General features: G+C 32.6%; 4 protein-coding genes across 17 annotated transcripts in view; 3 read left to right on the forward strand and 1 right to left on the reverse strand.

Annotated features, from left to right (window-relative positions):
• Positions 1-1,677: 1,677 nt before the first annotated feature.
• On the reverse strand, positions 1,678-26,799 carry LOC132739882 (GTPase HRas). The gene is made up of 8 exons (XM_060727702.1): positions 26,581-26,799; positions 21,456-21,504; positions 19,351-19,379; positions 12,899-12,983; positions 11,131-11,233; positions 10,112-10,151; positions 8,987-9,147; positions 1,678-8,286 (listed from the first exon to the last, which is right to left on the reverse strand). The coding sequence occupies exons 1-8, from the start codon at positions 26,609-26,611 to the stop codon at positions 8,230-8,232; spliced, it is 555 nt and encodes a 184-aa protein (XP_060583685.1). The 5' UTR covers positions 26,612-26,799; the 3' UTR covers positions 1,678-8,229.
• A 3,595-nt stretch (positions 26,800-30,394) lies between these two features.
• LOC132739883 (serine/threonine-protein kinase BRSK2-like) lies at positions 30,395-99,468 on the forward strand. The gene is made up of 21 exons (XM_060727703.1): positions 30,395-31,052; positions 49,416-49,510; positions 53,483-53,568; positions 59,547-59,687; positions 64,303-64,419; positions 65,573-65,606; positions 71,371-71,439; positions 75,011-75,157; positions 76,196-76,230; positions 78,516-78,567; positions 80,790-80,902; positions 85,819-85,919; positions 88,840-88,891; positions 90,446-90,514; positions 92,958-93,196; positions 96,073-96,100; positions 96,474-96,518; positions 97,080-97,203; positions 97,720-97,900; positions 98,210-98,388; positions 99,198-99,468. The coding sequence occupies exons 1-21, from the start codon at positions 30,953-30,955 to the stop codon at positions 99,318-99,320; spliced, it is 2,130 nt and encodes a 709-aa protein (XP_060583686.1). The 5' UTR covers positions 30,395-30,952; the 3' UTR covers positions 99,321-99,468.
• A 16,393-nt stretch (positions 99,469-115,861) lies between these two features.
• LOC132739885 (troponin I-like) overlaps positions 115,862-144,179 on the forward strand; it is an 89,433-nt gene continuing 61,115 nt past the window's right edge. For 10 of the 13 annotated variants that reach the window (XM_060727720.1, XM_060727721.1, XM_060727722.1 and 7 more), the window contains exon 1: positions 115,862-115,962. In XM_060727720.1, coding sequence (XP_060583703.1) covers positions 115,864-115,962 — 99 coding nt within the window. In that variant the 5' untranslated portion in view covers positions 115,862-115,863. Of the gene's footprint in view, positions 115,963-128,948; positions 129,100-144,179 lie in introns of those variants that run through there. The other 3 variants (XM_060727715.1, XM_060727718.1, XM_060727711.1) reach the window with 2 other exon arrangements.
• On the forward strand, positions 116,477-121,649 carry LOC132739884 (uncharacterized). Of its 2 annotated transcripts, none has more exons than XM_060727705.1 (2): positions 116,477-117,046; positions 120,557-121,649. In XM_060727705.1, the coding sequence occupies exons 1-2, from the start codon at positions 116,896-116,898 to the stop codon at positions 121,117-121,119; spliced, it is 714 nt and encodes a 237-aa protein (XP_060583688.1). In that variant the 5' UTR covers positions 116,477-116,895; the 3' UTR covers positions 121,120-121,649. The 2 variants fall into 2 exon arrangements, with proteins under 2 accessions (XP_060583688.1, XP_060583687.1); XM_060727704.1 differs by lacking the exon at positions 116,477-117,046 and adding an exon at positions 117,606-119,619.

Here is a 144,179-nt window from a genome sequence, read left to right on the forward strand (position 1 = left end):
AATACAAACATCTCCGGGGTTGAACCCCAGAAGGTAACTGATTAGAAGTTCTTAACCCACAACACCAATAATGTATTTTCACAGTTGTTTTTGCTGTTATATTGGCTATATGTATGTAATAAATGAAAGGATTGTCTTCATTCTTGGACACAAAAGTTCTTGGGACAAAACCTATGAAACTGTTGGATAAAACTTGTTCTTGACCTTCATTTAACCACATTCAAGGTTAAATTATTAAATTTTGCTACAATAGACTATAAATTTGATGTTCATGAAAAAAAAAAAAATTCAAATATGACCATGAACTTTAAATCAAATTAAATGAACTTGATTATCAAAGTCAATCAATATTGCTTAATTAAATTGTTATAATTTTGAAATTTGCTTCTTACTTGGACAAAACAACACTTGTGACTAAACTCTAGTGTTGAATAATTCAAACTTGATTCATCATAAAGCAGGTACCAGGGATAAATCATCATAAAGCAGGTACCAGGGATAAATCATTCATCATAAAGCAGGTACCAGGAATAAATCATTCATCATAAAGCAGGTACCAGGGATAAATCATTCATCATAAAGCAGGTACCAGGAATAGATCATTCATCATAAAGCAGGTACCAGGAATAAATCATTCATCATAAAGCAGGTACCAGGGATAAATCATTCATCATAAAGCAGGTACCAGGGATAAATCATTCATCATAAAGCAGGTACCAGGAATAAATCATTCATCATAAAGCAGGTACCAGGAATAGATCATTCATCATAAAGCAGGTACCAGGAATAAATCATTCATCATAAAGCAGGTACCAGGGATAAATCATTCATCATAAAGCAGGTACCAGGGATAAATCATTCATCATAAAGCAGGTACCAGGAATAAATCATTCATCATAAAGCAGGTACCAGGAATAAATCATTCATCATAAAGCAGGTACCAGGGATAAATCATTCATCATAAAGCAGGTACATTGTACCAGGAATAAATCATTCATCATAAAGCAGGTACCAGGGATAAATCATTCATCATAAAGCAGGTACCAGGGATAAATCATTCATCATAAAGCAGGTACCAGGAATAAATCATTCATCATAAAGCAGGTACCAGGAATAAATCATTCATCATAAAGCAGGTACCAGGAATAAATCATTCATCATAAAGCAGGTACCAGGAATAAATCGTTCATCATAAAGCAGGTACCAGGGATAAATCGTTCATCATAAAGCAGGTACCTGGGATAATTCAATCATCATAAAGCAGGTACCAGGGATAATTCAATCATCTTCAAGCAGGTACCAGGGATAATTCAATCATCGTAAAGCAGGTGCCAGGAATAATTCAATCATCGTAAAGCAGGTACCAGGGATAATTCAATCATCATAAAGCAGGTGCCAGGAATAAATCATTCTACTTTGGATAAATCATTCATCATAAAGCAGGTACCAGGGATACATTAATCATCGTAAAGCAGGTACCAGGGATAATTCAATCATCATAAAGCAGGTGCCAGGAATAAATCATTCTACTTTGGATAAATCATTCATCATAAAGCAGGTACCAGGGAAAAATCAATCATCATAAACCAGGTACCAGGGATAAATCACTCATCATAAAGAAAGTATAGAATGTAAATGTAGCTGGAACAGGGAACAAGGTAAAATAACAAGACAGAATTAGTTTTAAATAGCTTTAATTATCCAAAAATTGGGATGACTTCATTAAACACTGGAAATGTGCAAGAATACAAAAACTGTTACCATACAAAGTTTAGCCACTATTCAAAGTGCATGTTTATATACTAAAAGGCAATTTAAAGACAAACAATATTTACAAACAACTTCAACTAGTTTCATAATTCTGTGACAAAATTTATCTCTTTGTGTGATCATTTTAGTATATACTGGTAAAAATTTTATGTTAAAAATTAATATTTTAAGTTTTTAGGCTTTAAGACCTTAGTGAAGCTCCTTTAAGTCTTAAAAATTTATGCTACATGGTGCAAATGGGAAACGCAAGGATACCCAACTTGAAATATTGTTAAGAAATGAAACAATTTTTTCTCTCTCTTTTTATGTTATGCATTGATGTACGATAAAAACAATATTGTACTCGAGAATATAGAAACGGTAGCTGGAAACAGATTCTCCTCTATAGTGATATATATACAACCTGCAAATTTCCACAAACATGAACAAATGTTACAAAAAAAATTATAGCAACACTTGATCAAAGTTAACTTTCATTGTACAAAAATAAGAACCAACTAGAAATATGTCTACAGTACATGTATATACATCCCCCACATTCAACTGTTTTTACAGACAGACAGCTGGACAGACAAATCAAAATGCCTGTCCCCTCTCGTGGGGTTGGGGGGGCAAATAAAAAAATTCTGCATTTCAACTTCAAAACCTAATTGTAATTTTACTAATATAAAATTAAAGCTACAATTTCTGGTGTAAACAAGTTGAAGCTGTATGTAAATTATTGTTAGAGAAAGATTATACAATACATAATTCTGAATACACGCGAGTAGCAAAAAACATAAATACCTCAATGCTGATATTAATGGAGTGTCTATGGTTGGTATTTCCTTATTATGTACTTCTCATATCAAAACAACAAACTTCAAGTTACATTAATAATCAAAAATTTTTTAAAAATTAATACACATGTACTTAGACTTTTTTGTCTTCACATTCATAGTATTTTTTTCAATTCCTTAATTTTTATACAAAATAATGCATGTCTTAAAAAAAATCTGAAGAAAGACAAATATATACAAATACATGTATATAAACAAAATTGCAATGTCAACATGTCAAAATTCACAAATTTCATCTTGACTGAAAAAGCCCTCCCTTAAATACTATGGGTGCGCTTTCTTTTTTCTTTTCTATTTTATTCAGTGTTTAATTATATAACTAACAAAATACACGTCTTGAGATAGGAATAATGTTTACTTTAATTAATATAGGAAAACTATTGGGTGTTCTATATGTATAACTAAACTTATATAAAGAAAACAATATAAATTCCAAGAAACATAAATTTAGAATAAATTCAAATTCATTTCTGTCCATTTGCATAACTGACATAATTGTGGCTATATTTCACATATAAACAACTAACATAATTGTGGCTAATGATCACATGTAAACAACTCACATAATAGTGGAAATTGATCACATGTAAACAATAACTGACATAATGGTGGCCTATTGATCAAATGTCAATAATAACTGACATAATTGTGGCTATTGTAATCGACAACTGACAAAGAACCTTACAAGAGGTAAAGTTTCAACTTTCTAGCCTATTAAACCAATATCCTGTCTCAAATCTCCGTAAAAACCTGGTCAACTTATTATAGCACTGAATTTCATTAATTTATATCAAAACCTTCTATATATAAACATTTAATCTACTAAAAATTAAAACATGCAACTAAAAGCAAATTAACTGCTTTTGAATACTTAATTGTGCCGCGTCATGACAAAACCAACATAATGGGTTTGCGACCAGCATGGATCCAGACCAGCCTGTGCATCCGCACAGTCTGATCAGGATCCATGCTGTTCGCTTACAAACTCTATAACAAGTAGAGAAACTGATAGCGAACAGCATGGATCCTGATCAGACTGCGCGGATGCGCAGGCTGGTCTGGATCCATGCTGGTCGCAAACCCATTATGTTGGTTTTGTTGTGACACGGCTCAATTGTCCTCTCAAATGCATGAAATCGATGTAACAGTACTAATACAATAACAGGTAAAACTATTAATAATTTGGTCATAGTGTTCAGTGAGCAAAATGACAAATAATCATTTTAATGTACATCTAAAGTTTAAAATACTTAAATCCCATTCCAATCAAATGAGTTCCTACTATAACTAAATGTGTCCAGCTTTTGAGACTCTTTGAAAGCAAAATTTAAATACTATAATCACTACATGGTACATTATCACAATGAACAGTTATTGAAAAAAGACTACAAAATTTAACAGGATTAAGCTTAATATTACCAAACCTCTAAAACAACGGTAAAATATGCTTCACAGAATAAAAAGCTCAAATAAATCAACAGGTGGCCATGATTCTTTACCAAAAATGTTTTTCACAGTGCTAATTTAATACGCTATATTTTTAATAATCCAAGTATTCAGTCAATTTCTATGTTGACGAAACATGGCAGAAACGTTAAATTTCCTTTAATGTTTAAAATATCAAATTGTTTGCTTTCTTAATAAATATGTGACAAGACTTTGTGTCTGTGAGATAACAGAAATGGTGTTGACCTTAACATAGGAAGTTAATGTACTTTATTGTTAGAATAATGTAAGAAATAGTTCATGAACTAAGAAAGAAAGCTTGTTAATATAACAGTGTAAACAATAATTCACATATAACAGTGTACACAATATTTCATATGTCTACAAAACCCCTTGACAACAACAATATTATATAGTAAAACCACAAGACCGTACATGACATATTCCAGCAACTGCTTCACATCACTACCGTATATTCTCTAATGAATGCTCAGGACTACCTTAATAAATGCCCCCTTCCTTTTTTTTCCACTAAGGAGTATAAAAACAAAGTTCCTAAGACAATAGCTGTTTATTATAAATCCCAGAAAGAATGCACAGATTTCTAACACAGCTGGTTCTTTTAGTATATACAAATATATAATCTAGCGGAAAATAAAACAAAAACAGCAAGAAAAATTCATTCGACAATTTTAACCTTAATTCCCGCCCCCTCCCCTTTTAAGGAAAATTGAACATCCAAAGGGGGAGTTAATTAGAGAATATACGATAAGTTCTTAAATCTTTTCCCTTTTGTTAACATGTGAAATACCTGTAAACATCCTGACACAATAATCATTCATCTTTTATAAAAATTAAAGGGGAATGTGTCCTGGCATTTTAATTTTTTTTTCTTATTTAATTCTAACAAACAAAATCTTTGACATATTATTCACAGACATATTACTAATGTAGAAGATAATATTCATATGTAGCATGTGAATCCTTCCAAATACTTAAAAGTGACTTTATGCTCATCTGAGCAAAAATGTTCAGTGTACAGGTAAAAGTCAAAATTACTTTAATTATGGGCAAATCACCATTGTAATTATAATTGCCAATCTTTGGAAATACATGTATAAAGCCTATTCAGCTCAACTTGACAGCAAAAAAAAAAAGAACATACAGTTACTTAAATATGATACCAAAGAGTTTAAGTCTTAGAAAAATTTACTCATCACTGACACAAACATGTGTGAGCTTTTGTACAATCAGATTATGATTCCAAACAACCCAGTGTTCTCTTTAAGTGTTCTCTTTAAGTATTCCATTAACAAAGTTTGCAGTCATCAAAGTGTTCCAGTTAACAAAGTCAACGACAAAAACATAGGATTCAAGATTTTGAACAGAATTCCAACTAACATCATTATATTCGATAAAAAGAACCAACAGATGGGCAGGACCTAAACACTAGAACATGCCCATCAATTTTTGCCCCTCCCACTACCAAAATAGATTTCTTTTAACTTTTGTACAAAATGTGCATGTATATGATACTATTAGATTTTTATTTTATACTTATAAGAGCTTTATTTTATACTATTAAAATCTTTATTTTATACTATTAAGATCTTTATTTGAATGATACTATTATCACGTCTGGTCAAGACAGCGTAATGTTTTCTTCAAACACAAAGAAAACCAATTTATTTCCTTGTTCACACATTGAGACATCCCGCTTAAAAAGAAACGCTTTTGCAAATTGAGCAAAAAAGAAAACAATTTCATCTATAAAAATAACAAAAAAAAACAACAATCTGCCACCACATTACTTTCAACATGGTGACAATTATTGACATATTAAGGTATTTACAACATCCAATAGCTAAAAATATGAAAAACCAATGAACACATTTTACTATTATAATGCTAGAAAAATGTGTAAATGTATATATAAAACAGAAAATACATACTTTAATGTACTTAATACAATATGTCCAAAAATATTTTTGTTTAAAAAAAAATGACAGAAAATAGTTGACTACAATATACATGTACAATGTTAAAATATGATAATTCACTAAAGTGTAGACATTACAGCACTATAGTGTTGACATTACAGCACTGTAGTGTAGACATTACAGCACTGTAGTGTCGACATTACAGCACTCTAGTGTAGACATAACAGCACTGTGGTGTAGACATTACAGCACTTTAATGTAGTCATTACAGCACTCTAGTGTAGACATTACAGCACTATAGTGTAGACATTACAGCACTATAGTTTAGACAATACAGCACTATAGTGTAGACAATACAGCACTATAGTGTAGACAATACAGCACTATAGTGTAAACAATACAGCACTATAGTGTAGACAATACAGCACTTTAATGTAGTCAATACAGCACTATAGTGTAGACATTACAGCACTGTGGTGTAGACATTACAGCACTGTAAAGTAGTCATTACAGCACTATAGTGTAGATATTACAGCACTGTGGTGTAGACATTACAGCACTATAGTGTAGACAATACAACACTATAGTGTAGACATTACAGCACTATAGTGTAGACAATACAGCACTATAGTGTAGATAATACAGCACTTTAATGTAGTCAATACAGCACTATAGTGTAGACATACATTATATAGATGTTTAGTGTATGAAATTAAGACCAAAAAAAATACCCATCCACCTGTCACAGTATAAACTTACTTTAATCTCTACATATAACAATATTTCATATATGTTTCTACTTGGTACTCGATTAAATTAAGAGAATGTAATCTCATACAAACTCCATTTCATCAAAAATGTTAAAAATTTCATATTACATTTAGGACCTCTAAATAAATAGGGACAATAATAAACTACAGTAGATACTCATCTTACAACCAAACCATCTTGTTTTCATGACATCTGCTATTATGACCAATTTGACAATAAGACGCCATCTGGGTAAAAAAACCTTAATATAATAGTAGTAATACAGGAAAATGTCCAAATATACTTGGCACTGAGGGGCTTAAAAATACACCTATAGCTGTTTAGATTGTAAAAAAAACAACATTTGAACAAAATAAATATAGTCTTTATTGTCACCAGGTATTTTCTGTAAATATAATCAATTCAAGTTGAAAAATTTACTTAAATGTACTTTCTGTGTCAGAAGTTAAAGCTGCATGCCTCCAGATGAGCCAAATTATTTCAAGAAAATCAAACTTGAGAAAATTGTATTAAGATTTTTAAAAACAAGTAAAAATATTCAAGTTAAAAATAATAATTTCCATGTCATGTGCGAAAAATGACCCATTTTGCAGTATTTTTCAACATCACTATTTTTCTACTGCGTTACTAACACAATAAGGTGCTTAGGGATTTTTTTGCATATTTTGACCTCTTTTTGGTAATTTATGTGGATAATTTTCATCAAAATTTACATTGCCATTTGCAATGTGTAAATTAGCTTTATTGTTCACCTCACAATATTTTACTTTATAATACATTTTACTACATTTTCAAAATTTTCATAAAAAATTAGCATGAATCTGGAGATGTGCGGCTTTAAAAGATGAGAAACCGATCTTGTTTGAAAAATCTCTATCAATATATTCTAACTGCATAAGGTCCCGTCTTTCTGTTACAATATCGAATCATATTTGTAACACAAAGTACGAGTCTCTAAAATAACCATAAATAGAAAAACAAATCTATAACTTATGAAAAATAGACAAAAGGTCCTTAAAGGTGATACAATTTCCATTTTATTTTTATTTAAAAAAAAAAATGTTAAAAATGAAATGTTCAAATTCAACAATCCATGTCAATACATAAAAAAAACTTAATATAAGCTGTAACCTTGCATAATATTCAAACAAAAAGTGATGAGAAACGAGTTCTAGCACGTGAAAACAAACATCGTGTTATTACAAAGGTTAAAGGTCATGAGATGTACGAATTTATACGTTGGCGCAAAATAGAATGATAACACTTCGATAACGAAACTCTTCACAAACCTGACTCGCATAACTTAAATCGTCTCATTTATTCCTTTATAACTTCATCTAGTTCTTAGTTGTTGTATATGTGTTGTCGTTACTGTTGTTGTTGTTGTATTTAAACAAGTATAATGATGGGTATACCGGAGATAATACACAGAAATGAGTAACTATATAAAGGTAAAAAGATAATTACAATACTGCACACCCTCTCTTAGGCTTCTTCTTCTTATTTCCTTTCTTGTCTTTCTGTAATGGATAAACAAATCAAATCTTTACAATACAGATAATGCCAAATCATCATGTTTGACCTTTATTTAGAAAATTCATACTGACATATGCATTATAAATACAAGGGATTGTTTTTTGTTAGGTTTTACATCACACCAACACAGTGCAAGTCATATGGCAACTTTTAGCTTTACAAGTGTAGGAGGACCTTAGGCACCATTCCGTGCATTATTTCAGCCATAAACGGGCACCTGAGTAAAACATGCAATCAAGTTTTTTTAGTGCTTTTTTGTTGTTGTTGGAAAGATTTTTAAAAAAATTCTGTGAAACTATCTATAAAATTCTGTGAAACTATCTATTATGAAATAAAGGCAATGCTTTTATTTACATCAGGTACTGGCAGTGTGACCGTTTAATTCACACACTGTAAACAGTGTTGATGACCAATTGCTGGGTGTGAATCAAATGGTCACCATAGTTACCTCATCATTGACTTCCCACTTAGCATGCTGACATGTGTGAGAATTTATAGATGATGTTAATAGATGAAATTGCAATTTTATCATTTCTGTATTTACATTACAAAATTGTTACTATACAAATTTGTATTCATATTTTAAGTCGTTAACTTTAAAAGGTGATGCATATTTAGCCATTTCTCTTTAATAAGATATGCACATATGCATCTTATCTGCGTAATATAAACTATAATACTTACAAATTTTCTAATTTCTCTGACGAGTGTATAGAAGCCATCATCAACCCCTTGTCTAGTTTTAGCTGAAGTTTCTACATAAGGTATATTATAACTTTCCGCTACTTGTTTCGCCTGCTTTTGTTCTACATTCCGACTCTGTAAATCTACTTTGTTTCCTACCACTACAAAATAAGACAATAATAGAGGATAAACGCACCTTTTTTTTTTTCGTGACTGAGTATCAGCAGAAGAAAGAGGGGTTATTTTTAAAGCCTGAGCCCGCAGGTCAAGGAATTTAATAATGCTGCGGGCTTCTACAGATGTTATAACACAACAAAGATGCACTTGCACTACTATTGCATAAAAGTGTATGTCTGAGTCGGTTATTTTGTATTTCATTGATTTTCTTTTGTATAAAGATACCGGTCTAGTTTTACAATGATTATAATACGCCATTTGAAGTTACATCATTTGATAGTTTTGTTTTCATAATGAAATTAACATGGCATACTGCAGTCAGCTATATTTACATTGTGTACTGAATTATGCGCATTAATAAAAATATATAATAATGTATGATGCATGTTTATTATTTGTTCACATGCGTGCATAGTTTTTATGCAAGAATATAACTATAGTTAACCTAAAATCATCAGACATTAAATTACATTAAAGTTCATTTCTGTGAAATTGTTTCAATATTGTACAACTAGTGTTTCGTTCAGTTCCGACACATTTATTCTTGTTTGACAGTGAAACAAGTTTTTAATCAATCTCTTTTATGTTAAGTTCTGTTTTGACACATTGTTTTTTAGTCTGAAAGTGAAAACAAGTTTTTAATCAATCTCTTTTACTGATTCCTAACTTACCTTGTACAAAAGTCGATGAAAAAATGATTAACTTTGTGAAGCCAGTCAAAATGTTGATAAATAGGATTTTATAACACCAACCAAACCATTCCTACCTTAGTTTTAAACAACTTTAACTTTAAATATACAAACTTTCTTGTCAAACACAAATATATGTATTTAAACAAAACAATATTCAATGAAATCTTATTATCATTTCTGTTAACAATAACAAAATAAGGCCAGAAATATAATGATGCTGTAGGAATATATATATAAGATATCATGTTATACTTACAAACCATAGGAACTTCATCTGCATCTTTTACCCTTTTAATCTGAAAAAAATTTTCATACCAAACATGTTAACATGTGATTATTCTTGCATGCAGTCGTAAGAGTGGTTTGACTATAGATCTATAATCATCCAACAAACTTTAAAATCTTTAAATAAAACAATGAGTGCCAATTTTTCTCAAAAATATGCTTGTTACAAATGCTCACTCTCATAAAACATTTACAGTAAAATCACACAATACAAGATGACTCAATGATCAATATTCTATTTTTTCAATTGCAGCGCAGAACATCAAATAGCCTAAACTCCAGGCATTGTGGTTAGGGAGAAAAGATTTACAAAACATAGTTTAAAAGGAAAAGGGAGAATTTCCTTACAAGATGCTACACACCAAATATCTAACCTTTAGGCTTCACAGTTTAAGAGAAGATGATTTTTAAAGACTGTATTTTTAAAATCTATTGTTAACATCAGCATAAGCACACATACAACCTAGATACATCTTAATCCAACTTGAAGAAATCAATTTACCATACAAAAGTCACTGTCTGACAACCAGTTCAATTCCTATATGTTAGAAGCATATAAAAATAGAACAAGAGCTGTCACGCAAAAATGACAAATTGCCCTGAAAAGGTTTCTTAAACACTCAGATTTTTTTTTTAATCAGGTGAGATAACAAAGATTCAAGTTGTTTAGATCCTGAAACCATTTCAATGTAAAGATATGAATTATTATACTATGGTACAGGTTGCCAGCTTCAAATCACTTACCCCTCAATGCTGTGCCAGTGTGGATTTAAATCTTTTTTGGGACATTGGATTTCATGTGAGGAAGCTATCCAGCTAACTTACAGAAGGTCAGTGGTTCCACTCAGGTGCCATGTTGTGACTTAAAGAATGCATAGAGGGGCACCTAAGGTCTTCCTCAACCAGTTAAACTGGAAATTCAACCCTATGACTTTTACAGTGTATGTGCGCCTTTAAATCTGACAAAATAACCAAACAAAATTATCTTACCTGTTCCCTATATTGATTTATATCTTCAAAAGACTTTGCATTATTTACAGCAAATACACACAAAAAGCCTTCCCCTGTCCTCATGTACTGATCTCTCATAGCACTGAAAATAAGATGTGTAAAATGTATATATTATACAGCATGGAACTGCAGTACTACAGCCGCATAGCAAATGTTTTTTCCTTCTATTTCTGAAATATTTCAAACATAACTGCGTGTCTGTGACAATATTGTGACAATTGTTTCATATATCATTCATCTGTGACAACATTGTTGGATATATTTCTCATCTTGTGACATTTCTGTGACAATACTTTGTGATATGTTTGATACATTTCAATGACAATATTGGATATTTGCTTTGTAATAATATTTGATGTTTGTGACATTTCTGTGCTGATATTGTGATATGTTTGACACAATACTATAAGTTTGTGACATACCAGTATCTGTGACCGTATTTTGTGATATGTTTGACACATTTCTATAACAGTATCGTAAGTTTGATACCGGTAACTTTCTAAGACAATATTGTAAAACATTTGATACCCATCTATGACAATATTGTGATATGTTTGATACCTTTCTATGACAATATTTTGATATGTTTGATACCTTTCTATGACAATATTGTGATATGTTTGATACCTTTCTATGACAATATTGTAATGTGTTTGATACCTTTCTATGACAATATTTTGATATGTTTGATACCTTTCTATGACAATATTTTGATGTGTTTGATACCTTTCTATGACAATATTTTGATATGTTTGATACCTTTCTATGACAATATTTTGATATGTTTGATACCTTTCTATGACAATATTTTGATATGTTTGATACAAAATGTACCTTTCTATGACAATATTTTGATGTGTTTGATACCTTTCTTAATCTATGACAATATTGTGATATGTTTGATATCTTATTCTAACACTCACGTGATTTTGTCACTATAGACAAAGAAGGAAAAAAACTGGTGTTAAACTGCCAATAAACACCGGTTAGGGACTACTTGTATATGCGCTGTTATGTTTTCACATAGTTTACAAAGTATTTTAAAGCAACAATAAAAAGCATTTTTATTTATATTTTCAGTTCGTATGATGTTTTCTTTTCAAACAATACCGAAATTATATCTCACATACACTAACGCCCCATATTAGATCCATATCAGTTAATAAATATTTTGACAAAACGGGGCCAATCCATAAGCAGCGTAATGACGTCATCCTAAGTAAACAACTCATTCATAAACAAGCTGACGTTATTTCACACATACAAGAATGATAAATGGGGCACTGACCTAAGCACAATTCAACGTAAGTTTTTATTGTTGAAAAACTTGATAAAATAACGTTTTTTTTTCTTATTATTTCTTTTGTTTGATAATTTCTATATCTTTGCAACAGTAGGGTGCGAAAATCGAACAGCATTATACAAAAATCGGCACCGGAAGTTATTTCCGCTTGAAAAATAACATAGGTAATTTTCCCTATTTTATCATGTTAGAATCGAAATAACATCGGCCGGAGAGGTGTATATCGGCTATTTAACACCGGTTTTGTTGTTTTGATGCGACAAAATTAACCACTCAGGCCTACGGCCTTCGTGGTCAATTCCTACGCATCAAAACTCCAAACCGGTGTTAAATAGCCGATATACACCTCTCAGGCCGATGTTATTTCTTAATTATGACAATATTGTGATATGTTTGATACCTTTCTATGATAATATTATGATATGTTAGAAGTTATATACTGACCTATATTCCTCCTGACCGGCCGTATCAAGTATATCCAGTAAACATGTCTCGCCATCTATCACAACCTGCTTTCTGTATGAATCCTCTGTAAATATATAGAATATTTTAAATATTTAAAGGTGAAACTTAATTGTTGTCAATGTAATGTATCAAAAGGTTGACAGTATACAGTTATTTCATGGGTGTTTGTGGAACAGTTTAAACTGTTACCATGACGTGTCAGGGAATAACATTTGGAACTGTTATAATATATAGGTACATTATCATAAAGAATATTAAGAAGGAAATGCATTACATTTAAGGAGTAGTATACCAAAATTAAGGAGTTTCACTAAGGGAAGCCTTGACAATACATGTAGCTCTCCCTATTCTTCGAAAAGTCGAACTAAGAAGTTAATTTTATCTTAATACTTCCTTGTCTAAACTCAATGTTCATCAAACATGTAAGGCAATATAACTCAATCATACCAGCCACCAGTAAACAACAATTAGTAAAGACTAATATGTTTGGTATAACTGTAACCATGGTACCAACTCGTTACTGTATCACCGAGGAACACTGTTGTATTTTCTCGATACAATTATCACGTATATTTGGTTATGAGTTATGAACTCTACAACTAAATCATAAATATAACAAATTTCTAGAATTTTTTCCCAACAAAGCATAGACTGCAACTAAATTAAGTTTTCAAAAGCAACTACTGGTGACATCCAAGAGTGTGGACTTTAATTAAGACAAGTGAGCAATTGTAGTAACCTGTCTTTTACAGTCAATTTGAAGACCAAAATATGCATTATATTGGCAGCTGACAGACTTTTAAGTGTTATACAAAAGGTAATATTATACACAGGGTTTGTTTGTTTGGTTTTATGGCGCATAGACAGTTTAGGTCACATGGAGCTGCATGCATATGAAATAGGAAAGAAGATTTAAGCTCAGCTCCGGTGTTATACACAGGGCACATAATATGTAAGTCTTATTTTTTCAGACTTCAAATGAACACTTAAAGACAGGGTCATGCTATAAAATGGTGACCACTAGCTAATACAGTTTAAACTGTCTTTCATTTTTTAGTAGAAAAGTTACAATTCTAGTCAAACATGATACATAACATTATTTCTCTTTAATACTACTAACAACTTTCTTCTTGTTATAAAATGCAGTCCTGAATCTTTCTTACAATTGTTGTGTGTTTTTTTATAAACCTTTACTATCCCCATGCAGGATATTGGTATAAAATATGGTGATATTTAGTAAAATATCTTCATATATCATGGTATATTTTTCCTTGTATTGGCAAGTCTGACCATAATACTCTCACACAAAACTTATCAACACAATTACAGTAATTGATTTACAGATATTGTGATACTAAACTGTCCATTGTTATAATAGCATGTTTAAGAAAGTGCCCTACTATCTCCATATAATTAATCGTACATTAAACTTGTCAAATGCCCTAACCGCTGTCTAATACTATCAAATTTTCCCAATTACTGTCCACAATATTTCACAACTTTTAGTCTCTAGTTCTCTCCCTTGATAAGATCAACCCAGCATGTTTTACAGTTCAACTTTGTAACAAAATACACCTCTACATGTCTACATCATTTCTGAGCCTTAACCAGGCTGGAACCAAAACGGATAAGCCTAGCGCCAGGCCAGCATGCACAAACCAGGTTTTATACTGTCAGCTGACTAACTTTACATTTTTATCTTGTCAAATACACCTTAAATTGATAATGGATAGTTCTGATAAAAAGGGAAGCTGGAAATGTCCATTTAAGAAATTCATGTTAAGGGTTAATATTAATAGATCAAGTATTCAGTGGTACTCAGACATATATAAATGTAAACACTAAAACTAGATGTAACTATATTTTCACTCATTCTTATAAAATAAATACATTGTAGGTTAAGAGCACTGAGTATATATAGATAAACAATTTTTGGATTAAGTGGAACAAGACTTACATTGTATTTACATGTATATATGAGCTAAGTATCTGACAAACATCAAAGTTATTTGTACTGATTAACCTTAGAACATAAGGGGATATTTGTTAACTCTTGTGAAAAAAAACAAAATAACCTTATTACATGTAACAATTTCTTCAAATCGTGTCAAATTATATGTTATTAAATTTTCTTGTTCAAATAATGATTTTTTGTTTGCCCGTTCTTTATGCCACGTTCAACAGTTTGTCTTATCTTGGCGGTCAATCTATCTTATTGGTTTTCCGGGTTAACAATTAACCAATAATTTACTAATTTCTAATAAAACAACCAACTAATGACTTCTGCATTTGGAATGACAGACAATGACCACTGGACTAAGTTCTAGCTCAGCTGTAACATTTGAAGATCAAAAAATGATGCGACATTTTCATATACATGCCAAATATCAAATCTCTAGACATAGCAATTTAGTAGAAAACACAGCTTGCACATTTACAATTCATGACAGTACCATAGAAATTCAATTTAGACAACCTGCACATAGACCCAAAAATTCAGTTACAAAGACTCAGAAATTCAGTAAACCTAGCTTGAATTTAGAAAATTAAATTCCATAAACAACCACAGGTATTCAGTAAACAGACAAATCATGTCTGATGACCTCATTGAAATATACAATGAACATCAGGAGGGTGATATCAGAAAATCTCTGTTAATCAGTAGTCCAGGCAACCTACCCAGCATACTTGTATAATTTAATATTAGCATATCAAAATCATTGCACAAAGAGGTGTGGAGACAATATCACACCAGATTCTTTCATTCTACCACATGGCTGTAACAGGTCTCAGAATTGATTTCCTGTTTCCCTATTCATACAATAACATCAATTTGCACCGGCACTGTGAGTGAATCATACGCACACATTAGTTATCTTCTTTATCAAAGAATACATTCCGCTAAAATATTTAATATAATTATTATCATTATGTAAAATTCCATAAAAATTCTAACACTTCATTTTTATCTACAGAAAATTATCCTGGAGGCATCTTATAGAAACTCTCAAGACTGATAAAAGATACAGTACCTATAAAATGTTTTTATGTGATACTACATGTAGATGGTTACTACTGATATTACATATAATTTTATATGTAAAGTGAAAAATATACAATGTACATTTCTCGTAAAGAGGTGTCTGTGACTGAGTGGTTAAGGTTGTTGACTTTAAACCACTTGCCCATCAACACTGTGGTTTGAATCGTGCAAAGGACTTTAGAGATTCTTTCATGTAAGGAAGCTCATCCAGCCACCTTACCGAAAACATTGATGGTTCAGCCGTTCCACTCAGGTAACCCTGTGTGCCTGAAATAATGCATGGAGGGGCGCTCAAGGACTTTCCACCATCAGTAAAGCCGAAAAGTTACTTTATAAATGACCTTTCCAATGTCAACGTGACAACAAAACAAACATATATAATTTGCATGTCATATTTTACATCATAGTCTGGAACTGGAACAGGAACTTAAATCTATCATTAAATCTATCTGGAAACACAGAAAATGTACAAGTTTTGAAAATTCCAAGAAAATGCTCTCATCACCTCTTTCATGTCAACAACAAAATATACTTGACAGTTTCTATTTTAAAAACCTAATCATTTATCTATTTCAAGAACAAGTAAGCTTCCTATCATTTTTTTATAATAGTAAAATTAACAAGTAAATCAAGAGGAGAGAACACATATCAAACATCAGGATGGTTTGTGACTGGTTTATTGTAGGATCTACCGGTTTTCAAGACCTTCAACAGGATATATTTCAAAGAAAAATGATTACTGAAGTACTAAAAAAAGAGATTAGTAATATAAAAACAAATTTCTTTCAATGACGTACAATGTCATGTCATTGAAATATTCAATTATCAAAATTCCCAACTGTAACAATATTATAACAACAGACCTATGATGGCCCTTTATTGCTCACCTCAGTAATGGACAAAAGTAATAACTTCCAGAAGACTAGGTTGACTCCATAACAATGATTTTGAGGCCCCATATATACAATTCAAGAAGAGTTTTGCCAATTCAAGTCAACATTACTTAACTTGAAAAGGTCACTTTTAAAATACACTGAACTTATTTACCGCATTTGATAAAGCTACTTGTAAGTCATGTACGTACAACAAAAATACAATGTACATGTACCAAAGTTTTGGCCTTAGAAATTTATGTACATGTATATTTTTAATAACCTACTTTGGCTACTTATGAGTCACACAGGATTTTTTTCAATAAAACTTTATTTTGTAAGACTGTCTAAAAATAGTTCCTGTGATTTTTGGTTGGGACAAAGATGTAATCTCAGTAATGTTTAGAGAAACTGTTGGATAAGAAAGAATAACAGATGTCTGGTGATCAAACCAGCTCAATGCTTATCAATTTAGAATCAGTAAGCTAAATACAGTATCCTTCAAAAGCGACATACATGTACATGTAAATGAACCAGTAAGAGCTTTATACTGTGCCTGAACAGTAAAATATATATGAATATACTTATTATCATTATATATTTCTTCAACTACAGAAAAATACATAGCCTGAGATTTGCATAATTATACCACAGGCTTAATATCACTCATATATAAAAATAAATGTTTAATACATTTATAAAGAAATCTGCACAAGAAAAAAATGAATGAGATCAACTGAGATAAACTTTCAACCAGAGGGGAAGAAATCTCATTTACATATTTTTTAACTTATGAATCTGTTATATATATAAACCAGCATTTAAACCATAACCTGCTGGCATGGAAAAAGATTTTAACCTTTGAACTGTAGTCAAGGGTCAGACCAGACTGCACATACTGTGTAGGTTGACCTAGCTTTTTTTACTGATGGAAGCTCATTTTATTTATATTTTGATACAGAAATTCTGTAAACTTCAAAATGGACTGTCACAACAAAGCAGGACAAAGCAATTACAACACAAAGCATGGCAAAATCTATTACCCAACAAAACAGGGCAAATCCATTATATCACAAAGCAGGGCAAATCCATTTATCAAAAAGCAGGGCAAATTCATTACATCACAAAGCAGGGCAAATATATTACATCACAAAGCACCTGGCAAATCCAACCATTACTTCACAAAACAGGGCAAATCCATAACATCACAGAGCAGGGCAAATCCACTATTATATCACATAGCAAGGCAAATTCATTACACCACAAAGCAGGCCAATATGTTACACCACAAAGCAGGGCAAATCCAACCATTACTTCACAAAGCAGGGCAAATCTATAACATCACAAAGCAGGGATAATCCATTACATCACAAAGCAGGGTAAATCTATTACACCACAAAGCAGGGTAAATCTATTACACCACAAAGCAGGGCAAATCAATTACATCATAAAGCAGGGCAAATCCATTATATTACAAAGCAGGGCAAATCCATTACATCATAAAGCAGGGCAAATCTATAACACCACAAAGCAGGGCAACTCTATCAAACCAGCAAGTTATAACTTCTAACGAAGCAGGAATTATACTCTTTTCATCTAAAGGTCTCAATAATTGTTTTTTCTATACAAGCACTGTATAATATAAGTTTTACTGTTTGGAAACTTGCAGATTTTACAACAGTAATTATGTATGCACATATATTTATTTCCACAAATATTAAGTATACATTGTAGCCACTCACTAATACAGCCCATTTACTTAAACAAAAGAGAGAATATCATTCAAATATTATACAGATTGGTACAATTAATCTCGGGAGAATATCTGTTAAATATTATGCCTTCAGTGTAATAGTGTACAGTGGAAAGATGAGTGTCATAATCTGGCAGCTTCTTAGGGTGCCATGGTTGAACCCTAACATGGTCTAACTTGATAACAAAATTTCAGCATTCTGTTATCTTTGTATCTTCATATCAATACTTATAATTAACCTATTCACCATAATACTAACGAGACTTAATAAGGATAAATTAACCAATTACTGCCATAATGAAGATCCATGTACGCATATAACAGTTGGACATTACTACATTTATGTTAAAGGCCGATTTAGCAAAAAAAAAATAAAAAAATCATTGTTATTTTTCACACACATTTTTTATTTTTGGTGTCCTGTTATAGTTTTCATTGGGCATATAAATGTACCAGAGCCATCTTTTGCTTCTTTTGCATTTTAGCAGTTAGTACACTTAAAGAGTCTGAGATTTACTGTAATATTTGGTACAGAAGTCAAAATACCACTTTATTTACATTTTGATTCATTATCACAATTTATTTACATATAACATTCAATGCTATTCTGCTTAGATGATAAGCATCTTAAATGTTCTAAATTTATCCATTATTACAACATTATAAAACATAAAACATACGTTTGCCTATTCTACAAAAAAATATTTTTTTCATTTCGGAGGCGTAATGTGCCTTTGAGGAATTATATCAGAATTATACTCACCAATAGTTGGATCATATTCTTCCACAAAGCTGAAAGTACAGAAAATATAGAACTAAAATAAAAATCTTAACCACCTACTGCATGCAGCTGTTCACAGGGAAAAAATAGGTCTAGTCATCTAAAAATATGTATGGTGTGGTGTTAGTGACACCGCACATCTATCGCCTACTTAAAACTATTGCTAATTGCATGGCTGAACTAACCATGCCCGTGATGGGGTTTAACTTCCCATGATGTTTTTCTCTTATTTTCTGCATAGTAATTATACTCCTGGGACATAAGCTAGGAAAGTATTCATTCAAATATTGCAAATTGTTAAAATAGTTTACTCCATTTTATCATTTAGAATTATGGTCATATTTCATGCAGTGTACATGTCAAATGAAAACGGTTAATAATTATACATGTAGGAATATCTTGTTCTGGAACTTGTGTTAGTAATATATATTCAAATAATTTCATGTTCTTAATTTCTTCAGTTAATACTATAATCAAGTCTTCTGTTTACATTACAAGTACATTAATTGTCTTGAAATTATACATACATAATTATACATATATCATTGGTAGATTTACCCTCATGTGAAATTGAAGACAAGCAATCAGGATAACTGGATATCATATTACATACATACATATACAGTCTAACCTGTCTATAAAATCAAAATCAAAAAGTTTCCAAAGAATTTCAAGAAAAATCATAAAACAATAAAAACGCTCCAAACCAAACCGGACATAGTCAGGACTGGACAAAATTTTCGGATTAGCGAGGATGCTGGTTCACTGCTTACTTGTACATCTTGTTATTAAATCCTTACTTTTAGCTGATAACAAATTTTATTCATGACCAGTTAAAAAGTAAAACAAAACAACATAATTATAACATTTAAAGAAAAAACACTTGTCCGCTCGCTATTACGAGCGGAATTTAAGAGAATTTGATGCAGGAAGAGTAGTAAAAATGTTGCCTGCACAGTGGATTTAGTAGCTAAGTGACTCTGAAAATAATTTTCAATGCCTGGAAAGTCTGCAATGATAGTAATTTTGTTATGATTTAAATGAGATATAAATAGATACTCTCTTATCTTATCTAAATAATGATGTCTTAAATAAAAACCAAAATGCTATTGCTTAACATTAAAGTGTATTTTTTCTGCAACAAACATTGATTAATCCTTCTTTTCACGAAAGAAATTGCCACACAGTCTTTATTTGAATTACTTACATGTAAAAAGCGTTATTCTTCTATTTTTTAAAGGTGCAATTTAAAAGGAGGTACAGTCTGAAATTACTGCTCACAAATGACATTGTAATCATGCACAGATACATTTGACATACATTGATGTCCAGTTTGGCTAGGAAAAACATCATAGAATGTGACAAATTATTCCCGTTTTATTTTTCTGTCCGGTATCCCGAATATTGAGTTTCCAGTTTCATGAGGACCTTAGTCATCTTACTAAGGCTCCCACGTTTACAATTTTTTGTAAACGTTTACACGATTGCTAAGAACCGAAACGATACCGTTTAAACGGTGGTACCTCTATGTACTATACACACCATGTATTTGAGTCGCCAAATGATGTCTTTCTTTCTATTTTTTATACATGTACAAATAAAGAATGTGCAGGGCTCATCACGATTGAGTCAGCACACATTTTTTGCATTGTAACCCCCTTTTTTACCAAAAATGTTTTATGTCACGAGCAATTTTGCACCGTAATGCTGTGTGGAGGGTTGTAAACACCTATTTTCCGTTTGTTTACTTTGGAATAAACCACTAGAATTGATAAAATCCATGATGACGGACAATGATTAAGAAATTGTATGGTCATTTCCATTAAATGGTAAACAATATCGGTAACGTTTATGAATGAAAATCGAAACGAATCTGTTTAAACGTGTAATTGTGGGGGCCTTACATCTTACACAATGAAAATATAAAGGAAAATTCGGGACCGACCTTGAAATGAGGATTCCTGTTTAGTGGAGACATGAGTGTGTGTTGTTACTGCATGTTGTAATAACCAAAGCGCTCCACTGAGTTCGGGCAATATACACCCAATCAGGGTAAGTGTTAATTTACTAAATTAAACAATACTTACTGGTTTTGTATAAGCTGTATAGTAAGTGCACTCTTGCCAACACCACCAGCTGAAAATACACAATAACTTAAATTAGATAAAATATAAATTTATAAAAATTTTATCAATTAAATTAATTGTTCTTATAATATCTTTTCAATGGCCATATCATAATAAAATGCTTTCATGAAGTTGGCAGCTTTTAGCTTCCGTACAATCATAATCATTCCATTTTATATGTCCAAAGTTTGAATGTGGCCTCAACATTGAACCATTTACAAGGCACTACACTGGATATACTGGCTCACAGGATATCTTGGTGACTACCATTTTAGGCAGTAAGTAATGTAACGATTCACCATAGTTAAAAAACGATTCATCACAACTGTTAAAATTAAAATTCAAAAAATAATACATGGATATGTTAGGCTAGTTAAAATTAAATGTGTGACAATTGTTTTAGAAATACTTGCATTTTTTAATCAACAAAATTAATGTATCATATATCGTATGGGTTCTTGTTAACCCAACTAATTGTACTACGCAATGAGATATTTTGCTATTAAGCCTATTTTGTGTATGGGCAATATCAGTTTTTATTCTCCTCACTACGACGTAGAAGCAAGATTCTGACCCAAAACAAAAATCAGAATCTAGCTTTGGCACGTCAATATATTTTGACTAGTGTTCTTGTGTGTTCCATGAACACATGTCTTTTTGCAATTATTAATTAAATCTCACTCTGGCCAATTATTAATTTACTGTGGCAACTTTTTGTGGCAAATCATTACTCATCCAGGTGAATCAGGGTCAGCTCGGCCCTAAAACGTCATGGCCCGGAGTCAGCTCAGCCCTATTCCAACTCAGCACGGGTCAACTCGCCCCACTATTCAATTTATTAATATATTGGTTATTTCATTACCCTTTATTGTTGGAACCAGATAAGTAACTTATATATATGGACTTATTCACAAACGTTGAAAGATGTTTTCTTAAATTATTATTACATATCGATGGCTCAGCGCAATACTGGTCTAACTGCTATTTTTGAAAATGTTCAGGAGAGACAAAAAACTGATTTTATTCAAATATACTTATATTAGAAAATATTTTTTTGCTATGTTAACATTAATTATAATAAGAAATAATGCCATTTATATAATTTTTTATTAAAGTGTTACAAATTGTGAATTTAAGAGTTAGACCTTTATTGCACTGAAATTCTGAGCGCAATACAAGACTAACTTGAGTTAGACTCAAATTCCCTCTTGCAATTTGGTAAAAGTGGTACAAATATTTGAGTTAGACCTGTTTTATGTTAAATATTCTGATATAAATTTGAACAAAATTGTTTTGTTAATTTAAACATTGTTTAAAATATTTTGCAAGTCTGTAGAAGAACTTTACAAAGACTAAATCCTTTAATATTTTTCTATAAATATATCATGCTAGCTGACTTTAGATGAAAGTACACTTCTATAATTCTTCTTTTTCAATTTGTTTGACATTCAGATTTACTTAAGATCTTTTGCAGATTTTCTGTGCAATAAATTTGAATTCTAAACAAAATGCAAACAGTTTTGATTCATATAGTGTTATGAACAGTAGTCATGAACAATGATGACTGACAATCCAGGTATATATTATGATATCATCAAAGTTTGAAAACAGGGATTAATGTACATTTTGTATAACTCACATTTGTACAAAGAAGACACATTTTATTTTCTCAATGCACACCATTACCACCATTGGTGCTTAAATGCTGTGATTCCGATATTACTGTTATGCGCTAAATCTTAATGAATTTAATGTATGTGGTCCTCTTTTCTGATGATATAATCATTTATAAATATCAAATATTTTCAAAAATGAAAGCCGCTGTTAGACCATGCTTTTATTAAATATTTTGTATTTACTTTCTCAACTGTTTAGAGTATATTTTGAACGTGAAATGTGCAAATTTTATGACATGTTTTGCTGAAAACTGTGCATATCTTAAGAAAAGTGTTTCATTTTATATATCAAAGTCATTTTACCTCTAAATTTTGACCAAATAACAAGAGGTTGTCAAACATATTTTAGAGAAAAAAGTAGGGCAGTACAACCCACTATCAGGTATTCATAGAACAAAGTATTGTTATCACATGATATAATTCAGAATCATTTTTGTAAAGTTAGATGTGCTTTAAACACTTGCAACCACTTACTCATTCAGATATGAAAAGGCGCACACCTGAAGCACCATGTACACACCTTAGATTGGCACTAATTACAATTACAATGGATTTGAATTTTGTCATTGACACTGATACCAAAAGCAGTTGATAGTGAATTACATTTTTAATTTCATTAAATTTGATAGGTAAAATTAATGTCTTTTAGATCTAAAATGAAACATTTTTATCAACTTATAGCTGTTTCTGCCACAAAAGTCAAAGAGTTTTGACAATTGCACTCTCGAATATTCAATGGAGCTGTGTGATGTAAAAAATTGTCAGAATACAAGAACTGAAAAGGTCATTATAATATATATTTTGATTTTTTTCTGCACATATCACATCAGACAGAAAGATATTGTATCAATAATGCTTGTATGTTCTCACTGCAGATCAGATCAACTCGATCAACCCGATCACATTAATTCCCCGATGAAGCCCCACCAAGCTGGACCTCTGCTCAATCATTGCCAGATTTCCATCCGACCAGATCGCATTGATCGTAATCGAGAATTTGGAAGTTGCTCTTTCTTCCAATTTGTAACAGCTAATAAGTTTACATCTATATATTATCTAGGTCATGTGAACTCGTGTATGGTCGAATAACTATCGGGAAGCGATCGTGTGTGATCATGTAGCAGTCGGGTAGCAGTCTAGTTATTCTGGACAATAGATCAGACAGAGGTCGAGTTGCGATCGGAAAATGCTCGAGTAGAAGTCGAGATGATCGTCTACAGATCGGGTAATATCATGTATACCTGATGTATACCCGACCAAACTAGATTGTTACACGATTTATTCTCGATCACTAGATCTTCTACTCGATCACTATACGATTGCTTCTTGACCGCTTATCTACACGATCGCTACATGTCAAAAAATTCGGGTAGGAAGCCCGAGCCATGCAGACCAAGCTAGACCGCTCCGACCACTCCCAATCACGCATGCAGACCGAGCTAGACTGGTACCCGATCGCTTGATCGTGCTTGATGGAGTTGATCTGATTGGCGGTGAGAACACAGCATAATATAAGTATTGTGAAGAGTGTGATTTGCACATGTTGACGCTATGTTGCCATTGTACTGCTGGAGTTCATAGTGTAAAGTTTACTTATAACTTTACTTGATTAAAGAGAGTGATACAGTAGTAGATACATTATTTGAAAATAAAAACCCAAGAACGCCCCCAAAAAAACCCTGAAATTGTTCATTGTGCTACTAAGTTTGATTTGGCAGTGAAACAATGTACAGTCTATCCCCTTACATGATCTTACGCAGAACAGATAATTATAAATATGAAACAAAGTGTAAAACTAAGAATTAGGAAATCTCAGCATATGATTAAACAAAGGTCAAACTAAACAAAAGAATATTTTGAGGGGATCAGAGGTTATGAATCCACTAGTGTAACACGTGTTATTTTCCATTTTTTAAATGTGTGCAAGAGAAATATACACTGTCTTTTACTAAATTGTACAAAAATGATAGTTTCAACTGCACTTTATGTTATCAAATAATACAGTATGAGTATGATGTAATGACTTCAAAGACAAAATAAATGTTTGTGACACTAAATTATTATTAATTTTTTTCAAGGTTACTTGTACATGATATGCAATTGGCTAATATTTTGCGATTAATACAAAGCACTGATGGAGGCAAATAATTTCTAGTGTTTTCATGAATTCTCACATTCTTTATAACACATTTCAATGGGATATGCATATAATTCTGTACCTGGAAGTGAAACATTTAAGGTCTAACTCAAGCATTTTTGAGGAAATGTGATATATTTGACATCGCAATAAGAGACCAACTCAAGTTAGACCTATATTGCACTGACGGAATTGATCTACCTGAGATAGTCTTTTATTTTAAATGTAAATAAAAAAGGCAAAAAAAGCATAAATTACCCTAAACTTTTCACAGAATGTGTATTTGACCTTACATTATTAAAATATGTAAAAAAGTGATTTTTGGTAAAAATGTCACTTAGACCAGTATTGCGCTGAGCCATCGATATTTGGTAAAGAAAGACATTAAAAAAAATAAAGGACTGCTATTATTATAATTACCCAGACTTCCCGAAAGTTAAAAAAAAAAAAGTGTCAGACATTCGGTCTGACAAACCATGAAAATCTGTTGGAACGAAACGAAATCTGTTAAACCGAATAAAATTAATCAAAATCAAAGGAAAACTTGTGTTTGTGTTTCTAAGACACATTTAGGTTTTCATTTTTTCGCCGTAAAAATCAGCACAGTCCATACAGCTCATTTTCATCTCCTCCCTGTCATACACCAACGATTCACGGTCCTGCTCCCATCAAATTTCTTCTATCTATACTTTAATTCGGCAGAAGTACAATGTACAATCATAATTTATATAATAATACACTTGATATATCTTATTTTTTATTTAAAACAGCTTGCATTGATAATATGCATGTAATCATAAAAAGTGAGTACATTTAATTTGTTAATTTAAAGTGAGCCGAGTTGACCGGTGCCGAATTGGGGCCCGAGTTGACCCTTTACCATATCAGGCAGTCAAACTCAATGGGGAGGGGGAGGGGTTTCATTTTTGGTCAAACCATTTACTACCTATTCACTTATTGTAAAAACTGTAACAAATAAACGCATGGCATCTTGTCATATTGTTGTCATCATTTTTCCGTATCATTGTTCATTGCTAAATAAAAAGACTAGAGGAATTTTTGAAACAGTATCCGAATATTTTACTATCCGAATTATAATTACACGCTAAATTGGAAAATTGATTATGCATGTTCATGCTGTTTTATTTTTAACGATAAACGTGTTAAATTTTTATGTTAAGGACTTTAACCTTTTATATTTAGCAGAAAAACTACAGATTTATGTCATTTCGCCACAAAATTTCGACAAATTGGAGCACTTGTTTTCACTCACCTCCGACAACGACGAGCTTGTATTCCGTCATTTGAATTTTGTCACAAAGCAAATTCAAAAAGAAAGCTCCAATAACCTAATTTATAACGACGTGTTTTCTTTTTATGGTTATATAAATAATCCCGATTAATATTCGACGATGGTGTATTTCCAAACAGCTGACCTCTTTCTAGTGGAGAATCACACCCGACTTGTCTTTTTTGTATGATGATAAATTTAGAAAGCGAAAGGAATTTTCGGATATAGCAAAAATACTCCCAGTGGTAATTGAGTCTTCTGTCACATTGATCATTCAAATTGCAATACTATTTGATGTCCATAACATGTGTACATTTCGCACAGTATATTTAAAAAAGAAAATTGTAAGTTTAATATATTTATTTAAAATCCGAAATTCCTTTTGATATCTATAAATAAATTCTATTAATAGAGTCCAATCAACGTCACCAATTAGTCGGATATCTATGGAAAGACGTTTCTGCTCTCGTTATGTTATCGTTAATGTCATCGCAATATGCCTCGCAACTTGTCGGTCTTTTCCGTCAATCCTCGAGTGCCCGAATGTGTGACAATTGCTCAGTTTTAACGTAATTATAGAGGTTTTAAAATTATTTGGATCGCTTTCAGTTATTATAAAGGCATAAAAATGACATAATATTTCCAATTTCTTGCTGATGTCTATTTTATTTGATTTATTTTATTTAATTCAGTTTAAATATTAAGTCACATTTTAAATGGAACGTTATGCGTAATGTGTTTATAATTGCACATTTCACTCGTTGACTGATGACATCATTTCAGAATTTAGCAGATTCACTGATTGGCAAAAAGAGCATTATAGCAGCAAAAAGAGACTATATTAACTTGTAATAGTGTATATACATGTAATTAAAGGTCTAAATCAAATTTTCAAATTCTAATATTTTTTTTTATTTGTGGATCGATTTTTGAGATCTTTATATTATTTGAAAAGTACTTCAAATGCAAATTTTGGAAATATAAGCAGATTTTCATTTTTAACTTTTGAAACTGAAAACTCGACTACTTTTCAACTGTATTTTCAATAGTTTTCTAGCACCAAGTTTAACCCTTTACCAAGAAAAAGGAAAACGTTTTGATTTTTTTTAAGTGTAAAATATGACTTTACTACGGTGAAACAGAGGTGCAAATTTGTGTTTTTATTTATCTCGTGCGCACGAGATACTATGCTACTTAGTCGGAAAAGAAGCAAAATACAGTTGAATCATTCGATCCTAGGTTAAATACTTTGTGTAATTTCTTATTAATTTAGTAATAATATAATTTGTGTTCTGTAAATATGTTATTATAATTACTTATAGTTAAAATCCACTGAAATCCCAATCCATGCAATCTTTCGATAGCAATCGGTACATCTCGGCGATTATCAATAATAATCCATTCTTATCCGAAGTTTGACGGAAAGGGTCGAGAAGATGCGATGTTTCAATACCTCAAATGCCATGGAGCTAAATACCTACGAATATGTATGTAAGAGCTAGTATATCTGTGAAAATGCTAAATTAATCTGTAGTCATAATCGGTTTAGAAATGAACAATAACTATATGTCGCAGAAATGAAAACTTTGTATTTTCATATTTCCACACGGAAATTCTTGTGTCTTCGGAAGAATATTCCTCTATGCTACAGACTGTCTACGATTATAATCAATCACTTCTAAATTTCCCTAATATAATAACAGTCAATAATTTGAGAGGTGTACGTTTTGAGCATTGGTTTTGTATAAAACATGGCCTCACCGCATTTTAGGGAGGTAAATACCATGGACCTATGGATCAATCTTTTTCACGAGTTTTCATTATGCAAGGACAGAAGACTTTTTAAATGTTTTTTAAGAAGCATCTGTTTTTAATGGACATCTTAAATAAAATTGACCTTCATCAGTTTACAGATTAAAATGTTGTGACCTTCCTCACTGTCCTATCTCCACGACATCTTGCTAAAGAGCATTCTAGGATTATATTCCGAAAATCCGTATTAGATCTTATTAATAATATTATTTTATTGAAATAAAATAATATTCATTTAAACGTCATTTAAATTAAGTCGATAATTGTATTGGATTCGGTGTCAATATACATATATATGATGACCTATTTATTATTTTATTCCCTGCGGCCTTCGGCCCGCAGGGTATTGGTACGCGTCATGGAGGAGCACGTGACCTGTTTTCGGTACATGGAGGAGCATGTGATCTGTAAACCGTACATGATTGGTTAATTGACCTTTTCGAAAACCTGGCTAAATACCGTTTGCAGGTACGTTACGGAATTAGTCAGAATTACACCTAATTAAGAACAAAAAACGATTACGTGATATTTCTAATTTTCTATAATTATTTAACCCTTTAAGGTGGAAAAACTTGAATGATATGTTTGAAATTTATCAATGTTTTTTAATATGTATCTCAAATTTTACAAACAATAAAGTGTTTATAGTTAAAATCTACAAAATTAAAGTATTCGTAGAGGCATCTGTCATAATAAATAGAGATATTTTCTGCATAAGCTTGCGTGTTTACTCTATTTTTTTTTTGCTCGGAATTTTTCATAAAATAGTAGGCCTATTAAATCATTTTCTTAAAAAGAAATAATTGTTTTTTTTATGTTCGACCTTCTTCGGTCATCAACGGTCACCAGTTTCGAAAGACGTTCTTCGATTTATTGATCGATTATTGTCAACTATATTCCTGATACAAACGTTTATTTATCCCCCCCCCAAACAATGTTGAAAATAGTTAAATGATATATCTTTATATCATTAAAAATGTGCCCCTCAGGAAACCATTTTTCTTGTTTTATTCCCTGCGGGCTTCGGCCCGCAGGGTATTGGTACGCGTTCAATTTTTGAGGCATGAAGGAGCACGTGACCTGTTTTCGGTACATGGAGGAGCATGTGATCTGTATACCGTACATGATTGGTTAATTGACCTTTTCGAAAACCTAGCTAAATAACGTTTGCCCGGTAGGTTACGGATTTACCTCTCGGGAATTAGTCCGAATTACACCTAATTAAGAACATAAAACTATTACGAGATATTTCTAATATACTATCATTATTTTACCATTTAAGGTGATAAAAATGGCATGATGTATTTGAAAATTATCAATGTTTCTTTAATATCTACATGTGTATCTCAAATTTTACAGTGAACATCTACAAAATTAAAAACATTCTTAGTGGCAGCTGCCATAATAAATAGTGATATTTTCTGCGCACACGTGTGTGTTTTCCCTTTTTTACATGGAATTATTCATACAATGGTATTTAATCATTTTCTTAAAAAGAAATAATTGTTTTATTTTCGACTTTCTCCGGTCTCCGCGGTATTCAACGTTCACAAGTCTCCAAATACCTTATTATTGTCAACAAATGTTTATTTTTCCCCAAACAATGTTGAAAATAGTTATATGAAATATCTTTATATCATTAAAAATGTTACCCGCAGGAAACCATTTTACTTGTTACTTCTATTACTTTTGTCTTCATCATTTTGGTATCGCTGCAGAACAATGAAAGAGAGATAACTTGCACAAGAATAATTAAGGACGACAGGCAGAGTTACTTCCAATGAAATAAAGATTTTTGTTTTGGTTCAAAGTCAAGACACGCATGATTTTGAACTTGCTTACAAAGAATTTATCAAAATGTGGTTGAACTAACCACTGGACGTGATACTTGTTCAAAGTTAAGACTGTAAGGGTATTGTCAAGATCAAGGGATACAACTCGTACAAGAATAGCAATTTATCGGCTACAGCAGCTGCATCCGTTGTTAAGAGTGACGTGCCTTGATCATTTTGCAGCGCGCGCACCTGTCATTTAGTGTAATCGATAATCGGGGTGATTGACAAGAAAAAGAAGATGTAGGACTCAATTTTCTCTATTTCTCGTTATTTGTGCTAGTTTAAAACCAGTGCAGTTGTGATTAAAGTGCTAGTTTTGATTACCGTACGTATGTGCACGTAAATTTTTGGAATTAACCCGAATTTAGCTGCGAGTGGTCCTATTTACTATTCATGAAATTTCTTTTTGGACCGGGCATGGATAAAATTGATAAAAATGGTGAAGTGCAGTGATACATGGGTTTAATTGCACGCAATGAAACATTTATCAACTAAAGGAATATTTATGAAAATTAAAATAATATTTACCGGGTCTCAACCATAAGATTTAAGTACGAGGCTTTAATTAAGGTTTCTAATGGTTAATGTAATCGTATTTACAAATGTAGTAACTGGAGTTTAATCATACCCTTTTGCATTGGAATGAAAAAAGGCAGAGGAAATTGATGGTATAATAAGTAAGTGAGGACAGTGTGTCATTCATTACCATGTCTCACCACCATCATCGTGTGAATTCACTGAGGGACAGGGAAGATCAGTATGTGGGGCCATACAAGCTGGAGAAAACATTAGGAAAGGGCCAGACAGGTATAATACATATGTAATATGATTATTTCATTTATCATTTTGATATAGCATGAATTGCATTCACTATACTTCTTTATAATTTATTACATTAGTAAATGTTTCAGTCAATAATCAATTAAGCCTACATAATTAAATGTTTCAATCTTTATTGTTGAGAACAATTGTAAGCATTTTCTAACATTATTTGCACCAAGTTTCCTCAAATTTGATTACAATAATAAGTTAATAATTTGTAGAATTAAACATGATATTTAATATGTAACTTTTAACAGTATTCATAATTGTGCCAGAAAAAAATATAATAGTGGCAAATTTCAATATTGGATGCAAATGATTACTAATATTTGTTAACTTAAATCATTTCTTTTCTTTCTAATTTTGTTCAAGTGTGATATAATATAATTATTAGGCCCATCAACAACTTTTACCAATTTCTGTGTTCTAAATATTCTTTAAACTGTTAAAAGGTTCTTTTCATGTATTTGAGTTTCAAATGTACATTGTATGCTAACTATTTGCTATTACAAATTACACAATAAATTGCAAATCAAGTAAATAATTGGTATTAATTTGCAAACAATTTGCTCTAACTAATCCAGTTTGGAATGGAGAACACTGCCCAGAAGATTGATAATCAGTATTCAGGTATGAATTCTCAGGCATTGTATACAAAGGTTATACTGATTCATTATGGAGGAAAAACTTCCAATACACAACCATAGCTTACTGAGTGAAAGGCAATTGTGTGTTCTCTAAATATGACTCATAATATTGGTTTATCAATGAAATCAAGCCTTTTCCATTCTATTGAGAATGCAGCTAAAATGAGTCATTTTCAAGTTTCACAGTATTCACTATTCAGCCAAGTTAAAATTTTACCATCTTTACCAGAATGTTTTAAAGATTCTTTTACTTGTAGACTAACCATCCCCATCCTTTCGTTTTTACACCTGGTTTTGATTTTTCTAAAATTGAGGTAAAGAATATTGCACTTTCAATTGATGAATATTGCACTCCTAGTTTTTGAAAAAGCTTTGAAGATTATCTTTATGATGAATCATACGGTACAGCTGAAGGCAATTTGATGTTACTTTTTCTGTAATAAATACAGTATAGCATTTCAAAATTTAATTGGATTATCATCCAAAGATTCTATAATTATTTTTAACATGTTTCTATAGTAAAGGTATTATGAGATGGTAAGGAAGAAACAATTATTGAGGCAGTGAATTGAAAAATAAAAATAATTATGTTTCAATTGATGATTGTACTGATAATAATGTAGCAGAAACAATTTGATGCTATCTAAATTGAAATTAATCATTTTAATGTGTCGAGTATTTATTTAGAAATGAGACATGTAATTTAAATTTATTAAGTGGAGGAGGTATTAACATGTTAAAAAATGTAATTTGTTTTATTATTGCTGTATAGTAGGCATTTAAAAAATTGTTGTAAAGAATATACATTTGTACTAAGGACTGTTCAGGTTGTACTGGTATGAATATGCACCCAGTTACTCTATAGAGTTTGTATAACATATCATATCAAACAATAGAAGTATACTTTTAAATTTATCTTTGTATGTACGATATGCGATGTCTCATAGAAATAACTTAGATATAGTAGATACAACTAAATATATTAATAATTCATCCTCTATATTGATATGAAAGAGACATGTTTAGATCCGATCTTGTGATTTATGTTAGTATGTATTGTAAAATTGTTTTTATTTGTATGACGATGTATGATTGTACAAGTCAAAAATAAAGTATCTGTTCTGTTCTGTATAACATACATATGCCTATTATTAATTCTTATGTCATCTGCCTTTTTATCAGATTATCTAGTCCAAAAGTCAAGAAAATATACTTGTGAAGATGCTGCAGTTACTTGCAGAGTATAGCTAACGAATATACATATAGCCACCCCATGCTGAACTTAGTCATTATTTGCCTAACTCAAGTTACTTTGCCTAACTCAAGTTACTTGCATGGTAGCAAACCTGATGTTGCACCTACATGTAATCATTACTAGCCTTTGCTGCCAATGAAAAGTTATCATGTTATGTGTGCCATCTGACATTGCCATTCAGGTTGTTTTTGCTTAATTACCAGGGGCCTATTATAACTTATAAGTCCCCATTCCCAATTAAAAATAATCTTGCAGTTTTTTATTCAATTTAGACAAAAAAAAATCACAACAGCAGCCCAAAAAATGGAACTGGTTCAACTTTAAGAAAAATTTAACTAATATTATGTCTTAAAATTTTTCAGAGTTTAAGGAAAGTGCCTAATTTTCCTAAAGTGTATGATCATTTTTTAGCCTGTCATGTTTTAAAAGAAACTGAGTCTAAAAAACAGTCCAATTTTTCAATAAGTATAATTAGGAACTGTTTAATTTTTTTGTCTGCCGTTTTGGGAAAAATGAGGCTATTTAGGATTAGGAATGGAGCCTTATTCCGGACCCTGGTGTAAATTAGCGCTGTCCGGTATAAAACACTAATTTGACATCTTTTAACAAATTGTTACTTATATATATAACTGTAACATGAAAAAAAAGAGATAAAAAATGAACACTTCTATGAAAGTGTCGTGGTGAGAGAAAGGGATTTTCAACACTAAGTAAGATTTCTGGTTGATTAACTTTTAATGATGTTTTGTAATTAACGGCCCTGGTTTATGGGTATCATTCCACCAGTTGATACAATTGAATCAATAAAAAGTCAGTGAAACATAAGAATAACAAGACTGTGATGATGACAATTACAGATCCAATAACTGATGCATTGATCACTTCTGTACAGTATGTGGTGTAACCAGCATAATTGTCTCACTATATATATATATATATATACACTGTATATACATGTATAGTCGAAACTGTGGCAATGGTCACCTTTATATAGTGTAATGTACCCTCTTTATAACGTTCTTGACACTTCAATATAAGCCAGGAGCCAGTATACACAAATTTATTTATGGCGCATTGAAGTTAGTGACAGAATTTAATGTATAAAACCAGTTGACAGGCGATTTTTAAATAGTCTCCACCTCCCACCAAAAGAGGGTCCTGCAACTGAATTATTGGTATTTGCAACTTAATTATTGATCATTTGTAACTTAATTATTGGTCATTTGCATCTTAATTATTGGTCGTTGCATCTTAATTATTGGTTGTTGCATCTTAATTATTGGCCGTTTATAAAACATTTCTTTCAAATGAATGCTGATTGTGTTTGGTCTTCTAAAGAACAGAGGAAAATATTATTTGCCAGAAGTTTTGTTCATTATAAATCAATGGCATCCATTATTCTATAGTTACATTTCTGGCAGAAATACGGCAAATTTGATTAGCCATGTATTTTAATTCGTGTCATTTTTAGCATCGTTAAATCAGCACTAAGATGGAGTTATAACACTATATTTGACCTTCACGATGGTGTGTAATTTGGGAGAGTTTCTGTGAATATTTACAGAGATCAATAAGTGTGACTGGAAGGAAAGAAAATCTTCTGGTTGATCAATATCATTTAAGGTTGCTCACAGATTGTGTCCTCTTTCCACACATAGTTCACCTTTTTCTAAATATACTTCATGTTACTTGTACAATATGGTGGCTTAGTTTGACATAATTAACAGTTAATATCTTCAAAAGGGCAATGTCTAGGTTTTTTTCATAACTTTCATGAATAATTTAGTCCGGATATATCAGAGTTTGGTTCTGTGTCAGTGAAATGTTTTGCTATTAGTATAAAATAATTTCCGTCTTGATTTCAGTTCCATGAAAATGTAGTTGATTGAATAGAATTTTGTGAAGGTTTTATCATACACACCTTAAGTAGGTTTCTCCAAGATCTTATGCATTATTCAATTATAACCTTGGTTCCTCCAGGGTGTTATGGACTATTCGGTTGTAACTTTGGTTCCTCAACGGTATTATGCACTATTAGGTTGTAACTTTGGTTCCTCCAGGGTGTTATTCACTATTAGGTTGTAACTTTGGTTCCTCCAGGGTCTTATGCACTATTCGGTTGTAACTTTGGTTCCTCCAGGGTCTTATGCACTATTCGGTTGTAACTTTGGTTCCTCCAGGGTCTTATGCACTATCAGGTTGTAACTTTGGTTCCTCCAGGGTGTTATTCACTATTGGGTTGTAACTTTGGTTCCTCCAGGGTCTTATGCACTATTCGGTTGTAACTTTGGTTCCTCCAGGGTCTTATGCACTATTTGGTTGTAACTTTGGTTCCTCCAGTGTCTTATGCACTATTCGGTTGTAACTTTGGTTCCTCCAGGGTCTTATGTACTATTGGGTTGTAACTTTGGTTCCTCCAGGGTCTTATGTACTACATGTACTACTAGTATGTTGTAACATTAGTGCTTCCAAGGTCTTATGCACTAGCTAGTTGAAACCTTGTTTTCTCTAAGGTCTTATGCACTAGTTAGTTGTAACCTTGGTTCCTCCAAGGTCATATGTACTTGTTTGTTGTAACCTTGGTTCTACCATTTAAGGTCTTATGTACTAGTTATGTACTAGTTACATGTAGTTGTTACCTTGGTTCTACCAAGGTCTTATGTACTAGTTTGTTGTAACCTTGGTTCTACCAAGGTCTTATGTACTAATTAAATGTAACCTTGGTTCTACCAAGGTCTTATGTTTGACTACTTAAATTTGTTGTAACCTTTGTTCCTCGAAGGTCTTATGTTCTACTTATTTGTACATGTAACCTTGGTTCTTCTAATATCTTATGCAGTAGTTAGTTGTTACCTCGGTTTCTCTAAGGTTTAATTATGTACTAGTAAGTTGTAACCTTGGTTCTTCCAAGGTCTTACATTTTTGTATGCATAAGTCAGTTGTAACCTTGAATCCTGGTTCCTACAAGGCCATATGTACTAATGTGCTATGTACTGAATTCAAACCCTTGACATGCAGTCAGATTATAAGTTCATATCCTTTGACAAATACAAGATTTACACATAAGAGTAACTCACTGTTTTAACATTTTGAACCCTGTGATCAGGACATTCTTCCTTGTGTGGAAGTTTATTCAGTAAACTTGTGGAGAATTATAGATTCCCGCAGTGCATGGCGGTAAACATTTTGTAAACTCTCGTGATCAATATTTCTTATCTAAATTATTTTATCATTCAGTACTTAAATCATCTTCAAACAAAATACTGACACGGAACTCATGGCAGGGTTACAAAGCCCGAAAATAACCAATATGAGTTACAGTCACTGCACCGAGACCCCCCCCCACCACCACCCCGTTATAAAGCTAATGTTTGGGTCCAAGGTCTCAAAACTGCGCTAGAATGGGGTTTTACAGGTAGAAATTAACCATATTACACCCACGTACCTGTACAATCAATGGAAATGTTTTGTTGTATTCAATCAATGAAAATGAAAATTAATTAAAGTAGTAACATTGCATGTCAAACATATTAATGATATTTTGATACATCAAAGCCTGGCACTAACCAATTTGTTCACACAGGGAGAGATGACAGGAGACAGGGACAAAATCTGGGGGATTACATCCTCCAGCAGGGGGATATGCTACATCAGTTTAGGGTACAACCTGATTGTCAGAATGGTACAGGTGTGGCTGGAATCCTCCAGCAGGGGGATATGCTACATCAGTTTAGGGTACAACCTGATTGTCAGAATGGTACAGGTGTGGCTGGGATCCTCAAGCAGGGGGATTGTCAGAATGGTACAGATGTGGCTGGGATCCTCAAGCAGGGGGATATGCTACTTCAGTTTAGGGTACAACCTGATTGTCAGAATGGTACAGGTGTGGCTGGGATGAAGCTCTAGTGGTGATTTTGCCAAGATAGCTGATGATAAAAAGAAATTCTTGTTTTGTATCAACCTTTATACCTGGGGTATAGCTGGTTTTGCATAATAAATTATTTCATACTTACAGTGACACTTGTCAATTATTTTAATTGATTTTAATTATTTTAATTAGTGTAGTCACTGTAGTGAAGCTGTTCAGTATTGAATTAATGTGGAGCTAAAAATACTTGCACCGAATATCATAGGACATTTTATTTTTTTAAACATAAAAACACATATATCCTCACATTTAATTGAATTTATTTGTAACCCTTTTTATGTACCAACAGTGTGTAATTATATTGACAATGAAAACATTTTCAAATCAGCTGATTCCCAGTCAGTGATCCCAAGATTTTTTATGTTTTTCTCTTTTTTCCGGCAAGTTTTTTTTTTGTACATCAATATCTTACATATGTCTGGTTTTTTTATGATCTGGATGTTCAGGTAATCTCATTGGTGAAATCTGCATTGGTAAAAGATTGTTTTAGAAGATCACCATGAACATGCTGCTTTCACTTTATTTTCACCTTTCATATTCATGATTGATGAACAGAAGATATAAACATACATTTTCTTAGTTTATATGTGGCTGATAAACAAATTTTTAGGTATCAGCTATTAAACTGTCTTAGATGTATAAAACAGCTGGGCTTTGGCACATTTTTCAAGAATGTTTAAAAAGAAAGCCAACAATTTGTTTAACTAATTGAAATAATTTTGTACATATGGCTTAAGGTTGTTTATAAAAAGGGAGGCCACACCTTTGTTAGTTTTGTTAGAATAATGAATGTTTATTTCTTTTAATGGCAATACCTTTTTGAACTAAAGCTTACAACATGTACTGATATGTACATGTATTATGTACATGTACAATAGCAGATACTGGGTAAACATAAACATGTAGTTTGTACAGTTGCATGATAACTGGGTCAGAAACCCTGTACAAGTACAGTTGCATGATATTTGGTCAGAAACCCTGTATAAGTTTGGTACAGTACAGTTGCATGATATTGGATCAGTTCTCTGTATAAGTTTGGTACAGTTTCATGATATTGGGTCAGTTACCTGTATAAGTTTGGTACAGTTGCATAATATTGTGTCAGTTACCTGTATAAGTTTGGTACAGTTTCATGATATTGGGTCAGTTACCTGTATAATTTTGGTACAGTTGCATGATATTGTGTCAGTTACCTGTATAAGTTTGGTACAGTTGCATGATAACTGGGTCAGAAAACCTGTACAAGTTTGGTACAGTACAGTTGCATGATATTGGATCAGTTACCTGTATAAGTTTGGTACAGTTGCATGATATTGTGTCAGTTACCTGTATAATTTTGGTACAGTTGCATGATATTGTGTCAGTTACCTGTATAAGTTTGGTACAGTTGCATGATAGCTGGGTCAGAAACCCTGTACAAGTTTGGTACAGTACAGTTGCATGATATTGGATCAGTTACCTGTATAAGTTTGGTACAGTTGCATGATAGTGTGTCAGTTACCTGTATAATTTTGGTACAGTTGCATGATATTGTGTCAGTTCCCTACTGAAGTTTGGTACACTTGCATGATAACTGGGTCAGAAACCATGTACAAGTTTGGTACAGTACAGTTGCATGATATTGGATCAGTTCTCTTTATAAGTTTGGTACAGTTTCATGATATTGTGTCAGTTACCTGTATAAGTTTGGTATAGTTGCATGATATTGTGTCAGTTACCTGTATAAGTTTGGTACAGTTGCATGATATTGGGTCAGTTACCTGTGTAAGTTTGGTACAGTTGCATGATATTGTGTCAGTTACCTATATAAGTTTGGTACAGTGGCATGATATTGTGTCAGTTACCTGTATAAGTTTGGTATGTATGATATTGTGTCAGTTACCTGTATAAGTTTGGTATGTATGATATTGTGTCTGTTACTGTATAAGTTTAGTTCAATTGCATGTTATATGGGCAGACATGTACAGTTACATTATAATACTTATGTAATAAACCTGTACATGTTTGGTACATTTGCATGATATTAGGTCATAAACCTGCACATGTTTAATACAGTTGCATGATATTAGGTCATAAACCCTGAACAGGTTTGTGCAGTGGCAAAATATTGGGTCATAAACCTATGTAAGTCAAGTACCTTTGCATGATAATTTGGTCAGAGACACTGTAAACTTTGTACAAGTTTTCTACACTTGCATGGTATTGGGTTGCATGATATTGGGTCATAAACCTATGTAAGTCAAGTACCTTTGCATGATAATTTGGTCAGAGACACTGCAAACTCTGTACAAGTTTTTTACACTTGCATGATATTGGGTTGCATGATATTGGGTCATAAACCTATGTAAGTTAAGAACCTTTGCATGATAATTGGTCAGAAATCTGCCAAAGTTTACAGTTACTGATAAGAATCTAGGACAAGTATTGTAAAGTAATAATTGTAAGGTTGGTAACCATAAGTCTTGAAAAGATATATGGTTTTCATTCTATTGTTTGTTTTTTCGGGTGCTTGTATTGTCTTGTTGGCTGTTGGTACTTACAACTTACAAACAAGAATTTATTAAATTATGAAAAAGTACCAACTGGCATGTCACTCTGTTTTATTTGCATTTCTATGTCTGTGCTTCAAGAAAAAAAAAGAGGGAGCATATACATGTAGTCACATTTTCGTCCTTCCACATGGTACCATAGTTCTATAATTCTGTCAAGCTTTCCTACAGTGCCTCTAAGTAACTTCCTAAATTGACGAGTATTTTTCCATATTTGGTAGGTAGATATCATAGATGGTCTTCTGTCTGAGGGTGGTGTTTCAGGTCACTGGGGTCAAGGTCATTGTTGCTAAGAATAAATTTCTACGCATTTGCTTATTCAGTCTTTATTTATTAACTGATGTCTTCCATATTTAATAGAAATATACCTCAAGTGGCTCTCTAAGGGCTCACTTTGGTCAAGGTCATGGATGCTAAAAATAGATTTTTTTGAGCTGGCGATTTATCGCCTAACCATTGTCATACCATTCTCTATTCTGTTTTCTTCTGTGTTTCTCATTACCAAGGCAACCTTCCATAGACACATAATTTGATTTACATGCACTTTCATTTAATTGTAAATACCAAGAAACCTAGTTAAACAGCAAATATACTTGGAATTATAATGTAGATATTTGTTTTATCAACTTACTTTTCCACCCAGCATGAAGTATCTCCGAGGAAGACTGGTGCTCTATCATTGCAATGCTTGGGCATCGTTTATACAGGTCTGGAATCAGTCTAGATATTTTTATGATGTTATCTGTAAGATGTTATGTAGGGAAAGTCTGTCTTGTGGGGTAGATTGCTTATCTTTCTTTTCTTAGTTTTGTGAATCATAGCTATTTATCTATTAGAATCCGAAATTCCTTTTACAGCAGGGATGCTCAGGTAGGGGTTGTAATCTGTAGAGTTCAGTGGCTTTGAAGGCATGTACCTGGTTGGGATAGGTGTCACAGTCAAGTACCTGTGGACCTAATATCAATCTGAAAATACCCTCAATGAACTTCATCATAGCTTGTAAAAATAGAAAAAGTTGTTATTAGTGTAACTGGTAATGAGCTGGAAAGAAAAATGAATAAACATTAGTTATAAACTATAAACAATAACTACCCTACACACTGGATTTGAACTGACAATGCCTACAATTTTTATAAAGATCAAAATCTGAGATTTGGTCATTTGCTTGACGATAATATACAGACAGGCCAATTCATTGACAATAAGTGGAATTTTAATGTTTACAAGACTGGACCAGAACACCTGATATGTCCATAAGAGCAATGTTTGAATTCTATACAATATTTTCAATTTATTTGAAGCTACAATGTAATATGAAGGGGGGTGAACTTAGCTGAGTTAACTTGCCTGCCCCTATCACCGATAGGTTTGGGGGGACTTTTGATTCTTTCATGTGAGGAAGCTATCCAGTTAGCTTATGGAACGTCGGTGGTTCTACTCCAGTGCCAGTTTGTGCCTGAAATAATGCATGGAAGGGCACCTAAGGTGTTCCTTCACCAGTAAAGTGGAAAGGTAGACACAAGACCTTTACTGTGTTGGTGTGATGTAAAACCCAACCCCCAAAAAAGGAAGCTTAATTGTATGTGTGGATTATATGAAGTAATTGTCATATAATTATGATTTTAATGACAGTGTTAAAGTGGAGAGTTATACCATTTTGTCTGACATGTTACACAAGCGTTGTATTTATAACCAATACAAGAAGTTCTGTGTTGTATCATTGTGGAACCAATGTTATCAATTATTGATGCTTTTTGCCAATATGTTTGCTACTTTCAATTATATTGATTCCTAATACTATTATGTACTACGTGCAATATAGATCATGTGTGTTTTATATACGCTGCTGAAATTTTAAATGAGGTTTTTATGCTGTTCATGTGCTTTTTCTACTTTTGTAAGATCTCTGCAGAATTTGATAACTGCACACATTGCAGCTTTGACAATACTTATTGAGGTTCAAGTATCAGTGAAATTTAAAAGTTGTTTACTTTTGTTTGCAACTATCAAATGACAACATTTGGAAACATTGTAATTTTGTTCAACATTAATTCATATTGGCATGATTTCAAGTAAATCCATTAGTAAGCAGCAATTTTATTAACTTGTTAAATGTATGTATACAAAGTGGGCAAATAATTGGACTGTCCTAGGTTTTCCCATTACCTATGTCCACTACAATTGAGCTTTTAGTATCAAAGGGCTACGTAATTTTTAGCTTACCTCTTATTACCATACCTTGTATGTAGGAAAGAAAAAGAGAACTTCCACGTGTTTGCATGTCAGAATACCTTTCCTGCCAGTATGCCTTACCTGCATGCACATGTGTTTGTCCTTCCCAAAGCTGGCAATCTGTTTGTCCTTCCATAGCCTTTGGCAATTTATTTGTCCTTCCATAGCCTTTGGCAATCTGTTTGTCCTTCCATCATTCTATTTGTCGGCAATCTGTTTGTCCTCCATAAGCCATTGGAAACCTACCTGGCTGTTTGTCAGGTTAATTGTGCACAGTTTCATACATGTATGTGTGGTTTCAAAGCATAATTATGTTGTCTGTCAGTTGTCCATAGACCTTGTGCAGTGAGTAAGACCTTATGCAATATATCATTATTAGCAAAATCTTCGAGTCACAGCCTTTAGATCTGATGAGGGAGTTGGCCAGGAAACAATAATGAACTCTGATTTAAATGTAGGCATGTTCAAGGTCAAGGTCACTAAATCTAAGCCACGTCCAATCAATCACTAAAATCACATCACAAAACCTAGGTCAGGATCCTAATAACCTAGTAGGGGACTGGGGCTTGGGTGCTCAGGGAAGGGGACTGTCGCGTTGTTTTTTTTTAAGAAAAATGGGGAATTTTGTCAGTCAACAAGAATACTCATAATGTTAAGTATTTCATAACTCATTTACAAAAAGCAAACTTTAATGTAACATTGTTAAGGCTAATAAAATCAAGAAAAAAGGCTAAAGAAATTGTGAATTAAGGGCCCCTGTATGCTAAAATCACTTTGGTCTGCACAATTTAAAGTTTTGCCATGACTGCATGTATGATCCAACCATGCTATTAAATTTCTATTGTGAGCTAATGGAATTTTAAAATTTTATCAAACATTCATGCTTAATTAAGAAGCAGCTGTTTTAAATATTTCTGTGATGAATTGGAAAATAATACTCTGATTGTGACTCATCTAGAGAAATTAGCATACAGTATTTATTCTAATAAGCACCCCAGGGATGTAAAAAAACAAAACCATACTGTATATTCTCTAATAAATGCCCACTGTATGGTAACTGCATTCTCTATAAATGCCCACTGTATGGTAGCTATATTCCCTTTTAAATGCCCTTCCTGTAATTTTATCTGTTAAAAAGTTGAAACTATCTTAACCACCGATTTAAGTTAAGCTGAATGCCACAATTGTTATGGTAGTCAACCATAAAATCTCAAGAACATGCAGTTTGTTCTAAAGCAGATGCAGAAGTATAACCTCTATGTTGTAAGATTGGTTTTGAGAGATTAAAATTTAATGTAAATGTATTTTGATACAATATAATATAAAGTTATATAAAACTATTATTTATGCATGGCTTTCAACAAAATTTGAAAAGGTCAAAAAAATATTCAATATTGAATTACAAATTCCAAGAAGAATGCATTTTTTTGTAAAAAAAAAAACTGTAATGGCAGCAGTGATTGGTTGAATGGTTTGTAATGGCAGAAGTGATTGGTTGGATGATTTGAAATGGCAGAAATGATTGGTTGTAGGATTTGTACTGAAAGAATAATTAGTTTATGGTTTGTTAGAGCAGAAATGATTGGTTAAATGGGTTGTAATGGCAGAAATGATTGGTTGGAGGATTTGTATGGAAGGAATAATTGGTTGAATGGTTTGTTAGGGCAGAAGTGATTGGTTAAATGGGTTGTAATGGCAGAAATAATTGGTTGGAGGATTTGTAATGGCAGAAATAAATTTGAATGCTTTGTAATGACAGAAGTGATTGGTTGAATGGTTTGTAATGGCAGAAATGATTGGTTGGAGGATTTGCAATGGCTGAAATTTTTTTAAATGGTTTGTTATAACAGAAGTGATTGGTTGAATGGCAGAAACAAATTGTTGAAGGGTTTGTAATGGCAGAAATGATTGGTAATAGGAAATTTTTCTTAAAGAAATGATCGGTTAAATGTTTGTAATGGCAGAAATAATTGGTGGGAGGGATTGGAATGGCAGAAATGATTGGTTCAATTAGTGGTATTGGTAGAAATGATTGGTTAAATTGGTTGTTTTGGCAGAAATTATTTTAATAAGTTGTAATGGTAGAATTTAGTTTGATTGAAGGGGATGTAATGGCAGAAATTTAAAGGTTAGTTGAATGAGTTGAAAGGCAAAATTGCTTTGATTTTAACTGGTTGAAATGATTGTTTGAATGGGTTGAAATGGTAATCTGTCAAGCCCTGAAAATCAACATGGTAAGGTGTTTAATATGGTTTAAAATGCAAAACCTGTGGAATTTCTGCTAATAAATCTATCTACTTTCAGTAACATGCAGGATAATAGTGTTAGCATGGGTCAGCCCCCTCTCAGATTTGGCAAGTATCTGAAACCCCTCTACAATTTAACCTAAGTTTTTCTAATGAAAATCATGCAACATCGCACATGTTACATATGATTCCCTCCAGAAAACTTGTAAAATGCCAAAACCCCTCTCGAATGTGATATTTGATCCCTTCCTGGAAATTTTGCTTGCCCTCTCTGGTAAAAAGTCCTTCATCTGTATCTGGTTAATTTGGTGTCATGATTTAAAAGTATATAGTATATAATATACAGTACATATAAAGTGTACAGTATATCACAAATGAAAAACAAAAATCACCTAACAACCTTTGTATTCATAATGCACAGGCTGGTATGAATATTTGCTGAATAAAGGTCAAAGAATGTGATAGTTCAGCATCATCTATACCTGTTTTGTTTCTGTTAATTGGAAAACCACATTTCTGTGACTCATCCAGTTCATTAAAGATAGGTATTTGTATCATGATAATGTGATGAAATGTCCCTGCAGAGCCTGCTGGAGAACTTTTGTTATTGTTAAGTAAATTTTAAGTTCCCCAGAAAAGATCATATGCTGTTAATATATTGATATTTATGAACTGTGAACTAACAGATTGCTTTGATGGTGGGCACTTACATGTACATAGGAACAGTTTTGTGTGTAGTTTTAAAATGAGAGCCATTGTCAACATTTTTAAGAGCACTGTCTAAATGCAAGTCAAAGGTATCCAAATACCCTTTAAGTGCTACACCAACCAAAATTTTCTGGAATGGGGTTGGTTGAAATTGTAAATTGTGAATCTCCAATCTGTACATTTTACCTTTCATTTTGTTCAGTGCCCTACTGGATGCCTTACTGATAGTCCCGCGTGACTGGGTACTTAGTGGGGTCTGCATTTGGTTAATGTTGCTCTGCTGTGGTCCTCTTGCTTAGCTCAATAGGGAAAGCATTGGATAAAATTTAATAATCTAGTAGTCGCTGGTTTGATACTCAAGCGAGGCATAAGTTTTCCATGAAAATTGATCTCAGAAATTTGGGTCAAATGGTCATTTGTCTTTCACAGCTGATTCAGAAATCATGTGAGATAAGTTACAAGTCAGTCCTTTGTTAGGTTAATTACTGGTTTAAGTTACATGTATTAAGGACGGCTGGTTAGTTGGATCAACAGCCAAGATATGGCCCTTAGAACTCATACTAAGTTGGCATAAAAATCCAGAAAAAAGGCAAGCAAACATAGTTTACAAATGCTCTTCTTTGTTGAATTGTTTCCTTCCAGGAGAGAGAATCTTGTGTTCTCAGCACTATCGTTCAAAACATATAAAACAGCATCATGTTATATTAATGTATAATATATTAATGCATTATGATGAATTGTATGCTTTAACAACCATACAGGGTTGTGGTATATGATATATATATACAAGTATGTATTGAAGTATTAAAGGTCATGATGTTAAAGTGTCTGATATATGTATTCTCCAGTGAGATATACAGTTTTCTAAATAACAAGACAATATGGCATCATATTCTCTAGAGAGAATTAAAACAAAATAGTTTCTCATTTATGTTCATTGAGTATAGGAACTATATTGTCTAAAATATTTCATAAGATCTATAGCTTGCAGCTTTAACTTTACAATTTGCAGTTATTTATATTTTATGAATGGCTGAGAAAAAAATCTAGACGCTCACACAAGATAAATTGCTTAAACGTTTAAATTCTTGCATGTGATGCAGAAATGTACAAATTTACTTTACATATTAAAGCAGCATGCCTCCAGATTCATGTTTATTGCCATTGTCACAGTTCAGAACTGTTCACTATTTAGGGGAGATATGTGTAAGAGACAGTAGAGACACGGTATGGTATTCCAAGGGTCCTGGTTTTGAGTCCTTTTCAGGCTGCACATTTTTCTCACATCATGAAAAGTTTGACAATGTATTTAAATGTAAAATATTGTGAAACAAACAAATATATTATTTTACACATTGAAAATAGTGCTTGCAAGCCATGTAAATTAGCAAACACAAGGTCAAAATATTCCTGAATAATAATTTTTTATTGTGCACTGTTCATGACACAAAAATAAAAGCTTTACAATGCTTGCTAAGAATCACAGTAAAAATTGATTTTCAATTTAATTCTGAGTATATTTCTTTGTTATCCTTTGCAGAGTTGCCTCACTTGATATTTTTAACATCTTTAGGTAGTTGGACCTCAGTGAAGTTAAATCCTTAACATTAATGATATTGAAATATTATTTTTATGTGACATGAATTCCTACTTCCTAAAATTATCTAAATTTCTAAAAAAATATGTTTACACAGAGCAACTTTTATTTTCATATTCTCTAGCATTACACATTGATGTTCAAAATTAGATGTAAAGAAGTCAGTGAAGTCAGTAAAAGAATTTATGGAAATTAAGACATTTCTTGGGTACAAAAGGCAAAGAAGGAAAATTTAACCCAGCATAGATAATTTTATTAAACTTTGCATTATTACAGATAATCATGATTATAAATTAATAGAATTAAAATACATTTTGAGTTATCTACTTCCGAAATTAAAATTATTAACCATAAAACATTTTGAGATATCTACCCTTGAATCATAATACAATTTGAGTTATCTGCTCCTGAAATTGATTAAACAAGACACTTGAACTGATCCACTAGAATTGCAATTGTTGAATTCCCATAAAGCCAGTGCATCATGTACTACTTAAATTTTGGTGCTAGTTTGTGCTGCATTTAATATACATGTATATAGGGAAACATGAAGTGGCTATCAAATATAAAGCTGCAAAGTTACTTTGTGACCTTGATTGTGACTGTGCAACTTAAGTCTATTTAGATTATAAAGAGTTAGAAGAATCAGGGTTCAGCTAAATATTTTTTTTAATTTTTATAAGATATTACAGTAAACAACAATAAAGTTGGGAAAATCAATGTTTTTAACAGCATCATTAAAGTCTCCGTGCACGTCATAGATAATGCATATTTTGTGTGTACGGAGTAAAAAAGTGTAGAGGTAACAAGTTAAGTGAAGTGATAAATCAGGACATGAAAAGCGCAACAAGATTAATCACGAAGACACTTCGTATGGTGCGCTCGTATTCAGCCGGTAATTGGTGTGTCGAAAGTTCAGTCTTAAATCAATCCTGGAATAGAATATGATTACTGTAATGCATAAGAAAAGAATATTACTCCCTAATGAGTTGTGAACATAGAGAGAGAAATTGATCTACATGTCGTCTGCTAAATCGTTATAGTCTCGTGTCGTCTTAAATGTCTCGTATTCATACCAGTTACATCCGATTCTATATATATATATGTATATATGTTTGTATATGCTTTCGTAACATTCTGTTACTGTTTCTGTCAGTGAAATCAATAAAATTTTCAAGAAATTCAGTTAAATGTTGTTGGGAGGGGGGGGGGGGGAGGCTTAGACAATTTCCCCCTCCTAACAGGTAAACAATTTGCCCAACTTTTTCAGTCTTAGCTCATCCATTGAACACTCTCACCAGATTTTATTCGGTTGGTTGATAGAGTTTATCAGTTGCATCCTTTCCTTGCATGTATTTTCAGTTTTCAAGGAAGCCATTTAAAAGCTGATACTTAAAACATGTATGGAATCATACCACTTTACGCCCTCTATATTTTGATTGATCCCTTTTATATTTTCTGTGAGGAAAATACCGTGTTGCTCTTCTATTAAATTACTATTACTTTCTTCATTATTTCATGGCCTTGAGAAAATATCATATCAGTGGAAAAATTTGTTGATGATAGGGAAAAAAAGAAAACCAATATTTTCTAAGAATCTTGTCAATAAGCTGTTTAAGAACTTGCCGAATGCGAGTATTTCCTTATCTAATCCCAGAGTTCATAACAAACTTTTACCCTTTTCAGCTTCACGGTCCTCTACTGATCATGACGCAATTGCGCTTAATATTGATACGTTTACAGTATACCAAAGTTGTAATTGTTAAAGCTTGTTTGTACTCTAGTGGGATAAGATGGGAAATACCCACATTTGTCGAGTTAGAGTTCCGGGGTATATCTATTATGAAGAAATGTATGCAGTGTATTACGATGTATACAGTGTATTATAATGAAAATCACTTTACCATGTCCTGCAATCCATTTATAACAAGCATCTGCTACTTCTGATCACAGTACCTTTCTTGGTAGTAATAATTGTACTGCATGACAAGATATTATGCTATTTTGTTACTGGGAAATATCTCGCCTCGTAACGTAGAAGGGAGATTCTGACCCAGAATGAAAATATCTCAGAATCTAGCTTTGGCACGCCAATATATTTTGACTACTTTCTTGTGTAGTTTGAATATTTTAACTGCAAGACTGACCGATTATTTTGACTGCAAAACCGTGCTATTTAAGAGAAGTAGGGGGCCATATAACTGTAAACAGAACAAAAGAGAACAATAGAGTTCATTTCATAACAATAGAATAAGGGGCCATGGCCCTCTATTAAACAAAAGAAAATAACAAAAGAAATGGCCCCTTAGTCCATTTAAGTGGCATGTCCGACAGATTTTTCAAACTGATATGACATTGATGCTGGTCTAGCAGGGTGACCATCGTCTATATAATAAAAAGCCTGGCACACAATTTGTTGGGCTACTTTCTATTTTCTTGAGTAACTTGTATCATTCTGGCAGTAACCAGAAATAGTTGTCTCCTTTATACACTGTGGTGTAGAGAAAATGTTAAAGTGAATAGAGGGAACATCATAGTTGGCTTCAGATACCAACAAGTCAGTAGTGATAATTTAATTAATGATGACAAAACAGGTGTTTATATTGCATTAAACATGACATCTCCTACCTGAAATGACATAACCATCTGAACTTATTATACAGATTATAATACTTACAGGTATAATTATGCTTCCTTTGTGTTTTTATATGCCAAATCGTCTTATTTTCCCTGTATGTCTTTCTATCAAAAACATGTGTAAGATAAGGCTGTGATAGCTAGGTAAGCTATTTTATAGGTATTTTGCAGTGACATAATTAGTACAACCTCAGCTATCATTATGTATATCATAGCATAACCCTTTTTCTTCACTAGATATCTAAAATGGACTTATCTGTTGTTCAATCTGGACAAAACCATTTATCATTTTAAGGGGAAAATTTAAAATATGTTCTTAAAGAATAGCAAACAGTGGCGACCATGATTAAACCGGACAGATTATGCCAACTTGTCTTGGTCGGTCTCGTGTGGGTAGATTATGTTGTTACAAGCAGGCTAAGAGATGAGATATGTTTAGTTTACCTAAGATAGGCTAATAATAGAAGTACATCTGAGGTATCGTACTTAATGTTTTAGCTTTCTTGAAACAGATAAAATTGTGTATGTTTTTGTTTGTTTTATTTTCAGGTCTGGTGAAGCTCGGTGTGCATTGTGTAACTGGAAAACGTGTTGCTATAAAGATTGTTAACAGAGAAAAACTCAGTGAATCAGTATTAATGAAGGTGTGTAATAAAACTATTTATAAACAGTCCTATTCTCAATGTGGCGGAGATGTTACCCTTAAGGGTTGAGACACCATAATTGTAGCCACCGTTTATCCCTGTGTGATCGTAAGAGGTGACTAAATGGGTTCATTTTACTGGAGTATATGCATTTCTAAGCTCCAGCAGGTGAGGTGGTTTTGACCCCTGGTGTTGCTTTAAGTTTAAAACACCCAAGGTTAGCTAAAAATCATATTTCCTGTTCCGCCACCATATAACCTTAACTGAGTTGGTGTGCGATAAAAAGCAAACAAAAACAAAAATGAGCAGGCCTGTATCAGTACTGAAGTAACTAAGTGCCATATTTTGACTTACACAAACAATCATTTTTACCAAGAGGTCACTCCATTAAAAAATTTTGGAATGCAATGTAAAGGTTACTTTCATTGAGGTTCTAGTATGTCTTTAGCTCACCTGAGTGCTCAGAGGTGAGCTTTTATTAGACGGCGCGTGCACGCGCCCGCGCCATCTAGTAGATATGCATTTGTCTGTATAGCAATGGGGAAAATATTAGACTTGATTTTGTGCATCTTTTTTTTGTTTTAACAACATCGAATTGTTTTCAAATTTTCTAATGAAAATAGCTTTTCTGATGTACAACATGTCACAGAGCTTTAAAGGATTAAAATAAACGTTTAACTGAAGTGATAGTGTCATGTTTGAATATCACATTCTTTTTATTTTTATCTTTTTTTTATAATTTACCAATAAAATAACGTACCAATGAGCCAGTCTATATTCTAAAGCAGGAAATTACGAGTGGAATATCCTCGGCTATTATCAATATCAACAGAAAGGGTCGAAAAGTTGCGGTTGAGGAAATTAGGGTATAATCAGCGTAATTCCTTCAATTACCGTAATGCACTTAGTGGTCATTATATCGACGGTATATAGAATATGTTTATAACAAACACGGATAAGTGTAAACTTGCATTTTGAAAATAATAAAAAGGGGTTGAATTTAAAATCTTAAATTTAGTATACAATCAGTTAATTATGCTTCGGTCAGTCAGGGAGTATTTCTTGACACTGTATGCTAGGTGGATTTTGGTAATTTTTTACGAAAATAAGATTTTTTTTTTGAAAAAGCGCATTTATCTGTTTAAATAATCATGTCAATCATATATTTAAAATACATACGTACGAAAATACCTCAAATGGCTGTGTAAAGTGGAAATAAGATCGGGTCTACGAAATTGATATAATGTATTAAAAACGTATTGTTGTTGTTATTAAATTTTAATATAAGTAATGAACCATGTTACATAAATCTTATTTTCGTAGTGGCCTTATTAGCTTATTTTAGCATGCATTATTTCTATACTGTATATACTGAATCAGGGTTGTAGACCCCAGCGGCAGGGGTTCGATTCCCGGCACCGGAACACATTTATGTTATCAAGTCTGTTTTCGTCTTTATTTATTAAACAAGCTGCACATACCAAAAAAAAATTGATTACGGCTTCGGATATTCAACTGCAGAGAGCAACTGTCTGATTTTGTACATTAACTGTGACTGTTCACATCATTTTGCGGCGTCTTTGATGTGCAGCATCAACATTTAACTTGTAAACAAATGCCATACCTCATCCAGGGTGCTAAGGCATCCGTGGTTATCCACTATTTCGATATGTTTTCCATGGTATAATTTTTTGCCCAAGTAATTTTAGGGCATCTGCAGATGTGAGATTTTGTGGTTATCAGATCTGTCCTCTGTGGTTATCCACAGTTTCTATTAAACCATGCTATCCGATCGTAAAGGTCAATCAAATTCCCACAAGCAGAGTAAAAGAATTTAAGACTACACAAACAATATTTTAAGACATTGCAAGGTTGCAAAAATGAAATTAGAGGTTCTATGGGGACATTAAAATATATATTTACCTTTGATTATTCCTAAACAAGTACCATATTATTCCTAAAATAGGGTAAAAGTTAAAAATAGATACCATAATACATTGATATTCTGTAACTACCTCCTTGCATTTTTCAAGGTACATGTATGCTGGGGTTGCACTAGGCCTTACCAAGTTAAAAATAATTGGGGTGTAGGGGGTCGGGAAATTCACTTATAGAGGGTAGGCTGCCAATATTAAGAAAATTACGGTATCCAAGAAAGATCGTAATAGAAAACAATTCTATGTATGTTTCCTTCTATCTATAGTAGAATGCTAAGGTTTTTTTTCTTCATAAAGAATTATATGAATATATCATAATAAAGAACGGTTGACAGCGACACGGGGACATGGAAATTCACAATTTGTTACTTGTCAGACTGTGTAGATTGCGATTGCGAAACTTCCCTGGAAAAAGATTGTCATGAAATTGTGTTATATTGAATAATCAGCAATGAATGGTTGGGAAATTGCACACTATATATGCTGCTATTTTAGTTCTCCACGGGAAGAAATCATCAATATATAATGAATGAAGACGTATATGAAACTAGCACAGTATAGGGCAATGGTTTGCCATAAGTCATCTGAATAATGTATGAGTGATGAAGACCTTTTAGAATAGTCGCTTTAACTGATTGATACAATGACTGTGGTGCCAGTTCTGTTCAGGAATGTGTTACAGACGTATACAAATTGGTGCAAAATAATTTACATTGATCTTATATTATGAATTTATAGGTCAAAATTTCATCAGACTATTATGTCATTGGGTGTGAAGTTTTTACTCCCATGGTTGATAATAAACATTTTCTGGTTTTCATGCCAATTATTTTTGCCCCTGGTGGCTGAGGCATTGCCTTTTACAGGTTGAGGCATCAGAACTGCAGTCACTGTTTATTCCCTTGTGATAGTAAGAGGCAACTAAATGGGTTCCAATTATAGGAGTCTATGCATCTGTTACTGTACTCCAGCATGTGTGGTGGTTTTGAGCCCTGGTGTTGCTTTAAGTTTGTAACACCCAAGTCTGTTTCAGCGCCAAATGACCTTATCTGTGTTGGTGAGCTTTAAAACCAAACCAAAAAAAAAAATTATCACATGTTTTGGTAATATCTCTGCAATCTGTTCACCTAACAGACTTTCCTGTATTATTAACTTCACTAAATATTTTGAATGGACTTGTCCTTCTTTCAATCTGGACTAAACCATTTATTAACATAAGGAAATATTTCAAGTTATGCACTGCATGAAAAACGACCAATGCGTTAGTCTGCATTGGTCATATGGGAACATCCAGTCACAGAGAGCTGTTTGAAGAGTTAAAATAAAATGTAAACAAAATTACAGTTCCCCTCACAGATGAGCTGAAATATATGTCCAGTTTTTCCATGTGGTCAAAAGGAATGATTGACAGAAGAGAAATTGTCAATAAATCATCATTGTAGAATATATATTTAGGAAATAGATATCAATATTCACTGTGATGTTATAGGAAATAGATATCAATTTTGAGTGCATTGTTGTAGAATTATACACGGTTCAGGATATAAGTAATCACAAATGCCGATTGGTCTGAGTGATAAATTACGAAGCATTTAAACCATAAATCCTGCATTATTTAATACAAAAGCACATCAAAAAATTGATATCTTTTTCCATTCTGACATGCTTATATAAAAGAGAATAATTGAGATAAGTAATTGAGTCACATGGGGAAAAAATGTGCAGCCTGACCGGGACTCGAACCCAAGGCTCTACGGACTGAGCTATCTGGTTGCTTACTCATCCGAAAATTTTGTAACTTATAAAGTCTTACTTTGGAAAAATTTTGAAACTTGTGAAGTTTTACTTTGGAAAATTTTGAAAGTTGTAGAGTCTTACTTTGGGAAAATTTTGAAACTTGTGAAATAAAGAGGGAGTTGCTCTACAGAGGGGACCACACTGTAGAGGTTTAACTGTATTATGTTTAGTGAGGGTAAAAATTCAATTGTTTGTAGAGTGATATAAACTTACAGAGTTAGATTGTTTATTATAACAGGTGGAGAGAGAAATAGCTATCATGAAGCTGATCGAACATCCACATGTGCTCGGCTTGTTTGATGTCTATGAAAACAAAAAATATTTGTAAGTATCATCTCTTTATGTTATACTATATTGATAGTGTATACAGGCCTCGACATTAGCGGTGGTCCGTTGGTCCGAGACCACCAGATTTTTGCAAGGACCACCTAATTTTAAAAGCCGCTGGTCCGTCGGACCACTTGAATTTTCTGGTTGGTGCAGACTCATTTGGGAGAATGGTACGTGATTTGGTCAAAAACATGTTCTAAACATTTTCTTTAAAATCATTTGTCCGATGTCAAGTATATGGTTCATTAATTATCTGATTAGTTAAAGAAGTTCTTTAGTCAATAACTTTCATTTTAAGTCGCTAAAATTTGGTTTATGCAAGTTAAAAGAGTTTAGACTTTGTGATATCAATTAAGGTACAAAATTCATTCAAATGATGCTAATAATTATGCATCGTCGGATGGAACCAGTAACATTTATGTTATATTACATGTTAATTAACCGTGGGCATCCGACGATGTAATTATGATATTGTATGGGATATAAGATAAACTTAAAATTTCATATACTTAAATAATGGCAGCAAACAAAAGGAACTGGAAAAATACATCTAGTAATTCTTTGCTACTTATCTTTATTTTAACTGTTTAACGATAGAGATCCATTTCCTGTAGAGTTAACATTACTTTAAAAGGTTAAAAATACTCATGTTAAAAATAAATATCAACCAACAAGCAACAGGGAGGTAAAAATTCGGTATTATACATCTGTGAGAAAAATAAGCTAAACTATAGTTATATATAACATTAGTATTATTTTTTTTATCCTCTAGCTATTTCCTTGTTTTAAGATAATTTATTAGTTTTATTAAAAATGATAATCTATAAAAGATACATGTAATTATCATAATTAAAGTCGTACCACATATCAGCAATGAATTTATGAATAACAAATTGAATAAGAAAATTACAGACACAAATTGTTTCACTATTCCCTAACTTGAGTTGAGAGAGAAATCACTTCAATATAAAAGTAAACATAAATAAGAGCCCTGTTGTGTATTTTTGAAAGACATATAAAAAAAACAAATAACTTTATGATAAAATACCTACTAACTTGCTCTCCTATATTTCTGATTAGATAAAAATATATATCTAAAATATCTGTTTTCTTAAGGTTAATGATACATCTTTGTCATCAATTTTAAACATATTTTTTTCTAATTTTGCAGTAAAATGACATAATAATAATTGACCACCTGACTCCTGGAAGGACCACCTTAATTTCAAATCTAGTGGTCCGGCTAACCACCTGCTAAAAAAGTTAGTGTCGAGGCCTGGTATATAATGATTATAATGAGATGGAGTGGGGGAGCTCCTTGTGGTATAGATAATGGCATAATGAATCACACCCTGCTTGCAGCTGTGTGTTTGAATCTGTCAGACGTTTGAAATTTTAAATGTGAGGAAGTCTTCTCAATAAATTTTTGTGCCCCCACGTTAGTGGCGGGCATTTAGATTTACCCTTGTCCGTCCGTCCTTCCGTCCGTCCGTTCGTTCACTTTTGTGTTGCACGTAACTCAAAAAGTATTTGCCCTAGAGTCATGAAACTTTACAGGAATGTTGATCAGCATGTGTAGTTGTGCACCTGGGTATTTTCGTCTGGATATTTTTAGTATTTTTAGAGTTATTGCCCTTGACTTAGTAAAATTTTGCAATTTTCAACTTGTGTCGCATGTAACTCAAAAAAGTATTTGACCTAGAGTCATGAAACTTTACAGGAATGTTGATCAGCATGTGCAGTTGTGCACCTGGGTATTTTCGTCTGGATATTTTTAGTATTTTCAGAGTTATTGCCCTTGACTTAGTAAAATTTTGCAATTTTCAACTTGTGTCGCATGTAACTCAAAAAGTATTTGACCTAGAGTCATGAAACTTTACAGGAATGTTGATCAGCATGTGTAGTTGAGCACCTGGGTATTTTCGTGTGGATATTCTTAGTATTTTCAGAGTAATTGCCCTTGACTTAGTAAAATTTTGCAATTTTCAACTTGTGTCGCATGTAACTCAAAAAGTATTTGCCCTAGAGTCATGAAACTTTACAGGAATGTTGATCAGCATGTGTAGTTGTGCACCTGGGTATTTTCGTGTGGATATTTTTAGTATTTTCAGAGTTATTGCCCTTGACTTAGTAAAATTTTGCAATTTTCAACTTGTGTCGCATGTAACTCAAAAAGTATTTGACCTAGAGTCATGAAACTTTACAGGAATGTTGATCAGCATGTGTAGTTGTGCACCTGGGTATTTTCGTGTGGATATTTTTAGTATTTTCAGAGTTATTGCCCTTGACTTAGTAAAATTTTGCAATTTTCAACTTGTGTCGCATGTAACTCAAAAAGTATTTGACCTAGAGTCATGAAACTTTACAGGAATGTTGATCAGCATGTGCAGTTGTGCACCTGGGTATTTTCGTCTGGATATTTTTAGTATTTTCAGAGTTATTGCCCTTGACTTAGTAAAATTTTGCAATTTTCAACTTGTGTCACATATAACTCAAAAAGTATTTGACCTAGACTCATGAAACTTTACAGGAATGTTGATCAGCATGTGTAGTTGTGCACCTGGGTATTTTCCTGTGGATATTTTTAGTATTTTTAGAGTTATTGCCCTTGACTTAGTAAAATTTTGCCATTTTCAACATGTGTTGCAAGTAACTCAAAAAATATTTGACCTAGAGTCATGTAACTTTACAGGAATATAGATCAGCATGTGCAGTTGTGCACCAGGTATTTTCGTACCGGATTTATTTAGAATTTTTAGAGTTATTGCCCTTCAATTAGAAACTTTTTGCAATTTTCAACTTGTGTCGCAAGTTACTCAAAAAGGATTTGACATAGTCATTAAACCTTATGGGCAGGTTGCTCAGCATATTTAGATTTGTACCTGGGGTTTCGCTTGTCGATTTATCCAGTATTTGTAGAGTTATTTCCCTTGACTTAGTAAAAAGATTGACAGAACAGTTGCGCGGTGGGGGCACCCGTGTCCTATGGACACATTTCTAGTTTATGATAATTCTTCCTGAAATTAAAACACTAAGGTCTTTTCCGAATTCATTGACAAAAATCACTGTTCCCACCATCAGCAATTCTGAAACTTAGCCTTACCATGGTCTCAATAACATTGTCTTTATACTTGAAAATACAAATTCCAAGAGTGGTTAAGGTTATTGACTTCAAACTACTAACCCCTCACCCCTGTAGATTCGAATCCCGACAGGGACTTTGGATTCTTTCATGTGAGGAAGCAATCCAGCTACCTTAAGGAACGACAGTGGTTCTACTCAGGTGCCCGTTGGTGCCTTAAATAATGCATGGAAGGGCACCTGAGGTCTTTGTACACCAGTGAAGCTGGAACGCGGCTATATAACTTATACTGTGTTGTTGTGACAATGAAAGAGACTGGTGGATTGGCAACCAAAATATGACAGAAAAATCAGTGTAGATACCAGAAATTCAAATAAATAAACACGAGCCACCCCAGCGTATTAGCCCGAAAAAACTCAAATTAATTTTTATTCCAGAGTAAATCTATAACTAAATTTCAGCTTATTTCATAAACATATACCTGTACATAAATATGCACTAGATACTGCATTTTTGTGTTGTGTGTATAAACATATATTTTAAGACTTTGAAAATAAATGATTCCACGTGAAGTATTCAAGATTTTCTGTACCTGTCTGGTTAATTAATGATAACTTTTACAGAATAATTGTGTCTACTTATCTTTATATAAATCAAGATTCAAGAATCAATGACTGCACTGAAAATCTGAATTGAAGGGAGGGATTTATCTGTAATTATTGTATGTCTTCCATACATTCAGTAATGTCTGTATAGAAAAAGTGAAATGAATGGGGAATGTAAAATATGAATTATAGAAGTCAGACAATAGAAGCAAGCTGTAAGAATGATGTCTGTCCAGCCACTGTGGCGGCAACAGATCAAAAACGAATTATGTGTATGCCTGCCAGATTTATATATACTTCTCCCAAGGATTTACCTATAGTGCCACAATTAAATATGCAAGTTGTTTCAAAGGCTTACCAGACCATTGTGTGTTATGTTTTAAACGATAAGGTATTTAATATGTAACATTATATCTTGTGAGTTTGAAATGTCCTTGACCTATAAGGTAATAGTGAGTTTAGAATGACCTTGACATTTAAGGTATTTAGTATTTAACCTGATCAATTATGTCTACTATCATTGTATTTATATAGATAAAGATATTAAAACTCTTTGTATCAAAAATTAAACTTTGACATAAAAAAAACTGCAACCTTAAGTGTATATGACCTTGACCTACTGACCTGCTTATTTTCAAGTTATAACCCTAAAATGTTGATCACATAGTTTAAAGACTTGCTTGTGGAATAATTCTTTATATTGCATGACCTTGAACTTCACCTGATCATTTAAATTTTCATGATTTGAACCCTTGGTATTGGTAACTATGAGTAACTTTTCATATGACCCAGTGACCTACTTCTGCATTATTGATATAATAACTCTGTGTGGCAATACATCTCAGGTGAGATAGGGACATGACCCTGTCGAATTACTTGGTGTAAATTCTGTTGTCCATATTTAAGAATGTAAATAAATTGTTTATGTACAAAAATGCAGATGATAGATCTCAAAAAATGAGTTTTTGCATTGAGACTATTAAAAGTGAGCGTTTGTTTTTAGACTTTCCAATTTTATACTCGCCCTATCACACTAAGATTTGCAAAATTTAACTCGCTTGATACCCAAGTTGGTGGAATTTTCAACCCTTGTCTAGTGTGTAAATAGCCATCATGTTACTCTCTGTACACTGTAGCCTCGATAACTCGCTCTTCACTATAACGCTAATCTCAGTAGAGCGCTTATAGACCTTGGCTCCCAAAAAAAAAAAAAAAAAAAAACTTCCAAAAAAAATAATTTTTTTTTTAAGTAGACTTAGATTTATAGCGCGCTATAACGCTTGCTCAATTTGACTGTCAAGTACAATAAACAATTGTTATTAGGACATTTATGAGCGCCAAAGGTGTGAAAAACATGCCTAGGTAAGTGTTTATTTGCTCTTTTGTTGTTTTACCTGTCGTCAAATTGTTTCCAAAATCTCAAATTCATATCATAACTGTGACATTGGCAACCGGTGGTGAGTATAAATAAACTAAAATTCACACACATATCTTTGACAGGTAAACCTCGCTGAATTAAATAACCCACAAGCCCAAAATCAATTTAAAATCCTACACTGTAAATAGAGCGGCCATGACAGGAAGTAATTAACGTCTGATTTACTAGGGGACACAACTAAAGCTGGACTGTAAATTACAGTGTTATTTACAGTCCAGCTTTAGTTGTGTCCCCTAGTTAATCAAACGTCATTACAGTAATGGCTAACTGTTAGTGTTTACACTACATTCATGATTTATAGTTTTCTTTCGAAAGTTTTTTGTTTCTTTTAAATATAATTAGTATTATTGTGAATATAATACATGTTTACATCATTGAATGGCTTTAGAAAAAGATAATTGTTGATATTCATTGAACAGTAAGTAAAAAAATATCAGCGTTATATATAATATGTGGTGGGTGGGGTAATGCGGTAATTTCGCAATGAGCGTTCTAATGAGAGCCTCGTTAGAACGCGGTGGTGAGACATTGGACCCCAACATGAGCGTTTTAATGAGGCTGAAGTGTATTTTACTATTTCTCATGCAAAAAAAAAAAAGAATGTCTGATAAAAGAGACATACTTTTCTCTTCCAGTAGAGACAGCTTATTACTATAAAGTTTTCACCTGCTTTACAGATGAGGTAAATTTATGACCTAACATTTTTGAAGTATTTTTCTGAAAAAATCGAATTAATACATATATATGTAATACTGATGAAAACAGTCATTACAAATTGTGTATAAGTTTTAGATATTTTTCAAATAACAAACAAACAAATAACCATGTATAAATTTTTGTATTTCAGATATTTGGTGCTTGAACATGTGTCCGGGGGTGAACTGTTTGATTATCTTGTCAAAAAAGGTCGCCTTACACCGAAAGAAGCCAGAAGATTTTTTAGACAAATAATATCTGCTTTAGATTTCTGTCACAGTCACAATATATGGTATGTCTTAAGTTAAGATTTAAGTCATAATTATTATTAAGTATTTGTTGTATGACTGAATTCAGGATACTGTCACAGTCATTACATGTGGTATGTCTGAATTCAGACTTCTGTTGCAGTCATTACATGTGGTATGTCTGAATTCAGACTTCTGTTGCAGTCATTTCATGTGGTACGTCTGAATTCAGACTTCAGTTACAGTCATTACTTGTGGTATGTCTGAATTCAGACTTCAGTTACAGTCATTACTTATGGTATGTCTGAATTCAGACTTCAGTTACAGTCATTACTTATGGTATGTCTGAATTCAGACTTCAGTTACAGTCATTACTTATGGTATGTCTGAATTCAGACTTCAGTTACAGTCATTACTTATGGTATGTCTGAATTCAGACTTCAGTTACAGTCATTACTTATGGTACATCTGAATTCAGACTTCAGTTACAGTCATTTCTTATGGTATGTCTGAATTACAGTCATTATACCCCTTATATAATTATAATTATTAACCAACCAACCAATAAGTTGTACCTTTAAAAAGCAGATACCCTGGCCATTGCACTTTATTCCTGTTTATTGATGCAGCCAGAAATAATGTCAACTTTTAAGAGTTTAGCTGGAACACATTAGAATACCGATACTGATTTATGTCCTACTGTGCTGAACTGGAACAAACATTTTATTTACCGTATGATTCTGTCGCCTTTGATTAAAACTATGCTTACAGTGTATATATAAACAACAGCCTTTTCTAATAATGGCAAATAAAAAATATTTTTTCCTGTTTACAAGGGGTTGTTGACCTTTTTATATTGGAAGAAGAAAATTCTTTCCAATTATGTCTCCCCATTTTAGAATGAATTTGGCTAATGGGTTAAGAATCAATACTTTGTAGCAAGTGTGTGTGTAATATCTTAGTTTGCATTATAGAGAATGATGTTACACTGAGGAAAGACGTTACGATACTGTACTGGGAGATAATACTGTACTCTGGGAGATATATACCAAGAAGTTGACTGTGTGTAGATATAAATATATGATTGACAAATGCTACAAATGTATCTGACATAACTAATTGCTTGTGTCAGTAGTCATAAAGCCCTGAAATAAATTACTTGTTTCATATTTTTGTATGATTGTCATATACTCATTCACACAGTGAATGTCATGCACAGAAGGTTGAGTTTCTCTTCAAAAAAGCAATATTTATTGCTGGAAAATAATTATGTTTTCATTGTATAACATTCAGCAAATTAAATAAATGAGGCCTACCTAGGGAATGATATAATAACATTGATAATTGTTACATATGAGTTCACAGCTACCTTGATTTAAAGTGAATTGGTCTATAATGGAAGGTCTGTAATACAATGAATAATTATGTTGAAAATTTAACAGTAAACTGTTGGTCACTTTATTAACATTTGTTAATGTATTATGTTGAAAATAGTTCCTATGGGTAAATCAGTTGATCACTTAACTTACATTTGTCAATGTATTATGTTAAAGTCAATTAATTTACATTTGTGAACAATTTATTGTGTCAAAAACAGTTCCTATTGGTTAAAAAGCCTATGGGTTAAGCAGTTGATCATTCAATTTACATTTTGTCAATGTATTATGTTGAAAACAATTCCTATAGGTTAAACAGTAAACTGTTGGTCACTTAATTTACATTTGTTAATGTATTATGTTGAAAAAAGTACCTATGGGTTGGTCACTTAATTAACATTTGGCAATGTATTATGTTGAAAACAGTTTCCTTTCCTAACAATTACATTTGTCAGTTTATTTTACAGTAAACATGTATTTTGTGTTACATAGTTGTTCACAGTGTTTAATGAGTCATGTTTCAGTAATTGTTTATTGTTGGAACATGCAGTATTCTGCAGTAACTGGAGAATTGATGCATGATATATCGCGTTGATATCGGACAGAAAACATTTTGTTCATAATTCTTATCAATACATCTATTGATTATTAAGACAGTAGTTTATATAAATGGTTTAAAGCACCATTTAGCCTGGAAAAAATCTATTTATTTTTATTTTTGCAAAAGCTGTTTTTAGCTCAACTAAGCGAAAAGGTTTTGTGATGGCAGTATGTCCTTTGTTCACCTTCCGTCGCCCTCCACAATTTCTTTAAACATACATTGCCACCTAAACCACTTGGAAGATTTTGACCAAACTTCACAAGAATGGTCCTATACAAAAGGAATATAAATGGTCCCACAAGTAGGTCACAAGAGCAAAAAAAAGACTTAAAATGAGACCTTTAAGAACTACTTTTCAGAAACTGCAATGCCCAGAACTCATATAGTAAAACACATTCAATAAAGTCTTCTCGTGTGAAATTGCATTGCCAAGAGTTTAGATATTTGTCATTAAGCACTTCATACCAGACATCTACAAATATTTTGAAAACTTATGCAGATGTGGTAAAAAATGACAAATGTATTATACCTGCACTTAATGACTGACTTTTGTATTAAATAATAAAACTATCCATGTTTCTAGAAATTAATTAATGCTTGTTAACCTTCCAGGGTCATCATGAAAAGAAATGTGAACATCAAATGAAAGTCATACATCATATTAAATTTCTTAATAACATCATTTAAAGAAAGTGCAGGGAAAAATTACTTAGAACTGTTGGAGTCAGTCTACAATCTATCATCTAGAAAAATATATGAGACATCAAAGTAATGACACATTTACTGTTTGAGTAATACACATCATCAAATATTTATGGCGATAATTTACTACTTAACTGATGCAAGATGTACTATTTTTAGTGCAATATTAAAATTTGCAGCTTCATCAATTAAGTTTAATTGCATAACAAGGACATTTTAATACTGTATATTTTCTGATAAAGTGCACCCCCAGTTTGTATATTTTGGACTGCGATAGTTAAACTTTAAAACATTTTCAATTATAGGCAGTAAATAAGGAACAAAAAAAAGGTTAAATATTATCAAAATAGAAATAGATTTTACTGTTTTTGTGCTATTTTCTGCTTGAATATTAATATACTGGAAATGCCAGCTTTGATAAAATTTGTGCTAATTTCCTGATATTATTAATGATAATAATTTCCTATTGTCTTGGCAATTTAGTTTTCTTTTTCTTTGTCAAAAAGGGGTGGGGTGTTTATTAGGGAAGTGGAATTTATTAGAGAATATTGAAGCAATGAAATAATTTAATTTCTTGCATGAAAAAAAATTGATGTTTATACATTCTACATAATTTGTTTATTGTTGACACATACTTAAAAGGTCATGTTACAACCATGTATCATAATGTCAAGTTAAAATTGTTACATTGCCAAACAGATTCATATACAGGTCCATTGGATATAGTGCACACAACTTATGGTAGTGGTCAGATGGCTGATAACTGTGACACCAAAATGGAGTAGCATGTTCTTTATATACAATTGTATAATTATTGTCAAATTTATCTTTATATCACCACTGACAGGCTATTCATGTTTGTTTGAAACTATATTTAAACTGTATTTTTAACTATAAATTCACTTAATTTCGTTGAAATAAAATTTCAAGGTTTTGTCACAAAGGTCAGTTTTTGGGTTTTGTGAAATCATGGATTGCATATTTTTGCAAAAAGTTAAATGCGAAAAATGCAATTAAAAATCATCTGACAGCAGACTAAATGAAATTTCGTTAGCTCTTAAATTCATGGATTAGCATCATCCACAAAAACTGTGAAAATTAGTGTGCTATGAAAAATAATGATTTAGCAGTATTAAAGCTTTTCTTTTATCAATGATCTTGAACAGATATTGATTGATTTTGTTTATCAAATGAAACAATCTTGTGTTTCATTAAATTAATATTATTGATGACATATTTAAATCAGATTTTTTTTGTTGCAATAATTTGTTGCTATGACGATATTGTTCAAGTTTCTGTTACAGAAACTAGATCAGGGAAAGCTAATATTTTGCTGTAGTAGGATTTTGCAATTTCAATAAAATAAAAAAAGAGATTAACAACAAAATTCAAAAGAGCCAAAGAATTTTTTTCCATCCACTTAATCATTCATAGATTATTCCTTAAGCTGCTGGTACCACATGTATTTTGCCTTTTGTTACCAATGTATTGGCAAGGCCTGAGGCCAGGCTAAGGTCATTTGTGCAGTCTGACCAAGCTCTATAACGTTGGTAACTCAGTATTAGCACTCTGATTTAGAAATCCCTTAAACTTTGAATGGACTGTTCCAACTTCAAAGCCAGGCAAATCCATTAAAAAAAAATTCAGCAGAGTAAGGGTCAAAGAATAGTTTTGAGAATATGGTACATTGTTTGTTTGTAATTCAGTATGTTTCATCATACTGCCATTTGAGGACATTGTATGTTTCGTAACGCTGCTATTAGAGGACATTGTATGTTTCATAAAACTGCCATATTAAGAGGACATTTATTACTCTGAAACATGCAAAGACAAGTCAGACAAGAGATGGTTTTTTCTATTTTGTTTGTAAGATGTAGAAATTCAAAGGCTGTCAATTAAGCGAAGAAGACATAAGAGCGTTCTGCGTTGCTGTAGGTTGTTTTTTATCTAAGACGGTAATCTTGTTTGTTTCTGTTTCAGTCATAGAGATTTAAAGCCGGAGAATTTGTTACTTGACGAGAAAAATAATATAAGAGTTGCTGATTTTGGAATGGCATCATTGCAAGTGGAAGGCTCAATGCTTGAAACAAGTTGCGGGTAAGTTGTTTTTTTTACCTCTTTACACCTTCTGAAGTCAAAGAATAAACTCTGTAGACACCCTGGAGTGTACAATTTAGTTTTGTCAACCTTGTAAATTTTATGGGAGGTTTTTATTACACTCTGTCATTGTCAGAAGGGATTTTTGTCATATTCAGAGGGGATTTTTTGCCCATCCTGTCATTTTCATAGGAGGTCTTTTTGTAGCCTTGTCATTTTCATTTGAGGGGTTTTGTCTGCCCAGTCATTTTCATTGGAGAGCTTTTGTTCACTATATCATTTTTGGATGGGAAAGTTTTTATCTTGTGGGTCTTTTGCATGCTTTTATATATATATCAGAAATATGTTAGAAGTAGGGATGGCAACGTGTAACCAGTTAAACAAGTACTTAATTACGCATCATAGTATCTTTTAAGAAAGTTGATACTTAGGTACTAAGAAGAAAACAAGTATCATTTCATTTATCCGTCATCAGTATAATTATTTTGAAGAGAAAATATATTTAAAACAATGTGCAGAAGTGCACAAATTTTGTTATAAAATGACAACGGTTAACTTCTGAACTTGGTAATCAACAGTTTTAGAACAGGTGTGTGTTATAAACAACAAGCTCTGTCGCTGTATGTTTTTGATCTCTTATGACATTAATTACCAAAGAGTGTATTTCAGAAGTTTGTTTTAAGGCGCTTATGGGCTAATTGCTTTCAATATCATCAGATTTAAGTGATTTATAAGAGGCAAGTCAATGATATATTTCTTTATTCTCAAGGTCCCATTTGATTTCTGAGACCTCAATTCGATTATTTTTCGATTTGATTCATGTCTATAGATTACTAATATCATCAGAATGACATCAGAATCAAATCGACGTCAACAAAACCAGTTTTCAATGCATCGGAATAAATCGTTACACCTCTAGTTAGATTCCTATACCATTCATACTTGTTTCAGGGGCATAAACATACTTGTTTCAGAGGAGCACTAGTTACCAAAATAGGCTTTTCTTCTAAATGACATGTTTCTGTAAGTGTTGTTGAATCAGTGAACAAGCTTAGACAACACTATTGTTATGATACATGTACATAAAGCAGTATGATTGTACAGTATAATTAGACGGTAACTAGAATGATCATGTATAAATATATATTCCTAGGTCGCCACATTATGCCTGCCCAGAAGTTATAAGGGTAAGGTGAAAGTATTGTTTGTGTCTGTGTTGTGAACTTTTATTTTTGTGTGCTTTTAGCTTGCCTCACTTGTTACGATTGTTACCAGAATAATCGCCGCTTTTTTTTTCTTGAAGAAGTTTTGTGGTTGCTTTTTAGACCAGAAGTCAGAATTGCCTGCAATAAGATGTAATATGTATTTATAATAATTAATGATTATCATTTTGATTTTTGTGAAGTATTAGCTAACAATTAAGAATCAGTTTGTGAGAACTTCCATTACATTTTTATATGCCCGAAAGAATTTCGGGCATATTATGTTATACCCCCTGGCGTCCGTCCGTCCGTTAGCAATTTGGTTTCCGGAGCATAACTGAAGTTCCATTTGGCCATAATATTCACACTTCATAGGATGATTGCCCATATTGGAGAGAAGACCCCTATTGATTTTGGGGTCACAAGGTCAAAGGTTAAGGTCACTGTTAACTTAAAACTGAAAACAGTTTTCGGAACATAACTTAAGTTTCATTTGGCCCACTGTGTTTTAACTTCATAGTATGATTGTCCATATTGGGTAGAAGACCCCTATTGATTTTTGGGTCACAAGGTCAAAGGTCAAGGTCACTATTACCTTAGAACTGAAAACAGTTTCCGGGGCATAACTTAAGTTCCATTTGGACCACAATATTGAAACTTCAAAGGAGGATTGTTATTTGAAGGGGGGTAATACTTTATTTAATTCCCATGTCTTACAAATGGTTCATCTTAATTAAAAAAAAAAATCACTTTTGGGCATATAATGCTCCGCCTAGTGGTGCTCTTGTTATTTAATTGCTGTGGTCCAATTGATAGATTTTCATGATACATGGACCAAGTGTTATTTTAATTACAAAGTATGCGCTACAAATATTCAATTGGCATGCAAACAAAAATGCATGAATGTTGTTTTGTTTGCTTTTTTTAGCTCACCAGAGCCAAAGGCTCAGGGTGAGCTATTAGTATCAAAGGGGGATGCTCCGGCGTCCATCGTCATGCGTCAACAATCGTCTTCTTCTCTGAAACTACTGGGCAGATTTACTTCAAATTTGGTCTGTAGCATCCTTGTGACAGTCACACTTGAATTTGCTCATGTCATTTCAATTGGCCCCTTTTAGGGGTCAGCAAAGCTAAAAATAGAAAAACCTTTAAACATCTTCTTCTACAGAACTAATGGATGGATGATCACCAAACTTTGTCTGTAGCATTCTTAGGTAGTGTTTTATCAAGTTTGCTCATATTAATTTGATTGGCCCCTTTTAGGGGTCTCTAGGGCTAAAATAGAAAAACCTTTAATCATCTTCTTCTACAGAACTAATGGATGGATGATCACCAAACTTTGTCTGTAGCATTCTTAGGTAGTGTTTTATCAAGTTTGCTCATATTAATTTGATTGGCCCCTTTTAGGGGCCGCAAAAGCTAAAAATAGAAATACCTTTAAATGTCTATTTCTAGAGAACTAATTGATGGATGATCACCAAACTTTGTCTGTAGCATTCTTGGGTAGTCTTTTATCAAGTTTGCTCAAATTAATTTGGTTGGCCCCTTTTAGGGGTCTCTAGGGCTAAAAATAGAAAAACCTTTAAACATCTTCTTGTACAGAACTAATGGATGGATGATCACCAAACTTTGTCTGTAGCATGCTTGGGTAGTCTTTTATCAAGTTTGCTCATATTAATTTGATTGGCCCCTTTTAGGGGCCGCAAAAGCTAAAAATAGAAATACCTTTAAATGTCTATTTCTAGAGAACTAATTGATGGATGATCACCAAACTTTGTCTGTAGCATTCTTGGGTAGTCTTTTATCAAGTTTGCTCATATTAATTTGATTGGCCCCTTTTAGGGGTCTCTAGGGCTAAAAATAGAAAAACCTTTAAACATCTTCTTCTACAGAACTAATGGATGGATGATCACCAAACTTTGTCTGTAGCATTCTTGGGTAGTCTTTTATCAAGTTTGCTCATATTAATTTGATTTGCCCCTTTTAGGGGCCGGCCGCAAAAGCTAAAAATAGAAATACCTATAAATGTCTATTTCTAGAGAACAAATTGATGGATGATCACCAAACTTTGTGTGTAGCATTCTTGGGTACTCTTTTATCAAGTTTGCTAATATTATTTTGATTGGCATCTTTTAGGGTCCGCTAAAGCTAAAATAAGAATTGCCTTTAAACGTCTACTTCTACAGAACTAATTGATGGATGATCACCAAACTTTGTATGTAGCATTCTTAGATAATTTGTTATCAAGTTTGCTTATATTAACTTGATTGGCACTTTTTTTGGGGCCCGCTAAAGCTAAAAATAGAAATACCTATAAATGTCTATTTCTAGAGAACAAATTGATGGATGATCACCAAACTTTGTGTGTAGCATTCTTGGGTACTCTTTTATCAAGTTTGCCAATATTATTTTGATTGGCCCCTTTTAGGGGTCTCTAGAACTAAAAATAGAAAAACTTTTAAATATCTTCTTCTACAGAACTAATGGATGGATGATCACCAAACTTTGTCTGTAGCATTCTTGAATAGTGTTTTATCAAGTTTGCTCATATTAATTTGATTGGCCCCTTTTAGGGGCCGCAAAAGCTTAAAATAGAAATACCTATAAATGTCTATTTCTAGAGAACAAATGGATGGATGATCACCAAACTTTGTCTGTAGCATTCTTGGGTCGTCTTTTATCTAGTTTGCTTTTATTAATTTGATTGGCCCCTTGTAGGGGCCGCAAAAGCTAAAAATAGAAATACCTTTTAATGTCTATTTCTACAGAACTAATTGATGGAAGATCACCAAACTTTGTCTGTAGCATTAATGGGTAGTCTTTTATCAAGTTTGCTCATATGAATTTGATAAGCCCCTTTTAGGGGCCGCTTAAGCTAAAAATAGAAAAACCTTTAAATGTCTATTTCTACAGAACTAATGTATGGATGATGACCAAACTTTGTCTGAAGCATTGTTGGGTAGTCTTTTATCAAGTTACGACTTGGGAATTCCTTTAAAAGTCTTTCTACAATTTAAAGAAGATAAAAACTTTTTTCTGTCATAGGAAAACCATTTGCCATGGAATGTAGTCCCTTGAAATGTTTTTAGTTATTTCAAAAAGTAAGGTTACAGAACTTTTTGTTAATAACCCAAAGAAATTCCCCTTTTTTTGTTAAAAAAATTAATTTATTCTATTTTTTTAAAAAAACTAATTAAGGTTCAAAAGTCACTGTGTAAATCCTTGCCCTATATAATTGAGAAATAAATAGCTTAAAAATTTTTGGGGGTTTGGGGATTCCCAAATAACCCCCTAGATTTGGGGTAGTCTTTTATCAAGAAATAATGGGTAGTCTTTTATCAAGAACATTATTTTTCTTTTTTAGTATTTCACAAAGTGAAGGGTGTTTTTGACCCCCGCCCCGGGCCCCCTGGCCTCCGGTTTAAATTTTTTGTTTTAAATGCATTTTAAAAACCTTGACCAATTCATAAATTAAGAATTTTTTTTTGGGGGCCCTTTTAAAAATTTTTAAAAAATTTTTTAACCCCATGCAAACAGTCCTGGCAAACCGAAAGAAAAACTTTAAAATTTTTTTTAAAAAACCCTAAGAGTTTAGAGTTAATATTTGCATGAAAAATCTTTTGTTTCTAAAGTTTTTCAAATTAAAACCCTGGGGGTCAATTGGCCCCCGCCCCATTTCTTTTTGATTTCCCATTAAAATATAGTAAAAATTAAAAACCCTTTCTTTAAAGAAAAAAGCAGGTTTTTGAAAAAAATTTCCCCTGTCACCAAATTTGTTAAAAAAATTCAAAATTGGCCCCCAGGGGTTCTTGGATTTTCCTTATATGTATATGGCAAAAACTATTAAAAATCTTCTTTGAAAAAAACCCATGATAGCTAGAGTTTTTTGATATTAAGCATGAAACATCTTCTAATCAGTGTCTACAAAGTTTGTTCAAATAAAAGCCCCAGGGTCAAAATTGGCCCTGCCCCGGGGGTCATTGATTTTCCTTTTTTGTGTATAGCAAAAACTTAAAAATCTTCTTTGAAAAAACCCAAATAGCTGGAGTTTAGATATTAAGCATGAAACATTTTTTAGTAAATATCTACAAAGTTTGTTCAAATAAAAGCCCGGGGGTCAAAACTGGCCCTGCCCCAGGGGTGTCATTGTTTTTAACTATATGTGTATAGTAAAAACTTAAAAAATCTTCTTTTAAAAAAACCCAATGAGCTAGAACTTAGATGTTTAGCATGAAACGTCTTCTTATGGGCGTCTACCAAGTCTGTTCAAATAAATAAATAAAAGCCCTTGGGTAGGGTAAAAATTGGCCCTGGGGGGGGGGGGGGTTGGGCTATATACAGGTGAGCGACCTCAGGGCCATCATGGCCCTCTTGTTTTTTGTTTAGATTGATCACAAGCATGTGCACTTAAATTTTCTGTTGTTGTTGTAGTTTCTTTTTAATGTAAGATGAAATTGTTACTGTATGTAAAACAAAAAATCTCATTGATGAACAGGTTTGCAATATTGTACCCTTTTATTTTTGTATCATTTTTTATTTTCATTAAAATTTTATAATTTGTAGACTATAATATTATTGTCTTCAAGTTAAAATGGACTTTATGACATATTTAAATATTCATATATGTATATATAAAAATTATTTTACGGAATCAACTAAAGCTATGAGCAGAAAGTTTGAATCTAGTTATTTTATAATTATGTTGATTATGAAACTTTCAATCTAACGTATGACACAGATCAGACTGTAAACAAATTGTTTTGAATCTATATGTGGGATATTTGCAGGTAACCATGAACCAGTCAACAATTTTACAAATCTATTTATAAACTGTTGTCAAGCAGAAACATTTTCTTCCCTGGATAAGTTATATCATAATCAAACACACACTTTAAATGATTTATAGCAGGCATAAATTTTGTCATTATGACAAAATGTTTCTTAACTGATAGCAGCTTTTATAGATTCCAATTAGGTTATAAAATTGTTTATTTGTTTTGTACCTCTTTAGATCATTTGAGTGCTGTGTGCAAATAAAAGCTTCTCGCAGTCTATTATTGTATTCCTTTTTATATGCCCCTCTTCAAAGAATTCAGGGTTATATTGCTATGCACTTTGTTGGAACTAAATAATTTGTCTTCAAGAATTTTATACCATTTGATGTAGGTCTATAGATACCAGTAACTTATAGACCTTTTATATAGGTAGCTAGCATGAATCTGTCTCATTTATTTGGGTCAAGGGGTCATCAAGGTCATCAAGGCTAAAACCAGTTTCTTCTATCAGCAATTTTCTTTATTCCTCATGGAGTGTTTATTTATTGTCTGATATATTTGGTATAAAGGTTACAACATTTCATGGAAATCTACCCAAATATTGAGTTTTGAGGTCACTAAAGGCAAGGATCAAATGTGTATGATTGTATATTTAGGCTAAGCTTTGTCTATGTTGTTCTTACCTACAACTTAAATGGACTTGTCTATCTTTCAATCTCTACAAAACCATTCATTGTTTTAGGGAAAATTACAAAATCTTTAGCGACTGACTGAATAGGGAACAGTGCAGAACATGATCAGAAGGCACAGTTGTGTGGGCACTGGTCACCTGGTTAGATTCAGTTGCCAGTAGCAGGCCACGGGTTAAGCAGAAAAAGTTGTAGTGTATGTTTGGTCTCTAGTGACTAAAAAAACAAAACAAAACTAAGCAGAAAGTTTATATAATGATGTTAGATTTTATTAATATATTTCAGGGTGAGAAATATGATGGTAGGAAAGCAGACGTGTGGAGTAGTGGTGTTATACTTTATGCACTTTTAGTGGTAAGACTAGTTTTATAGAATAATATGCGTGTAATATCTGTTGATATCATGAAAAGATTTCACCATTTTACAAAGCAATGGCACCTCATTGAACCAATGGCCACACACTAAACCAATTGGTCTCTTAGTATGTGGTGTCACTTCCATATGTAAAGAAACCTATGAAAATCATCTTGTTAAAATCTGTTGGTTAGTTTTAGACACAGGCTGAAACAATACATTTAAAGCCCGAGCTCTCAGGGTGAAGGATTTTAAAAGTCCAAGGGCTTCTGCAGATGTTAATGCTCGAAAAAAGGTGCATAAACCCTCTATTTCAAGGGTTGTGTTTCCCAGCATATTCATAGAAAAAACTTTGAACTCTCCCTATCGCTCAGGTGAGTGATATAGGGCCACCACGGCCCTCTTGTTTGTCTCCATGTGCTTATTGCAAGCAAACATATTTAAAGCTGCACCCATGAGAAAATTTCTTTCACAGATTTAAAACTATTCCTCGCTAGAATTTTTTCTCCGTGCCACACAAATAGATTATTTATGGAAAACATTAACACTTTTCAATTTGAAGGAATGAGTTAACCTTCAAACAAAATGTCTTCAGAATGTCTTTATGCTCATGGAAATAGGTCAGTCTCAAATTTGCACTTTTAAAGTGAATCATTTAAATTCTGTAAAATAAGTAAATACATGTACAATGTATATAAATTAAGCCTTTGAAATCAGATATGTAAAAGGAATTTGTATTTGTAAGCTTATACATATGATTTAAAACCGATTGAATGCCTGTATATGGATGATTATAGTATAAACAAGTTCCCTATGTCACAGGGTGAGAAAAAATGTGCATCCTGACCGGGACTCGAACCCAGGACCCTCACAATACCATTTTGCAGCTCTACCGACCGAGCTATATGGCACTTACATATCTTCTCCTCTTAATAGTGAATAGTTCTGAACCATGACATACTCCCTCGCTATATTGAAATTCGTCCCCGAATATCTTAGGGTTACAGAGCAATGTTCATTAAACTCTGAGCTATACCAGTACTCAGTCACTGCCCCATGTTGGGCGCCAAATGTTACAGGGTGAGAAAAATGTGCAGCCTGACCGGAACTTGAACTCGGCACCCTCAGAATACTGTTCTGGGGCTGTACCGACTGAGTTATACGGTGCTTACATATCTTCTGGCTTTAATAGTGAACAGTTCTAAACCGTGACACCTATAAAAAACAAAAGACAAGACTCAATGCATTAAGGGTCCAGTAACTCGGGTATCATTCTGGTACTTACAAGAACATGATCATCAAAGGGGTATTATAAATTTGTTTGCCTGTTTTTTTATGATGATTTTAACACCTTTTTGGTCATATCTTGGTGGTTGGACCACTGCACAGGTTTTCCTGGGTTACCCAGGGTAACTAACCAGTTATTACCAGTTTCTCTACAAGTGACTGACAACTAATCCCATGATTTCTGAATCAGTGACAAGACATTTTTAATTTGTCTGTTTTTGAAGAAAAAGTCAAGCTGTTGTGATGGCTGTGTTGGCGTCGTGAAGCAAAAATTTTAATATAGCCCATTGTTTAAACATTTTAAAGATAATCAACATGAGTCGTGGAAAACTTTCTAATCATTGCAAGGTTAAGTTGTTGTATAATTGGCATAATCCTAAAAGCTGTATTTTGGAGTGATGCTCCTTTTTAACTTTAGAATTTTTGTCATACATGTAATTGGTTATTGAAAGTCATTGCCCTGGTAGTAGATGAGCGTTAGGACCCCATGAGGTGCTCTTGTTTAGTAACTGTTTGACTCATTGTCAGAGATCAATTGTCAATAATTGTCACCCAAGAAATAGACCTGCTGGGTAATTTAAGAAATAAAATTAAAGCAAAATTTGTACTGAAAATGGTTTCAGATTAACAAGTCTTGCCCTAAATGCTCAATCTTACATACAAAATGTTCCAATTCATTGTCCATAGAAGGTATTATTGACCTGAAAACTTAAAAAGACGAGATATATGTGGTCTGGAGAGGTAGAGATCAAAGATCACAGAATAATTAAACGATTTTTCCTGAAGTTTGAATAAATGGCAAGAAAACAAAAAAAAATCAGAGATTTTAGATTGCTGAAGTGAAGATCAGTGGTTTGTTATATTGATTACTCATCGAGGATCACCTCGTATCTGTTAGACAATCATTTCTCTCATTATTTTGTGTTTTCTACAAAATTACCAACTACTTAAATGGGCTGCAAGTGTGAGCCGTTCATAGATTTTTTTGCCGTAAATGATGGATTCCTTAGAAGGAAGTAGAGATGATTTTGCGTTGCAGAAACAAATTTTGGCGGTAATCATCAGAAAAGATCTAATTTTTATCAGTTTGTTCTGATTCTTTCAATATTATGACATCTATGTTGTAAGGTCAATATATTTGGTTACTTTTGGAAAGGCGTACTGTGATATTGTTTGTAGATTATCAATTTGAACAAATTTACTTTTGATGCTTATTTCATGCCTTTAAAAAGGTACAGATTAGTTTAGCATTTAGTAATTTTATCACAGTGTTCTTCCCAAACTTAAAGATTTTACATATTTAACATTAAAATGCTTTCAAAAACCTTGATGAAAAAAAGCCATGTAAACAGTTCCAATTTTGCTATTTCCTTGTGAAACTGTGCCCATACAATAAGAAATTAGATATTGAATTTATATTATCACAAATGATTATTTGATGGATATTAAAAATTTTTCTTGATATTTTATGTACATATTTTATCAAATGACCTGAAAGTGTTAATACCTTTAATCTTAAAGTCACTAGTTTAGCAGTATCTTCACCTTAACAGATTTAGTAATAAAACTTGTAACTGTATTATGCCATATTTGAGTCCTCAGTTACTCATTTTTGGCCGACAAAACTATGCAGAAATAACTGTAATAAATATGAAGATATAATTATAGTGTATGGTCATTCATTATCTGTTTGTTGAAAGACGTAGCAGGAAGCCAGCCTTATGTCATATTTTCTATGGCTTTTCTGTCTCTGTTTACGATGTAATTTCACCTTGAGATGATATAGACAGTTTTTGTGGAGCTAATGTATCATCTGTATGAAAAAACATGGTATCACAAATGGTCTTTTTGCTGATAATGCAAATGGTCATTTTGAAGATGTGTTGGAACGTCGGCAAATTCGGGTTTTTCTATTTTAAACAAACAAGTTTTTACAGTAATGTTATAACATGGCAAATATATCCATTGGTCACTCTTTTCTGATCGGAAGTGTAGTTATAACCCAAAAAGTTTGATTGTATGAAAAACCTACATGTGCTAAGTTCACGATAACATTCTCTTAGTCTGACAGTCATGCACTTGTCATTAGGAAGAAAGGCACAGGTTTGTAATAAACGACGTGGTCATCTCTAACCCAGAATAAATGCGTTTTGGTCTTGTAATTAACATGGACAATAAATTTTATGATATATTTAAAATGAAATTATTGGCTTATTTTTGCAACAAATTAATAGTTTAATAATATAATGTACATGTACATAAATGGCCAAATTTGTCATTGCAGGGAGCTCTCCCATTTGATGATGATAATTTACGACAACTGCTTGAAAAAGTGAAGAAAGGCGTGTTTCACATTCCACATTTTGTTCCTCCAGATTGTCAAAATTTGTTACGTGGTATGGTAGAGGTAGATCCAGAAAAACGTTTAACAGTAAGTGTTGGTATATCTATATATACATGTAGATCTATATTATATAATATGCAAATATGTACAAAGTTTTCAAAATGGTTGATTTACCACTGGTCATTATAGACATTGACTTGTGTATTCAGAGATCCCAAATACCACACGTCTGCTGGTAATTACGAGTAGAATTTAAGAGAATTTGATGCAGGATGAGTAGAAAAAATGTTGCCTGCACACTGGATTTAGAAGCTATTCATCCCATAGGATAAGTGACTCTGAAAATATTTTTCGATGCCTGGTATTATATACTTAAACCTTAACATGCTGAATTTTTCACATAAACTTGTCTGCAGTTTTTGAAACTGCCCATTATCAATTTTGAAGATATCAAGGTGAAATCAAAAACAATTCCACCAACTGTATAAAGGCCTTGTTCACACCTCATGGATGAGAAGGCTGGCATGGCACTATACTGTTTGCAAAAGTAATCACTTTTGGTTACAACTGAGTAAGAGTTAAATGGTTGTACTGAAGTAAATTTTTGACATGTTGGGACTAGAAATGATTTTTTCGAGATAATTATTACATTTGAAGTAGGTGTTAGACCAAATAACTTGTATGCAAAATTTCAAATAATCCGCTCTCTTCATTTTTTTTCCAGAATAATTATTCAAATTGTGATAAATATTTCAAATTGAATGCTTTTCACTCAAATCTGGCCAATAATAGCACAAAATACGATTTCAATTCATTTCGGTGTTTATTTCTAAATTATCTTAATAATATATCTTTTTGTTTTAGGTGCCCAAGGTGATCTATGTTAGAAATGAAACTTTAATGTTTTTAGATTTCCAGACCTCAGTAGAGTTCTTTTAAGATAATGCTAGGGAAAGTTGCTGATAGCATGTTGTGCATGTAACTTGTATATAACATGATCAGTTGCAGTCATATAAGGCCAGTAATCTTCTTATCTTTGAATTGTTTGGCCACCTTAGCGTTTCAATGTTACTGCTCCATTTCACAATTAAAACTGTAAATACGATATTTATTATTATTTTGCAGTTAGAAGAATTACATCGGCATCCTTGGGTAACTATGTAAGTAATATAATATTAATGAGCCGCGTCACGACAAAACCAACATAATGCGTTTGCGACCAGCATGGATCCAGACCAGCCTGCTCATCCGCGCAATCTTACCAACTTACCAACTCTATTACAAGTAGAGAAACTGATAGCGAACAGCATGGATCCTGATCAGACTGCGCAGATGCGCAGGCTGGTCTGGATCCATGCTGGTCGCAAACGCATTATGTTGGTTTTGTTGTGACGTGGCTCATTTTTGTCATGTCATATCATTCTATAGAGGCTGTTTCTAAGGTTTAGAATGTTTACAGCTTATTAAGCAAATAAGAACCGTAGTCAGGGTCTTTTGATTCTTTCATGTGAGGAAGGCTATCCAGTTAGCTTATAATTATTGAAGGTGGGTGGTTCTACTCGGGTACCATCTTGTACCTGAAATAATGCATACATGGGCTACCAATATCTCCATCCACCAATTAAGCTGGAAAGTTGCCATATGACATTTAAAGTATTGGTGTGACTTAAATCCCAAACAAAAATTAAAAAAAAGTTGAACATGATTAGGATGAAGTGGGATGCTTTAAAATTCTTAATCAATTCTATCAAATTCTTAGAACAGCTATATTAAATAAATATTTCAATTCATTTGTTAGTTTTAAAGATATTACTTTTTTCAATGATGTATATTAAGATGTTTGATTTTGTTAAAGTGGTAACAAACAAGAGCAAGAACTTGAATTACCAATAATTCAAATAGTTCAGGTACGGGTAATGATATGTATATATATTTATAAATATATATATGTATGGAATGATTCTTATGTCTACTGTACTTCCGTGAAAGCTTTAGTTTACACAATCATTATAGCATGTACATGATTTTATGATGCAGATCGAAAAAATATTTGAATATATATATTAGCTGAAAATTTGATATTTTATTTTTGAATTCTCCGTCTTGAAGTTTGTTGAGTAACTTTTTACCACTGATATACTTGTTACGTAAAAGGTCAATTTCAATTTCTTGGTTAGTCAAATCTATATTGGGTCAAGTACTGTATATAAAGTGGTTTTTTTCGAAATACAGAAAAAATTAAATTGCTCGGGTAGTCTGCCAGGTTAGCACAAAGGGAGAGCATTGGATTAGTTATCAAAGGGACGCTCTTCAGATGATCCTCGGGCGAGTCGTAAGTTCTCTGTGATAATTGATCATGGACATTAAGTATTATAGTTATTTTGTAATTTAATCAATTCTGATACAAAAACTTCACCTTGCAAAATCAAAGCTCTGATTTATGAAAGAATGTTAAGACAAGAATTTGGAAAAGGGGCATCATAATTTCAATTATATATTGTTATGTATCTATATATATACATACATGTATTTATAAACTTTTTAGTAATCATTTATAATAAACTAAATTTACATCCAAATGCCTACCATGTAGATACTCTGTATATAATACATCTTTTGCTTCTTTTTGAACTAATGTACATGTATCTTTCCAACTATTGTAGAATAAATATTAACTGATGACAATGAATTTAGCCCATAAGTTAGTAAAATCTGAAGTAAATATTAAACCATAGTAGCTACTATAAGTATCATAAATGAACTGGTCCACAGTCTTTCAATTTGGACTAACGATTTATCATTCTTAGTGAACATTTCAAAATAATTTATTTTTTTACTGAAAAGCAACCAGTGCAGACCATAATCAGACAGTACAGAAGTGTTGGCTGATCTTGATCTGCACTGGTTGCATTGGTAGATTATGTGGCCAATAGCACGCTTAAGTTGAAATAACACCTGGAACTTACAAATATTTATGAAATTTCTGTTACATTGTTGGTTGTAAGGAACAGTATTTGGATGAAAAATTTAGAAATTTATTAATTTTACTTTTGCTTTTTTATATGAAGTATATATACATAAAAGTGTATTGTTATATTTGGTTAATATGCTGTATTTAGACATATATTGTTATATTTTGCTTATATGCTGTATATATGCATCTTGTTATATTTTGTTTATATGCTGTACTAAGTATTATATACATTATTGTTATATTTTGTGTTTTTATATACTGTATATTTACACATACATGTATATAGATATATGCTATATTTTGTTATTATGTAATATTATACTCATGTATAAATATATTTGTATATTTTGTTTGTGCTTTCATATATAATTTTATATGCTATATTTTGTTTATATACTGTGTACATATATTTATATATACTGTATATATGTACAGATATATTTCTATATTTTGTTTTTGGTTTTATTGTAGGGATTGCCACGATCATTTAGAATTAGAATTGCCTGTAGTACAAGTTGTCCAGGTATATTTTCTATACTTTATTGTGTTTTTATAACCAGCATGCTTATGATTTCAGTGGTTTTTTAGCTCGACTATTCGATAAGAATAAGTAGAGCTATTGTAGTCACCCGAGCGTCGGCGTCTGCGTAACCACTTATGTTAAAGTTTTTGTAATAGTTTAAATATTTTCAAAGTCCATTGACATATGGCTTTGAAACTTTGCACCCTTGTTCACCATCATGACCCCAACATGTAGACAGGAGTAGGTAACTCTATCAAGCATTTTGACAGAATTATGCCCCTTTTTCGACTTACAATTTACGTTAAAGTTTTTGTAATAGTTTAAATATTTTCAAAGTCCATTGACATAGGGCTTTAAAACTTTGCACACTTGTTCACCATCATGACCCCAACATGTAGACAGGAGGAGGTAACTCAATCAAGCATTTTGACAGAATTATGCCCCTTTTTCGACTTAGAATTTACGTTAAAGTTTTTGTAATACCTCAAATATTTTCAAAGCCCATTGACATATGGCTTTGAAACTTTGCACACTTATTCACCATCATGACCCCAACCTGTAGACAGGAGGAGGTAACTCTATCAAGCATTTTGACAGAATTATGCCCCTTTTTCGACTTAGAATGAACATTTAAGTTTTTGTAATACCTCAAATATTTTCAAAATTGATTGACATAAGGCTTTGAAACATGTTGAAATTTTATACTCTTCTTTGAGAGCATAATAGGACTCTCTCCAAGGCCTATAACTGTAATATGGATTTAAAGAACAATTTTGCCTTTTTCTTTACTGAGAAAATTTTACCTTTTAATCAAGGCTTTTTTTACTATCAAGCACTAAGAATAGTCGAGCGTTGCTGTCGTACCGACAGCTCTTGTTCTCGCTTAAGGTAGTCACACTGTAATGCTTTCCTGCCAAAAACATTCTAAAGTCGGCTAATAACGTAGCATATCGGTTATTTCTGGAAATTTATTTTATACCTGTTATAAAGGGTTAAAAATTATTGAATAGCAATAATTGTGAATAAAATAATGTTCCGGAAATGACCGATTTATTAAGATATTGGCCGATGTTAGAAATATTTTGGCGGTAAATCGTTACAGTATGACTACCTTAATTCCGAACAGGCCTTCATGGCAAACAGACCTTAGTCTCGCAAAGAGGCCTTAGGCTCTTGATTTGGGAAGAATTATTGTTAAAATTGATTATTTAGGAATTAAAACTGCTAAAAAAAATTTATGGAAAACTGCATAAAGTTCCATTGTGAAAATGACTTTTTTAAGGCCTTTTTTATATAAGGTGAAAAATCAAGTTTTATATGAAAACTTTGTTTTAGATTGATCTACTGTTTACTTGCACACAAAATGTTGTAAGAATATATTTTGCATTCATCTTGTACAATACATTTATATGTCATATCTAATAGGAGGTTACAAACAAACCTTTACTGTTATAGCTTCACTACTGTTCACAATAGAGTGAACAATCTTTATCAATATGTTTATCAATATGTTTGCTGTATAAGTTTGTTCGTTCTATGGGATGTGTTGAAAAAAGCATGTTTGTACTTTTCAAATACAGAGATCAAGTCTCTGGAAGGGTACCTAACTCTTAACCAGCTGAATTTCTTAATTAGACTGACACATTTTACAATAATAGAATTTCTTCTCACCATCCAGTGGGTAAATCTTTACCTAACTTAGTTTTTTCATTAGATTTTTTTTCCCTAAAGTTTGTCAATTTGTTTAATCTTTTATGAACAATTATGAACAACCTGTCAACAACTTTTTTTAAAACTATGTATTGTTTGATAGTCTTTTAACAAATATTTACATAAGTTTGAAATAAAATGAAGATATTATGGCCCATTTTCATGTAAAAACATTTTTCTAAACATGATTAAAAATTAAAAATTTATAAAAAAAAATATACATGTATTTGAAATGTTTATGTGTCACCTGATGTAAAATTTTATTTTTTCAGACCAAATAAATTGATGTAAAATTTGAGTATTTTTTTTATTTCGGCCAGACCAAATAAGTTGATGTAAAAAAAAATTGTCAGACCAAATAAATTGACGTAAATAAATTTAAAAAAAACCCAGACCAAATAAATATATGTAAAATATGATATTTTTTTTCCCTAACCAAATAAATTGATGTAAAATATGATTGAATTTATTTTCAAACCAAATTAATGGACGTAAAATTTGATTTTTTTCAGACGTCCATTATACCTACTGTGGAAGACTTAGATCCTGATGTGTTATCTACTATGAATTCTTTACAATGTTTTAAAGACAAAGACAGATTAATACGGGAATTATTAAATAGTAGGTAAGTTAACACAGGATGGCAGTTACAGATTAGATACCAGATAGGTAAGATGATACAAGAGAAGTTCATAACTAAGGTGATTTTATGAACATTTGGCCCCAGATCACTTGTACCCAAAAAGATCAATGTCTGAAAGAAATTTGAGATTGCTTATATGTAACTGAAGTCAATGTCAGAGAAAAAAGCTTAGATTTGTTGTACGTAACAGAGGTCAATGTCTAAAGTCAATGATTGTCTTGTCAGGGGAAAAAGTTAGATTGGTTGACAAAGGTCAATGTCAGGAAGAAATCTGAGATTGCTTGTACGTAATAAATTTAAATGTCAGGAAAATTTGTTAAGAAACACTTAAATATCATTTACAGACATGATTTATTTATGTCAACTACACAGTTGACTTGTGTGTATTCGGCTGATTAAAAGAATTTGCTCATCTTAAACAGCAACCAAAATCTCATAGAAAAAAAACTAAGGTTTTGACATTCATATTATCTTGCTCTGTCAAATGACAGGCCTTTTTAGCAGATACGACTGTAGTCAATGTTTCTTATGAAATTTATCATAGACAGGGTCAACTGATCAAAATGACAAGCCTTTGTAAACAAGTTTTACTTTAAATACTTCAAAAAATTCCTCTGTTAACAAGTTTTACTGGAAAACATTAAAAAAGGATCTTTGCAAACAAGTTTTACTGTCAATAATAAAAATAGGCTTATATAACTGTTTGAAAATAATAGTCTTTGCAAACAAGTTTTACTGTAAATAATAAACATAGGCTTATATAACCATTAAAAAAGAGTCTTTGCAAACAAGTTTTGCCGTAAATAATAAAAAATAGGCTTATATAACCAATAAAAAAAGAGTCTCTGTAAACAAGTTTTACTGTAAATAATAAAAAAGGCTTATATAACCATTTAAAAAAAAGAGTCTCTGTAAACAAGTTTTACTGTAAATGATAAAAATAGGCTTATACTACCATTAAAGAAAGAGTCTTTGTAAACAAGTTTTACTGTAAATAATAAAAATAGGTTTATATAAGCATTAGAAAAAGAGTCTTTGCAAACAAGTTTTACTGTAAATAATAAAAAGAGGCTTATATTACCATTAAAAAAGAGTCTTTGTAAACAAATTTTACTGTAAATAATAAAAAAAGGCTTATATAACCATTAAAAAAAAGTCTTTGTAAACAAGTTTTACTGTAAATAATAAAAATAGGCTTATGCAACAATTAAAAAAAAGAGTCTTTGTAAAAAAGTTACTGTAAATCATAAAAATAGGCTTATATAACCATTAAAAAAAGAGTCTTTGATGAAACAAATTTTACAGTAAATAATAAAAAATATGCTTATATAACCATTAAAAAAGAGTCTTTGTAAAACAAGTTTTACTGTAAATACCCGGTAATAAAAATAGGCTTATATAACCATTAAAAAAAGAGTTTGTAAACAAGTTTTACTGTAAATAATTAAAATAGGCTTATATAACCATTTAAAAAATCAAAGGGCTGCAGCTCTATGGTATTTTCTGATCTTTGCAATCTAAATCATACTGACTATCTGTATGTACTTTCCTGTATAAGTTTATTTTTATATACTATAATTCATCTTACGCAGCGACAGCGTTTTGTTTTTCTTCTATAACAGTTTGAGATTTACATATGGAATTTTGCATGAAAAAAAAAAAAAAAAAAAAGAATTGCCTCGACTAGGATTTGAACCATAGGCCTCTCACACCCTCAACGAGACCGCTTACCTCTGCACCACGGCGAAGTTATACATATGAACCTTGAATAAAAACGAATACATTATGTAATTCTAAATTGAGAATTTCCATTTCGTGTTTGTAATCCTTATTAATTTCGAGGTATTTTGTTCACGATAAACGTGTTGTTTAACACTGATGAAAATAATTTATCGAAAATCTTCTCGCCAAAACAGTCCGACATGTATATATTCCACTACTCGACAGTCAGATTTATTTGTGTACTACGCTCTGGAGTATTCGGTAATCGGCATAGCTAAAAATAGCACTTTCATTGATTAAAATGATATTCATGATAATCCGAAGCTTTACGGAAATAGCCGAACATTTTTTCATTGGGTAAAAAAGATATTCATCCGCGAAATTTGTGATTGTAACCTCATATTTCTATTGACTAATCTAAACTTTTAATGCACTGTAATTCGTTAAATGCTTACATTTAAAATTATTCTTTCTTTAAAATTGCTGGTTTTTAAGCAGTTTTGAGTGAGAACTACTTTGCGTTGTTAGGACTGTTTGGAAATTTTGTGTTAGACCGTGGATGTTAGCTATGTATTTACTGATCTAACGATCAGAAAATACAACAAGTTTTACTGTAATTGATAAAAATAGGTTTATATAAGCATTAAAAAAAGAGTCTTCGCAAGCAAGTTCTACTGTAAATAATAAAAACAGCTTCTATACTTTAGAAAAGGCCTTTGTAAATAAGTTCTACTGTAAATACTTATAAATAATAACTTGGTTATTGATGCCAATATATTAATGCTCAGACAAACCACAAAAATGTTTAAATGTAATAAATTGAAAGAGAGCTATTCATTTTCAAACTATGAACAAAGAACTGAATTTCTATTTTAATGCCTATTGTTGGAAATTTAATGTATAGATTTATTTTATACATGATTTATTTAACCTGGATTGTGTAGGCAGCTTTCAGCTTAAAGACGCACTAAAATTCTTTCCTGGAACTAACCAGTACTGAGCATTGAGTGTAAAGTTTCTTGCTCAAAGAAACAACGGCTTGCCTCTGCCGGGGTTTGAACTGACGTGGCAAGCAATCCTTAGGTTACTAGTCTGACTGACCCATTAACCACTCAGCCATGCCGCCACTCAGTAAAGATTTGTGTTGATTACCTGCAAATGCTGCACTGACATTATAAAAGGCAGGGTAATTATTGTAATCGAGTGTAATTTTATTTACATGATAGGAAAACATTACTTCCTCAATGCCTGAGCATTATATTCTATTGATTTATCATCTTCAGATATGGAACTGTAAAATCTTTATCTGATATCAATCTTTCTTTGTTTCATACATTTATGTTATGTAACAAACTTCTGTTCAAAAATTATAATACAGTTATAATTCAGTTTGAAATTTGTTCAATGAACTGTCTGAGTAGCCTTATAATTTAATATAAAATATCAAATATTTTTATAAACACAATTTTTTATTTTCATTAGACCTGCTGTAATACAGTTTGAGTTTGTTCTCTCATGTAACCTGATGTAACCTGAAAATAGAAAAAAATATTTCAGTAAATCTATGGATCATTTTGAGAAGACAAAAATAAAGATGAAACAGTAGCATTGAGAACTCTGATATCATGGTTAACATTGTCAGTAATAGTAAATTGATATCATGACCTTTTTATGTCAGTGCTTAAGATTATGCATTTTGGAGGCCATTGAAACACGGCCATATTAAGTCATGGATTTAAATATCAATTGTTACACACCCGTCTTTGGAGTTTTGTTTAGCTTATCAAATACCGGTACATGTAATTTTATCACCATGGGTCAGATAGAAAATACATATAATTTCTACATAGTACGTTCAGGATTGAGATATTGGCATGAAATCTGGGGTATGCAGGAATATTGCAAGTTTGAGATAGATTTATCAACACCAGCCTCTCACCAGGATTTACACCAGGCCTTGAGGTTATAAAGCTAAGTTCTGTCTCAAATCTTAGGACTTTTAATTAGTCAATGAGCATTCTATGGCAGTTTCTGACCATTTAAATACCTGAGATATGAGTTTGAGTTTAGGAAAGTTCTTCGTCACCCCGGAACCAGGTCTTTTATAACCTAGGACCCAGGACAGATGCATTCTGTCCAACAGTTCTCTATGATACAGTATAAAAAAAGCAAAGCAATATGATACAGTATAAAAAAAACAAAACAATTAAACAAGGTCTAAATCTTTAAAATGATTTATTGTAGTAAGTGCAAGGTGAGGCAGTTTTGTTATGGTATTGTAAATGTTTCATCAAATGAAAGTGTGCATTATAGATTTTGTACATTGTAAATCAAATTATGTGGAGGAGAATTTGATAAAGTTGTTGATCATTTTCCCTGAAAATTTTCTCCTGGAACAAATTACTTTGAAAGTTTACACCTTTCAAGGGATTTAAATAGAAGGTTTAGTTTTACATGATTATTATATTTATTTGATTTGTGTTGTTCAACATGTATAAATAGATACATAAGAGCCAGACAATATATATCGTCACCTTAGTGCAGTAATGGGTTAAAGCCTATGACAATTTAAAAGGATTTAGTCCATGCTGTGCTAAGATGACAATATGGGAGTTCCACACAACAAGTGCATGATAAAGTTTATGAGTTTATGGTAAAGGAATGGTGATGGAGTCTTTGTCCGTATGGTTAAGGTTACCAATTCAAATCAACTTGTCCGTTACTGCTGTGGATACTTATTCCATCAGGAAGTTTGGAATCTTTCATGTGAGGAAGCTATACAGCTAGCTTATGGAACATCAATGGTTCTACTCAGGTGCCTGCTAATGCCTGAAATAATGTACAAAGGTGCACTTAAGGTCTTCCTGCCAAATGACCTTTACTGTGTCTTAAAATTCAGGAAAAGAAACAAAAATTATTTTTTAATTGAGAGGGGAGAAGAAAATGTTGGTTTTCTTGCAATACTATTAGTTTTTATATATTAATAAAAAAGACATAGTTATAACATAGATTTAACTTTATTAAGATAAAAAATGAAATTTCTTTGATATGACTTACAAAAAAAGATTATTTATAATAATCTCTTCATTAAATTTTGTAACTTCAAATTATATTAGACAGTTTATATGTATAATGTATAAATATATATCTATTCAGACATTTTTCTATATTTTCAGGCACAATACAGAGAAGGTGATTTATTTTTTACTCTTAGACAGAAAACTCAGGAATCCTTGTGTGGAGGATGAAATAGAAATTCGACACAGATCAGAATCTGGTATGACTTTTATATATATACAATATATTATTCTCATGTAAAACAACTTGGCCTCCGAGAATAGAAACATTTCTACTTATATGAGGGTATTGTGCATGATCCATTAATTTTCAAAATGAGGAAATCTCAGATACATGTACATTGTTTTATGCATTAAAAACCAGAAAAATGTTACAGCTTTAAAATTAATGTAAACTCAATGTGATTGATAATAAGCTATTCACAAACAATAAATAAACAATTTTCCATGCTTTATAAATGTCACATTAAACTTTAAATATGGATATAAAGGCCATACATGGATGGTAAAAAAAGCATATTCTTGTCTGAATAAAGGCCAAGTTAAACTTTATGATGTTATAAAACATTTTCTTGCTTCTGGGTCCATGCTGTATAAAAGTCAGATTAAACTTTATACATGGATGATATAAAACATGTTCTTTTTCTGGATACATGCTGTATAAAGGTCATGTTAAACTTTATACATGGATGACATTCAACATATTCTTGTTTCTTGATCCATGCTCTTAAACATTATACATGGATAATATAAAACATTTTCTTGTTTCTTGATCCATGCTGTATAAAGGTTAGGTTAAACTTTTTACATGGTTGATGTAAAACATATTCTTGTTTCTAGATCCAAGCTGTTAAACTTTATACATGGATGATATAAAAACATTTTCTTGTTTCTAGATCCATGCTGTATAAAGGTCATGTTAAACTTTATACATGGATGATATAAAACATATTCTTGTTTGTAGATCCATACTGTATAAAGGTCTGGTTAAACTTTATACATGGATGACATAAAACATATTCTTGTTTCTAGATCCATGCTGTATAACTTTATACATGGATGATATAAAACATGTTCTTTTTTCTGGATACATGCTGTATAACTTTATACATGGATGATATAAAACATGTTCTTTTTTCTGGATACATGCTGTATAAAGGTTATGTTAAACTTTATACATGGATGATATAAAACATATTCTTGTTTCTAGGTCCATGCTGTATAAAGGTCAGGTTAAACTTTATACATGGATGATATAAAACATATTCTTGTTTCTAGGTCCATGCTGTATAAAGGTCAGGTTAAACTTTATACATGGATGATATAAACATATATTCTTGTTTCTAGATCCATGCTGTATATTGGTCAGGTCAAACTTTATACATGGATGATATAAAACATATTCTTGTTTTCTAGGTCCATGCTGTATAAAGGTCAGGTTAAACTTTATACATGGATGAAATAAAACATATTCTTGTTTCTAGGTCCATGCTGTATAAAGGTCAGGTTAAACTTTATACATGGATGACATAAAACATATTCTTGTTTCTAGATCCATGCTGTATAAAGGTCAGGTTAAACTTTATACATGGATGATATAAAACATATTCTTGTTTCTAGGTCCATGCTGTATAAAGGTCATATTAAACTTTATACATGGATGATATAAAATATATTCTTGTTTCTAGGTCCATGCTGTATAAAGGCCAGGTTAAACTTTATACATGGATGAAATAAAACTTATTTTTGTTTCTAGGTCCATGCTGTATAAAGGTCATATTAAACTTTATACATGGATGATATAAAACATATTCTTGTTTCTAGGTCCATGCTGTATAAAGGTCAGGTTAAACTTTATACATGGATGATATAAAACATATTCTTGTTACTAGATCCATGCTGTATAAAGGTCAGGTTAAACTTTATACATGGATGATATAAAACATATTCTTGTTTCTAGGTCCATGCTGTATAAAGGTCATATTAAACTTTATACATGGATGATATAAAATATATTCTTGTTTCTAGGTCCATGCTCTACAAAGGTCAGGTTAAACTTGATACATGGATGATATAAAACATATTCTTGTTTCTAGGTCCATGCTGTATAAAGGTCATATTATACTTGATACATGGATGATATAAAACATATTCTTGTTTCTAGGTCCATGCTCTACAAAGGTCAGGTTAAACTTGATACATGGATGATATAAAACTGTAAGAAGGTCATGTTAAACTTTATGCATAGATGATGTAAAACATATTCTAGTTTCTAGGTCCATGTGTAACTTTATACATGTTTGAATGCGTGATTTGATTTGTCTCTTCATCATTTTGAAGTAAATGTGCTTCAGAAAGAGAAAATTTATTCCTTAAAAGTTTCATGATGAAATCTAACACTTTACTGAAGGAGATTATGACAGGAATTCTGGAGAAATTTATGTAGATTTGATAATGTCTCTGTAAAGTAATCTGAGCTTGCATTATTATGATATGGGAAACAAACAATGGAGAATTTTATGATTTGTTTATACATCAGTTATTGCTGAGTGGAATTTATGAGAAAATTTTGGCTTTAAAAACATTAGAATATTATGGGATTTTCCTAGAAATTTGATTATAAACATTGAAAATGAGACATTATTCAGTAAATCAATATCATTCTGTTTATGATACAGATGAAGTCGGTTAAAGGGTCTCCACTGAGGTTTATTGACATAATGTGACTGGAATTTTTTTCTTTAGATTTTATATCATTTGATGTAAGTCTAATTCAATGACTTGTGTGCAAAATTTCTGATCATTCAGTAACTCTGTTTATTCAGAAAAAATATTATTGAGCAAAATGACATAAATGACCTGTCTAGTTCTGTCTCAAATCTCAGGATTTTCATTGGTTAATGTACATTCTGTGACAGTTTCTGACCAATCAAATACCAGAGATCTGAGTTTGATTTGGCCTCTGGTTTTTCTTTGTGTGTACAGGTTTTGCAATCTGTACGACTGGCGAAATGTTTTTAAGGGTACAGTTTAGACAAAACAAAAATCTATATATGAAAATTTAACATGTTTAAGCATTATTACAATATATTTAATGTGATGTTGTTGTTGTTATTTCAGCTGATCCACCTAGAAAAAGAATAGATGCAGTACAGCTCAATGGTCAGCCAAGGTATAAACTCAGATTTACTGTAATTTCTGTTTCCTAGAAATACAACCAATTAAACTAATGTTTCCTAGAAATACAACCAAAAGAAACTAATGTTTTCTAGAATTACAATCAATAAAACTACTGTTTCCTAGAAATACAACCAATTAAACTAATGTTTCCTAGAATAACAACCAATAAAACTACTTTTTCCTAGAAATGCAACCAATAAAACTACTGTTTCCTAGAAATACAACCAACTAAACTAATGTTTTCTAGAAATACAACCAATTAAACTAATGTTTTCTAGAATTACAACCAATAAAACTACTGTTTCCTAGAAATACAACTGACTTAACTAACGTTTTCTAGAAATACAACCAATTAAATTAATGTTTCCTAGAATTACAAGCAATCTACTGTTTCCTAGAATAACAACCAATAAAACTACTGTTTCCTAGAAATGCAACCAATTAAACTACTTTTTCCTAGAAATACAACCAATTAAACTACTATTTCATAGAAATGCAACCAATAAAACTGCAGTAAGCAATAAAATAGCAGTAAATGTTCTGTCATTGAAAATTAAATGTAATTTGTTGCAGTTTTATGCTTTATAAGAAATAAAAGAGTTTTATCACTGAAAAATGTCTTATACCTTTAATATCAAATTTTGACCAAAGATGAAATTTATCTTATGAGATTAAAGGTTTACATAAATAAATAAAATGATATAAATGTATTTGCCAAGAAAAAATATGTAAAAAAAGAAGACCTGTTGGTGACTTTTCCTGAAGCATCTTTATTATCAAACTCTGTCTTTAAAACTAATTGTTGGTTATTTATTCTAATTTCTTAAATTATTTTAAAGCAAAATTTCTCTGTGACAATTGATCTCGGACATCTTGGTCAGTCACTTGCAGAGAAATTGCTAATTACTGGTTAGTTATCCAGGAAAGCTGGTTAGATGGATTGACTTCCATATAATGACCAAAAATATAACCAAAACATCATGTATTAAGATTGGCGTAAAAACAGAAGAACAAGCAAACACATGTAGTAAACCATACTATTCTTGAGAAGTCAAATAGACTTAGAGCTGTAATAACTCTAATGTGCTCATAAGAATTATCCATATCTTTTTAAATGACAGAATTGCCAATTGTTTTGAGAGCTGATAATAAACATAATGATATATAGAGTGAGGGATCTTTAAAATTGAAATCTCAAATTATCTACGTATTGAAATGAAATCAAATCCTTTCGAAGACTAAATGTCAACCTTTAAAATGAACTTTTGACAAGGAACTTTGCACTTAATAAAACATGCTTAATACTTGGCAATGCCAAAAACCTGATTCCACAGAATTATTTCTTTGGTATTCTTGGTTTTTAGACCAAAAAACCATAAAAAAATTAAGTTCTTTGACATCTTTATGAAATACATTATAAACAAGTTAACTAGTTTTGATCAATTGTCTTGAAATATGTATGTTTGTATACTACATGTACTAGCTTAGAAAAGTATTTGCATAAATCTTGACTAACATTAACTTTGTTTTGTTTGATGGCTCACAGATTGTCTTTAGGTAGTATTAGTGAGGGCTCGCCAACGGCAGGCCGTAGAGCTCTTGCTATACAAAAAGTGTAAGTTTACACCTATAAGCTTTATATGTTGTCACAAGGTCACACTTGATTGGAAACTAGTATGAAAATAAATGTAAAATTTTAATAGTACAATTATATATAAATATATATATTTATATACCTATGCTTCATACTAGTTTGCAGTCTATAATATGATATCTAGAAGGGGTCGGAAGACAGTAGGGGACTTCATGTGTTGCAATCTGTGACTTGTTTATCTCAGAGGGTATTGTTACTGTACCCATCAAGTTATTTGCTAGCAGACATGGTGGTTTTCCCCTAATCATAAAAAAAATACCCAATTTTGCTGCTTAATTGGCATGTTTAAGATTTTATACCTGTGTCAACAGATCTTTTACACAAATTTTGAAGTAGCGTTATAAGTAGAATCAACATTAAAAAGAAGTTGTATGGTGCAAATACCAATTCTTCAAATAACAATTTAACTATATAGAAGTTTTCATACTTCCTGTTTACATTAGCATCAACAAAGTTTTTGAATTTTGCTATTCAACGGTTTACAATTAAGCCAAAAAAAGACGCTTTTAATACAGCATGTATTTACCTCCCCTGTCCACCATTTTGAAAGTCATTTCTAATAAATTAAAAACTTAACCCTTTCGCTGCCAGAGGGTTATTGTTTTATTGTTCACCTATTTGCCAGAGGGTTTTCTAAGAAATTACTATATTATTAATTAATATAATTTTTATTATTTGTTATTAGTATTGTAATAATTATATATGTTTCCAAATATGTTAGTATATTAATAATTATTGTCGATGGTATAATTTTCTTTACATTTATTATTATTTTTATTATTATTATTATTAATTTATTATTATTACTATTATTATTATAGAAACGGCTAAAGCCGTCCATATGGCGAATACGCCGAAAATAACAGGGACGGCTTAAGCCGTCCCTATGGCAGTGAAAGGGTTAAGATAAAATTCTCCCAAAATTCAATCATTTTTATGTTCAGAAGAAGTATTAGATCATTGGGCTCTCACTGTGTGTTGTGTTGCCCACAGGAAAGCGCCGTGCTTAATTTGAGATAAGAACTATTACATTGGGTTCTTACCATGGGTTGTGTGAGCTTTTGAGAATCTTGAACCCCCATAATGACTGCCATTTTTGGCAAGGGAGGTAAATTTTGTAAAAATCTGGAACAATCAATTGAGAATAATGAAATTAGTTTTACAACAACATTATACATGCCAATTAAGCAGTTGTTTTATGCCATCATTATTGTTGCTTAAGTTGATGTATTTTACTTAAAGTTCCCTTATTGTAGCATTAATTATGTTTCTGTGATAAATATGTTTCTTTTCAGTTATTATAGTAAACATCATGTAGTATATAATTGATTTGAGTTTTCAGTGTATATTTATTTTTTAATGTGTCTTTTTTTTCACCCACATTCATAAAATAATTATATTGTTGGAAACACATTTTTTCCCCATTATTGTTTCAGTTGAATTTTCACGCTCTAGTGATTTATAAAACATTATTTGATAGAATAAAAAGATCAAAAACCAACACAATTTTACATTAAATGAAAAGACTTTCAGAAAGGGACAGCCATAGCTGAGCAGTGAAGGTCTTTGAATTCAGACTACTTGGCCCTTACTGCTGTGGGTTAGAGTCTCGCATTGGATTCTTTCAAATGAGGAAGCTATCCAGCTAATTTGTGGAACATCTGTGGTTCTTACTCAGGTGCCTGCTCATGCCTGAAATACTGCACAAAGGTGTTGATGCAACTTACAAATATAAAATTCCACTCAAAGAAACAAAACATTCAACAGAAAAAATCTATAAAAAAAACAAACAAAAAAACAACACAATAACAGGTTTCTGATGTTAAAGACCATAGACTTGATAAAGAAATATTGTTGCCATTACTATGGTTACAGGGAACTAAATGATTTATAGATGGTATTTTGTAAGTAAGGTAATATTGTATAATACAATAAGTTTATGAAGACTATCACTAGTATTGATCTACACAATACATTCTTAAAATCACGACTTATAATCATAAATATGTCTCAAAATTAATTTTTGTGGTTTTTTGTGGAAAGGTCAATCCAGGAATTTAAGATCCAACAAAATTTCATTTCTGTAATATTATTTTACATCACATTATTTACATTTTACCTTTTTGAAAAATAAGCAGTCCATGAATTTAAGAAGTCACAAAATGTTCTTTGTGACAAAACCGCAAAATTTCATGCCCAGGATATTAAATGAATTTACAGTATTTGAAATAATCATGAATAAGAACTTAATCAGAACATATTAATGTAAATTGATTAGCTGAAACTGATAACCTATCTGTAAGAAACAAAATTTATATTTAAGATATATAGTTTCATTTTGTGAAATTTCACTGAAAATCAGTCTAAATCATATGTTTAATATTTTAAATCTTATTTGTTACAGTCGGAAAGCTAGCCTTTCATCTGGTAGCCAGAATGGTTCTCCGGTGTTGAGTCCAAAACATGCAAGAGGCACGCCATCTCACAGTCCCAGTCCAACCCCGCCAACGTCACCTAGTGTTCAGAATACGCCTTGGAAATCACGGCTGCATACAATCAAAAACAGCTTCCTGGGTTCACCAAGATTCCATAGAAGAAAACTACAAGGTATACCATATCCATACCATGGGGCAAATGGGGTTTGTGCCCTTAAGGAGCCCCTACTTCTTCCAGGTGAATTTTGAAATTTAAAACTTGGCCATGTGACTCAGCATGTGACCTAATACTGAATGCTGATTGGTTGGGTTTTTTTGTGGTGAGTAGGTATTGCAGTAGAATATGTATGTATAAACCTCATTCAGACCATTTGGTTTTCATTTTGCTGAAAAATAAATCATGACAAAAACACAGAACAATGTGTACTGCAACACTGATGTCCACAATAACATGAGGTTGTAGACCTGTCTAGAAAAAAGTAAAAAAATTTCTATCACAACATTCATGATTAGAATAAGAGACAGGTCTACAAACTCAATTTTGCCCTAGGTTTCAATTTTTATAACGCATGTTGCTAGGTTGCTTGCATTCCTAGAGTAATGTCTCATACAAAGCTCAAAACATTCTCAAACATTGCCAAGTAAAATAACAGAAAACCTGGATATAATGCTATGTGGGGCTTAAATTACCACACACCAATAGCTGTCAAGTGAAGCAATTCAAGTATGACCTTGAATTTTAAATCACCTTTTCACTATCAAATTTTTTAAATGAAATTGGCCAAATCTTTGTTAAAAATTGATATTAGCCAAATTTTGGTTATAAATGAATGGATTTCATTTATATTTGGACATAAGAACACTGGACAAAGCCTTCATGTGATAATTCAAGTATGACCTTGACCTTAAATTGTCCTTGACCTTAAAAGACAAATATGAAATTTATTTAAATTCTGTAAAACTGGTAGCAAATCTAAAACTGCTCTCATAAGTGAAATTTTAGGTTGTTTGTTATTTGATCTTGTATTATGTTTTGTATGATAACATTTCCAAATGTTGTTGTGTTACTAACATGAAACTTGATGTTTATTAAACTTTTGTGTGCATCTGAAACATTATATATGAGAAAACATTACTAACATTCTGTTCCATCAATGCTTTGACCTTAATTCTGATAACCTTAACTTGATGACCTTAACTCTGATTGATGACCTGAACCTATTGACCTTAATGGAATGACCTTTACTCTGATGACCATAACCTGTTAACCTTTACCTGATGATGTTAACTCTGATGACCTTAACCTGATGACCTTAACTCTGATGACCCTGACCTGTTGAGTGTTGACCTTAACCTGGTGCATATATTTCTTAAATGGACATTGAAAGGCATCCATTTTCCAACAGTTTTGGATATCATTGTAAAAATTTGAGATTGGGCAGCCAACAGTATAGAAGCCTGGTTTGATAACATGGATATAGAGGCTAACCTGGCTCTTATACTGTTGGGTAAGGCCATCATTTGGTTCCAGCAGGTTAAGGGTCAATATTCATGTTATTACGCTAATAAAGATAGTTTTCATATATGTTTATATACCATGGCATGATTTATTATACATGTATCATTGAAATAATACATAGAAATATATGCCTTTTAATATGGTAGTTTTGCATACATTCCATTCTGGAATTATATTTTTATGCCACCAGCAGCATCTGCGATGCGGTGGCATATAGCGATTCATCTGTGTGTGTGTGTGTTTGTTCGTGTTTTTGTTTTGTGTGTGTTGTATATAGATATATAGTGAAACTTAGGAAAATCTTTCTTGTGAAAAATCCATAGTCATTTCATACCAACCTTGGAGGGATTGATCTTGGGTGAAAGGCGTTCCAAAGTTATGTTCAACAAAGAATACAAATTCAAAATGCGAAATCCTGGTGCCATGGCAACAAAGGATTATAGAATAAATTTAAAAAAATCTCTGTATAAGACTCCAAAAGGCTGAGCTTGAAGATGTATTTGCATTAAGGCATTGTTTGTAGACCTCTCACAGATTGTTCAATTATAAGCTGCTGGGTAAAATCAGCCACCCGGGGTCATTATGTGTTCACGATATATGTTACATATATAGGTAAAAATAAAATGCCTTTTTGTAAAGACCATGCCAGAGATTAGATTAGCTATATTGACGATAAAGGCATGTCTGGTAAATCCTTACAATAATTGCTCCAAATTAAGGCTGGGTCAAGAATAAAGCCACTGGCAAGGGGGTCATGGATTTTCACTATATGTACATATAGTGACGAAAAATTTAAAAATACCTTCTTGTAAAGACCAAATGGCCTAGAGCTTAGATAATTTTGCATAAGGCATTGTCTGATAGACCTCTACCCAGAATGTTCAAAATATATGCCCTGGGGTCAAAATGCCCCCGTCTCGGGGTCATTGATTTTCAATATATACATATAGTAAAAAATCAAAAAAATCTTATTGTCTGAAGGTACAAGGCTTAGAGCTTTAAAATATTTGTTAAATGATATCATAATATAGGTATTCTCTACCAAGTTTGTTCAAATTTGCCTCAGTGTAAAATTAAAAGTGAACTTTGAATATCAGCTGACCTAGATTTTGACAAAGTGTATTACATGTTGTCGCTTTGATGCAGTCATGAAATTTTTAGGCTGTGTGAAATATGACCTTCACCACCAAATTCACTAGACTCAAGTGCATTGATATATTCCTACTCTGATCTTTTATTGAGTTAACAATAGATTTAACCACTAATCTGATAATAAGAATTAGATATGCATTATGACAATTTTCAATTGTATAGAAACAAAAAAATCTGTTCTACACTACTATTTAGTGTTGTTTTATTGCGGTGGCATAGCAATTTTTCTCAAATGCAATCTTGTTTTTACATTATTACAAAGAAAAGTGTGTATCAGGTAAAAATATATGTATATGGACTTTTAGGCAGGGACACTTTTACCTGGATGTAAGCCCTATATATGAATATAAAAATTATTTAAATTATATCAAACTGTATAAAACAAGTCCATTTTAAGTGGCAGCAAGGCCAAGTGTTTAACATGTCAGACCAGTTATGTGAGTATTAGTGCTACTTGTGTGGGTTCAAACCCCTTCAGGGGTGAGCCATTGTTTCCTTGCGCATAAGAGAAACTATAAACAATTGCTCAGTACTGGTTAGTTCCAGGAAGTGATTGGAGAGTGTATCTGACTGCAAGCTTAAAGCTTCCTACACAATTGAAATAAAATAAATTCTATATAAACTTTGTCTATTTTTGTAATTGGATCAAATAACATAGCTGATTAAAGTTTTTTATTTAATCATATTTCGTCACATTAATTCAGTACTAGGTTAACTTCTATTAAAATTTAATTAGAGTTAATTTATTATTACATTAATTTTTTTGTTATTTATATAGCTAAATAGACTAACATGTTTGTAATTTATATTTCAGTGCTACAGAAGAATCTATAACCATGACTCCAGACTCGTCACCAGAGTAAAGACACTATTCTTATTCACTTAGTATTATCTTATTCAAAAAACATTTTTCCCCCAATTTAATCTTCTCAAAAAGGTTTAAACAATGCATGACATACTGTAGAATCTTGTAAATGAGCATATACCCTTAATAATGATTTAGTGTTACTTTTATGTGCCTAATTATGTGGTGGCATAATTGAACATAGGAAGGTGATAGCTATTAAGTGACATGCTATAGATATAACTTATCGCTCAAAGTCATTACCTGGCCACGCTATATTTTTTTAAGTGCATGCGGGTACAAATTTGTAATGACGTTGCTATGTAATAATATCAATGTTCACACATAAAAACATATATTGCGTTGACATGAAATACTTATCAGGTAGCCGTGTAATACATATATGTGTGTCCATAATAGCTACGGCGTTTGCACATAGTAACTTAAAGGATGTCCCCTTTATGCCACCAAAAATTAATGGTAACCAAAAATAATTGATATGCACTTACAGATATGCCTTGTGTGACAAATAATCAATGTGTTACATGATAATATTTTACATGATGATTATTTTAGAATGACTAAGAAGTCATGGTTTGGTTCACTGATGGGTTCGGAAAGGGAAGAACACCATTTTGTGATGGTGAGGGATAAACCTCTCTCACAAATCAAGGCTGACCTCATACATGCATTCCTTTCTGTGAGTATACATACAGTGAATGTGATGTTACGTTTTAAATTATTTCATTTTAAACATTACCGGTATTTCTTAATGTCTGAGCATGTATCATATTATTGTTTATATAATACATTTGTAAATTAAGTGTTTCAAGAGAATTTTAAAAAAGGTATGTGATACACTAACAAGATATCCTGTTATAATATTAGATTATTATGCCCACTTTTCTTAGTTTTGCAATATTGTTATGGTGGTCGGCCACTCTTCAAAGCACTTACTGTGTACTTTGTTTTCTTATTCATGAACACATTGTTTCTCTATTTATGAACACATACCATTTCATAATCATTTCCTCTTATAATGATTACTTATTCTAACTATCAGAAAAGGTTGAGGAAATGGCGCATATGACTGTGTCATTTTAAATTTTGATGTAAGTAAATTTCTATGTTATAATTTCTGTCTAAATTTTAATTTGCATTTTCGTAGAACTATTTTAGTCATTTTAAATAATAAGGATGATTTGATATTTTGCAGACACCAGATCTATGCCACAGTGTTGTATCAACAACTACGTTCAGAGCTGAATACCGGAGGTCTGGTAGCTCATCTGTATTCTCACGTAACGTCAGGTTCCAAGTGGACATAACTCCGGCACACGGAACAACTCGGGAACATGAAATCAGCATGTATTGTCTCACATTCACTCACATCTCAGGTTCATTGATTTTTTTCTCATTTTTGTCCCCCAAAAAAAGATTGTTATTTTGTTGGTTGGTTGGATTCAACACAATATTAACATGATCCTAGCCACAGATTTTACATTTTTCTTTAAAATTTTCCAAAATCCAAAACTTTACCCCGAAAATTGGTTAAGTATCAAAATTTCACTAAATTTCTTTTTGTATGTTATTTTTTCACCCGTAAAAAGGCTTGGGCCACATCATCCAGTAGTAATCCTAAATAATGTAAGCTGTCAAATATGTGTGATCTATTTATAGATTACGATTACCAAATTATTTTTCAGGTCCATCAAGAAGATTCCGACGTGTTTGTGAACACATACAGAATTTAATGTTGGGTCCACGTGGTGATGCATTAAGTCAGCGTAAGATTAGCACGGACAGTTCCTCGTCATATACCTCCGAGTGCGGCGCATCTCCCACCCACAGTATCTCTGTCACACGTGCTGATTGTGATGATGATGTAATTATTTATTTAACGTATAATTGTGCTTTAGTTCTATATTTTTAATTTTTAGTAGCATGCTTTTCTACTGAAACAGCTTCCATATTTGTTAGATGTATATATATCTTTTTCATGTAACATGTATCTCCTTTTCCACCTATTTAAGCTAACATATATCTAAAACTTTGGTGGGGATAAGAATCCCATTCAGCAATTATAGTTATAATTATTTTTGTGACGAAAAGGAGAGTTATATAAGTAAATGGCTAAGTCTTGACATTTACAGTGATTAGAAGTCAACAGGCTGTATTAAGGCTGTATTAACAGAAATTGATCTGTGTTCAATAGCAAGCATGTGAAGCCAATGACCATGATTGTGAAATATTAACATAAAGCAGTAGTATAAAAATAAAGCCTTTATAACTGCCAATTTATCATCATTTATGTCAGATATCTAATTGTTGTAGACAATATTATACATGTATAAACTTTGTACTGCTGGTATAGTTCACTCACTGTAGTTCACAGGTTTTAACTGTTCAAATTGCTGAAACCAAAAGTGAATAGCATTAAACAACAGTGTAGAAGCCAGGTCTGATGACATCTCGGTGCTGTCTGACCAGCTTAATATTGGTGGTTGCTCTAAATTTTTGTACTTCGATATTGAAATCCCGTTAACTTTGAATGAACAGTTCCAAAGTCATAGCAGGACATATCCATTACACAAATTTAGCAAGTTTAGGGTGTGCTTTTTTTAAGTTTACAAAATATGATGTAATTGTATGTACAAAATATGATGTAATTGTATGTATCTGGTTTTATTTCAGACCCCAGTGTTTGATAGAATCAGTAAAACTCCTACCCCACAGAGGAGAGATATACCTCGAGTGATCACAAACGGTAGGAGAGTGATCGTGGATCCAAGCATCAGACGAAAAGATAAAATGTGACGCAGATTTAGAAATTGAACTACTTTTCCATTTTATTAGGAATGGAATAATGGATTGTATTCGGAAATAATAAGACATTGTATGATTTAAAGGAGTCGGTTATCCAATCAAAAGAGCATGCTGATGTATTTACCAGTATGTTCATGAAGTTCATGAAGTGGATTACATTGTTAACAGAACTTGAATAAGCAAGAGCCTGGTTCTGTGTTACTATTTGTTAAGTTTTGGGATTGATGAGCCTTCCATATTTAAGTATATGATTGTGTAAGCACAATTGAAATGTCAGTTTTGTATGTATTATAGAATTGTTAATTGATTCATCAAGGAAATTTGTTTCAGAACATGGATAATTATTCTTGGACAACACAACAAGTATATTTTAGGTAGAACAACACAACATCAAGAACAACACAACAAGGATAGCTATTATAGAACAACACAACAATGATATCTATAATAGAACAACATGATGCTATCAGTTATAGAACTACAAAACAGGGATATTTATTATAGAACAACACAATAAGAATATGTTATCTAGAACAACACAACAAAGATATCTAATCTAGAACAACACAACAAGTATGTCTAATCAAGAACAACATGAGGAAATCTAATCTAGAACAACACAACAGAGTTATATTTTCAACACAACAAGGTCAACACAACAGGGATATTTATAATAGACCAACACAACAAGGATAACTATTTTAAAATATAAATAAATATCCATTTAGAAAATTAAAATTAGCATAGATAATTTTCAATTCCATCAATTAAGTATGGGAAGTATAAAAAATATGGAGTAAAGTCTTGAACATGAAATCCCAGTTAGATAATTTTAGAAAATAACTACAGAGCTGTCATTCTTTATAGGTGTTTGTCAGTTTATGTGTAGAGAACAATATTGACTGGTTGTATCAGAACAAGGCTCAATATTAATGATGGTAACCAATTTTGTATTGATATCAAATTCGTCTCTCATCGGTAATTTAGAAATCATGTGAAATTAGTAATCGGTCACTTGCGAAGTTGGTAAATACTGGTTAAGTCATCCAGGAAAGCTGGTTATTCGGATTGACTGACATGGTATGACCAAATAAAAATGTGTTAAAAAGTGGTATAAAAACCAGAAGAAAAAAATAAGCAGAGCAAACAAATAGTGGAAGTGAAGTGTTCAAACTGGAGAACTTTGATGCTATAGCTAAAATGGCTCAAAATGCATTTTTTCTCAGTGATTCAAAATGTTCTTGGGTACAATTTGGGCACAATGAACCAACCCTTTATATATATATGTGTGTATGTGTATATATATATATACATAGGAAACAAGCAATCTGTGTAATACTCGTAATTTTCTGAATGATTTTGATAGGTAGTGTTTGTTAAGAAGTGTAGAGGGCTGAATGATAATAAGGTTTCAGTATTATCCTCAGTCATGCATTTTATCATAATTTGGAGCAAATTTTACAACTCATATTTGTTATACTGGTAACTCAAATATTGTGAAATCATTTATAATTTTATGAGCATTTAAAATTCATAGTTATCAACATGCTACCTAACTGTGCAATAGGGCTGTGTAATCTTTCAGAAAATGAATATTAAGTGGTTTTTGTGTTGCTATATCACTTTTGAATTGCACACAGTATATTTTTGGTTTTGTTTTTAATGGTTGCATATAATTTCTTGAATAAATTCATAAGGCGAAACCTTGAGAAAGGGGATCAACTGATGTTTTTTGACATTACTGGACTGGAAATATTTTTTTCAATATAAATGTTCTGTTTGATGAAAGTCTATTTCAATAACTTCTTTGCATCTCACAGGAGTTCCTTGAATGCTATCAAAAACTTTGAATGTTATCAAAAACTAATAATGCACTCAGAAATTTTAAAATTACAAATGTCTTATCTATTATTTTTTTCTTTTCTTAATCAACTTTCTGATGGCATCCTGCCAAAGTTATAATTTTACTTTTGTACAAAATACTAAATCACTATAGTTGACTATATTCCAAAATACAATGGAAGCGAAAGATAGCTTGGCTCTATGGTCAATGAGTAACATTTTGGAAAACAGAATACTCAAACTGTAAAAGAATACCAAAAATTAAATTTCTTTGAAATATAAAAGTAATAGTAATATGATTTTGGTGGACTTAATGGGCCTTCAATGAAAATATTTTTATTTTATTGATAACCTTCAAAGCTTCTGCCATTTACTTTATTTATCATTTTACTATAATATTCTACCCACCTTTCTTTATCATTTCCTCTACCTCATACATTATACTTCTTGGTTTGCTGACTAAAGTGCACTTTGATTAGATCATGTACTTCTGCCCCAAGTCTTTCTGTCAGTAACTCATATCTAAATCTCTAGAATTTGTATCAAAGAAGCAAACCTGGTTGTTTTCATCTTACAGGAATAGGTACTGGTAGGAGAGATAACTCTGTCACGAAGATCGCTATATAAAAAAAAAATTAACATTTTTTTTCCAACAGACTTACACAGGCACCTAGTTATATAAGAGCAGGACATACTGTATTCTTGCTGATTTTTCAGCTATTTTTTACTTAAGAATGGAAGTGTTGACTTCATCTACTGGCGTAGACTGATAATGTTTTGTATACCTCATTCAGGACCAGTTTCCATTTTCATATATCATTTTTTTACTGTAAAATCTTTTATACCAAAGGTTGTGTAGGTGTGTCAAAATTGTTAATATACACAAAGATAATTAAGATATTGTAAAAAAGAAAAATCTTTAATGATTGTGATTTAGTGTCAAGGTTATATCTCTATTCTCCAACCAATATTACTCTTACATTTTGTTTGATTCACTCTTTGAAATATATCAGTTTGATACTTCTTGATGATTAATACATTTATATTTCAGATAGTCAACTCAAATCATTGCAATATTTTCAAGTGTTTCTTGTCGCTATACTATAAGGACTTAGGTTATGTTTTTATGTTCCTTGTTACTGTTTTTGGAATGAAAAAAGAAAAAATTCTCTGTTAATGTTCATGTATGTTTTTGTTTTGTGTCTCCAGAAATATTCTATATTGGAAAAGTGCAATTTAGTGTATTTATGTACTTAATAATATGTAATAAATAAACAGTGCAATATTATAGCGATTATAGAGTATATATCTTGCCAGAATCAAAGGTTGGGTTGAGGTTTAGAATCTGACCGTTGCTTTGCATCATTTATATTTTAAAAGCATATTTCTGACCAATCAGATTCTAGAAAGTTCCCTTTAAAAAGCTTATAAAATGCTTTTAAAAGTTACCTTTCTGGTGTGTCCTTTTAGTCTACTTGTACCATATATTCTGTAATAAACACCCCCTTTTTTATTTTGTAAATGGAAAAGAAAACTCGAGTTTCCATTTTATTTTAAAACTAAGAAAATTAGATTTGACAATAATTAAGATTTTTTTGGTACTTTAACAGCCCCATCTGTCCCCAACCACCACCCCTTCCCTTTCAGAAAAAATGTAAGCCCTGTGGGGTGTTTGTTAGAAAGTATATGGTATATTTTAGCAGACTTCACAAAATGTCTTAATTCAGCAGTGTATGCATGATAATCTTTCTGCTTCCAGAATTGTTAATTATTTATTTCTGATGTTTAATTATAGTGCATTTTAATTTGAATATTTCTTGAAATTATAGGAATTCACCGCGGTAGATGAATGGTTAGAAAGATATTTGTGTATAATACATGTAAAAAAAACATACAATTATATGGAATTATGTTAAGATAAAACAATTTTTTTTCCAGTTTGCTTTTGGAGCCAAAAATATGATCAGTATTTGCCTCATATATTATAAATTAGAAGAAAAAATTTTTGCTATGAGAGTTACAAAATTGTGGTAATGACTAACGTCATGTTACAGAGTAATTTATGTATATGTTATTTATTGGGATGATGCAATATAATATAAAGCTGTGAATCAATATTTATATTATTTGTTTTGTTTAAATTTTTTTTGTTTGGCAATGTTGTTTTACCAATTAGTGTAAGTTGCCCTTCTTTTAATTATTTAAGTATTCTTTTAGAAAATTTGAAAAATAACTTCCTTAATATGTGAATAATTGTATACATCTTTAGTGAGATAGTTTTAACAATGTTAACAGTTTGGAATTATGTAACCACTTAGCTATTCCACTTCTTTAAACTTTATTCTGACTGTTTTTGTCATGTGCCATGTAAGATTGTACCAGTACCAAATACAACAAAGTTGTACAAGCAGAGAGTATACAGGAATCAGCTTGTCTCCATCTCACCAGCTAGACATGCTTTGTTCTTTGCTAAACTCAGAAACTATTGAAGGTATCAACAGTGTTAGTGCCTAAGATCCATATCAACTACTGCATAATTTTAGAGTTGTTGCCCTTTTGTATTTTGTGTTTTTTTTTGTTAAATACTGTGAATTCACTAATTTTGTGGACATAAAATTTCATGGTTTTGTCACAAAGGACATTTTGGTGGGTTCTTAAAGTTGTAAATTGTATATTGCAAAAAAGTAAATGAATGCAAATAATTATATAATGCAATGCAAAATAATCTTATTGCTTCATCTAAAATTTTGTTGGATCTTAAATTGATGGGTTGATCTATCCTCTAAAACCACGAAAATTTTAGTTCACCATAAATAGTAATGATTTTGCAGTAACCTTTTTAGGGCCCTTTATTATACCCCCGCACAACAAAGTTGTAAGGGGGGTATACTGGAATCAGCTTGTCTGTCCGACCGTCCGTCCGGCTGTCCGTCGGTTTTTAGCTCACCTGTCACAAAGTGACAGGGTGAGCTTTTGTGATCGCTTTTCGTCCGGCGTCCGTCCGTCCGTCCGTCCGTCCGTCGTCCGTCCGTAAACTTTTGCTTTAAATGACATCTCCTCATAAACCACTGAGCCAATTTCATCCAAACTTCACAGGAATGTTCCTTTGGTGGTCACCTTTAAAAATTGTTCAAAGAATTTAATTCCATGCAGAACTCTGGTTGCCATGGCAACCGAAAGAAAAATCTTTAAATATCTTCTTTTAAACAACCCTAAGAGCTAGAGCTTAGATATTTGGCATGAAACATCTTCTAATGAGTGTCTACCAAGTTTGTTCAAATAAAAGCCCTGGGGTCAAAATTGGCCCCGCCCCCGGGGGTCATTGATTTTCCCTATATGCATATAGTAAAAACTTAAAAGATCTTCTTTTAAAGAACTGTAAGAGCTAGAGCTAAGATTTTTGGCATGGAACATCTTCTAGTGAGTGTCTACCAAGTTTGTTCAAATAAAAGCCCTGGGGTCAAAATTGGCCCCGCCCGGGGGGTCATTGATTTTCCCTATATGCATATAGTAAACACTTAAAAAATCTTCCTTTAAAGAACTGTAAGAGCTAGAGCTTAGATATTTGGCATGAAACATCTTCTAGTGAATGTCTACCAAGTTTGTTCAAATAAAAGCCCTGGGGTCAAAATTGGCCCCGCCCCAGGGGGTCATTGATTTTCCCTATATGCATAAAGTAAAACTTAAAAAATCTTCTTTTAAAGAACCCAAAGAGCTAGAGCTTAGATATTTGGCATGAAACATCTTCTAGTGAATGTCTACCAAGTTTGTTCAAATAAAAGCCCTGGGGTCAAAATTGGCCCCGCCCTGGGGGGGTAATTGATTTTCCCTATATGCATATAGTTTAAACTTAAAAAATCTTCTTTTAAAGAACTGTAAGAGCTAGAGCTTAGATATTTGGCAATAAAACATCTTCTAGTAAATGTCTACCAAGTTTGTTCAAATAAAAGCCCTGGGGTCAAAATTGGCCCCGCCCCAGGGGGTCATTGATTTTCCCTATATGCATATAGTAAAAACTTAAAAAATCTTCTTTTTAAAGAACTGTAAGAGCTAAAGCTTATATATTTGGCATGAAACATCTTCTAGTGAATGTCTACCAAGTTTGTTCAAATAAAACCCCTGGGGTCAAATTGGCCCTCCCCAGGGGTCATTGATTTTCCTTTATATGCATATAGTAAAAACTTATAAAATCTTCTTTTAAAGAACCAAAGAGCTAGAGCTAAGATATTTAGCATGAGACATGTTCTAATGGGTGTCTACCAAGTATGTTCAAATAAAAGCCCTGGGGTCAAAACTGCCCCGCCCCGGGGGTCATTGATTTTCCTTATATACATAGCAAAAACTTAAAAATCTTCTTTGAAAAAACCCAAATAACTAGAGTTTAGATATTAAGCATGAAACATCTTTAAGTAAATATCTACAAAGTTTGTTCAAATAAAAGCCCAGGGGTCAAAACTGGCCCTGCCCGAGGGGTGTCATTGTTTTTTACTCTATGTGTATAGTAAAACTTAAAAAATCTTCTTTTAAAAAACCCAATGAGCTAGAACTTAGATGTTTTGCATGAAACATCTTTCTTATGGGTGTCTACCAAGTCTGTTCAAATAAACAAATAAAAGCCCTTGGTAAAAATTGGGCCGGGGGGGGGGGGGGCTAATATACAGGTGAGCGACCTCAGGGCCATCATGGCCCTCTTGTTTCTTGTCCCCCCAATAACTTAAGATTCCTTAGACCCTTAGTCTTCATATTTGGCATGGAGGTTAGTCATGATTAGTAGATGACCCCTATTGATTTTGAGGTCACTAGGTCAAAGGTCAAGGTCACAGGGGCCTTGACTTTAAAAAGCTTGTCCGCCCAATAACTTAAGATTCCTTTGACCCTTAGTCTTCATATTTGGCATGGGGGTTAGTCATGATTAGTAGATGACCCCTATTGATTTTGAGGTCACCAGGTCAAAGGTCAAGGTCACAGGGGCCTTGACTCCAAAAAGCTTGTCCGCCCAATAACTTAAGATTCCTTTGACCCACAGTCTTCATATTTGGAATGGAGGTTAGTCATGATTAGTAGATGACCCCTATTGATTTTGAGGTCACCAGGTCAAAGTCAAGGTCACAGGGGCCTTGACTTCAAAAGCTTGTCCGCCCAATAACTTAAGATTCCTTTGACCCACAGTCTTCATATTTGGAATTGGAGGTTAGTCATGATAAGTAGATGAACCCTATTGATTTTGAGGTCACTAGGTCAAAGGTCAAGGTCACAGGGACTTTGACTTCAAAAAGTTTTGTCTGCCCAAATATTTTTAGATTCCTTTGACCCACAGTCTTCATATTTGGCATGGGATGTTTGATCATGATTAGTAGATGACCCCTTTTAATTTTGAGGTCACTGGGTCAAGGTCAAGGTCATAGGGACTTTGACTTCAAAAAGTTTGTCCATCCATTAATTTAAGATTCCTTTGACCCACAGTCTTCATATTTGGCATGGATGTTGATCATGACTATAAGGTGACCCCTATTGATTTTGAAGGTCACTGGGTCAAAGGTCAAGGTCACAGGGACCTTGACAAAAAAAAGCTTTTCTTTCTCAATTGTTAAAGAATGTCCTGTCCGCAATGTATTGAATTTTGACATTTTCACATTTTGAAGCATGTAGAATACATACTTAGCAATGCACTGGCTTAGTAACCTCAGATTTGCAGGGAGGTTGTCCTTGAGCTCAAATTGGCAACTGTTGATTCTGACAAAGTGGTATGCGGGGGTATTCACGCCATGATAGTGGCAGTTCTAGTTTCTATGAGAATAATCAAAGGAGAATACTCATCCTTGTATCAGTAATAAAATGCAAAACACAAATGAAGATATATGTTGTTTGAAAAATAATCAGTTATTAGGTTATGGTATGCAAAGATTTGGATGAATATAAAATTGATGTCTGTTTAGTGAAACTACTGGTCTAGTTTTAAGACCTAATTTTGTTTAAATGATGACAACAACAAAGTTGTTGAAATATGTTACTAGTACAATAGAGTACAATAATATCCCCATCATTTCAGTTCACAATTTTCATGCGTTTAAATTAAAAATATCAAGACTTACATTTCATGTGATTCCTCATTATTGTTATTATTATGTGTAATAAGATCTAACAAATATACATACTATACAGCACACAGATCAAATCTTTAACAGGTTGTGTTCAAGTTAGGTCATTTTGACCAGATTTTACATTTGTGTTTGTTCGCGCATTTGTGATTATGGTAAATGTAGTTGTTTCAATATTTATGTTTGTGTCCTAATGTTTACTACATATTCTCCATTCTTGTCCTAATGTTCACAACATTCTATCTGTTTTGTTTTTTTTGTCCTAAGGTTAACTACATTTTCTACGTTCTTGTCCTAATGTGTATTATATCACCAGTATCTACGTTCTTGTTTTAATGTTCACAACATCTCTCTGTACTGTCCTAATGTTTACTTTATTATCTCCATTCTTGTCCTAATGTTTACTTAATTATCTCAATTCTTGTCCTAATGTTTACTTAGTTATCTCAATTCTTGTCCTAATGTTTACTTAAAAACGTTCACCCCTGTCCTAATGTTTACTACGTTCTCTCCGTACTTGTCCTAATGTTTACTTCATTCTCCGTTCTTGTCCTAATGTTTTCTTTATTATGTCCATTCTTGTCCTAATGTTTACTACATTGTCTTCATATAATATATTGTTTGTCCCACTTTTCATGATGCACCATCATGTAACTATATTGTAATGCCATGCATTAATTATCCCCTTGCCAATAAAAACTGAAGAGGGAAATTGAAATGGCGTTTTCTATCCTGATCCATACATTGTATTAGATAGCTATTTCCAATTTTTTACCTCATCAGAACACTGAAAAGTACTTTAAAAAAAAAAAATGCTTAAGTTATTGCAGTCTGCTGAACAAGATGGCTTCCTGCATGCTAAATACAGAATTCTAACACTATTGGAATTTTTTCTATATAAACAAAGAAGGCCCGAAGCGTGCATTATTCTACAACAATGCACTCGCCGTTCTTATTATCTCCCTGCGTATTTTCACATTGAGGGCGCCATTTTGTTTGAAAAATCTGAGAAATCTAAACAATTTTTTGTGGAATTTTGTTGTGAAAACTATCTAGAATGAAAGAAAATGGTCTAACTAAGAAAATGAATCCGAACACCAATATCTTTTATTCAGTCGTTAACGCTGTACAGACGTTTAAACTATTGTTTACGTGACGTCACAATGTAGCGCCAAACAGCACGTGCAAAACAATCAAATCAAGTACGCTATTTTAATGTCGCAAACGATTTAAATTTTACATTTATTTCAATTTTGATAATTTTTATTTCGCTTGAAAAATTATAGAGTGAAATAAAATAAACAAACAAAGTTTTATCAACGTTTTCAAAATGCGTTATTCTCAAAATGTTTCTACACACGGAAGATTTAACGATAGGTTTTTTTTCATACCACTGGAACAGCCTTTAAAGAACGTTTCTATTGGAAACTCTGAGGCGTAAACAAATTTAACCACCAAGCATAAAGTCCAACATTATAATAATAATTACATGTATATTTTTTCTTGACGTGTTAGAATGGAAATAGATATTAATTCTTTGTGCATTATTGTATAATAATGCACGTTTTTCGTTCAAATGCTTTGTAATTAATCACTCAGGCCTATCGGCCTTCGTGATTATATTACTACGCATTTGAACTCAAACCGTGCATTATTCTACAACAATGCACTCAGAATTGATATCTATTTCCTAAATAACACTTTTAGAAATGAGATGTACATGTACTCAACCCATGGCTGATTTTAATAAAACCTAATAAATAGAGATGTGCAGATAATTAAATCTTATTCATATAAACCATATTCATTAGGGAGCAATTAAGGGCCATTATGACCCTCTTGTTTTAAGTTTTTGCAAGAATGTTTAAATAAGAAGGAGGATAAGTATCATATCATTAAAGTTAGATAAAAATCCATCCGGGAATTTCTGAGGTATGGCCCTAAAATTGTTACTTAGAAAAAATGGACTATTTGAACCTAAGATTATGTTATTAAGTGGTGATTTGTACAATAGATATATGGCGGGGATATCTGTTCTATAAATATTAGTAGTGTATACCTTTTGTTTATTTAAAAAAGATAACTTGTGCAATTTTGATACTTGTGATAATTATGTTTTTGTCAATTACTGAATGATTTACAGTAGAGATCTACATGTGATGATTATTTATGTAAGTCTTGGTTCAATGTCTAGTCATTTTATAGATTATATAACCTTGTTTGTTAGAAATGTTTTTAAGGTTAGGTATATGTTTGTAAAGCAGTTACTATATATAGATGTAGTCTTCAAGAAGACTGGTTTACACACTTATCCTTATTCCTGATCTGTGAGTGTAAATAGATCTAGAACTGGGCAAATCTGGGGTTTTTCCCCATCTAATCCTTGGGTACAAACAAATTTTTACCATTACAGCTTTACATGATGTACAATATTCACAATAAAGGTGAAAAAGAAATTGCACCTAGGTGCATCTGTGACCTAGTTATTAAGGTTTTCTACTTCTCACCACTTGCCCCTCACCACTGTTGGTTCGAATCCCGATCGGGACTTTGGATTCTTGCATGTGAGGAAGCTTTCCAGCTAGCTTACCGAATGTTTGTTAAGTTCTATATGTTTTTGCTTGAAATAATGCATGGAGGAGCACCCAAAGTCTTCTTCCACGAAAAAAGCTGGAAAGTCGCCATGTGACCTCCTCTGTGTTAGTGTGAAGTAAAACTCAACCAGAAAATATATATCTATACATGTATTTGCAACTGTTGCAGTTTGTACCCAATGGTTAGATAGTAAAAACTCACATTTGCCGAGTTCCGGAGTATCTCTATATACTATGCCATTCATGCTTTTCAAACTCAGACTGTGTATCAGTTGTTTATAGTATGTGTATCAGTTGTTTTTACTATATAATAGATACTGTACATGTCATGACTGTGTACCAAAGAACTACATCTTCATAATGTATATATACATGTATATAACAGATCACTACCTGTGTATTGATTAGTGTGTATTTGCTGATACTATAGTTATTAAGACATGTGTATACTTGTAATATATGATGTGTAAATTAGTTTTCATGTGATAATTATATACAAAATGTGTGACTAAATAAATTGAATCAGATTTTATACGAGTTCTTTTGTGTTGTTTTAGCCAGAGTATACAAAGTATACTGAAGGCTGGTGTCTTTGTCTAGATTTCTGGTGCAGTGAGATACTTTTACTACACCTTAGTCCACCCATCTTGGATCTGGATGTGCTTACATTTTGGTTTCATGTGGCTAGTAAATAGCATTAAGTAACAGTAAGTTACTTACAACTTACCAGACTTTATGCCTTTTTAAAACACTTAGTGCCATTTTATTCAACTGTATGCCTTCTTACAAGACTTTATGTCACTTACCAGACTTTACGCCTTTTTAAAACACTTTGTTCCATTTTACCAAACTGGATGCCATCTTACAAGACTTATTCCACTTTACCAGACCTTATGTCTTTTAAAAAAAACAACTTTGTGCCATTTTACCAGAATGTATGCCTTTTAAAACACTTTGTTCCATGTTACTAAACTGTATGCCTTCTTAAAATACTCTATGCCTTAAATTTTCCAGACTTTATGCCATATTACCAGACTTGTCTTCTTATGCCATTTTACCAATCTGATTAAAAACCAATACTGAGTAGGTAATTTTTATGATTTCGAGAACAAACAGTGTTGTCCATCTGGTAGATGGCATGGCATTGTCCATGGCAGGTAAAACTGGCAAAACAATCTAAAATTTCCATTTTTTAGCACGACTTTTCTTTTTTAAGTAGAGGTATTGTTATAGTCCTGGCGGCGTTGCCGTCTGCAAACTTGTACATGGATCATAACTTTTTTAGTTCTTGGTGTATTGTGTATACTTGGCCACAACAACCCTTGGGACAAGACCTTTCAGTAGACCACACTAACCTTGACCTTCTTCCAAAAATGGTTAAGGTCAAAAGTCCAAATTTTGCTTGTTCTTGCTATTATTGGCTGTAACTTTGTAATGTTTTGAATGGATTGTCTTCAAACTTGAACATAATAATCTTCAAGGATATGCCTTAAAAATAACCAGACAGACCTTGACTTTCACTCATATATGACCTTGACTTTGAAAGTCAAATTATTGAAATTGTTTTTTTTTTGGCTATAATTGGGTGTAACTTTGTTATTTTTGAATGGATTGTCTTCAAACTTGAACATAATAATCTTCAAGGATAGTCCTTAAAAGTAATCAGACAGACCTTGACCTTCACTCATAAATGACCTTGACTTTGAAGGTCAAATTATTGAAATTTTCATATATTTGGCTGTAACTGGCTGTAGCTTTGAATGGATTGACTTCATATTATAACAGAACATTCTTAAGGACAAGACATTCATGTTTATCAATCTCAAATTGACTTGGGCTCTTTAATGACCTTGACCTTGAAGGTTAAATTACTGAACTTTCACTGATTTATTTTTCTTCTTCTGTAATACACATGCGGATATATATGGAAAGGATTCATACTTTGACAAAACTAATTTGACAAGACAGACCGATTAAATTTCTTAAAAGGAAACATTAAGATTTGTTCAAACATTTCTTTGTTCGCTTTTAGAAAAAGTAAAAAGTTGAGCATTGGTCCCGCCTGGCGGTGGCTTTGTTCTTTATTGATTTGATTCATTCTTGGATAAATGACCATGCGCTCATGACAAATCTGACAGGATGATTAATTCAAATGGACCTTGACCTTTAAATGACCTTGACCATAAAGGTCAAATATGAAATTTGAATTTGATTTGTTACAAAAAAATAAACAAAAATATATGTTGTAGAATGAGTCTTTATTATAATATTCTTCCTCTGTGTTTGACTTAAGAAATAAGAAAAAAGTCGATTATGGACGTTCCTAGACAGCGGCTCTTGTTATGTCGCCTTGAAAAAGGCGACATATAGGGGTTACTTTTGTCGGCGTAGGTGTCAGCTTTGGCATCCCCTTAAGCTTGACCTGAGTATAAGTCAGGCATTATACGTCAGATTGACTTCAAACTTGGTATGCATGCTTCTTATAATGACCCGAAGTGCAGTGCACAAGAACCGGTATTCTTGCATATCAGACTGGCGTTTCTGTGTGTTTTACCCATGCCGGAAATTTCATCTGGCATGGGGGGTGCCAGATGAGTCGCGTGCTGCTTAGGATGACGTCATTTTACCGTTATGAATGAAGTTGCAATTTCATACGCTGTTGTAAGAAAATAGTTACGGCTGTAATGCTATAAATTTCCCTTGAAATAAGGATGAAGAATTTAAATTATAATGGAATATTGTAGAATATGCAAGAAAAAATATCTGACATATGTTTGCTGTTCGGATCGGAATATCCGTCCCTCGGTAACCCGCCCATTGGGCGGTAACGAGGCTTGCCGAGGTCACCTCGGGACGGATATTCCGGTCCGAACCGTAACATATGACAGATATTATTACTCTGCATTTCTTATTTTTTGAGTTATTGCCCTTTGTTAATTTGAAATTATTGCTTTTCTAAGGATTTCAATGAATATGTCAACATTTGGCATGTAAGTATATTATATCAAAAGACATGTTAAGGTTGATCTTTACCGCATCAGGCATAGCCTATATATTGCCCTACCTCAGCAGAGCTCTTGTCTTTGATTTGACCTGGTGATCTAGTTTTTGAATAAGTATGACCCGTCATCCAACTCATTTGAGAATATATCATTGAGATAATCTATTCATTCTGATGAAGTTTGATGAAGATCAAATGACAAAAAATTGTAACCACAAGACTGTTTATATTTGACCTGGTGACCTAGATTTTGACAAAAGATGACTCATCTTAACTTGAAACTGATTTGAGATATTATTGAGATAATTAATGAATCATTAAGATAGAGTTTCATGACAATCAAAAATATGTGACCTCTAAGACTTTTAATAAACAAGATTTTCTTTGATTTGACTAAGATATTTTTTACCTACAAACCAATGCAGATATTACATTGTAATTATTATTTTGATGAAGATCAAGCATGTAGATTGGTGAAGTGAGCTGAGCTGAAAAGACAGCACTACTTAAAGTGAGTCCCTGATGCATATTTAGCCAGGTGAGCGACTTTGAACAGCGAAATCATACAGTGTATCATAGTGACAGATCTATAGATTTTAGAAAGAATGACTTAGGCTATTTTAGGCTTTAGAGGTTATTGTCAACACGTGTATTACATGTTTGATATTATGAAATTTTAGAGAAAGAGGTAAAAAATATAGATCTCTAAATATGCTTGGGATAGCAGAAAATATATATTTAGGATAACTAAAATACGTAAGGGAGTATTTTGGCGCAATTTGATTTTAACCTTTGTAATGTTGTAATCCTGTTAGTGTTAATATTGCTTTGATATATTTTTCATAAATTTACAAAATATTTGTGCATTCATCATTTATTCAAACAATCTCAAAATTTACTAGATTTGAGCAATATTAGATCTATATTCCATTTTAGAACTCCGCGCGAAGCATTGCGCCAAAAATATCCGTTGCATACTTTAGTCATACCGGAAGCCGACATTTGCAGACGAAGGAAATATTTATTTGTTTCAAAATTGTTGGGTATTTTAGTGTCATTTGAGTTATTTTCCGTAACATCTATCGACCAGCTAGAAAACAATTGCGGTTTTCAAATAAGAGAACCAAAATCAAATGTTCAACGGTATTAAACTGAATTTTGTCCATGGAACGATATTTGTTATCACATGTTTTCGCGATCAATTAAGAAATCTTGTGTGATTGAAAATCTTATAAATAAGAAAACAGTGTAGTTTGCCCGTAAGGACATTCGATCATAGCGACATTTGCAGCATAACATATTTGTCCGTTTCTGGCCCGTTTTCTTCAATAAATTGTTTTATCAAATTTGTGTAATTTTGTGTTGGTTGTAACACACTTGTGATACCTGATAGACAACTTTACTTCTCTGCAAGATATTTGACATTGCTCTTATTTTACCCTAGCATATCTGACACATCAAACACTAATATTTTGGAAAAAAAAATGTTGAGTCCAAGTAGATTCTAGCCTTTTATGAACCAAAGATTTCACAGCCAATTTTTCCTGAAACTGTCATTTATTTCATGTGATCCAGCTAGCTTAAGGAATGTTTGTGGCTCTGCTCAGATGCCTGTCATGCCTGAAATACAGAGGGGAAGCTGAGGTCTCCCACCACCAGTAAACCTGGGAAGTTGTGGCCATTTGACCTTAGTCCAATAAATTAGACGTTACAGGCTTGTTATAGTTTTATGTAGGTCAAGCCTAACATCTAATAGTTATTGCTCAAAAACGCATAGCATCATAAAAAAATCAAAAATTGTCTATTGTTTTGCCTTTCAAGCTTGATTCAAAAGTTTTACTTCTTTTCTTTTAATTTCATGCTCAATCATAAACCAAAACTCTCTAAAAAATGTACTTATCAATTTAAAATAAAATATAAACATAAATCTCTTTTAGTCTATCGGCCATACTGGTTAAGTAAGGCGTTTTTCAGATTGGTTCCAAATTTTTGAACGGAAAATATATTCGATCATGCTGAAGGTGCATGGGCAATTATTTCGTTAAAAAAATAATCTGTTAAAATGTTCTGAATCAGTTAAACGCTTGCATTTGAATTAGCCAATTAGATTTCACGCACTGTATTGCAGCCATTTTTTTATCGGCTGTATAAGGAATTTAATTACATGAGAGGATTTAATCATGATTTTATGGATGTGACAGTTTAATTATTTTGTCAAAAGGTATTTATTTTTTAGTTTTGTTCATAAATTGGTCAAAATTAATGTACATACACGCTGTCTTATTGTTTTTTCGTTCCGCCCGATTTTGTGGCGGAACGTGCTATGGGTTTTTGAGCAATTTGGATATGACGTTGCTTTGCCCAGAAGCAAAAATATCTCAAAGTGACGTCATATTTATAGGACTAATTTGACCTCTGTTATGTGTTTGATGGTAAACCCAACAAAGAAAATTCACTCATAGTATGTATTTAGCAATGATGCAATTTTGATAATTTTAGTGAATGAACAATTCAATGCAGGATGTCTTATAATTTGTGTTCAAAACAACGAAACAAGTAATGTTCAATTAAAAGAACTAGGAAGTAATAGACTGCCTCCGAGGGGTTAGAGTCGATGACTTCTTATCCAGTTACCTCTCTGGCGTGGGTTCGAACCCTGGGAGATGCTTTATTAGTTTAGCACGGAGGAAGGTAGTCTAGTACTGGTGTAACTCTCCAGGAACGATTGTTAGGAAACTACCCGCCAATATGACTGAAATACTGTTGGGAAAAGGCGTAAAATGAAACAAACAAACAAACAGGAAGTAATGGAATATTCTTTTTGTGTGTTCTAATCTTTCTTTCACAGATGTATTCAATTGCATGTGCCAGTTTGTATGTAAAAGGGCAGTGTCTTTTATATTTGATTATATTAAAATACAAATAAATTTTGTGTTGTTAATGACTTACTATTATATTTTTTGGTTCATTGTTTGTCTGCTTTGTTTATATTTTTAGCAATGAAAGATCACATATTCAAGAAAGCTATCAAGTCAGATTACTGTATAGTTACAGGGCTAGCTATGGGCATTGAAACTGTAAGGCAGATGGGACATCAGGTAAGTGGATGAAAATCTGAAGTTTATAATTATGTACAAACCAGGAGATTTGATTAATTATGTACACACCAGGTACACATAAATAACTTGTCATTGTCACATTAAAATGTTGTCCCAAACTTGCGCATTTGAAATATGTAAACATAATTTAAAATGTAATATTGAAAATAAAATTCTAATACTAATTTTAAGCAAAGTCTTTCAATATAGGCAAAAATCACTGAGTGCACCCTAGGATATAGGATCATTCAAAATAAGCTTATAGACACACTTTCATATCGGTTCCTGGAATCAATCAGTACTGAGTAGTGTGTAGTAAGTGTAAAGTTTCTTGCTCAAGGAAAAAACTACTTGCCTATGACTGGGTTTGATCCCATGTTGCCAAAAATCCTTAGAATTGATTACTAGTTCAACGTGTTAACCACTTGGCCATGTCGCCACTACTGGCCGGTCCCTTTGGCTTATCAACGCAGGGTTTCTATTGACGCACATTTCCTGCGTCCTTGACGCAAAAATAGTAACCTAGGACCCTCAATTACTCTTAGTGTGCGTCCATTGGGACGCAAATTAAATTTTCCTCCGTAAATATCATTTGGAAATTCCTTCCGCTTCTTTAAAGGAAATGACGTAATTTGGTAGACGGGTTCTAAAATTGAATACAGCAGAGTTATCTTTCTTTCAATTAATAATAATTATTTTCATTCAAAATAATTCAATTTATTTTCGAGAAAGAAATAGTCCGTGTATTACATTAATATTGGTACCCGTTTTTATTAAGTATGTCATTACACATACGTGCATAAACTGAGCTACAGTCGTTTACAGTTACATTGCTATAAATGCGTGAAAATCGCGCAATGCTCCCACTTGCTTTCGACAACGCATTCAGACTGATAGTACCTTAACGAGAATTCTAATTTGCTGTGTAACGCTATGCCACGTGGTCGCAGGACAGCTGTAACATTGCCTACTCCTCAGGAAGAGGATAGAAATGCTAGAACAACGAGAGGCCGAAAGAGACCAGCTTCTACAGCGTTAACGTTGGAGGACTCCGTTGATGAGCGCATGTTGCAGAACGAAGCCGGTAGGTCAAACACTATAGACTTTGAACAAATTCTTAAAGAGTCTCAGATTATTCCAAGCTCAAATTTAAGTAATAGTAATGAGGGGTGTGGTGCGCAAAATATTTTAGAACTCCCGCTTTCAGGCCCGCGAAAGGCCAGCACGGGTTTAAATTCGGCAAACAATGTGGTAACTACGCCACCGTTAGCCATGGTCCGCATAGCAGACGATGATATTGCGGCACATGTTCCAAGCTCCCTGAAGCAACAAATTTGCAAGGGTGAATATATTAACCTAGCCCTTTTGCTCAAAGGGGCTGTTGAGCTATCCGAGTTTTGTTCAGGCAGTTTATATCGCTTGAATGCGAATGGTCAGAAAGAATGTAAGGATACGAATTTTAACAAACGCCTTTATAATATACATGTCTGATTATTTGTCGGCACATGCAAATTAAATGTATGAACTGTTGCACTATATGTTCAACCTAAGAGAATGCGCTTTACGTCAATGAAACGTTGCATTGTGGACGTACGACGAACAGTTTCACCTCCGTCAAGCTATTTCACCCGCCTCATGGTCAAAAATTAATAATGATTTGTGGTGGCGCTGCATGCAATTGCGCCCCCCTTCCAAAGCCCCATCAAGTTCCGTTAGATACCCGTGTAATGATTTCAATAGAGGTAGATGCTCATGGCGAAATTGTAAATTTGCCCACGTGTGTAACACGTGCGCGGCTCCTCATCCAGAATTTGCGTGCACTAAAAATCAGTCATCAACAAGTGGAAGTTTTAATCAGTTTAAGAATAAGCTGTCAAGTGAGTCTGTAACGCCCCCGCAAAAATCCTTTCGTGCCAGTCCCTTCTACAGAAGAGGCGACTCTAAAAATGGGAGAAAAAATTGATAGCACAAAAAAAAACGGCCTTAGTTCGTTAGATGAAGTTAATTCTGATATTTTTTGTTTAGCAAAATCACCTGTCAAACTTTCAGTTTTAAGGAAATTATTAAAATATTACGATCAAGTTGAAGCTTCGTTTTTATTAAGTGGTTTTAAAAACGGCTTTCCTATTCAGTATTCAGGTCCACGTGCTCCACGTGACTCAAAAAACCTGCGTTCTACTTCACTTAATCCAGAGATAATAAAGTCTCAAATAAGTAAAGAGCTTTCCGCAGGCCGCATCGCTGGCCCATTTAAGAAAAGACCAATCAAAAATTTAATTGTATCACCAATTGGTTTAGTGCCGAAAAAAGTGCCTGGTGAATATAGAATGATTCATCATTTGTCATTCCCGCCAGGCGAATCGGTTAATGACCACATTGATCCAGCGTTATGCACTGTGTAATACACAAGCTTTGATGACGCAGTCAAGATGGTTCAAGATCTAGGTCATAACTGTCAATTATTCAAGACGGACATCAAAAGTGCATACCGTATTATTCCTATTAAGCCGTGTGATTTTGAATTGTTAGGTTTTTATTTTGACGAGAATTATTACTTTGATAAGGCCCTACCTTTTGGGGCTTCTATAAGTTGTATCACATTTGAAAGATTTGCACGGTTTTTAGAGTTTTCTGTTGAGAGAAATCTAACTTCTGCGAAATTGTTGCATTATTTAGATGATTTTTTAGGAGGGGACAGATCTAAGGAAACATGTGCGCATGCGCTAAGAACTTTTAAAGATACAATGTCTGAGCTGGGCGTACCTTTGGCCGAAGACAAAACGGAGGGTCCGACGGAAGTGTTGACCTTTTTAGGCTTAGAATTAGATACAAACCAAATGTGCGTGCGTATACCTGAGCTTAAAGTTCTAGAAGTAACAAAAAAAATTCAGGAATGTCTGTCAAATAAGAAAACAACACTTAAGAAAATGCAATCACTAATAGGCTCGTTAAATTTTTGCTGTAGAGCAGTCATAGTTGGACGACCGTTCATTCGTCGTTTAATCAATTCAATTTGTGGCTTAAATAAACCACATCACCATATCAGAGTAAAAGAAGATATTTGTTTAGATTTAACTATGTGGTTACATTTTCTGAAACAATTTAATGGGGTTTCCGTTTTTCATGACCGATTTTGGGTGTCAAACGAAGATGTTCAGTTGTTTTCTGATAGTGCGGGTGGCAAAAACTTAGGTTTTGGGGTATATTTTCAAGGTCATTGGTGTCATGCTAAGTGGCCGGAAGTATGGCATGAGTTGGGCATAACAGAGGATATAACGGTTTTGGAGCTTTTTCCCATCTTAGCGGCACTATATATATGGGGTTATGAGCTTAAAAATAAAAAGATACGGTTCAACTGTGATAATTTTGCAGTGGTACATATATTGAATAAATTAACTTCTAAATCTGAAATGGTAATGTGTATTGTTAGAGTGTTAACATTACGTTGTTTAAAGCTCAATATTTTGATTAAGGCTTCGCATGTCCCCGGTTGCCAAAACAATATATGTGACGCTTTATCTCGGTTTCAGTTGACCAGGTTTCGAGAGTTAGCTCCAAACGCCGACGAAATACCTTGCTTGGTCCCACCCTTCCTTTGGCACATCTTCAGTTTAGAGCCGGAAAGCTTATTCACTCTGGAATAGCGGCCAACTCAAGGTCAACATACAATACTTCTTTATCGGCCTTTGAGAAATTTCGGTCGCAATATGGGATGGAAAAGCAATCACCGATTCCTGTAAAACATATTATTTTGTTTTTATCATTTTGCTTTGAGAAAGGTCTGTCACCTAAATCAATCACAACGTACTTGGCAGGGATCAATTATTACCATAAACTTAACGATTTTTACTACATAAAGAAAGTTTTTATCATCAGAAAATTATTAGAAGGCTGCCATAGAAGTAGAATCTCGCTTGACAATCGTGCTCCTATAACTCTATCAGTTTTAGTTAACATCTGCAATTCTTTACCTATGGTTTGTTACGATAATTTTGAGGTGAAACTTTTTACATCGATTTTTGTTCTTGCATACTTTGGTCTTTTCCGTGTGAGTGAATTGGTTGCGACTAGTATTAACCATTGTGAGAATTCTTTACAAGAAAATGATGTGTCTTTTACACATAACAACAATTATTTAATGGTTCGTCTTAGGCATTTTAAAACTAATCAGAGAGGTAAACCAGTTTTCTTAAAATTACCGAGACAGACTTCACTACCTTGCCCTGTAGAGGCGCTAGAGAATTACTTAGTATGTAGACCGAATGTCCAAGGTTCATTGTTTTGTCACAAAAATGGTACGGTCGTAACTAGGTCTCAGTTTTCATCAGTTTTATCAAAATCCATCCGTTTTAATTCTACGCTCGTGGCACCATATAAAAGTCATAGTTTTAGAATTGGTAGAGCTACTGATCTTGCATCATTGGGTTATTCAGCGGAAACAATTAAACAGTTAGGACGCTGGAATTCTGGGTGTTTCAATAACTACATTCGAGCTTAAGCCTTTTTAATAAGACATAATTAGCTGTATCTCAAAGGCACTTTTTAACACTGTTCATGTCAAATTATTTATTTTTTCTGGTCTATTTATATTTAGATGTTTGGATTCTGGGGGATTCAATCCCATACTGGGCCGGGAATTATGCAAAGAATGCGGCTAAGGAGAATTTGGGCTTGAAGGATGTGTCCATTGCCTGGTGGGCAGAGAGAGGCCTCAGATGGGGTGGTTTTAGACGCCTAATAGAAATGCAGGTGTTGTTATCTTTTCCACCTTCTATTATTTTTATTCATTTAGGTGGTAACGACCTTGTGTCGGTCAATACAGTTCAACTACGACTTTTAATTGAACAAGAAATTATATATTTAAGGGAAGCCTTTCCTCATACTGTGATAATCTGGGTTGATATTTTACAACGTCAAAATTGGTCAGGCGCTATTAGGGGATATCGACCTATCGAAATGAAAAGAAAACGCCTTAATCGTCTAGCCAGAAAAATTGTTACGTCATCAGGCTTAAGTGATATCATTATACCAGATATTGATGCGGCCACGGCCTTTTTTCGAGATGATGGCGTACATCTCAATTCAGTAGGTTTGGAATTCTATCTAGATTATATTAAGGATGCTATTGTCAAGCATTTAGGAATACGCCATGTATAGACCTGGAAGTTGTTACCGGTCTCTTTAATAAAAAAAAAAAAAAAAAAAAAAAAATAGTATGAATAAATTTGGGGGATAAATTAATCAATTTATTGTGGCGAAAATTTATTTTAAGAGAAGTGAAATTAATCAATTTATTGTGGCGAAAATTTATTCATGGAAGAAGTCAGATGTGTCACATTTTTTTGCATTAGCCGGTAAACTATTTTGCATTCGGTTCTGGTTACCCGGTAGCCAATGTTAAATGGTTTCAGTATGGCACATGTGTTTTTATTTAATAAGCTTGAAATTAAATATTAGCGCGACACGTCTGGCTTTCTTGCTGTTTCGCTGCATTAGGTACATGTTTATAGGAATCAGGCGAGATACCTCGACTGGTTATTCAGAGCGGCCATTACCTCCATTATATATTTTATTGATCTATTTGACTTGTATAAAAGCTATGATACAAGCTGAATTGCAGCGTATGCTCGTACAAAATAAATTTGACATTTAAATTTATTTGGTATTCTTTTTTCTTTCGAATAGTAAAATAATTACAGTTTAATACGGAATAAAACGGCGCACACTAGAATTTAGTCGACCTTAAAAAAGCGTCCCAGTCTATGCGTTTTTTGTTACAAAATAAATCGTAAAACATGTCGGCTGCTCCCCCAATTTTAATGAAAAGTGGCTTACCCGTGGCTCGTCCAAAACGAGACGACCACGGATATGAAATGCAGCCATTGCGTCTCAACCAAAAAATGTAATCCATTTGCCTCGGAAAATGGAGGTTCGAATTTCCAAAATAGATACATTTGTCCGTCATCAAGACGTAGAGCTATATGCAGTTAAACTAATTGATAAAATTAGTCGGACCAGATGTGAAAGATCTTGACTTTATGCAAGTTTCACAAACATTCAGCCAAATAAAAGAAATGAAAAAATAAAAAGTAACAATAAATAATAAATGGTTTATATTTCTTATTTTATTTAACAAGGTCAATAAAAATGCATATGTAGTTGAACAATGTATATAAATGTAAAGAATGAAACCTAGACAATACAGTCAGGACTCATTACAATGACACTGTTGGTTCCCAAATGATATGTCAGTATATCGAATTTGTCAGTATATTGAACTTCATCATTTATAATGTAATGATATGCTTATTCGCTGGTATCTGAACATTATGTATTTAGGTCTATTATGATTTTTTGTGTGTTTATGTGTTCACTTTATTATACACATTACATATCATACACATAATACAACAACTTTATTAAAATAATAACAACTAAACTAAACTCGTTTTTGTTGTTCAAAAGTTAAATTAGTCCGTTGATGTTTAGCTGGAGGTTCTGCCATTATTTTAATAAAAAGTCACAAGTTGGCAAGTGTAACAAAACAACAACACGTTGGTATTGTAATAAGGTGTAACAATCAACTGACCAAGCTACAATACCTGTTTTAACACCTTGCGGCTTTTGTTCACGGCTCAATGATGCGCGTGCTTGACTGACCAAGTGTCAGTTTAACGGGTACTGATTGTATAGAAAATAACACGTTTGGTTTCCAATTTTATTGTGTCGGAGTCGGAATACGAATTTTCCGTTATAAAGGATTATAATAACGTTGAAAAAATTTGGTTCCCACCAATTCACTGTCGTTATTTGAATTTGTCAGTATAATGGATTCCGATGTATTGAGTCCTGACTGTATATATAAGTAATACCTTACTTTAAAGTAATAAATGATTAGGACCCTCATATTTTTCTCTGGGACCCTCATATTTTATAAGCACGAGTCCCTGGGACTCTTAAATAAAAATTCCTAGTAGAAACCCTGCAACTGATAACTGACTAAAGCCCAGGGCTCATCCTGGGGGGAAATTTTAGGGAGAAGTGACGACCTCGCGAAAATTAGGGAGAAGGGAAACAACCCAATGTGTATGCATTAACATGTATGGCTATACATCCTTTAATTATAATATAAACACAATTAACATCACTTATAATATTTCTCCAGTTTATTAATTAATAGTAGTATTAATTAAAAGTAGATTAATTATTTAGTAGTAGATCAGGCAATTGCATCTAAGCTTTCTCTAAATATGTGTTTATATATTTTCATGTACATTTGTTGATAATAATGTGTAAGAAAGGATGATGATAAAATCAATTTCATATTTTTTACTTTACTTTCCTCACCTTTAAAAGAAAAGATGAAGTCACATTGGATATTGATTAATAATATCTGTTCTGGTAACAGAAATTTCTCTCAAAATCCTGAACGTTGTAATGTCACATTTATATGCATATAATTATGCTTATAAAACAATTTTCAAACATCAAAGAATATGTAAAATATGTACTGCAAACATTTGTGCACATTATATTTGATCACTAAAATTACATACATTCATTTCTTATTGAAAAATTTGACTGAGAAATTGTAGAAAATTAATTTCTAATTACCTCCCTTTATTTTCATGAAATGTTCAATTCGATAATATCTTTATAAATAATGCTTTTTAAAATTTACAATATTGATAAATCTTAAGCTGAGCGTCATATTTACGAATTTATTTTGAAACAAGAAGAACACTTCTTTCCAAACAAATGTTGTTGTTATATACACGTTACATGATATACGACCGATATGTAGTTAAGCCCCGTCTTGCCCACGTGCGTAAACTGTGTCAAATTTGGCATTTCTACAAAGAGAACAATGCCAAACACCCCCTACTGTCTACAACATACCAATCGGAAGATTTTTGCGAATTGGCTTTCTTAAATTTTCGCGTATCAGAATCAGTAACTTTCTTACTGCTCGGTTACGGCATTTCGCCTTGTAGCCATGACGTGAGCGACGTAACAATTTTACAGTAAAAATTGATGTTAACAGACTGAAATCATTCAAAACTATGATTAAGTTTTTAATCTGGTTGCTGATCATTAATGAAATTGATTATTTTTAATTGACTAACAGTTTTGTGATAGCCGTGAAAAATCCATTGCACATCGCCTTTACTCGGGTTAAAAACCCACCATCGAAGTGCATCGTGTACATCAATTAGGGAAGATTGTACTTGTTTAGATAATCGGGGAAAAAACAATTTATAATTATCGCCAAATCCCGTATTAAACTCGCAAAACTATCACACAATTATACCGTTTCGGGCCGATGCTCTCATTATTTACTGTTTAGAGTAGGCGGTCTATCGCTTCGCTTACAGGTAGAAGGGTAGTATAAAGCGACGCTCTGATTGGATAATGATAATTAGCGGTCGTCATATGGGCGGATACAATCTCTGCTCTTTACATTGCTAAGTAATTACTATTTGGGAATTAAGATTTTATCGGCGATGTTGACTTCTCTTTGATCAATCGGAAGAGCGAAATTGGAATATACACGGCGAAGTTTTCGCCTGAATCACCCTTCCGGATGAGCCCTGAAGCCAAAACAGATAATAGCTTATATGCTGATAGTAACTATTGCGCAAATTATTCCCCTGGCCAAAGGCAGAGGGATTAATAATAAATTAGAAATTTTCTTCATCTGTGCAGTTTTAGAGTTATTCCCCTTTATTAGAGCTTTGTCTCACTTTATGATTCTAGAATTATTACCATAATTGTTAAAATGTTGCTAAAAAAAAGAGAATAATGTTTAAATGCTTTTAACTCAAATCATGCTAATATGATGCTAATAATCAACCAGAAATACAAGTTTCAATTCAATTGTAATTATTTTTCTGTATTATTTTTATTAATCATGTTGTCGTTATAAGTGAGTAAGAAATTCAGATTTTATATTTTTAGGCTTTTTGACATCATTGCAGTTCCCTTTATTCTACAGTGGATGGTCATAAACAAATATGATTGAAAGAATTGATACATAGTCCCAGGTAAGGCAGGTTTTTTTTATATAACAGCTTTATACGATGCACATATCAAAGATTTCACCTGTTTTGAGCAGATCTTAGATACCAAAGGTGCATTAATCAATATTTCAATTTAAAACAGAATGTCTTATTAGTGATCTAATTACTGTAGGACATCATAGACTGAGTGTAACATATTTTATAGAAGTTTGATATGTAGAATCTAAAGTCTTAGTGGAGATATTTGGCTTAGAAGTACAGGGTCAAGATGAAATTTTCAAGATTATACCTAGAATATGTTAAGAAATATTTGTAATGGCATTGTAGTTGATATCGAAATTTGTATAATTATCACAAGTTAAAAATAGTTTTGTATTTCATTTATGGGAAACTAATACTATTTAAAATTTTTGCACATGTTTATATAAAGTTATCTCCCTTCCATAACCAAATTGCATAGGGTAGAATAGAACAGTGCATAAAATCATCGTTATAAAATGTGAAGTTCCCTGGCTGAGACTGTGAAACTCACTATCAGTGTAACAGTGACACACTGTTAGCTTAACAGTGACACACACCATGAGTGTTACAGTGAGACACAACTTCAGTGTTGCAGTGACATACACGGAAATCACATAACCAGTGATATTTTTGAACAAAATTATTTATTTGCAGGGACAAGAGTTGTCCACCTCAACTATTTTAAAGATTACATTGATTTTATTTACCTTTGTTAAACCACCCCCTCCCCCTTAGGTTAACAAATAGGTCAGCTGGAAGTTTAACACTTTTGGCGGAAGTTCATCAGCTCAGTTGCTGGATTTTCACTCGCTTGTTTCAAAAACGTGCATGTTGGTTGAAAAAATAGAGTGAATTCTGCAATTTTGGGTCATAAAGGAGATATAGTATTGTTAGTGCAGTAAGACACACCATCAGTGTAACAGTTAGACACACTGTCAGTGTAACAGTTAGACACACTTCCAGTGTAACAGGGAGACACACTGTCAGTGTAACAGTTAGACACACTTCCAGTGTAACAGGGAGACACATTATCAGTGTAACAGTTAGACACACTATCAGTGTAACAGTTAGACACACTATCAGTGTAACAGTTAGACACACCATCAGTGTAACAGTTAGACACACTATCAGTGTAACAGTTAGACACACTGTCAGTGTAACAGTTAGACACACCATCAGTGTAATAGTTAGACACACTTCCAGTGTAACAGTTAGACACACTTCCAGTGTAACAGGGAGACACACTGTCAGTGTAACAGTTAGACACACTTTCAGTGTAACAGTTAGACACACTGTCAGTGTAACAGACACACTGTCAGTGTAACAGTTAGACACACTATCAGTGTAACAGACACACTGTCAGTGTAACAGTTAGACACACTATCAGTGTTACAGTTAGACACACTATCAGTGTAACAGTTAGACACACTATCAGTGTAACAGTTAGACACACTATCAGTGTTACAGTTAGACACACTTTCAGTGTAACAGGGAGACACACCATCAGTGTAATAGTTAGACATACTATCAGTGTAACAGTTAGACACACTTTCAGTGAAACAGTTAGACACACTATCAGTGTAACAGTTAGACACACCATCAGTGCAATAGTTAGACATAGTATCAGTGTAACAGTTAGACACACTATCAGTGTATTAGTGAGACACACTATCAGTGTAACAGTTAGACACACTGTCAGTGTATTAGTGAGACACACTTTCAGTGTAACAATTAGACACACCATCAGTGTAACAGTTAGACACACTATCAGTGTAACAGTTAGACACACTGTCAGTGTAACAGTTAGACACACCATCAGTGTAATAGTTAGACACACCATTAGTGTAACAGTTAGACACACTTCCAGTGTAACAGGGAGACACACTGTCAGTGTAACAGTTAGACACACTTCCAGTGTAACAGGGAGACACACTTTCAGTGTAACAGTTAGACACACTATCAGTGTAACAGTTAGACACACTATCAGTGTAACAGTTAGACACACCATTGGTATAACAGTTAGACACACTATCAGTGTAACAGTTAGACACACCATCAGTGTAACAGTTAGACACACTGTCAGTGTAACAGTTAGACACACCATTAGTGTAACAGTTAGACACACTTCCAGTGTAACAGGGAGACACACTGTCAGTGTAACAGTTAGACACACTTTCAGTGTAACAGTTAGACACACTGTCAGTGTAACAGACACACTGTCAGTGTAACAGTTAGACACACTATCAGTGTAACAGACACACTGTCAGTGTAACAGTTAGACACACCATCAGTGTAATAGTTAGACATACTATCAGTGTAACAGTTAGACACACTATCAGTGTAACAGTTAGACATACTATCAGTGTAACAGTTAGACACACTATCAGTGTATTAGTGAGACACACTATCAGTGTAACAGTGAGACACACTATCAGTGTAACAGTTAGACACACTGTCAGTGTAACAGTTAGACACACCATCAGTGTAATAGTTAGACACACTTCCAGTGTAACAGTTAGACACACTTCCAGTGTAACAGGGAGACACACTGTCAGTGTAACAGTTAGACACACTGTCAGTGTAACAGACACACTGTCAGTGTAACAGTTAGACACACTATCAGTGTAACAGACACACTGTCAGTGTAACAGTTAGACACACTATCAGTGTTACAGTTAGACACACAATCAGTGTAACAGTGAGACACACTATCAGTGTAACAGTTAGACACACTATCAGTGTAACAGTTAGACACACTATCAGTGTAACAGTGAGACACACAATCAGTGTAACAGTGAGACACACTATCAGTGTAACAGTGAGACACACTATCAGTGTAACAGTTAGACACACTATCAGTGTAACAGTGAGACACACTGTCAGTGTAACAGTTAGACACACTGTCAGTGTAACAGTTAGACACACAATCAGTGTAACAGTAAGACACACTATCAGTGTAACAGTGAGACACACTGTCAGTGTAACCGACACACAACAGTTAACTGTTTATATCTTGTTTCTAGAAGTTTAAGCAACCTTCTGCTTTTATTTTTTGTTGGAAAAACAATTCATTGTTGTTTCAAACTAAGTATTCCAGTAATTTTATCTTGGAAAAGTGCATCATATCACTGTTAAGCCTTCTTCAAAACATTGTCCCGAGAGCTATTTATAAAGTGTGAAGTTCATTTCTAAAAAGTAGAGGATTGGGAAACGAATCATCTGTTTTACTAATTCAAATATAGAGAGTGGACCAGTAAATAAGAGGTATTGCGGGCTTTCCTTGTTATTTATGTTTTTTATTGTCGGCAGATTTCATTTTCCACCTTTATTCTTTTGATTTAACAATTAAATGAAACAATTTATCAAAAAAGAACATATTTAACCTTTAGAAAGGCTGAAGGCCACTTTTAAAGTTGCAATAGTCTGTAGTAAAACTACCACATTCCATTATGTTCTTAAATTTATTTTTTAACAATGCAGCATTAGATTCGTTTATAGAAATTGTCTTGTTAAAAATTAGTTGATCTTTAAAACAATGAAGAAATAATGGCTATATATTCAAGAATTAAATACTTTGAAAACAGGTTACACATAAAACTTCGAAGAATTTTAAAATCTTCAAGAGTAACACTTGCTTGTAATCAATCATTACAGTTAACTAAATGTGACATGGTAATTTACAAACTTTATTTCTGCCTCAGAAAGGTACTATAAAATGTGAATTCTTTGAATGATTTCTGTAGATTTTGACAGACCCCGTCTGTTATTCTAATAGACTTAGAATTTTTTATCTGTCTTACAATTTTTTATCTGTCCATCTTCACAGAACCACTTCTGCTAAAATTCAGCAGCCCTACAGGAAGTGATCTTGTTCTACCAGATGCTTTAGGATTGGTTGATCCGAGTCATCTAGAGGCATTAGGATTGGTTAAGATAAGGGTTGAATTTTTTATTTTTATTTTTGGACAATACTTCTTTTTCTGTTTCGCCTCACGGATATTTGGAATCTGGAAAATACCTTTTGAAATTATTTTTTTGAAGTTTTGGATTTTAAAACAGGAAGAAAAGTTTGATACTTAAACTTTAGTACATAAAGGTAAGAGAGAGATAAAATTACTTTTGAATTTAGCATGATTCATCAACCCAGATAATGAATGCACCTGTTAAATACTGATTTATTATGCTATCTTTAAAATTTGACTTTTTTTGATGATAAAAAAATGACTGTAAGATTATATTAGTTAATATTCAAGCTTTCTTAAACATCTGCTATAAGATTGATGATTTTTAATTTACTATTAATAATTCACCGAGTACAGTCAAACTTGTGTATTAAGACCATCCTTGTTTACAATCTCCACTATGCACTGTAATTACAAATGTTTTTTATTTATGACATGTTTAAACTGGCCAGTGGACAATAATGAAAATACTATAGCCACATGTGTAAGTAAAGTACTGATATGATTTTATAAGATTAAGGTTTTACAGTGACAGAATGTTTCATGTATTTTATCTGTTATCTATGTAACAGCTGATCTCTTAGTTATTTGCAAAATAGAAATTTGAAACTAAAATTTTTTTATTCAATTTTGTTGATGTATAAATGTGACTTTTTCTGATACAGAGATGTTTTTGTTGTTTTTGTTTGTTGTTTTTTTTTTTGTTGTAGAAAAGCTTAAATTAGTCAGTATTATGTAAAGTGTAAGATAAAGATTTTAGTGATCCTTCTGTTTAATCCTTGTTTAATTTATCAAAACATTTTGATTAATTACAACATGCCAGCTAGGTTTAATGGATTCATTTTTTTGATTAATTAGTGACTCAAAAAATTATAATTATCATGATAACACATTTTATCAGTATCTTTATTTTCTATAATTGGAATATAAAAGTAAAAGTTATGTTGTACCAAGATAGCACAAATTCGTCAGTAATTATCGAACATTCTATTTTATTGTTTGACGTGAGTTTATAAGCTAGCCCTGTCTTAAACCAGGGGGCTTGAATAAATGTCCGTTTATTTACCTTTAATAAGAAAATGCCATCCATCTTAGGAATGTAGAGTGAAATCCTGTCCATGTTGTAAAGTGGCGTAACTTGATAAGCCCTACAAATCCGCAGGTAAATATAATATCTGACCTGAAATATAATAGTGGATGTAAAATTTTTCAATTTACTTACCACTGATTTTATAATGTGTTTAGTTGTAAGTGGGAGATTTACATGTTTATGAGGGTTGAACAATTTTAAGGGAGTATTAAAATTGAATGGAATTTTAGGTAAATAACCATCATTTTGAATTCATTTTAGACATGCATATACTTATTTCTGTATAAGACTTAATTGAGTTAAAAATCTTTCTTTTTTTAAACTTTTTTCTTTTTCAATATTTGCAGTTTGGTATCTTCTTTGTTAAATTGACACATTGAATTAATTATTTGAAGACAGATATTACAACATTAAATATAGATGTAAAGTAAACTCAGCTTATAATGATATTCAGGGGACCTCCAAATTTATATTGTCATATCAGAGAGTAAACCACTTTAAAAACAGAGCATGTTAAAATTGAGGATGTAAAGTGTGTTGCAATCTTTTTTTTATGTTTTTTAATTTTATGTGGTAGCATGTGTCTAAATGGTCAAAGAGCATGTTTTGAAAAGTATGATTATTTAATAAAAAGTAGTTATGTAGTGATCTCAAAGTAATACATGCCTTTCTCTACAGTGATACCTCACCTTTGAATCATTACATAGCCTCTTCTCTTATTGTGACAGTCCTCTAAATGACAGTCCTATCCAGCTAGCTTACGGAACGTCGGTGGTTCTACTCAGGTACCCGTTCGTGCCTGAAATAATGCACGGAAGGGCACCCGAGGTCTTCCTCCACCAGTAAAGCTGGAACGTCGCGATATGACCTATACTGTGTCGATGTGACGTAAAACCCAAAACAAACAAACAAATGACAATCCTTTCCTTTTCTTTTCTTTTCTATCAAAATGAATGTAAGATTTTCATCAAATCCTGTCTTATAGTGATTATCTTCTAGTCTCATAGTGATTGTCCTCCAGTCCAATCTTATAGTGATTATCCTCTAATCTCATAGTGATTGTCCTCCAGTCCTGTCTTATAGTGATTATCTTCTAGTCTCATAGTGATTGTCCTCCAGTCCAGTCTTATAGTGATTATCCTCTAGTCTCATAGTGATTGTCCTCCAGTCCAATCTTATAGTGATTATCCTCTAGTCTCATAGTGATTGTCCTCCAGTCCAGTCTTATAGTGATAATCCTCTAGTCTCATAGTGAATGTCCTCCAGTCCTGTCTTATAGTGATTATCTTCTAGTCTCATAGTGATTGTCCTCCAGTCCAGTCTTATAGTTGTTATCCTCTAGTCTCATAGTGATTGCCCTCCAGTCCTGTCTTATAGTGATTATCCTCTAGTCTCATAGTGATTGTCCTCCAGTCCTGTCTTATAGGGTATTATCCTCTAGTCTCATAGTGAAATGTCCTCCAGTCCAGTCTTAAAGTGATTATCCTCTAGTCGCATAGTAATTGTCTTCCAGTCCCTCTAGTCTCATAGTGAATGTCCTCCAGTCCAGTCTTAAAGTGATTATCCTCTAGTCGCATAGTAATTGTCTTCCAGTCCAGTCTTATAGTGATTATCCTCTAGTCTCATAGTGATTGTCCTCCAGTCCTGTCTTATAGTTATTATTCTCTAGTCTCATAGTGAATGTCCTCCAGTCCTGTCTTATAGTGATTTTCTTCTAGTCTCATAGTGATTGTCCTCCAGTCCAGTCTTATAGTGATTATTCTCTAGTCTCATAGTGATTTCCTCCAGTCCTGTCTTTAGTGATTATCTTCTAGTCTCGTTAGTGAATTGTCCTCCAGTCCTTTGTCTTATAGTGATAATCCTCTAGTCTCATAGTGATTGACCTCCAGTCCAGTCTTATAGTGATAATCCTCTAGTCTCATAGTGATTGTCCTCCAGTCCAGTCTTATAGTGATTATCCTCTAGTCTCATAGTGATTGTCCTCCAGTCCAGTCTTATAGTGATTATCCTCTAGTCTCATAGTGATTGTCCTCCAGTCCTGTCTTATAGTGATTATCTTCTAGTCTCATAGTAATTGTCCTCCAGTCCTGTCTTATAGTTATTATCCTCTAGTCTCATAGTGAATGTCCTCCAGTCCTGTCTTATAGTGATTATCTTCTAGTCTCATAGTGATTGTCCTCCACGTCCAGTCTTACAGTGATTATCTTCTAGTCTCATAGTGATTGTCCTCCAGTCCAGTCTTACAGTGATTATCCTCTAGTCTCATAGTGATTGTCCTCCAGTCCAGTCTTACAGTGATTATCCTCTAGTCTCATAGTGAATGTCCTCCAGTCCTGTCTTATAGTTATTATCCTCTAGTCTCATAGTGAATGCCCTCCAGTCCTGTCTTATAGTGATTATTATCTAGTCTCACAGTGATTGTCCTCCAGTCCTGTCTTATAGGTTTTATCCTCTAGTCTCATAGTGAATGTCCTCAAGTCCTGTCTTATAGTGATAATCTTCTAGTCTTATAGTGATTATCTTCTTGTCATCACATCCTCTCTCATAGTGCATTTTCTTCAATAGGGACTTAAATATGACTTCCTTAACAATTTTTTTGGATATTAAACAAAGAAGGAAAAGATTTGGGCTAAAACTAACCAGAATTCGCTATAACATTGTTTGCTTTAAATGAAGTTTACTGCAGTCCTTGAGTCCTCTTAAATACAGTCTAACTTGCCCATGCGACCACGTGTATTAAGCGACTTTTGTCTTAAACGACCACTTTAAATTCCCCCCGATCATTTTCTCTCTATATCTTTAATGTATTAAGCGACTTTTGCTCAACGCGACCAGCGACCGCTAATTAGTCACCTAATTGACATCATCTTTTCATTAAACGACCATTTTTACCTGTCAAGTAATTGATGTTTTTAGAGAACGCCACCTCGTTAAGTCACAAGTGTCAACATCAAAACACAAACAATAAACGTGTGAAAAGCTCTATTTCCCATACCGTTTTAGCGTATGCAATGAAGTAAGTATACGCGTGACGTGTATTATCCAAAATATCGATAAACATTGCAACGCTCCGCCCATACTGAGATGGTGTTAAACGCTTCGCTTGGTTGACATTTAGACTGCATTGAATTGACCTTGAACTTGATCAGCCATTAAATTAATCGTAACAAATAATGTAGTTTGTTTATTTCAAATGAAAAAAAATGCACAACAGAAAACGTCTTCACTTATAGGGTTTTTCGTGTTGGAGACAAGGAAAACAACGGAGAAGTTAAAAAATTCTGGAAAAAATGTCAAACATGTACGTAATGGATCTTGAAACTGTTTTGTCAATAAATATCAGAAAGTTTTTTTTTTTACATTTGCATCCATTTAGATTATCGGAGCGTACTTGTTTCAACATTTATATAAAAATGAAGTTGAAAAACAATCCTGCCGAATTAAAAAGATGTCATTTATAAATTTTGACTTTTATATCACGCTGACTGTCTTAAGAGACCGTTTCATTAAGCGACCGTTTTGGGTGTTTCCCTTGCCCGGTTGCTTAATACACGTTTGACTGTATTGATAGTGCTCGGTGATTATCTTCTCTAAAGTGATAGTCATTGCCTCTTTTTTTGTAGTGCATTTTATGATTAAAGAGTGGTACAAAAAGAACCAGATTTCCATTAGGTAAAAGGCTTAAGACTGATTTCTTAAAATTTTGTATCAAAGTTGACCTACATTGAGAGCTAGGTGTGTAGAAACTGTTTCTTGTTGTTTGTTCTGCAGAATAGTGCACTAGGAGTAAATGTTGCAGGAATGTTATAACTGCACACAGGGATAGTGCCAGGAATACATGAGTCAGCATTGTTAATGAATCAACTGCCATTATAAAATATTATCTCTCTTTAACCAGAACAGCTGCTGTCTATGTATTTTTCATTTTCTTTACAGTGTATGATTATTTTTTCTGTATGATACATTAACACAAGTCATTTTGTGTATTTTCTTTGTTAATAAGGTGGTTAAAATTGTTGATATGCAGACAAACTGTACAAGAACAAAATTTTATGCTCCTGAAGGGAGACATACAGTTTTGTAATAGTTTGCCTGTTTACCCATCTGTCTTTTTTTTGTGTTGTCTGTAATTTTGTAATTCATGGGTGGAATTTTAAGTAATTGTGCAGAAGTATGTGGCCCATTGAGACGATGTGTTTGTAAGTCAAAGGTCAAGGTTACACTGAGATTAGGAAGGAATTTCATAAAAATGAATCGATGGTTTTGTCCAGTCAATAATTCTGTCATTGCTATGTGTATTTTAGAATATCTAGATAGTTAACATAACAAAAGTCATGACCCATGCTCAAAGGTGAAGGTCACACTTGTACATCCAGTCATGTAAAGGTCATAGTCAGTTCAGAATTCTGCCAGTCTTGGATTGTGTTGCATGCAAGAATTGAATCTCCAGCACAAAGGTTAAGGTCACACTTGTATGTCCAAAGTAATAATATAATTGTGAATATAATTATGGTGTTGTTTGGTCCATGACTTTTTCATTCATATCTGGATTTTAAAATAATTATTCTTTAATGCTTATGGCATGGAGCTGGTGTGTCTCATGCAAAAAAAAGGCTTGGAGTTCAAGGGTCAAGGTTACACTTAACATTTAAGGAAATTTTTCATTTAAGTTTATAAATGTTGGTGTCTGGTCAACAGTCCTGTCAGTCATAATAATATTGCATGCATATGCTTCTAGGTCAGACAACTTGTTGTGGGCAAGAGTTAGGTGTCCAGCTTAAATTTATGTCAAAAATGATGTCTCAAGGTCAAAGGTCAAGGCCACACTTGTACATCAAAAGTCATGGTTGTGTTTTGTGTATATCTTTGTTATTTATGGATGGGTATACAATCATGTTGTATCAGTTTTCCTCTTACCTATAATATACTATAGGCAACACTTAAGTATCAAAAATGTTTTGCTTCTAACAGAAACTTGTTGAAATATCAGAGATTTTCAAAGTTAAAATTCAACTTTCTATAAACGCTTACACTGCTGAAGTGCTGAAATAGAAATTTGCTTGCTTTCAGTTTGGACTGTCCATAGTTAGTTTGATAGCTTTTAAAGAAACAACACTGAGTTACAAAAACCTAAATATATATAATCTCACAAAGATCAGCTGAAACACTTAAAACAGAAAAATATCCAAAGGATAAATAAGAATTATACTCAGAAACAAATTTCAGAAAATTGTATTTTTCTGCTATTCTTAGTCTGATTTGAGATTTTGGGTTATTTTCCACATTTAGAATAATTATTCTGAAAAAATGGAGGGAGCAAATGATCTTAAATTTTGCACCCAGGTTATTGCTTTAGACTTACATCAAATGGAACATATATCTCAAAAAATCATTTCCAGTTCTGTCATGTCAAAAAGCCTTGGTGGAGTCCATATAATATCGAATAACAAAATTGATCAGCTAACAGACTGTTGAGAAGGTTTGCAGTTTTAAAATTTAAATATATTCATTTGCACTATCTATAGATATTTCAAAATCTTAGAACAGAACTTTTTATCCTGGTTCACTTACTGTATGAAAAAAAGTGTAGGAAATGAAAGGTGAAAGGTAAAGAATTCTCTACTAAGGTTAGTGATAGTGTAAAAGAGTGTGTGTTTGTGCCAATTATCAGCTGATAGCATGTCTAGATTATCTTTGATTTGATATTTTGTCTATATCTCTGACTCTCACTGACATAGTCTTTAATCATTACTGATCTAATACCTTGGCACGGTGCCAAGATTCCTGGCCAGAAACACACACATGTAGTCATTATATGTTTAAGAAATTGTTTTTATTACCTTTACAAAAACTGTAAAAGAAGGAAAATCTACATATCTCCTACTCCATCTACAAGTGAAACAGTGAACTGTAGACTTGAGCATATACTCCGTGTTTTACTTGGTAAATAATTGTTCTGATAGGTTTGTTGAGCAGTCAATGACTTATTTTAACATTTTGTATGTTAAATAAGTGGGGTACTTTTATATGTACTATGCCGTGATTGATTTTCATCGCTAGTTTGAAGCAGTTTTGAGTTCTATTTTCTGTTGTATGTTTTGTTCCAAAGCATCGTGCCGGAGTTCAGCATTGATTACTCCCGGGTCTGCAAATCAGAGAATTCAGGAAATAGAGAAAAAATGAATCCCAAAATTTTATTGACTTTGAGAATTTTATACAATATTCTTTTTTTCATAATTTGTTGCTATAAACAGTATTTTAATGGACTCATTAATGTAAATTATTTCATATGAGACCTTACAACTCTTAAATATTGGACTTTGTCATGCTTCGAATGGCACTTTATATTTTGTTATTATTTTAATGAATTGTTTCAATATCAAATTTGCGAAGAAGGTGAACTTGAAAACACTGCACATATGCTTTTAACAGGCATTTCCTCATTACTGGATTGACCATTAATTAAAAAAAAAGAAAATCATGAAAAAATATTTCCAGCCCTGTCTTGTCCACAGGTAAACGTCGTGTGGCCATGACTTAAGTCATGGCCACACGATGTTTACCTGTGGTCTTGTCGAAAAACCTCAGTGGAGTTCCTTTCATTAAAAGATTACAAGTATTTTTAAGTTGTTCCCATACTGTCTTCAGTAGTAAAGAAAATACATTCACCATTCAACATATGTGTTAAGAATTGAATAATTTCGGGAGTTTTTATCTAAAAAAACATAAGGTGTTGTAAAAGAGTATGTATGTAATTGAGACCATACACTGGTATCAGGCTTTGTATCTAACACCTGCCAAATGTAAAGTGTGTTTAGTGAGGAAATGGCACTACATAACTTCAAGCAAACATATAAACAATCTTGTAAGCTTCTACAGGAGGGAAACATTCACCCATCTTTCCCCTTATCTTCAGATTAGCAGACATGCACTGATGCCAACAGATGAACATATGACAGTTTTATTCTATTTATAGGCAGATGTTATTAACTGAGAAATATTTAATTGAGATTTAATAAATACATTAAATTCCATCTTTGATTCTTGGATTTTTTGGAATTTTCATTTGTATGTGAAATGTATATTTGTTTTGTTTGGTTTGGTTTTATGTCACATCGACACAGTAAAGGTCATATGGCGACTTTCAAGCTAAACCTCAGGTACCCCTCCATGCACTTGAGTAGAACCTCTGATGTTCGGCAAGTTAGCTGAATAGCTTCACCACATAAAAGGATCCAAATAAAAGTCCCTGAAGAATTTGAACCCACAGTGGTTAGGGGCACTCTATGAAAATACCTCCCTGTGATAATCAGCAATTAATTGAAGGGAGTACCCATGTTATGTTCATTTATGTAAAAGATAACCCCTTCTCTTACATTTATTCTTTATCCTCATGACAAAGAAGAATTTACTATCTTTATACTCACTAACTGTGAGTATATTTGACTGTATTAACCTTTACCACACTAAGTACTTTAAATGGACTAGTCCATCTTTCAGTCTGGACAAAACCATTCATCAGTGTAGGTAAAATTTTGAAATATGTATTGACTAATTGGGGAACAGTGCAGACCATGATACTAGGACACTGCAAATTATGAATTCCTTTTTTTTTTTTTTTAAGTCTATTGACTTTTGATCAAATATTTTTTATCATCTTCCTGCAAAAATATTTGAATGGTCATCTTGTACAAAAGTTTTAATTAAAGTTTACATATAAAAAAATTCTATTTCGCAAACATATGCACTGAACTGTGCCAATATGAATGTTTATTTTCAAACATCGCTAGTATAAATCATATAAATTGAGTTTTTTTTACAAGAAGATGCCTAATTAAGATGCAAATGAGGTAATATAGGATTAGATAAACTGGGCGAGTGTAATGATATATAATCATGGTAGCATAGACTTGAGGTAAACTGACAGACAGACCCCCACCTTAATGACAATCATGACCTTATACTGCAGAGATAATTGTCATAAGGTATTTCTATACTTCATACAATAAACTACGGGTATTTAAGAAGTTTTAAAGAAATAATATAATTTTTACAACAAAAAAACACAGAACTTTACAAATGCAAGAATTTTGTATTTAAGAAGTTTTAAAGAAATAATATAATTTTTACAACAAAAAAACACAGAACTTTGCAAATGCAAGAATTTTGTATTTAAGAAGTTTTAAGGAAATAATACAATTTTTACAACAAAAAAACACAGAACTTTGCAAATGCAGGAATTTTGTATTTAAGAAATTTCAAGGAGATAATGCACTTTTTACAAAAAAAAAAGGAAGGGAAATACAATTTTTACAAGGCAAAGAAGAAAATTAAGAATTATTTCTTCTGAAACTTTATCCTTGATTAAAAAGAATTATGATTTTGAAACAAATTGATAAAAATAATATAGTGAGGGTCACTCTTACTGTTTGGAAAACAAATGCACTACATGTATTCCCATAAATGTCTTTAATGTATGTAACAGTTGTCTGGGAGTTTTTCAGTCATGTATCTAATACAAGATAAATTTGAAGAGATTTGCCCTTGAACTCACCACCAGTCTTTACTATCATGCTGTGATAACATTTTCATGAAACTAAAATATTACATGAATATTTAATGTGACCTGGAAAATGATGCATAATAGAGATTTTGTAGAACTCCTGGGCAGATGTGGAGGTGGGGTGGATGTCTTGAAAGCCTCGTATCCCTTATGACGATTGTAACACTGACGTTAAACCATCTAGCATTTTTTCCGATTGTCTCTAAGAGTTTGATAGTAATTTATGAAGCATCATTAACATTTCGCAAAGTTACAGTAAAAAAATCGATCCCTAAGGTCTTTCTCCACCAGTAAACCTGGAAAGTTGCCATATGACTTACAGTGTGGGCATAACTTAAAACCCAACCCAACTGGAAAAAAGATAATTAAATCATCAGAAGTGGGATCACTGCACCAGCTAGGATTTTAACATTCAACTATATTGTGTACAAACAGGGATTTCTTTAACATCTTAACCTAGATGTTTGAAATTCTGATCTTATGAATAGAAGAATTTATCTCCTTGCACTTTTTCAATTACAATAACTATAGTTGGGGAAGATAGCACAGAATAGTTTAAAGGTAGATGGATAGACACCTAGACATGGAGAACTAATTGAGAAAAATGAGACTGTACTGAACTGTATAACCTCAATGGTAAATTGTCTAACATGTTACATCTGATATCATTCTTGTTAAGCAGCAGTAGCATTTGTTGTCAATTTATACTTTGGGTGGTCAGAAATAAAAATGCAACAAAAATTTGAAAAATCTCTTTTGTAACTGTAGTGTGAAAGTTGAGTGTTACAGATCCTGAGGTGATAAACATTTTTCAGTAAGATGTAATGGAGTCAAGTGAAAGACTACAGAATATTAAATCAAGACTGATAAATGAGTGTAGAATACCTCTCTCTAGAGTAACCTGTGTATGCCTGTGTTTGTATATAATGAACTTGTGTATTTGCTCTGTCTTGTATATTCAGACAACTAGTTGCTTCAGTAACTGTTAAACATCCTGTTGCTAGACATCTAGATGCTTAATAAACTTATTTGACATCTTGTTGATCATCTGCTACTGTCTAGAAGTTTGTTACTCAAGCCATCCGGTTAGCTCAATAGGTACATGGTTGGACTGTGATACAAGCGACCTGGGTTCTATTCCTGGACGGCGCAGGTCACTTTTGTTGAGATTAATCATTAAATCTTTTCATTTCGCACTGTATCACTCCTCAGGTATGTACAGAAGTTTCAGTACCTTGTGAAAGTGAAGGCAACTAGTACTGGTAAAATGCTTCACAGCCTGCAGTGGCTGAACTGTGCTCTGGTAAATTCAATTTTGCTAACTGCCGTGATCCAGAGTGAAAATTACCAACACCAGTACCACCAAGCTTGTTACTCCAGTAACAAGGCATCTTGTTGCTTCTTCAACTTAGAAATCTTGTTGCTCCATCAGCTGTTTAGATATCATGTTGCTCCATCAACTGTTTAGACATCATGTTTCTCCAACTGTTAAGGCATCTTGTTGCTCCATCAGCTGTCTAGACATTTTGTGGCTTAATCAATTACTGTTCAGACATCTTGTTGTTCCATGAACAGATTCAAATAATCTTGTTGCTCCATCAAGCTTTTAGACATCTTGTTGCTCCTTGAACAGATTAATAATCTTGTTGCTTCATCAAGCTTTTAGACATCTTGTTGCTAGACAACAACTCCAGCAAGAGATTTGATATCCTGTTGCTCAGACACCTGTTGCTAGACATTTTGTTTCTACAGCAGTATCTCAAAAAAAATTTACCTAACATTTTAAGTAGTAATATTTCATCTTTACAATGACATTTAACTTAAAATAAATTTAGGTGTTTCAACCATTCTTATAAGAGTCTGTTAAACATTGAAATACCTGCATGCAGATGGTGTCTACAAAATATGAAATTGAAATTTATTGCAATGTTTTTGCAGTGTTAGCTCTCTTGTAAGTTATTTTGTTTTTTTTGTAAACTTGACACAGTTGTTATGGTTTCCGATTTTATGACACTGAAATAGATTTTTGATACAGATGTAAGATTGTTTAAAAAGTTAGAATGGTTAAAGTACACCAGCCGTGTGGTTTTACATAAAAGGCAGGTAAAAAAAATTAAATTATAAGATAGTGTAAACAAAATAGGTGGATATTTAACGCTTTGTTAAATCAGCTTTGTTTTTAATAATGACTTGATCATGTTGGATACTGATGTTATTAGGTAAACTGTATTACTTTAATAGTGTGTTTTTATCTTGTGTTTATATCCACATTTTTAGATAAAAAATGCAAAATTATGGTGTTTATTTTTTATAGAAACAGATTATTAATGTCAACTATACATGTATATTACATGACATGTAAAACAAAACTTTGATTATACAAAAAATGTTCATTATTTTGATGCTAGATTTCAGGCAACTTATTGAATTGTGTTGATTTTTCTTAAACTTTATTTTGATGGCAGAATTTAACTTCAGGCAAATTGACCATGTTGACATATTTCAAGCACTAACTTAATGTAGTTATTTGATGGCAGAATTTTATTTCAGATAATCCATGTCTTAAATTTTATAGCCCATTTCTGGCAATTTTGTGTCTTAAATAGTAATACGTTAATTTCAGGCAAATTGATTTCTTTATCTTAATGACATTTAGAAGTATCTGTATAGCTTTATGATGTTGATAAATTACTCTACAGGCAGGATTATAACAGAGTTTACTGTAAAATTTTTTTTTAAGGCAATGGTGTGCCTGAAGTTTGAAGTTTCTGTAAGTTTATTTCAGGCAACTTGAAGGTTATATTCGTTTATCTAAGACAATTTGAAGTCATTGTTAAGTTATTCAAACCACTAAGAGTTTATAAAGTTTATACAAGTTAACTTCAAGTTTGATGTTCCTTCAAACTTTAAAGTTTATGTTAGTTGTTTTCAGTATCCTGAAGTTTATACTTTGATGGTGGAATGGCAATTTGAAAAGTTTTATTAAATTATAGATTTCTTGGTTTTTCTAAGACATTTTGAAGTCATTGTTTATTTATTCAGCCCACTAAGAGTTTGTAAAGTTTATACAAGTTAAATTTAAGTTTGATGTTCCTTCATTTCTAGCAACTTAAAGTTTATGTTTATGTCTGGTGTTTTTAGTATAAAGGTAAGTCTATACTTAGATGGGGGAAATGCAATTGTTAGTATTACTAAATGATAGATTGCTCAGAAGAACATTAGAGGAATTACAGAAATGATAGCTCAAAAATATGATATGCAAATATTCAAGTTAATTTAGCATGGCAAAATATGCAACATAGCAAGATAAACAACACTGCAAAATATGTTACTGTAACAAAACAAATCTTAAAAATTGATAGGTCTAGTTCATGGATGATGTTGTCGTGTTGTCAATGAGTGTTTTTAAACAAAGCTAATTACGGATTCTTTAAGTGAAGTCAGTTAAATTTATTTGATACAGTAGCATAGATTAAATCACTGTCAGCAAGTATCAGATTCCATCTAAATAAGTTAACAATATTTTCAGTTTGCATTTATTTTCATCACAGATGATATATGAAAGGGGAGCAGTATCCTTAGCGGTTAAGATGTCTGCCTCTCAACCCAGGGATCATCGGGTTCAAGCCCTAACCGGGCCATGACCATGTTCCTTCATATGCACCAGTACTGGTTAGTTCCAGGAAGCAGACTCAATAGTGATTAATAAGTTTAAAGAACTTGTTTTGCATTGAGCTTAAATAATAATGTAGTTATAAGTTAAAGAACTTGTTTTACAATCAAGCTAAAATAATTCTGTTGATATTACAAAGTTCTGCTGAGTTATTTCCACTTCATACAGAGTATATAAATGACAACATATTCTTCCGTTTTTATCCTTTCATTTTAAGAGTATATACTTTATATTCATTATCTCTGAAAATCATATAAAATTCATGAGGTAAAATATACAGAGAATCCAGTAAAAGTGGCAAGTGTACTTCTGTTTGACATGAGTGATTGTCACATGAATGAAGAGTATGATATATAAGCCCCTACCACCTGTTCTGCCATATGCTCAAATTGTAATTGAATATGTGGTATTTATAAAATAGTACTAATGTCTTACCTATATTGAAATTAAGTATTGTGATTGACAGATTAGGTTGGCAGATGTAATTAATTGAATACTGCATCATTTCTTAAAGGTACATTATACCTCAGAAATAAATATTTTTTTTATTTCTTTAGAAAGGGCAAACATGAATTTTATAATGTTTAAGTAACGATTTTAGAGCATGTTAGATGCTTGTTTCCTGAAGTAGTGATACATTTATGTGAAATAATTTGTCATAAAAGTAGCAAAATATAAACAAAGTGGTATTTTGACTTTCATATATAATATTACTTTAGTAAATGTCAAAAAGCAACAGAAGAAAAGATGATTCAGGTAATTAGCCAATGAGTAACTTTTGGCAAAAATATAAAAGTACATCAAAAATAAAAAAACTTGAGAAATAAAAATAAAGCCATTTCTGGGGCATATTGGGTCTTTAATGTAGTAGGTATACTCTTTGAAAGATTTAAATCTTAACCTACTGAATTTCTTAAACAGCTTTATCAAGCTTTGACCATCTTCAATTTTTGGATGTCATGGTAACAAATTTAAGTTGGTCAGGCAACAGTATAATGAGCCTGGTCAGACTTGCATTAAAGGCTCAAGGAGGTAAGGGTTATATCCCTTTTTCAGAAGGAATCACCCTTTTTCCAGATTTTGTTCTTAACAATAATTCTAGGTGTCAAGTGCTGGGTGGCAGCAAGAGTTGCCCCATACTTCAGTGTTGTTATATTTTTCTGGTTCTTCAGGATCATTAATTTCAGCATGTTAATATTGAAGATTGCATACTACTTAAACTGGTGCTAGAGGGCATGAAAGATATTGCACTTTTACATTATCTCTGATGAACAGACTTGATCAAACCTTAAGTCTTCAATTTTCATATAATGTGGTTGGGATCTACCTGGTTTCCAGATTTGTATAATGTACTTATAATGCAGGTGGTGTAGTCATGGCCTGGTACTCATATATGATGGATGATTTTAATGTTGAGATATATTCTAGTTTTCAACTATCATTGCAATGCAATTACTCATCATTCACCAGATGTAAATATCTTTTTCATGACAATAATTGTTACTTCTCTAGAGAGAGAGAGCGCTTGATTAAAATAATTGTTGCATGCTGAGATGTGGGGAGATGTTTTGCACTTTTTTTTCCCATAAATTTTTAATACAGTAAATCTTATGCTGAAGACCACATCTGAATTGCAGCTTTAAATATATAATAAATTCTGTTGCTAATGAATACACATTTCACATTCCATTTTGGTGAACAGTCATGCAAGACAATTCTTACACATATTCTGCAGACGGCTACAGAATCTAAGGTCTTAACAAGTAAGGTCAAGGTCACAGTTTAACTCTCTAAGATGAAATGAATAAATATCATACCAAAAGTTTATCATTTTATGTATTTTATGAAACTTGGACAGTACTCTCAGTGCTTTGATTTTTAAACAGAG

The sequence above is a fragment of the Ruditapes philippinarum genome, unplaced genomic scaffold (assembly GCF_026571515.1).
Source record: "Ruditapes philippinarum isolate M1 unplaced genomic scaffold, ASM2657151v2 ctg706_1_1_1_1, whole genome shotgun sequence".
Lineage (NCBI taxonomy): Eukaryota > Metazoa > Mollusca > Bivalvia > Venerida > Veneridae > Ruditapes > Ruditapes philippinarum.

Excerpts from the sequence above, each read along its gene's own strand:
- LOC132739882 (XM_060727702.1), bottom strand. The coding sequence starts at position 26,611 with ATGACGGAATACAAGCTCGTCGTTGTCGGAG. Across the intron at positions 19,380-21,455 it reads ATACAGCTTATACAAAACCA|CTTTGTGGAAGAATATGATC; the intron begins GTAAGTATTGTT and ends CTGTACTTTCAG. Across the intron at positions 10,152-11,130 it reads TAAATCAATATAGGGAACAG|ATTAAAAGGGTAAAAGATGC; the intron begins GTAAGATAATTT and ends AATTTTTTTCAG.
- LOC132739883 (XM_060727703.1), top strand. The coding sequence starts at position 30,953 with ATGTCTCACCACCATCATCGTGTGAATTCACTGAGGGACAGGGAAGAT. Across the intron at positions 65,607-71,370 it reads CCTGCCCAGAAGTTATAAGG|GGTGAGAAATATGATGGTAG; the intron begins GTAAGGTGAAAG and ends AATATATTTCAG. Across the intron at positions 71,440-75,010 it reads TACTTTATGCACTTTTAGTG|GGAGCTCTCCCATTTGATGA; the intron begins GTAAGACTAGTT and ends TTGTCATTGCAG.
- LOC132739884 (XM_060727704.1), top strand. The coding sequence starts at position 118,392 with ATGGTTCAAGATCTAGGTCATAACTGTCAATTATTCAAGACGGACATC.